General features: G+C 41.5%; 1 protein-coding gene and 2 long non-coding RNA genes across 3 annotated transcripts; 1 reads left to right on the forward strand and 2 right to left on the reverse strand.

Annotated features, from left to right (window-relative positions):
- Positions 1-4,174: 4,174 nt before the first annotated feature.
- On the reverse strand, positions 4,175-24,480 carry LOC115648679. The gene is made up of 3 exons (XR_003999642.1): positions 24,289-24,480; positions 8,839-8,845; positions 4,175-4,186 (listed from the first exon to the last, which is right to left on the reverse strand). It is a non-coding gene; the product is annotated as an uncharacterized LOC115648679 (long non-coding RNA).
- On the forward strand, positions 15,300-114,040 carry SNX9 (sorting nexin 9). The gene is given in 19 exon segments (XM_030556650.1): positions 15,300-15,402; positions 49,573-49,659; positions 52,962-53,036; positions 54,250-54,363; positions 67,764-67,938; positions 70,526-70,679; positions 75,217-75,301; positions 76,953-77,078; positions 77,577-77,694; positions 81,253-81,383; positions 83,443-83,546; positions 86,947-87,050; positions 90,597-90,631; positions 90,633-90,675; positions 97,928-98,004; positions 100,054-100,143; positions 101,937-102,051; positions 104,197-104,288; positions 111,987-114,040. Coding segments are annotated over 19 exon segments (1,785 nt in total). The 5' UTR covers positions 15,300-15,390; the 3' UTR covers positions 112,035-114,040.
- On the reverse strand, positions 58,156-65,267 carry LOC115648678. Its single transcript, XR_003999641.1, has 3 exons — positions 65,256-65,267; positions 59,334-59,336; positions 58,156-58,318 (listed from the first exon to the last, which is right to left on the reverse strand). It is a non-coding gene; the product is annotated as an uncharacterized LOC115648678 (long non-coding RNA).
- Positions 114,041-132,333: the final 18,293 nt, after the last annotated feature.

Genomic DNA, 132,333 nt, shown 5'->3' on the forward strand with positions numbered 1-132,333 from the left:
AAGGTGCATGACGCTTGCATCTTCAGGAACTCTGGTCTGTTTGAACAGCTGCAGGAAGGAACTTACTTTCCAGACCAGAAAATTACCATTGGGGATGTTGAAATGCATATAGTTATCCTTGGGGACCCAGCCTACCCCTTAATGCCATGGCTCATGAAGCCATACATAGGCACCCTGGACAGTAGTAAGGAGCAGTTCAACTATAGGCTGAGCAAGTGCAGAATGGTGGTAGAATGTGCATATGGATGTTTAAAAGCTCGCTGGCACAGTTTACTGACTAATTTAGACCTCAGCAAAATCAATATTCCCATTGTTATTGCTGCTTGCTGTGTGCTCCACAATCTCTGTGAGAGTAAGGGGGAGACATTTATGGTGGGGTGGGAGGTTGAGGCAAATCACCTGGTGGCCGATTACGTACAGCCAGACACCAGGGCGATTGGAAGAGCACAGCTAGGTGCCCTGCTCATCAGAGAAGCTTTGAAAACCAGTTTCATGACTGGCCAGGCTACAGTGTGACAGTTCTGTTTGTTTCTCCTTGATGAAAACCTGTCCTCTTGGTTGGCTCTACTTCCCTGTAAGCCAACTGACCTCCCACCTTCAATCACTGCTGTCAGAGGCAATAAAGTCATTATTGTTTCAAAATCATGCATTCTTTATTAATTCATCACACTAATAGGGGGAAAACTCACAAGGTAGCCCAGGAGGGGTGGGTGAGTAGGGAAGCACCGAGTGGGGTGGTGGAGGAGGGAAGGACAAGGCCACACTACAGTTCAAAACTTATTGAATGCCAGCCTTCTGTTGCTTGGGCAATCCTCTGGGGTGGAGTGTCTGGGTGCCCATAGCCTCTTCCCCGCTCGCGTTCTTGGGTGTCTGGGTGAGGAGGCTATGGACCTTGTGGAGGATGGCAGGCAGTTATACAGGGGCTGCAGCGGTGGTCTGTGCTCCTGCTGCCTTTCCTGCAGCTCCGCCAGATACCTGAGCATGTCAGTTTGCTCCCCCATTAGCCTCAGCATTGCATCTTGCCTCCTTTCATCATACTCCTCCCTCCTCTCATTGCGTTCATTTAATGCTTTCCTGGACTCTGCTGTTGTTTGCCTCCACACATTCTGCTGAGCTCTTTTAGTGCTGGAGGACTGCATGAGCTCTGAGAACATGTCATCATGAATGCGTTTTTTTTTGCCTTCTAATCTGCGATAGCCTCTGGGACAGAGATCATAGGGGGAATGTAGAAACATTTGCAGCTGCGGGAGAAAAAAAGGGAGAATAGTATTTAAAAAGATACATTTTAGAGAACAAAGAGAAGACTCTTTCACCCTGAATCAAGCAATTCACATTATATAGCACATGTGCTTTTGCTGCAAGGTCACATTTTGCCTCTTATGTTGCGTGCCAGCCGGTTTGGTGTGAGACATCACACGTGCTTGGCTGGGCAACAGCACACGGCTTACAGGCAGCCATTATAAGGCAAAGGGTTTTGGCTTCTTCAACTTTCATAACATGTGGGAATGGTTTTAAACAGCAGCGCCCTCCTTTCCCATACCAAGCAAAGCCCGTTGGGTTGGCCATTTAAAAGGAAGGACTGCGGTTTTAGGGTGAATGTGCAGCACAACCCAATACCCCCCATCAATTCTCTGGGATGATCACTTCACCACTACCACCACCGCACAGCTAGTATCAGGGACGATCCCTGTCAGCCAAAGACAAACAGCTCAGCATGAACGGGCCTCCCCACACTGCGTGGCTAACAGCGGGGATGATTTCTTTTCAGCCAAAGGCAAACAGCCCAGTAGGAACAGGCACCTCTGAGTATGCCCTTAAACAAATTTCTCGTATTTCAACCAGGTGACCATGAATGATATCACTCTCCTGAGGCTAACACAGAGAGATAAAGAACGGATGTTGCTTGAATACCACCAAAGCCCGAGCCCCTTTGCTGCAATGCTTTGTTCTGCAATGATTCCAGACTACTTGTTACTGGCTTGGCATGGCAAAGTGTCCTACCATGGAGGAGGAAATAAGACTAGCCTCCCCAGAAACCTTCTACAAAGGCTTTTAGAGTACCTCCAGGAGAGCTTCATGTCCCTGAAGGATTTCTGCTCCATCCTCAGACATATTAACAGACTTTTCCAGTAGCTATACTGGCTGTGAATGCATCCCAAGTCTTCAGGAGAAATTAATAATTAAACACACTTGCTTTTAAACCCTGTATTATATTTACAAAGGTACACTCACCAAAGGTGCCTTCTCTCGCTTCATGGTCCGGGAGCCTACCTTGGGAGGATTGGGAGGGTATTGGCTCCAGGGTGATGAACAGTTCCTGGCTGATGGGGAGAAGGGATTCTCTACTTGCCTGCTGTGTACTATCCTCAACCTCCTCATCATCATCATCTTTCTCATCCACAAAATCCTCATTCCTGTTGCGTGAGACTCCCCCCTTGCAGGTGTCCATGGACAGTGGTGGGGTAGTGGTAGAGCCCCCCCCCCCATAATTGCATGCAGCTCATCGTACTGTACTGGGCTCTGACTCCGAGCAACTGTTTGCCTCCTTTATTTTTTGATAGGCTTGCCTGAGCTCCTTAATTTTCACACAGCACTGCTGTGTGTCCCTGTTATAGCCTTTGTCCATCATGCCCTTGGAGATTTTGGAAAATATATTGGCATTTCATCTTTTGGAATGGAGTTCTGCCTGCACAGATTCTTCTCCCCATATAGCCATCAGATCCAGTACCTCCCATTAGGTCCATGCTGTAGCTCTTTTGCAATTCTGGGACTCCATGGTTACCTTTGCTGATCAGCTCGCCATGCTGGCCAAACAGGAAATTAAATTCAAAAGTTTCTGGGGCTTTTCCTGTCTACCTGGCCAGTGCATCTGAGTTGAGAGTGCTGTCCAGAGCGGTCACAATGGAGCACTCTGGGATAGCTCCTGGAGGCCAATACCATCGAATTACATCCACACTACCCCCAAATTCGACCCAGTGAGGTCGATTTTAGTGCTAAGCCCTTTGCCAGGGAGGAGTACAGAAATCAATTTTAAGAGCCCTTTAAGTCAACAAAACAGGTTTGGTTATGTAGATGGGTGCAGAGTTACATTGACCTAACGCTGCTAAATTTGACCTAAACTCATAGTGTAGACCAGGGCTGGGGGTGTCCACAAGAAGCATAGCTCAAGTTTGAAATACAGACATACATACATATCTTCAACTCATAATACAAAGGTGATACAAACACATAAATGAGATTATCATAGCTGGGAAATTATAACATTTTTCAGATACCTTACATGGCCTATCTGGCATAACTCATTACAATTTTACAGTATTGATATTCATAATATTCTCAGGTGGCCCCCAGATTCCATACAGCATCACAGAAGGGTCACTACTGAATTAAATCAATAGACAGCAAGTTTAAAACAAACATAAGGAAGTATTTCTTCACACATGCACAGTCAACCAGTGAAACTTGTTGCCAGTGGATGTTGTAAAGGCCAAAAGTATAACTAGGTTCAAAATGGAATTAGATAAATTCATGGAGGACAGGTCCATCAATGGCTATTAGACAAGATGGTCAGGGATGTAAGCGCATGCTCTGGGCAGTGGCGGATTAACAAATTTGCCGTCCCTAGGCCCTCAAAAAATTGCTGCCCCCACGCCAGCTCTCCTCTGCTCCCCTGCGGCAAGCCTGGAAGGGAGGGGGGAGATGTGGCACGCTTAGGGGATGGCGGAGGTGGAGTGATGGTGAGCTGGGGCAGGGAGCGGTTCTCTGTCCCCCTGCCCCCGAAGAGTTACTCCCTGCTCCTGCTGGCCCCAGGTCACCTCCACTATCCCCGGAGCGTGCCGCTACTTGCTTCTCCTTCCCTCCCTCCCAGCGCTTTCGCTCAGCAAGCCTGGGAGGGAGGGGGGAGAAGGGAAGTTGTGACGCTTGGGGGATGGCGGCGATGTACCGGAGATGAGCTGGGGTGGGGAGCGGTTCCCCTCCCCCCATGGACCCCAGCTCACCTCTGCTCTGCCTCCTCCGAGTGCGCCGCTACTTGCTTCTCCCTCCCTCCCAGTGCTTTCACGTGGCAAGCCTGGGAGGGAGGTGGAAGGAGGGAAGTGTGGTGGCTGCCTAGGGGTGAAGGCGGGCCAGGGATTTTGGGAAGGGGCGTGAGCAAATTTGCCACCCCTGCAAATTTGCCGCCCTAGGCCTAGGTCTTGTTGGCCTAGGCGATAATACTCCGCTGGCTCTGGGTGTCCCTAAACCTCTGACTTCCAGAACCTGGGACTGGTAACAGAGGGGATCACTCTAAAACTGCCGTGTTCTGTTCATTTCCTCTGAAGCATCTGGCACTGGCCCCTGTTGGAACACAAGATACTAGGCTAGATGGACCATTGGTCTGACCTAGTATGACCGTTCTTGTGTTCTTATGCACACAGTCATCTACAGGGATTCAGTCTGGGATCCCTGGATCTAAAGAATTAGCTTTAGCTAAAGGACAAAACCTATTTGTTTAAAGGCAGTAGTACAGTCTTCAACTTTTATACATGCTATACATGCCATTGTTAGCATGAGTTATGTTTGAATTAGATTGTTTAGGGCAGGAAACATATTTTCATTATAGGTGTGTGTACCTTTTAGAGGCCTTCAGTTCCATCTGTGCCTGGTTATCCCCCAGGTCATAGGACCAAGAAGCCAGAGAACATGGGACTGAAAGGCAGCCCTGTCAGGAGATAGAAGAAGCAGTCTGTGCTCAGTATGGGAGAGAGCCAGAAGGAAGCTACTGAGCAGCCATAGTCTGGGGAAGGATAAGTGATGACTTCCTGTGGGGAGGGAGCTGGGGAAAGGAGGCAGGACAACATTTGGTGTAGGATAGCCTAGGATATACCATGGAGAAGGCCTATGGGGAGACTCCCAGTGTAGGAAGAAGCCCAAGAAAGATCCAAACAGTGAGAAGGAAACAGATACAGGGGCACTAGACATCAGAGAAGTAGGCCAAAATGCTTACTGTGTGTACAATGGCTACCATACCGGGACCCTGATTCAGACTGGGGTCTGTAGGTGCTACCACGATACAAACTAATAAAACAATGGACTAGAGAAGAGTTACTGCAAACTGTTAAAATTCTAGACTCCAAAGCAGAAAATATATTGAAAGAATGGCTGAAAGAGTATTATCTGTAAGGCATTTTTAAGGCCAATATCAACTGAGTTATTCAGAAAAGATTATATTATATTTACAATGAAATTGAAATTCTGGAAAACAGAGCATGATGCTCCAAACTAAGAACAATAGGTGTTGCAAAGGAAGCTGCATACAAAGTAATGACTGGATTTGTAACAAACCCGATAACTGAAATAAAGTGGCGGGAGGAAGGAGAGAATGTCTTGCACAGACTGCATATTGAAAAAATGCATAGATTCCTTCAGATGAAATCCCCAAAAATGCCATAATGAAAATGTTGAAATTTCAAGCCAAGAAAAAAGTTCTGTCACATGCTAGGAGGCTTGGACAGTTCACCTTGATGCAGCGTTCCTACGCATGCATTGTAAACATTGCCTTTGAAACCAGTAATAGCAGAAGGCAATACACAGAAGTAAGAAATAAACTAGAATGGGAAGGGCACAAACTACTCCAGCAAAGCTCAGAATTCACCTTAGCTCCAAAATAACATCTTCCTGAACCATGGAAAAGGCTGGATGCTCTTTGCTTATGCTGGAAAACAAATCTTGAAAATAACACTGAAATGTGTGAAACAAATTTACAAACGTTCCAGGAGTTAGGATGGCTGCTGGCTATAATGTTAAAATTCTGCCATGGGCTACGTACGTCTCTCAAGTCTGCCTTTTAGAAAGGAGAGAGTATTTTAACTTCTAATTACTTTATTCCACCGGGACTATTTCTTCCATAGCAGCAATAACTTATGTCTATAAAGATACTGGACTAACTTACAAAAGAAGGGCAAAATGCAGCAAGCTCTCTGTAACGGGACCCCTACTGGTAACTGCTTCTGGAGCTGGGAGTATGGTGAAAAACAGACAGATGGGATTCAGAAGGGATGTCATGGTGATTCAGTTGGCCACTTCCTGTTCTTAACCACTCATCCCTTCAGTTGGTTTAATATTTTATCTCATTGTAGGAAAGTGTTTTGCATTTTAGTTTTATTTCTTCAGTAACTATTTTTGATGTGAAGGACAGATAAGACTGAACACATTTCTTCAAATAAAAAGCTTAGCGTTTAAAAGTAGGCCTTCTGTAGTCAAAACCACAAACAGAGCACATGACTGAGTGCTGGATCTGTAATGCACCCGTAACTTCAGCAAGTTTGGACAAGCTTGCTCTGTGAGCTTAAAAGGGAAGTCTCAATTAATTTTAAGCACCAATTTTAAGTTCCTCAGAATAAGTTCCAAGCTCTGACACCCATCTCGTCACCAGAAGATAAGATGCTACATCCCCTTCAAAACACTGCTGTAAAATATTCAACCCACCTTGTCCTCTTGGCCTCATGTCCTTTTGTTTTAATTTTTTGCAGCTAGAGGGCCATATTTCCAGCATATATTGGAAGATGCTTTAACTGCTGTCCATAGAGAATTGATAAAGCTGTGTTGGTGCTTAGGACAGAAGACATGTCAGTTAGTCTTTTACACCTTGATATTCAAACACAGGAAGGTGTGGGACACTTCGATCTCTAAGGCATCACTTTTATTATAATGACACTAGTGACAGTCAAACATCTGTGTGGATTTATGGTCTCACTAATAACATTGGCTGGGATTTTCAAAGGTATTTGGGTGTCTTACTCTCCTAGCCTCTTTTGAAGATTCCTGCCATTCATATTTTGTTATACTATTAATTTGTACTTTACTATGCCTTTCAACCGAAGTAAAACATGTTTTACATATATTAAATATCATGCCAAAGCTCTGAGACAGATATTATTATAACCACTTTTACAGATAGAAAAATCATGGCATAGAACTTAATACCTTATTCTAGGTCACATAATGGATCAGAAACAATGCAATATATGCAGCTTAGAATCCTTCTTGGAGAGGAAAATTTATTACACTGATGGAAAAACATTGTCCATCAATGTAGGAAGTATCTATACTATGGTGCTACAGAGGCAATAACGTAGCTGTACTGTTGTAGCATAAACATGGCCTGAGTGTCATATCCTGCCAATAAGATTCCTCCTCAATGGAGGTAGCCCCATAAGTACTAGAAGACAGTGGAATGATTTCTACATTTGTGGTTACATACCAAGAAAAAAATTCAGAGTCCTCAGCTATCTTCTTGTTATTCCAAGAAAGCTTGCAAATAACTGGTACAGTATATTTTGTGATATTCGTTAGTGGTACGTTGGAGTGCAGGCACTGACAAACACCTCAGATGAAAACCTTGGCATAGTGAAGCCAACAGAATTTTTGGAATGGATCAGAATACCCAGCCACTTGATGTAGTTTATAGTAACTGTTGCTTTTGGGATGGTATCTTCTTGACATTACAGTTCATTGCAGCCGGCAGACTCCTTCCTCCACAACAGGTAAAATTGAAAATAAACCACAGACTGTTCACATTCCTGTCCAAAGTGACCAATCAAAACTGTTGGCTTTCTACCAATGAGGGTGAAAAAGTAGTCAAAGCACAATATATTTTGTCTACACCATAAAGAAAATGGGAACATACAGTACATTCACAATCAACACAAAGTAAGTATCCTGGGCAAGTATATAATACAGTGAGTTTGATCGAATATCCTCACTTTGGCCAGAGGAAGAAAGTGAAAAAACAAATGAAAGAGGACTAAGATGGAAAAATTACTATGTAGTACTCCAACGTGGAGCTAAATAATTAAGTACTAATGACTGAGGTGCTGGACATCTCATTGTGATCAATTAACAATCACAAGGAGTTGATGGGCTGAGGAAAGAAGCAAAGAAATTACAAACAAAGCTCTTCTCAGAATTGTTTCCTCAGAGATAAATCCCCAGAATGAAAAATTTATAAGGGGAAAGTTCTATCTAGACCAGGTGTTAGGACTTAAAGAAGTCTGGACTTGACGTTTTATGGGATTTCAAGGTCAGCTGGCCCTAGCATTTTGACAGTACACGTGTGATCTGATCCATCCTCATTGCTGTGAGGTGTGGAGTAAGACAGTAAAAATGTGTCCACGTCTTTGGCAAAATCACATGAACAATAGTTTGCACTGAATATGAAAACACTTGTTTCAGCATGAGATGTGATAGTGCCAAAATAAAGAAACTGATACTGAAAGGAATGCTGTCTTAGAGCTTCATGCAGGGCCAGCTCTGGGCACCAACGTTCCAAGCATGTGCTTGGGGCGGCACTTTTCAAGTTTTCATAATTGAAAGAGAGTAGTCTTGCAGACCTTCTAGCAATACTATATCCTGCTCTTCCCAGCCCTTTCATGGTGAGAAACATTGTCAAAGAGCTGTGGTCTGTGCACAACTTGAATGTGGGGCCCCACAGGTAAGTTCTCCATTTTTCAGTAGCTCAAACACAAGCAAGTGCTTCTTTTTTGACTGTAGAATATTTTCTCTCAGCATTACTTAGTGTCCTTGAAGCAAATGCTACTCAAGCAGCCTATTCATCCCACAAGCATTTCAGGAGGGAAGAGGAGGGGGAAAGCCACTTCGCAGGTATTCAAAGAGGGAGAGGAGACAAAAATGGGGGCGGGAGAAGTGTAACAGGCCTTTTGAACCTACAGGTTATACAAAGCATAGTCATACAAGAGCATACAGATCACTGCTGCTTCTACAACACTCAGCATCTGAGCAGGAATGAGAAAGATTTGAGGAATGCTCTTTGCCCCCTTTCTCATCACAACGGGTGGCCACAATTAATCTAAAATACAAGTATTTTGAACAGTATGTGTTTGACAACTGGGTCTTTGTTTAATTAATTCATCCCTTTCTACTGAAATTGTTCATTTCATCACTGGATTCTACTGAAGTGACCATTTATATCCCTGGAAAATTTAGTTCAATAAACTCAGTCACAAGAGTACATATTTATTAGGAAAAGTCATAGCATGAGGAAATAACAAAATCCAACATATGTGCTTGCTTAACAGTTTTTATGGAGAGCAGATTTTTCATTCTAAAATGTATATTGATATCTCAGTTTGAGGCATGGGGCTTTGGAATAGGGTGATCAGATGGCCCGATAAAATAGGGACTGTCCCAATTTTGAGGAGTTTGTCCCGCTTCTCGACCAGAGTACGGTCAGGACACCATTTGTCCCGATATTTTGTTTCCTGCTCTTTGGCGGCAATTCAGTGGAGAGTCCTTCAGTCACGGCTGGTTTTGAGCGATATTTCGGCGGTGGGTGCTTCTATCTTTGGCGGCAAGATTTATTACCCCCCGCCGAAATACCATGAAAGACTGTATGCAACTGAAGGGCTCTCCACTGAATTGCCGCCGAACTCCCAGACAGGTGAGTGTAAAAAAAAAAAGCCCCCTTCCTCACCCCCGTGGCGGTCCAGATATTTTCCCCTTAACATCTAGTCATGCTACTTTGGCAGTACAAATTAGGTATTGAGTAGCTAAAGCCATATATATCACAGAGAAAATATGAGCTCGATTCTGGAAAGTGTTGAGTACTTTGGCCCTTATCCAGCAAAGTATTTAGGCACATGAACAGTTCCATTGAAGTCAGTGGGATTACTCATACATGTAAAGTTAAGAATGTGGTTAAGTCATTTTATGAACTAGGGCCAGAGTCCTCAGCACTCTACTATGCAGCAAAAAACTCATCTATGCAAAAGGGTTTAGAAATCACTTTAGGTGTCTCCCATTGGCAGTATGTTTGTGCTAAGGCTTTTGTGTTAGTTTATAATGAAGATTTCAGCTAGGAAGAGAAATGTGATCTGGCTTGCACAGAAGAAAAAGCAGCTATAAGGATGTAAAAATAAGCAGCTGTAATGATGTTCCTCACATAAAGGTCCCTGTCTACATGGCAGTTAGGCTGGAAATGGAAGACAACATCGACACCAATTTCCCAAAATACTCCTTTCCCATGGGGGCAAAAAACCCCAAAAACCTATCCACCTGTAAACTTTTCCAGTATAACTTGTTAAGATCAGCTTGTGGAGGAACATTGTCTAGAAGATCAGAGATTTTAGGTGTGTAGAGAGGCCTGGCAAATCATTATTTTGTTTCTATATCAGAGGCCTGGTCTACACTACGCATTTAAACCGATTTTAGCAGCGTTAAACCAATTTAACGCTGAACCCGTCCACACTACAAGGCCCTTTATATCGATATAAAGGGTTCTTTAAATCAGTTTCTGTACTCCTCCCCGACGAGAGGAGTAGCGCTAAGATCAGTATTACCATATCGGATTAGGGTTAGTGTGGTCGCAAATCGACGGTATTGGCCTCCGGGCGGTATCCCGCAGTGCACCACTGTGACCGCTCTGAACAGCAATCTGAACTCAGATGCAGTGGCCAGGTAAACAGGAAAGGCCCTGCGAACTTTTAAATTTCATTTCCTGTTTGCCCAGCGTGGAGCTCTGATCAGCACGGGTGGCAATGCAGTCCCAAATCCAAAAAGAGCTCCAGCATGGACCATACGGGAGATACTGGATCTGATCACTGTATGGGGAAACAAATCTGTTCTATCAGAGCTCCGTTACAGAAGACAAAATGCCAAAGCATTTGAAAAAAAAATCTCCAGGCTACACAGTGCTGCGTGACAAGCGTAACGGGAAGCGAGAGACTCAAATGGATGCTCATGGAGGGAGGGAAGGGGTACTGAGGACTCCAGCTGTCCCACAGTCCCCAGCAGTCTCCAAAAAGTATTTGCATTCTTGGCTGAGCTCCCAATGCCAGTAGGTTCAAACACATTGTCCGGCGTGGTTCAGGGAATAGCTCATCAGTGTTCCCCCTATCTCCCACCATGTGAAAGAAAAGGGAAAAAAATAGTTTCTTGACTTTTTTTAACGTCACCCTATGTCTACTGAATACTGCTGGTAGACGCGGTGCTGTGGCAGTAAAGAGCAGTATCCGCTTCTCTTCCCTCCCCGGTTGTAGACGGTACATGCTTGATAACTGCTGAATACCCCTGGCTGGCCTAAAGGGCACCTGGGTAAAAATAGGAATGATTCCTGGTCATTCCCAGTAGATGGGACAGAACGGCTGGTAACTGTCTTCATCATAGCCACTGGGGGCTGAGCTCCATCAGCCTCCTCCCTTTCCTGTGTAAAGAAAAGATTCTGTCCTGCCTGGACTATCATAGCAGCGGCATGATGGGCTCCTCTCCCCTGCACCGCTTAATGTCCTGCCTGGACTGTCATAGCATGGGGAGGCTGCCTCCCCCTCATTTTATCTCACTAACAAGTCACTGTTTCTTATTCCTGCATTCTTTATAACTTCATGACACAAATGGGGGGACACTGCCACAGTAGCCCAGGAAGGTTGGGGAAGGAGGGAAGCAACAGGTGGGGTTGCTGCAGGGACACCCGCTAGAATGGCATGCAGCTCATCATTTCTGCGGGATCTGACACGGAGCAGCTGTGCTCTCTGGTTTTCTGATATACTGGTTCTCTAGTACACTTGCCCCATATTCTAGGCAGGACTTACTCTATTTTTAGATACCATAAAGGAGGGAATGACCCCCTGGGTCATTCCCATTTTTGTTTTTGCACCCCCAGACAACCTCAGCCAGGGGCACCCATGACAGTAGCAGATGGTACAGAATGACAGATAACTGTCATCTCATTGCCAATTTACAGTGGCGCAGCAGACGGTACAGAACAACTGATAACCATCTCTGCTGTCATGCAAAGGCAAATGAATGTTGCTGTGTAGCGTTGCAGTATCGCCTCTGTCAGCGGCATCCAGTACACATATGGTGACAGTAAAAAAAAGCTGAACGGGCTCCATGGTTGCCGTGCTATGGTGTCTGCCAGGGCAATCCAGGGAAAAAGGGCGCGAAATTATTGTCTGCTGTTGCTTTCCCGGAGGAAGGAATGACTGACGACATTTACCCAGAACCACCCGTGACAATGATTTTTGCCCCATCAGCCACTGGGCTGTCAACCCAGAATTCCAAGGGGCAGGGGAGACTGCGGGAACTATGGGATAGCTATGGAATAGCTACCCACAGTGCAATGCTCCAGAAATCGACGCTAGCCTCTGACCATGGACGCATACCGCTGAATTAATGTGCTTAGTGTGGCCACGTGCACTCAACTTTATACGATCTGTTTTATAAAACCGGTTTATGTAACATCGGAATTATCCCGTAGTGTAGACGTACCCTAAGATAGACAAATGTTGTTCAAGTGGCCATCAGTCCTATAGTATGAAGCCCTTCCTGGTAGTTTTCAGAAGGCAAGATGTTGAGAACAAAGTGGAGAAAGACTGAAGTGTTAGGAGGAAAGGTGTGTGTATGAGAGGTTCACTCTCAAGACATGGTGTAAAGAATGAAACATCTAGCATAAACACACATCTGTTTGGGTTGTAAAAATAATTTAAAAACTGAATCAAAATGGAGTTTGAATATTTTTCAAATTAACCAGTTCTGACCTTTGTTACAGTAAAAAATGGTGTGGTTGCTGCTAAACAGCAGCTTTTCAGCTCTGCAGCAGCCACATATATTCTTTATTGCTCCTGTTCAAGATGATAGCTAGAAAACCCCTCAGCTATTTCACTTGTTCTACATAAAAGGTGGGGAAAGTTGCAACTTCATTTTTGAGTTACAAGACCTGTGGGTATGCTGTTTTTCTGTTTTGTTACAGTTGCCTGGTTCAGTGGAAAGAGTTACCAATAGTAAAAGAAGCTTGTAAGCACTTCAGATATGGAAATATGCATGTAAGGCATTGTGTTGCTTCACAATATTAGACATGAATTTTAGGAGTAATAATGTTTGACTCATTGACAATTTGTACAATTACACTACTTTTTAAAAAACTGGGATTGAAGGTGCTACGGATCAAAACCCAAAGAAATTATACCCTCAGACAGCTATATTTGCAAACTATGCACATAGTCTATGCAAAATATGTTTGTATTACCGCCATTGTATTCTGTCCCCCTCCATTTGTTTTCCCCTTTTACCTAAGACTGTAAATTGATTGGGATAAGAATTGTCTTTTACTATAAGTCTGTATGGTGAGACCACAAGCCATGATGTTGATCAGTATTGTCTCTTTGTTTTCTTGTCCACCTGCTTCTGTGTGTATCTATCTGTGGTCTCTTGTCTTATACGTAGGGTACACTTACACAAAAAATGCTATAGTGGCACAATTGCAGCTACACCACTGTGGTGCCATAGAGTAGACACTTGCTATAGCGATGGACAGGGATTTTCCATCGCTGCAGTAAATCCATTGCTCTGAGAGACAGTAGCTAGGTTGACAGAAGAATTCTTCTCTTGACCTAGATGTATCTGTACAAGGGCTTATGTCTGCTTAACTATGGTCTTGGCTACACTGGCGCTTTACAGCGCTGCAACTTTCTCGCTCAGGGGTGTGAAAAAACACACCCCTGAGCACAGCAAGTTACAGCGCTGCAAAGCGCCAGTGTAAACAGTGCCCCAGCGCTGGGAGCGCGGATCCCAGCACTGCAAGCGAATCCCCATGGGGAGGTGGAGTACCTGCAGCGCTGAGAGAGCTCTCTCCCAGCACTGGCGCTGCAACCACACTTGCACTTCAAAGCGCTCCCGTGGCATCGCTGTGCGGCTGCAAGTGTAGCCATACCCTATGACTCTCAGGGGCTTGAATTTTCTGCATCCAAGCAACGTAGCTAGGTCGACCTAAATTTTATGTGTAGACCAGGTCTTAGTCCCTGCCCCAAAGAGCTTACAGTCTTTTTGTTCTTTTTTTGTACAGCACCTAGCACAATGGGATCCTAGTCCATGACTGATATACTGGGGGTATATCTACACAGCCTGCGGCAGGGAGCCTCCCAACCTGGGTCAACAGACTTGGGCTCACTAGGGTGACCAGACAACAAGTGTGAAAATCAGGACAGAGGATGGGAGGTAATAGGATCCCATATGAGAAAAAGAACCGAAAATTGGGACTGTCCCTATAAAATTGGGACATCTGGTCACCCTATGGCTCATGCTACCACCCTCAAAATAGCTGTGTAGACACCGTGGCTTGGGTTCTGAAGCTCACCTCCTTCCCTAGGCTTCAGAGCCAGAACTGCAGCCCCAACATCTACACAGCTATTTTTAATGGGCTTGCTGCAACCCCAAGTTTGTGGACCTGGGCTGGAAGGCTTGCTGCTATGGGCTATGTGGATGTACCTCTGGGCACTAAGGTAGTACAAATAAATAATAAATAATAATCATATAATATCTAGTACAATGGGCCTGATTGGTCTTTTATGTGAAACTGTAATACTATCAGCTTGCTGAGGCCCAGATGACACACGGATCTCAAATGAATTACACATCAAAAGACAGTAGTAGAGGAAACTTGATGTGATAGTAGATTCATTTCCTTGTAGCCCAGTTTTCTGAAATTACTGTTCCAAGACTGAATGGAAGATATTGACTTTCACAGAAAAAGAAACCCTCCTCACCGCCAAAAAACCCAGACAGTAAAATGTTATTTTTTGCATTTTAAAGAAATATTTGGCAGTGGGAATGGTTGATTAAAAATGCATTCACTTTTGCATTAGTGGTATATTTTTGGTAGGAAGGTAAATATACCAGCGGTGTCAAGTGAACTCTACCAGTGGAGATCTCTCCAGTACATTAAGGGCTGAAACAAAAAGAATTTGAATGAGGAAGATAATGACCCCTTCCCCGCCCCCCCCCCCAAAGCAGCGAAATTTTAATGACTAGAGAGATTGTACAAACTGCCTAAGAATGTTAATCACTCAAAGGACCAAGTCTTCCACCAAACGTGTGAGAAGAGCTGAAGTAAGTCTGAACATTCAGGGCCAGATGCTGTCATCAGTTGTGCCGGTGTAAATCCGGAGTAACTCCGAATTTACACCTATGTAAGTGATCAGAATGCGGCTCACCAGCTTTCTGATTCCGATAATCGAGCTTCACAAAGAAACAAGGGGCTAAAACAGTGCAAACAACAGCGTGGCGGGGAGAGGACGAAGCGGGGAGCGGACCGGCGCAGGGAGAAGGGACGAAAGGAGGACGAGAGCATGAGGAGAGGAGAGGAGCGGGAAGGGAAGGGAAGGGACGAGCGGGGAGGGGCCGGGACACAGCCTCGCCGCTACCCGGCTGCTACATTAGCTCCCGCCAGCCCAGCGCGGCGGGTTTCTGCTGAGCAGCTGAACCGCCTCGGCCGCCGGAGGGGGCGGTGGCGGGACTTGTGACTGGGCGGATCGGAGCAGCCGCCGCGGCCCAGTAGCAGAGGAGCCGGGCCCGTCGCGGGGCAGGCGAGACGCGCGGCGGGAGCTCCGCGCCAGCAGCGCCATGGCCACCAAGGTAAGGGGCTGCCGCGGGGCCGGCGGGCCGACCCCCCCCAGCGGGCTTCGTGCCCGGAGCCGCGGGGAGGGGAGCGGGGTCGGGCGCCCCCCTCTCGGGGTGAGTCCCAGGAGACCCGCGGTTGGGGGCGGGGCTGGTGTTTCTCTGCCCCCGGGCCAGGCCCGGGAGAAAGGGGCCGGGGCGGAGAGCAGCCCCCGGGGCGTTGCGGTGTTGAGCCCCCGCGGCATCTCGGGGCTGGGCTCTGCCGCCCTCCCCGTGTAACCGCCAGGCCCGGGAGCTCCAGGAGTCGCCCCCGGTGCGGGTGATTGTGCCTCGCTTGGGCCCTAGACCCACCCAGGGGCCAGCGCTCCTGGGCCTGGCAGGAGGGGAAAAGAGTTTCCGGCGTCACAAAGTTTTCCAGGGAAAAGTTTTTTCCACCCGCTCTTTGTGTTTTTCACTTGCCCCCACATGCTGCGGTATCGTCTCAGCTGCCCACGTCAGGCCAGGGGCCCAGTGCCGGGGTGATTTGTAACCCGCAGATCAGAAGAGACACCCCGAGTTATAAAACCCGACAGCACCTCGTTTAACACCCCCCCCCCCGCCGCCGCCGGCTACCCACGACCGCAGCTTCCTAACCGGGGTTACTAATAATAGCTGGAAGAATTAAAATGTGTGTCGCTATTTATAATGTGGGCATGGGCATTTTACGCTGCCTGAACAGGGGTGATAGATTGGTCAGTTTCACTTGTGTGTCTTCTTTCGCTTTGGTTCTCCTGAGTCCTGATATGGCCAATAGTGGCATGGTTTAGTTGGGAACATTATGGGGAGTGTTTTTAAATCAAAGCAAATTTTTCATTTAAATTTCAAAACAATTGCATGGACACATTTCTGTTCATATTAGGTTTTGTAAAACAAAGAAATAAATGTTTAGGAGCTGAAGTACCTTAGATTGTCTATTTAATTTCACAGCTGTGCAAGCAGACAAACCTGGGCCTTTGCTTTTCAGAGTTGCTGAGCTCCTGTTGACTTTAGTGGCAGTTGTGACTGCTCAGTGCCCTTGAAAAAGTCTTTAGGGAACCAAACTCTAGAGATCTGAATGTCATTCAACTTTGTGTTTTGTCCTGTATTTTTCTATACAGTAATCAGCATTCAAGCAGGAAGGAAAATGACTATGTTCTTAGGTCTGGCCTACTCCTGAGACTTAGGTCAACCAAGCTATGCTACTCAGGGGTGACCAGATCCTGAGAGAGACATAATTAAGGTGACCTAAGTCTTGGTTTAGACAGGAAGCACTGCAGTGGTGCAGCTGCAGTACTGTAAGTGTAGACATAGCCTTAATATTTGGTACAATGAGCTGCATTACAAAAAGATCACACACAAGACTTAGTTGCTCAGTGGAACTCTACCTCAGCTGTGGTTATGTATATTTGCTTAGAAGTATTGCTTGTTTTCTGTGTATAGGATAGTAGGTTTATACACCTGATAATGGCCAAATATAGAAGGTGTCTTTTCCAGTCAGTTTGATTGCAGTGGGATAAATTCATTTATTCTCTTCTAGTGGTGCGTGTGTGTGTTCCACTTTATAAAACAAGAGTACCACTAATAGATAGGCCACATGTATTCCGCGGTATCGGAGGGGTAGCTGTGTTAGTCTGGATATGTAAAAAGCAACAAAGAGTCCCGTGTCACCTTAAAGATTAACAGATGTATTGGAGCATAAGCTTTTGTGGGTGAATGCCCACTTCGTCAGACGCATGTGAAAGCTTATGCTCCTATACATCTGTTAGTCTTTAAGGTGCCACAGGACTCTTTGTTGATGTATTCCACAGTTGCTCTTCAAAGAACGGATGCATATTTGTTTTATGTAATCTTCTGAATAATGTTCTGTTTTTTGTAGATCATATAAAACACAGTTTTCCTGCTGCCATGTGATTTTGTAGCATATGAATTAGCAGTGCTGGGTGTTCTATGGTCTGATTTTGATTTGTAGTAGTGTATACGGTTTCTAAAAAGTATGAGACTAAATTATTTTGCTGTTTCTGAACATTATTAGAAAACTAATGTATTAATTAGACTTTGCATATCTGAAACCAGTGTAAGTTATCTATGGTATTTATTTGCTAACTTAGCTGAATATGAAAGATTATGCTGCTTTAATTAAAAGGTGAGTTGTCCGACTAGTAGTTTTTTATTTTATTAACTTTTTAAAGTCCAAAGTACCTTTTAAAGAAAATATGTGTTGTACTTATGACATGTCACAAATATTGGAAACAATGCTTTTCTGACACAATTGGTTTCATAAACTAGTTCTGCAGCTTAGAAAGTTCCGTTTTGTTACTAGTAGACCCTGTCCATATAGAATAGTGATCGTATATGATTCTGGATATCTTAATAGTTGACAAATCTGTATCTTGTAGATATCCAATTTAGTGTATTAATAGTATTGTATAAATAGATGCACAGTATTCTTTAGATAGCTGCTTTTGAAAATTTATTGTTACATATAAATTCCAATTTTTGGTATATCAGAGGGGTGGCCAACCTGAGCCTGAGAAGGAGCCAGAATTTACCAGTGTATATTGCCAAAGAGCCACAGTAATATGTCAGCAGTCCCCCTGCATTCAGCTCCCCAACCCTGCTCCCAGTGCTTCCTGCACACTCTTAAAAAATTTGAGTTTGAATTGTCTAGTTTTAACTTCCAACCATTAGATCATGTTATATCTTAGTCTGCTAGATCGAGGAGCCCTATATTATCAAATTTCTTTACCCCATGGGTACTTAGACTGTGATCAAATTATCCCTTGACATTGTCTTTGAGTGAAATAGACTCAAGGAGCTCAATACAGTATTTCTTGATAAGACTTGTTTTCCAATCCATTTATTATTTTTGTGGCTCTTCTCTGAGCCCACTCAAGCAATTGCCAACTTCCTATTGAAATAATAGGAAATACAGGAGGAGAGTAAAAAAAATCTGCATTTTGTGGCTGGGACCTTTTAAGCATATTTCCAAACTGAGTGACATGTTTGTAGAAAGGAGGTATGGTCCAGTGTTGGGATGCAATACTGATAGAGGACTAGGGTATTCCTGACTCAGCTGTGAATTTTCTTTCTGACTTTGGGCAAGTCATATAGGCCAACATTTTCAGAATTGTTCACTAATTTTTGGGTTCCCCAGTTTTTGGGTGCTTAACTTGAGATCAGTAGATCCTGATTTTCGTTGAGGGCCAGCACCTTTCATTGACTTAAATGGAACTTACGGTTACTTAGCAACTCTGAAAAACAGGCCCCCAGGTGTACCAGACCGGGTAATTAAAGTCTGAGGCATCCAAAATTAGTGGACATTTTAGAAAATATTGGTGTTAACTTCTCTGTTCCTCAGTTCCCCTATGTATAAATGAAGGGAGAACACTTCCTTAATTCACAGATGTTCAGGGAGGCTAAATGAATATATGTAAAGCTTATTTCTATAAAAGAAAAAAATACTAGGTTTGCTTCTATGATATCCTTTTCAGAAAAGACACTTTAGACTCTTTCTGCATTTGCTTATTTGATTTCTTGGAGGTGATTGACAAAACCATTTTTTTCATTATTTGCAATGTTGTAATTTCACTTGTATTATGTCATTTGTCACATTTTGAGCTTCATTCAGTTGGGGGGTGCTGGAAACACCAAGACGCTGCATGCTGACTGCTAAAGAATGTGGTCTCAGGCTCAACATATTTTAGAGATGGATATTATTTAACAGATGATTCCTTTCCTTGGGAGGTCTAATTTGGAATTTGCTAAGTCACTCTTCCAGCAGGAAAAATAAAGACTACAATAAGAGGATCCAATATGTCAAGTACACTGTACTTGTGTTCTTCTAATGTAAGATCTGGATTTTAACTTGAAATTTAAGGTCAGCCTGGCTGATTCTGTTAGTCCCGTTGGAGTCAATGCGTCAGTGGCACTACTTGCATCAACAAAGACACCTGTTAATAAGCTTTTGCAGGAGCAGATCCTTAGTTGCCAGTTTGGGGCCCAATTCCTCAGGGAGATCGGTACAGGCAGACCTTTACCCCAGCGTGGAATCCCATTTTAGTCAGTGGGACTCTGTGGGCTAAGGCTCCACCTGTATGGATCTGTTTGCAGGATTGGGCATTTTTTCATATATTAAGATGTGTCTTAGGAAGAAACTTTTTAGGATACATAATACCTTTTGGCTCTTAAAAAAAGTGTTAACTGGCATATTTTTAATATTTGCAAACAAAATTAAATCCATTTTTAAGGAGGATAGAGAGGGTCTCCAAAATTTAGAAATAAAGCTTTATCCTCCCTATCTGCACCCTTATTTTTTTAAAATTCTAATTCCTTAATTTCCTTTCAGTTTGTCTTTTCACTGCAATGTTTGCTGAAAAGGGTAAGTTTTTTGAAGTGCTCTCCGCTGCATCCTTAGTGACAAACCAAAGTAGAACTAGTTCTCTTTGCTGTCTTGTGTGCAGAAGTGAATTCCCCTTTGGATTTGCTGAGATTAATTCAAACCAAAACTGAAAAGCATCTCTCAACAAATGAACTAAATGAAGTGCTCTAGAACTGTCTACTCTGTTCAGAAAAAATTAAACCTTTTAAAGACCATCTTAGCTATTGACATTGATTTTTCATGGAGGAGTATTTAACAAAATATTAATTGTCTTAATAGCATTGTTAGTTGGAAGAGACATGCATCCGACGAAGTGGGTATTCACCCACGAAAGCTCATGCTCCAATACGTCTGTTAGTCTATAAGGTAGTCTATAAGGTACTCTTTGCTGCTTTTACAGATCCAGACTAACACGGCTACCCCTCTGATAGTTGGAAGAGAGTTATATAAACCATTTCCTGCTTCTTTCTGCACTCTCCACCCTTTGGGAGTTCAGTGAAGCAACATTTAATACAAGAAATGAGAACGCAATGCTGTAAGCTGTATTTACAAACAAATGTCTTGCTCCTGTGCACCCTTATTCAATAAGTAGTCAGTCGAAATCAGTGGGTTTACTAATGCGAGTAAGGATTTGCAGGATTAGGCCAAAAGAAATGCCAATATGTTAATAGCTATAAAAATGTCAAGCAGGAACAAGATTTATTGGGTAAGAATGCTTGGTAATGCAAATTTACCCTAAAAAAACCACATTCCACCCATACAATGAGAAAAACAAATGTGGACTTAAACAGTGCCATATAAAAATAAGTCAGTTTGGTGTCATGACTAAAGTGCGTAACCCACTGGTTTCTTAATTTATTTCTAGCTGTCTTTCTTTATAATCTTCATAAACTTCCTGCAGTCAAATGATACATGGCTTCCCTCACATTTTAGCAATTGCCTACATGAGTTTGTTTTCGTTGTTGCTTTTGTTTTTTACTGGACCTGATATTGATGTCATTGAAGTCATTAGCAAAACTCCAGTTGACGTACATGGAAGAAAAGATTGGGTCCTGTATGATGATTTGCTCACATGCTGCTGCCTATATGACTCAGTATTTCTAGGTTATTTTAACCACCTAGAGACTGAGTCATCAGAACATCATTACCCCAGAGCATGTCATTATTTTAAAAAAAAAAAAAATATCTCATGTTTACAATAGTGAAAGAGGAAGAGCAGTCTTACCTATGTAGATTTCATCCTGTTTGAAAACTTGATTTTTAACATTATTAAATGTTTGTAACCAGATAGAATCTATTTCTAGTCTCTCCATATACTGATTTCTGGAAAAAAAATAGAAGGACTTTTAACTTGTGCCTTTGTTTTTACTTTACCAATTACATGACTTTAAAAAAAAAAAAAAAAAGGTCTTGTAGTAAGGCAAATTGTAGTATATCCTATGAGTTGTTCAATAGATTTCTGTCTGTGAATTGTCTGCCAGTCTATTAAAACATCTAATTTAGTTGTCTTTTGAAAATCTTATTTAAAATTAAAAGATATGCATGGATAGATTTCTTTTGTTTATTTGACCAGAAACAATTTTGTTGTGACAGGAAGTTGTATAACTGATCTTAATTGACATTTCAGAGGTGATGGCTTCCGTCCCTTTATAACTAATACTGTGAGAACTGTATTGTTAAATATGCTGGTTCCTTCGTGCCTTATTTTTATAAGCTATTCCAGCTTCTAGTACTATTGGAATTAGCACCTCATAAACAGGTGACCTAATAGGTTACAATGTTGTAAAGCAATGGAACTAACTGGTTTCTTTGAACAGCTTTCCACAATATGAAATACCATGAAATTTAGAGAACTAGAATTGTTTAATCAAATTATTTGACTGGGTGTGAATATTTAATGCTTCACAGTTACTTGTAAAATGAGCAGTTTTATCTTTATGTTCCAAAACATGGATGGTAAGCTTGCTTTGGACTATTGAGGGACTAAGCTTCATCATTTAAAAAAAAAGTTTTTCATTTTGTAAGTGGCAGAAATCTTGGCTCATGTTTTGCTGTCTTCAGGTATTAAACCCTGCCAACATAAGCATGATGAATTGAAAATACAATGTGTATACAGTACCTCAACAAATAAAGCTAACGTGCTACTGGCGAAAAATAAACAGATGTTTTTAACACACTAAATATATGCTTACTCTATATTAGAGCCCAAGTTAGACTTGCCCATCTTCTTGCCTCACTAGTTCCAAAAGCAGTCTGCCTGTGTTTGGGCTTTGTAAATAACAAATCTCCCCAATGTAGGAAGCAGGCATTAACACCAGAGTCCTCTCCCCATTTTGAAGTCCAGCCCAAAGTAATGGATAGTTATGGCTTGCCTATGATGTGGGGGGGTTTAAATGATTTATAAGCCACAAGAATGAAACTCCGTATAGAAAGAGTTGAAGTTTCCATACAGGAATTGCATCCGAAGCAGTGGCAGAATTAGAGTTAGTGGGGCCCTGTGCTCAGCTTCATCTTCGGGGGAGCCCCTCTTGGGATCCAGCCAAGAAAAAGAACATTCTCTCATCTTCCCCCCCCTTTTTTCTTTTTTTTTTCTTCACCCTCCTCCTATATTATAAGTAATGGGAAGTAAATGAAAATAAAGTGAGGTACTTTGATTAGGGCAGGGGGTTGGGGTGCAGGACGGGAGGGTGGGGGGTGGGCTCTGGAAGGAAGTTTGGGTGCTGGGTGCAAGCTCTATATTGGGGCAGGGGATTGGGGTATGGGAGGCGGGGTTAAGGCTCTGGGAGGAAGTTTGGGTGTGGGGTGCAGGCTTTGGGCTGGGGCAGGGGGTTGGGGTTCAGGAGGGGAACAGTGCTTATGTTGGGTGGCAAGGCTCCCACAGCGACCAGCACCCCCTCCCCCAGCAGCAGATCCTAGGTGGCGGGGGGGGGGGGGAAGGGACCTCTGTGAGCTGCTGCCCGCGGGCACTGCCCCTGCAGCTCCCATTGGCCGTAGTTCCTGGCCAATGGGAGCTGTGGAACCTGCACTTGGGGCAGGGGCAGTGCGCAGACACACCCCCGTGCCACCAGGAGCTGCAGGGACATGCTGGCCACTTCTGGGAACAAAGCGGTGCATAGGGAAGGAGGCAGAGTGGGCAGGGAGCATGCAGAGATGTGCCAGCAGCTGTCCACTTCCGGGAGTGGCGTGGGGCCACTGGCCATGGCATGCAGACAGCCTGCCTGCCTGAGCCCTGCTGTGCTGCTGGTGCTACTCACGGAAAGATTGTCAGATATTTGTCTTGCATTTTGCCCCCTCCCCCGTCGTTGGGGGGGCCTTGTGCCACTGCACGGTTTGTTTCATGGTAAATCTGCTCCTGATCCAAAAAGTCATTATTGTGTAAGTTTAAGTGCTTTCCTTTGTCTGGCAGGTTTATTAATTTGTAGGCCAGAAGGGACCATTGTGATCATCTAATTTGAGCTCCTGTATAACATAGGCCATGGAGTTCCCCAAAATTAAAGCTCTGTGGTTCCGTTGTACTGCAGTGCAGCTGCTCAAAAGGAGGGAAGTGCCAGGGTCCATCTCTCCAGGCCTTGTGATCACAGTGAGCAGCCTTGTACTAGGGGTTTCCCATGTAGGAAAAACTCAGTACTGGGCCAGAAAGGGGCAACACTGTTGTTAAGAAGTGAGACTTGTATGAGGCCCTCTAGGGAGAGTCAGAAGCAAGACAGCTGCTTCTGTGGAAAGGGCAGTGGTACAAGGGGGAGTAGGGACTAAAATGATCAAAGCAAGCACCCACTAGCCTCTCTTTTGATTAAAATCTGTGGCCAAAACATAGTGTGTGCAGTTATAGAGCTCTTCTGCTTTGAAAGTGACTAAGTAAAAATGGCACCTCTTACTCAATAGATTTGTTACTTACAGGTATTCTGAGAATTTTCTGCTGCCTAGAGCAGGTATGGGCAAATTACAGCCCGTGAGCTGTTTTAAGCCGGGCTGCAAGCTTCCGTTGGAGAGTGGGGTCTGGGGCTTGCTCCGTTCCGGCGCTCCAGCCAGGGGCACAGGGTTGGGGGGCTGCTCCACGCAGCTCCTGGAAGCTGCGGCATGGCCCCGCTCTGGCTCCTACATGCTCCAGTGGCCACCTCCAGCACTCCAATGGGAGCTGCAGGGGCAGTACCTGTAGATGGGGCAGTGTGTAGGGCTGCCTAGCTGTGCCTCCGCATAGGAGCCGGAGAAGGAACATGCCACTGGTTCCGGGAGCCGCTTGAAGTAAGTGCTGCTTAGAGCCTTCACCTCGAGCCTCTCTCCATGTCCCAATCCCTGCCCCAGCCCTGATCCTCTAAACCTCTCGGTCCCATCCCAGAGCACCCTCCTACACCCCAAATTCCTTATCCCCAGTCCACACCCCAGAGCCTGCACCCCCAACCAGAGCCCTCACCCCCTCCCACACCCTAACCCCAACTTTGTGAGCATTCATGGCCCACTATACAATTTCTATTCCTAGATGTGGCCCTTAGGCCAAAAAGTTTGCCTACCCCTGTGCTTAACTAGCCTGACAGGAAGCTTTCTCTAATGTCCAGCCTAAACTTCCCTTGCTGCAATTTAAGCCCATTGCTGCTTGTTTTATCCTCGGAGGTTAAGAGAACAATTTTTCTCCCTTCTTTTGTAACAACCTTTTATGTACTTGGAAAAGGTTATCATCTCCCCTCTCAGTCTCCAGACTAAATAAATCCAATTTTTTCAATACTCGCCTTAGAGGTCATGTTTTCTAGACCTTTAATCATTGATGTTGCTCTTCTTTGGACATATTATTCTTACATCATATGTGTGTGGTTCAGGTGTGCTGAGGCTTGATGCCAGTCCCTCAACCACTGAAGATGTGTCCCAGTTGCTCAGAAATGAACAGACTGCTATTCTGATATGTTACCTTAAATTTTAAATGTCATTTCAAAAAAAATTAATCCTTTATGTGAAAAAGAGTTCAGTATTTAACTTAAGTAGCAGTTGATGTTTTAAGAAGTCCAGCCACCCCTGAAATATTTTGAGAACGACTGGCTGCAAGGGGTGAAAAGTAGCATTTACCTTTGAAATTGGTCTACTAGCTTAGTTCCACCTGCCTTCTGATATTTTCACTTGAAAAGGCAAATCTGTTCTTTCTGCTGTCTTAAACTGAGTAAGTTGCTTTGTCCTAAAATTTAAGTAAAGGGTCGCACAGGTATAGCAGTAGGCTCTTCCAGATGCAGTGGTTAAAAATTGCTAATATTTTCTATTAGCTTTTGTTAGCATATACAAGACCTACTGAATTCTCAATTGCTATGGCTACAAAAGCAGGCCTTCATAGTAAAATGAAATACTAGTTTAAACCTGTTGGCTTTTGCCAAGTAGTGATATAATAAAGTAACAACATTTGAGTACACTATCTGAAATGAGGCTTTGTTACTTGACTAGTGTAAGCTGGATGACTTGATATTGAATAGTTAAAAAAAATAAAATAAAATTTGTATTTATTTAGTTTTTAGCTATTAAGCAAATACTAGGAGTAGTGCACAGTATTTAGTTCCATTCAATATAGTCCTAGATCTGTATGTGTGACCTTTTTGAAGTTTTATCTCTCACTTCTTTGTCTTCAATTTATTTAATACAAATTTTGCACAACTACTTATTCTTTTTTTCCAAATGATTAAGGCAGAGAGTATACAACTGGAGGGTACAACTGGAGGGTATGATCCAAGGATCCCTTGGTGCCAGTTGACAAAGGAGCGCATAGGGCTTTATAGGAATTGCCTGGATCAGAGATATGCATGATACTTCTCTGAAGGGTGTCGTGTGAGGACTCTACTGAGAGCCCATAGCCCACTGGTCATCATAGTCATTGTGACATATGGAAGGATAATTATCTATACTGAAAATTGTGTTCTTAAGGTCTTGGCAGTAGGGCAGATCTCCAGGAGGTGACATACTCCCTACCTGAAAGGAATATTTCCAAGATAACAGATGCCTATCTCTGTCTTGTCATTTTGCGTATCATTTGCCTCACAGTGTATGCCTATTTGCATGAGCCGTGGGCAAAATAAGAGATTGCGAAATCTGGAAGAAAGGACATCTACAGGATGAAACAAACAATGGGGAGGGGGGTGTGTGTGTGTGTGTGTGTGTGTCCATCCCTGTTTATGAATGAAGACAAAGGATTGTTTTTGTATATCTTGGGATGACAAGCAACACACTGGCTCTTTCACTGCGAAGACACAGACAGCATGTTTGTCTCATGAAAAAAGGTTCACCGCCAAAGTCGCTGTAAAATGCTTCAGGGATTTGCATGAGTAGTACTTGGTTAGACAGGATAGTATCTTGTTAATTAAGTCTAAACTCTAGAAAGCATGTTAGATTTTATTTTACGTTACCATTTGTTTGCTATGCTTTTACTTGACTCTCTGTTCCTTGTTAAATAAACCGAGACTAGATTTCACTATAAACATACTTAAATTCTATATGTTAAGCAGGCGGTGATCTATGGTAGACCTGGTGAGCTCGGGTATACTGTTTCTCTGGAAGGAGCAAATCTGTGAATGCTGAGAGTGTGCAGGGGACTAGTGGCTGTATATTCCAGGTTGAAGCTTGGTGGGTTCCAGGCTTGGAGTGTGCCTATTGCTAACCTGTAGAGTATCAAAACATGCGTTTTCATATAAGAGTAACTGATTTATTAAATAAATGACGTATTTTCTGTAGTTCATGAATTGAACTGATTGTTTCTGTTCACTGTGTCCTTCAGAATTAGCCAGATCTCCTCCTCTCACACCTCATTTTTATTCATAGCTTCGAGAGGAAAACAAGCCTTCCTGCTTTTTCAACTCCCAATTGATTTCTCAATTTTGAATGAACTAGTCTTTGAAATGAACTAGTTCAGTAGATTGAAATGAAGAAAATAGTCTCTGTGCACCTGCAGAAGGAGCTTGCTGCTGTCAAAGGCTAGTTTAGCATTTCAGCAAACACTGTCTCCAGGTACTTAGCCAGGGACTTCCACTAATTCAGTGCGTGAACTGTATTTAAAATTTGGCAGGAAACATGTACTGATTAAAAAGTAATATTGAATTGTTTTTAATTGTTTATAAACTAGGTCTTAATATAGATTGTCCTAATTTAAAAATTAGTTTTAATAGGTTTATTTTTTAAATAAAATATTTAATTTAAATAAAACCCATTAAATTTTTTTTCAGTCAATTTTTTTAATCCACTCAAATTCACAGGTAACCTCCTAGTCAAGCCCTCAGGCTAAACACTTCCAATTATAAATGGCAAAATGTGTGTTGAAGTTGGCTTTTGGAAATTGCTAGTTTGTACCTGATATTCATTACAAGAAAATTAATTGTAGATTAGGTTCAAGTACTCTACCTGCTGTATACTAGAAGCAAGGGTAAACTGAGATTGGTTGCATTATGGTTACAGAAGTCTCCAGTCTTCTCTATTGCCCTTCCAAATAATTTAACAATTTCTTACAACTAGATAACCGCTATCCTTGTATCTGTTTATAGGGATTATCATCAAATACATTGCTATCAGCTTTTTATATATAATGGTACCCTCTACCACACTTAAAATTCTGGTATCTCAACAAATGAGCTTATATCAAGACCTCTCTCTCTAATTAATGTTTGCTAGAAGTTCAGTTTTATGGAGGAATGGAATTTCATCTCCTTTCCTTTTAGTCCTGCAGGCTGGTATATGGAGGTGTTCCTCTCAAAATCATCAAGAGGCTTCCTTGAAGTGGCTGGAGACTAGCTTGTAATCACAAATACAGTTTTACTTCTTGGACAAATATTAACTTTAAAAGTGTCACTGCAGAGCATTTAAAATAAAGTCCTTCTTTAGGCAGTCTGCTACATTAGAGCTGAAGATTAAACTTGTAGAGTTTTTCCAAAGGAAAGTGAAGAAAAATAATTTGCTGTTTTATAACTTAGTCAGTATAGATAAGGCCGTATTTATCATTTTGAAAAGCTGTCAAGTAATTTCCTTTATTTAAAAAGCAGTCCAAATATAGATCTAGTGTCTTGATAATGGAATCTAATTTTAATCGGCAAGATGCCAGTGGCATCAGCTAGGGTCTTAGCGCTGCCTCATACTCTATCAAGGCTGCTTGAAATGTGTGTTTCAGCAGCCATTTTAGAATCTGCATCAGTGCAGGTTAAATTGTTTGAATGCCCCGTGCATTTAAGGGGTTCTTACTAAATTTCTGAAACAATGGTTAGAATAACATTATATATTGGATTCTATGTATATTATATAAAAAAACCTCTGTCTACAACATTTAGACGCAACACACTCTGGAAAAGAGTATTCTCTCATCAGAACCCACAACCTCTCCCCTGTTCCCCCAAAAGCGTGTTCTACTAGCAGGGTAGAATGACTCAAATCTGTTCTCTGGCTTTTTGTCAGTATTATTAGAACTCTTAATATACCTATTGGTATTTAACTATTTAACAACATTTTGTGTTGATTATAATTCACCAGTGGGTGATGGTGAACCAATCAGCAGAATCAAAGATGAATCATAAAGAGGGAAGGCCTGTCAGCTGCTTGCCAAATGACAAACTTAGACACGACTGTAAAGTTATTAGAGTAGCATGAGTTACACATGAATCCATCAATTACAGATGGAAGAAAATATTATTCACATAATAGCATATAAATATTGTGATTTCTATTGCAGGAGTAGTGGTGGAACAGTATATCTGAGTAAATAATACATCAGCACTTTTAAAAATTAATAACTGGTGAAAGTATTTAAAACCTATTTTGAAGGAGCATATAATTTTGATAGTCTTACTGGAAAATAGTTTTTAAAGAAAATACCTAACATTATAGTGACATTAAGTAAAAATTCATCACATTTTTTAAAAAATCACTTTTATTTGTTACTCAGATCACCCTAAAATGTAAATCCATCTTGAAAGATTTCAGTTTAATTAGATTTGCAACTTGTTTTTATGCAAATATTGTTTGTATGTGTTGAACAGATGCAACCATTCTGGTGTATGATCTTGTTGATAAACTGTTGTAGAAGCCATAGATCTCCTTTCCCATACACTCCCTAAAAAAAATATGACAGGTGAATAGCCACTGTGTATGCAGCGGTGTAAATCTTAAGTGTATAAATGTGATGCATTGTTCAGTCAAATTTTGAAAAAGTGTGTTAAACTTTTTATCATTTCCATCCAGCCACACTTCTATCCTCCACCCTGCATCTCATGGGTTAGCTCTGGGAGAGTAACATAGGAAGCTTGATGCTGAAGTTCATCTTCAGTGCTTTCTTCCTCGAGCTGTCTGTCCTCTCTCATTTCAGCTGCTACAACTGTTATGGAATTTTTATTAGCTAACATTTCAACCAGCAGTTCCCCAAACACAGAATTGTTCTCTTTAGAACTCCTTGGGTACTGTTCTCTAGGGGATGTTAGGAGAAGGGGAGGGGCCTTTCTGTCTTCCCTCTTGAATTCTTTCCCTTGCTCTCACCTGTTTTTGTGGGCTTGTCTACACTAGGATATTAAGTCAGCTTTACATTGGCATACAGATGCCACAGTAATTACGTAGCTTGTGCATGTCTACATCTTGCTCCTTGTGTTGGCGGTGCACGTCCTCACCTGGAGCACTTGTATCAATTGTGCTGTCAGTGTGGGGCATTGTGGGAAGGCTACTGAAAGTCAGTAACAGTCAACATAAGCAATGCAGTGTCTACACTGACATTGCGTTGACCTACTACATTGACATTGGCTCTACTCTGCTCATGGAGGTGGAGTTCTGACAGTGTAGCTGGGCAGTTACGTTGGTGGGGAGTGAAATTTAAGTGTAGATTCTTCTATAGTTTGATCAAGGCAGCTTATGTCAACCTATCTAACTCTGTAGTTAGACTGGACCTGTCACTTGTTTTTCTCAGGTTGGTTATGGAAAAGGCCATATGTGTCTGGGTGCAGGAATTTCTTAGTGTTGTCATTTCTTTGTGAAATAGATTCTTGAGGTCTTTTTTTCTATGCTATATTCATTCTAACTGTTCACACTAGCATTCTTCTTTAAATTTCCTAGTGTCATAGCTCCATCAGTAATAGCACCAGTGGGAGAGCCAGTGGGGGGGCATTTTAACCTCCATTTCATCTTGCCCTGCTTAGAGCTGGTCTGGAGGACACAGTGAATAAAACGCTCATGGCTTATCCACATTGTTACCACTGGTGGAGCTTCAGCAATAAGAAATTTGAAGAAAACTGGTAGTGTAGACATCCCTTGTATAAGTTGTAGTTTTATTGACTACAGTAGAGCAATGCCAGTTTGTCACTTGAGGATCCAACCCTAAAAGTTAGCAGTATACTTTTTGGGATAATAGTAGAATCCAAGACTGCAAAGATAGACTGGCTTTTTGCTTATAACCTTCTAGCATTCTATGTGTTTTCCTTAAAACTGATAGTCACTAGACTGTAACAGAGGGGTAGCTGTGTTAGTCTGGATCTGTAAAAGCAGCAAAGAGTCCTGTGGCACCTTATAGACTAACAGACGTTTTGGAGCATGAGCTTTCGTGGGTGAATACCCACTTCGTCAGATGCATGTAGTGGAAATTTCCAGGGGCAGGTGTATATATATATATGCAGGCAAGCTAGAGATAATGAGGTAGTTCAATCAGGGAGGATGTAGCCCTGTTCTAGCAGTTGAGGTGTGAAAACCAAGGGAGGAGAAACTGGTTCTGTAATTGGCAAGCCATTCACAGTCTTTGTTTAATCCTGAGCTGATGGTGTCAAATTTGCAGATGAACTGAAGCTTAGCAGTTTCTCTTTGAAGTCTGGTTCTGAAGTTTTTTTGCTGCAGGATGGCCACCTTAAGGTCTGCTATAGTGTGGCCAGGGAGGCTGAAGTGTTCTCCTACAGGTTTTTGTATATTGCCATTCCTAATATCTGATTTGTGTCAGTTTATCCTTTTCCGTAGTGACTGTCCAGTTTGTCTGATGTACATAGCAGAGGGGCATTGCTGGCATATGATGGCATATATTACATTGGTGGACGTGCAGGTGAATGAACCGGTGATGGTGTGGCTGATCTGGTTAGGTCCTGTGATGGTGTTGCTGGTGTGGATATGTGGGCAGAGTTGGCATCGAGGTTTGTTGCATGGATTGTTTCCTGAGCTAGAGTTACTATGGTGCGGTGTGCAGTTACTGGTGAGAATGTGTTTCAGGTTGGCAGGTTGCCTGTGGGCGAGGAGTGGCCTGCCGCCCAAGGCCTGTGAAAGTGTGGGATCATTGTCCAGGATGGGTTGTAGGTCCCTGATGATGCGTTGGAGAGGTTTTAGCTGGGGACTGTATGTGATGGCCAGTGGAGTCCTGTTGGTTTCTTTCTTGGGTTTGTCTTGCAGTAGGAAGCTTCTGGGTACACGTCTGGCTCTGTTGATCTGTTTCCTTATTTCCTCATGCGGGTATTGTAGTTTAGAGAATGCTTGGTGGAGATTTTGTAGGTGTGGGTCTCTGTCTGAGGGGTTAGAGCAGATGCGGTTGTACTTCAGTGCTTGGCTGTAGACAATGGATCGTGTGATGTGCCCGGGATGGAAGCTGGAGGCATGAAGGTAGGCATAGCGGTCAGTAGGTTTTCGGTATAGGGTGGTGGTAATGTGACCATCACTTATTTGCACCATGGTGTCCAGGAAATGGACCTCCTGTATAGATTGGTCCAGGCTGAGGCTGATGGTGGGGTGGAAGCTGTTGAAATCGTGATGGAATTTTTCCAGAGACTCCTTCCCATGGGTCCAGATGATGAAGATGTCATCAATGTAGCGTAGGTAGAGAAGGGGCGTGAGTGGATGAGAGCTGAGGAAGCGTTGTTCCAGGTCGGCCATAAAAATATTGGCATACTGTGGGGCAATGCGGGTGCCCATAGCTGTGCCACTTATCTGGAGATATATATTGTCATCAAATTTGAAATAGTTGTGTGTGAGGATAAAGGCACAGAGCTCAGCAGCCAGTTGTGCTGTAGCATCATCAGGGATACTGTTCCTGACAGCTTGTATTCCATCTGTGTGTGGGATGTTCGTATAGAGAGCCTCTACATCCATGGTGGCTAGGATGGTGTTTTCTGGAAGGTCACCAATGCATTGTAGTTTCCTCAGGAAATCAGTGGTGTTACGGAGATAGCTGGGAGTGCTGGTGGCATAGGGTCTGAGTAGAGAGTCCACATATCCAGACAGTCTTTCAGTGAGAGCGCCAATTCCCGAGATGATGGGGCATCCAGGATTTCCAGGTTTGTGGATCTTGGGTAGTAGATAGAATAACCCTGGTCGGGGCTCTGAGGGTATGTTGATTTGTTCTGGTGTTAGTGTAGGGAGTGTCCTGAGTAGATGTTGCAGTTTCTTAGTGTATTCCGCAGTGGGATCTGAGGGAAGTGGCCTGTAGAATTTGATGTTGGAGAGTTGTCTGGCAGCCTCCTTTTGGTAGTCAGACCTGTTCATGATGACAACAGCACCTCCTTTATCAGCCTTTTTGATGATAATGGCTGGGTGGTTTCTGAGGCTGTGGATGGCATTGCGTTTTGCACAACTTAGGTTATGAGGCAAGCGATGTTGTTTTTCCACAATTTCTGCCTGTGCACGTCGGCGGAAGCATTCAATGTATAGGTCCAGACTGTCATTTCGACCCTCAGGAAGAGTCCATGTGGAGTTCTTCTTTGTGCTGTTGGTGGGAGGGTACCTGTGTATCAGTGTGCTGTTCAGTGTTGTCCTGAAAGTATTCTTTGAGTCGGAGACGGCGGAAGTAGGCTTCCAGATCGTCGCAGAACTGTATCATGTTGGTGGGAGTGGCAGGGCAGAAAGAGAGTCCCCGAGATAGGACAGACTTTTCTTCTGGGCTGAGTGTATAGTTGGATAGATTGACGATATTGCTGGGTGGGTTGGGGGTACCACGGTTGTGGCCCCATGAGGTAGGTAGGAGTTTAGACAGCTTACCGTCCTTTTTCCTTTGAGGAGAGGTGAAGTGATTAATGTAGATCTCCTGTCTTATTTTAGTGAAGTCCGTTTGTATGGAAGTTTCAAAACCAGTTTCTCCTCCCTTGGTTTTCACACCTCAACTGCTAGAACAGGGCCTCATCCTCCCTGATTGAACTACCTCATTATCTCTAGCTTGCCTGCATATATATACCTGCCCCTGGAAATTTCCACTACAGGCATCTGACAAAGTGGGTATTCACCCATGAAAGCTCATGCTCCAAAACGTCTGTTAGTCTATAAGGTGCCACAGGACTCTTTGCTGCTTTTAAAGTCACGAGACTGATATTTTATAAAAATAAGAATCCCAGCATATTATGTCACATCTTCTGTAGTCTTGCAAACTGCTAACAGTTTTTATACCAAACTATCCACACTCAGATTCCACAATAACTAATGTAATCCCTGAGATACAAAAGTCAAATTCTTCATATTGAGATGTTTTAACAGACATAGTTAACGTATGCTGCACACTTTGTTTAGAAATTTATGGGCAACCAAACTACTACAATTCCTGCTTGATACCAAATGGGGGTCTTACGATAGAATCAGAGAAATGTAGGGTTGGAAGGGACTTTGAAGGGTCATCTAGTCCATCCTCTTGTGCTGAGGCAAGACGAAGCATACCTAAACCTATCTGATAGGTGTTTGTCCAGCCTGTTCTTAAAAACCTCCAATGAGGGGGATTCCACAAGCTCCCTTGGAAACCTGTTCCAGAACTTAATTATATTAACCAATTGTATTTCCTTAGTTAGAATTTTTTTCCTAATATCTAACTTCAATCTCCCTTGCTGCAGATTAAGCTGATGACTTTTTGTGCACCTGGTTTATAGTAAGTTCATCTAGACTATATTTCACTTATTTGCTTATGAGAGTGTCATAAAGGACTGCGTCAAAAGCTTTACTGAAATCAAGATGAATCCCATCTACTGCTGCTCCCCATACACTAGGTCAATAACCAGGCCAAAGAAGGAAACTAGGTTGGTTTGGCCTGATTTATTCTTGACAAATCCATGTTGGCTATTGCTTATTATCCTCTAGGTCAGTGGTGGGCAACCTGCAGCCCATCAGGTAATCCGCTGGCAGGCCACGAGACAGTGTTTACATTGACCATCTGCAGGAACGGCCGCCTGCAGCTCCCAGTGGCCACAGTTCGCTGTTCCAGCATGTCCCTGTGGTCCATGCTAATTCCTGCAGCTCCCATTGGCCGGGAACGGTGAGCTGCAGCCGCTGGGAGCTGCTGGCGGCTGTGTCTGCAGACAGTCAATGTAAACATGGTCTTGTGGCCCGCTAGCAGATTACCCTGATGGGCCACAGGTTGCCCACTATTGCTCTAGGGGCTTACAAATTGATTGTTTAATAATTTTGTTCCTGGAGCTTTCCAGGTATCAGGAGACTGACTGATCTTTAATTCCTCAGATCCTCTTTATTTCCCTTTTTAAAGATAGGTTCTCCTTTCTCCAGTTCTCTGGGATTTCACCTGTACTCCTTTAGTTCTTGAAGATAATGGCTAAAAGGTGCTGAGATTGCATCAAGTAGTTCACTTAAGTACCCTAGGATGAATTTTGTCAGATTCTGCTGCCTTGAATATATCTAATTTAATTAAAAATTTTTTAACCTGTTTTCTCTGTTTTGGCTTGTTCCTTTTCCCATGTTAATATGAACTGGGTTAAGCATCTGGTCACAATTAACTTTTTTTAGTGAGGACTCAAGCAAAATAGGCATTAAACACTTCAGCCTTAATTAATTGCCTTTAACTATTAGCTCCCGTTCCCTGCCAGATAGTGGACTTATACTTTCCTTTGTCTTTCTCTTATTCCTAATGTATTTATAGAACCTCTTCTTACCCTTTTATGTCTCCTGCTGTTCTTTTTATAGCCCTCCTTAGCAATTTGTCCTTGTTTCCACTTTTGTAGGATTTCTTTTTGATTTTCAAGTCATTAAATTGCTCCTGATGGAGCCATTTTGGCCTCTTGCTATTTTTCCTATCTTTCCTTCATATTGGGATAGTTTGCTGTTGTACCTTAAATATTGTCTTTGAGAAACTGCTAGCGCTCCTGAACTTCCTTTTTCCTTAGATTTTCTTGCCGTTGGACCCTACTTACTAATTCTCTTGAGTTTAAAATCCTGTTCCTCTGCGTTCTATTTCTGTTGTTTGTCTTAGAACCACATCTGAATTCTGTGATTTTTTTTCTAAAAACAAGACAACACATTTTGAGAATTTATTGCTTTAATATTTATAAATTCAATTTTAAATAGAAGTAAACACTAACTTTAATTTTTATTTCAATTTAGTTGTATATTAACTGCTCTTTATATGATGCATATACAATGTTGTTTAAGTAATCTTTCTTTTGTAGTGTGACCACAATTTTAAAATTGCTTCTTTACACAGAAATTTAGGTTTTGTAGTAATCTAGTGTAAATGAGGCACTAATTATTTTTAAACATTCCTATGAATGTGGAGATCTTGATTAAGAAAAACATACATAGAATGTAAAGGTTATATACTCTGCTCTTGATGGGAATTTGCTTATTTTTGACTTGCTAATGTGTGTTCTACATGAAACTTGGCGGCAAAAGCTTTTAATGCTCACAAACATTTTCAAAATAATACCGGTGTGATTGGTAGCATACGTATTTTAAGTAGTGAGAACTGCTGTGACAGGTTTCAGGATTCAAAGGTTCGCTTTCCAGTTGGGCTTCTAACGTACTAAGGCTTTGCTGAATTGGGGTTTCAACCTGTTTGACTTTGTTTACCCACTTTAAAAAAAATCACTAACATTTTATAAAATATACAAGTGCCCATCTAGATGGATTCCTATCTGCTTCTCATGGGCATTCTGAAGATGAATGTTTATGAAGTGCTTTGAGATCTTTGTCTGAAAGGTGCTAGGAAAACAAATATAATTTATATTTTTTTAATTTGGGGGTCTGTTAAAGCTCCTCTTCTCTTTTATTTCTGCTCTTTTCTCTTACCTCCTCTATCTAGGAACTGTACAAGATGTTTAGAGACTATAATAAACTCCACCATTGTATAATTCCAAATGAATAAAATAAATTAAGGGGAGAGAGACATAGATGAACTGTTAACATATACACTTCCTAGGCAAAGTTCAGGTTGTCAGTTTTAAAGGCTCCTCTATTACTTGGCCTATTGAAAATTCTTTTCAGGTTATCTGTATATGTAGTAGTATTTGCATTTGTAAATTTATCATTACCTCTAGCACCTGGTTATGTTACTCTTAATTGAATGCAACAAAAATTCCTTGAGAGGGCCAAAGCCTTTTCATTACCCTTCCCTCTAAAAGTTTAAGATGTTTTTCTACAAAATTCCAAAATCTTATCCATGGCCCAGGCCATCTACTACCTTGGGATATGACTTGCAACGAGAGAGTTGAGTCTGTGTGTAAAATCAGAACTAACGAAACTCAGTAACAAGTGACAGAAAAGCTGCTTACAAATTCTTTGGCTCAGCTTTAAGGCTCAGGAGTTCTTCCACTCCACTCAAGAACTGAGTGCCAAAAGGAAGGCCAGCACTGACTGTAGGAATTTCATGACATTCGTGAATTTCATGTCTCAGTTCAAAGTAACTCTAAGGGTATGTCTACGCTGGAAACTTCAAAGTGTAGCTGTGGGAACGCTCCCGCGGCAGCGCTTTGAAGTGCGAGTGTGGTCGCGCGCGAGTGCTAGGACAGCTGTCTCAGTGCTCCTGGTAATCCATGTCCACGAGGGAATTAGCTCTGAATGCTCAGAGCCTGTCTACACTAGTGCTTTAAAGTGCTCAAACTCAACCCCCTTAGCCAGCAAGTTAGAGTGCTATAAAATGTAAATGTAGACAAGCCCTAAGACCATAAACAATCATTGCCATCTCTCCTGGAGGAACTAACAGTTTTCTTGGTGATATCAGTCTTCTGAGCTCTAACAGATGGTTGAAACAGATGAACTCATTTCCTTCCATATGGTCTGGTTTTACTGTGAAATTATTGTTCTACAACATAACTTTAACTACACTCTTGCTGTTCACCTTAGATTAGTGCATACTGTTTTGTAACACCAGAATTTTAAAGGTTGCTCTGATGATTTGGGTAATCTGTACAATCTGTGAATTCTAGTTGATATTAAGAAGCTGTTACTATGATGATTGCTGTTACTATGATGATTGCTGTATCATGGAATGCCTCTAGATCTGTGTATCCACCATTGCTGACCAGTCTTTAAGCAAACCCTTCCTAGACAAGCGAAGGACTTGTTGTTAAGGTCTGTCAGCATGTGAGCAGGTCTTACTTGGGGAGAACAAAAAGTAACTGCATCCTAGGGGAGGCCAGTTTTCTCCAACATTCTTCATTTGGAGGATGTAAAAATCCCAAAATGCAGGACAAAGAAGCCAAGTTATTGAGGTTAGCCTTTAAAAATCGCAGAGTGGGAAGACTGAGGGCTTGTCTACACTAGCAAGTTTCTGCACAGTAAGGCAGCTTTTTACATCTGCAGTTTGAGTGCATACACACTGCCAAGCCACTTTATGCACAGAAACGCCTCAGTTGCAGCGCGGGGAAAAAAAACACCTTGACGAGAGGTGTAAAGGTTTTTGTGCAGAGGCTCCAGAGCTCTATTCCCAGTGTAGACACTTGATTGCTTTCTGCCCTGTAATTGGCCTCCAGAGCTGTCCCATAATGCCTCAAGTGACTGCTTTGCTCATTGTTTTGAACTCAGCTGCCCTGGAGACATGCACCCCTTCCCTTTCAAAGTGCTGTTTCTGAGGGCCTTTGCATGTTGTGCTGATCTGCTCTGGGACATAAAGCAAACCACTAATGTGGAATGTTTGAGCTGTTGAACACTGAGGTAGGGGTGCGTGTGTGCGTGTGTGTGCAAGCAAGTGCGCTGTGCAGAGAGCCCAGGGAGGGAGTCGGGGGCTAATGTCAGGGTTTCCCCCACCTCAGAACTGGTTGCTTCCTGCTGCTGTCTGAACTTACAACACAACATGCTGCCACACTCTGTCTCCCAAAACACTGTCTCTCCTCATTCCATACACACACACTCCCTGTCACACATTATTCCTTCCCTCCGTCTCCCATTGAAAAGCAGCTGGCAATATTGTAGGATGGCCATGGAACAATGGGGTTGGGAAACCTGTGCCATGTGACACTGTGCCTGCTCCATGAGGCATTGCAAACCATTCCCAAAGCACCCTGCAGCCAGTTTCACAGTGGGATAGTTACCACAATGTACTGCTGTCTTTGCCGTAGCAAGAGCTGCTAATGTGGCTGTGCTGCAGTGTCACAAGGAGCACAGTGTGGACATGCAACAGCGGTTTGATTCCAGCATTTTAATAAAAATAGTATAACTTTGTGGTGCAGAAACTTGTCTGTGTAGACATACCCTGTGGGTATGTCTGCACTACAAACCTAAGTCGACCTAATATAGGTTGACTTACAGCCACTGCAGTAAGTACTGTGGTGGTGCATGTCCACACTATCCTCCTTGAGTCAGTGGTGTATGTCCTCACCAGGAACACTTCAACTGACCTAAGAGGGGCAGTGTGGGAAGCTGAGAGCCCAGTGTCTCGGCTCTGCTGGCAGAAGCCTGGCTGCCCCAGAGGCTCCAGGTATCCCGGCTGGCTGGCTGGCTGCCCCTCCCCCCACAGTCCCTTCCCCTGTTCCACACTGAGAGCAGCAGAAGCCACCCAGGACTTTTTGTCCCCCTGTTCACTGACCCATGAAATTGACAAGGTGATCCGGCTCCTGGTAGGGAGCGGGTGGGGAAGGCTGCTCAGGCTTTTTACCCTGGTTCCTAGCAGGGAGCAGGGTCCAGCCACCCAGTTCTCCAGGAGAGCAGGGGACAGCTGGGCTCTGGCTTTCTTGGTAATTTCATGCTGCTTCTGTGAAATTGACAAGCTAGCCAATATACACTGCATTGCCCTAATTATGCAGCCATAAGCCTTAAGCCTCTCATGGAGGTGGAGTTATGTTTGTGTACTAGGGCACTTACATTGGTCGGGAGAAGGCTGTAGTTTAGACACTGACATAAATTATGTTGAGATAAGCTGCCTTATGTTGACCTTACTAGTGTAGACCAGCCCTGAGGGAACCATACAAGAAGTTTGGGCAGGAGAGAGAAAGGGGATGGTCAGCCAAGGTCAGAGGAAGGCTAACCGAGGAGAGAAGACTCCATATTTGAGGAAGAGAACACACATGCTGCAGCAGAAGGGGCCTAGGTAGCTCAAGAGGGCCCTGACCCCAGCACAAAGAATGCTCAGAAAGTGGTGAGGGAACTGAAGCAGAGAAATGTGTGTAGCAGTGGTCCCCAACCTTTTCATCTGATGGGTGCCAGACGAAGGACGATGGCGGCGGTGGAGCATTCGCCAAAATGCTGCCGAATTTCTGCGGTGTTTTGGCGGCAACACCTCTCAATGACGTCTCTTGTTGGTGGCAAGTGGCGTCATTGAGAGGCATCGCTGCTGAAACGCCTGAGAAATTCGGCAGCGTTTCGGCAGATGCTCCGCCGCTGGCCAGGATGCAGGCGCATTTAGATGTGGACACTGCATTGGGGACCCCTGGTCTGTAGTGTTTGTTTTTGTATAGATATGTGTATTTTTCATACTATTAAGAAAAGGACTCTGGTTTTAGAATGCTGTACGAAATCGGATTGTGTGTTACATTAAAGCTGTTCGCATGCTCCTTGAAGAGGTAAACTGTAGGCCCAGAATACCCACATGACTGGAGTTCTGGGAGAGGTTGTGTTTAAGTTATGGGGGAGACTGAGGGATCAGCACTCATTCCAGGGGTTGGGCTGTGTGGTAGCAGCTATCAGGAGAGGGGTGCTAGATAGAAGATCTGCATCCTGAGTGTGCTGAGAGGCCCCATGATAGAAACAGCGCATAGGCTTAAAACATCCAGGGGTTCAGTGGCTGAATCCCCTCACCACAGTCTGATGAGTGGCCCAGAAGGTGCTAGTTTAGGTCTATACATCTTCAATTAAGTCAGTGGTCGTTTTGGGGATTGTTCTTCATTCTCTGCCCCTCAATTGTTAGTCCTTCATTCTTAATCCCTGTTAGACCACTGTAGTGTACTGGGTAGAAAACTAACATACTAACTTAAAATAAATAAATAAAATCCATTTTTACATAGCTTGATGGCAAAAGTCAGGATATGTATGGTGAGCTATTAAGATGGAAGTTATCCAAAATCTTGGCTTTTGGAAACAGTTTGCATAGGTATAAGAAGAGGAAAATAATACTGTAGACTCTGATGAAATGTGTTCTTAACTGTCATGTGAATCATTCTTGTTAAAAGTTCCTTATATTTCTGTGCAAAAGACTTGAAGGTACTTGGAGAACATTTTCTTTTGTACATTTTCTCTCGTTTCACTGCCTGTTAAATCTATAATCCGAGACAAAGGACAGGTGGTCAGAGAGCTTCAGGATGATGTTTGCAAAACTCCTGGATGATTTTCCTGTAATACATTCTAGTAGTTTACTAGCTTGTATTAAAAATTTTAGTGATTTTTTTTTTCTTTTTGAAACATCTAATCATCTTCCCTTAACACTTGTATTAGAACCATAAGCTTTGAGATACTCAGGCTACATACATACAACCATTTATGTTGGGTTGTGAATAAGCCACTCCCCTGAGCGATGTAAGTTACACCGATCTAAGCACAGTTGTGGACAGCGCTATATTGGTGGGAGATCATCTTGTGGGAGCTGGAGTAATTAAGTTGACCAGAGAGCTCTCCCTGTTGGCTTAGAGCATCTGTACTAACAGTGCTACCAGAGAACAAGCTGCAAGCTCTGTAGTGTAGCCGTAGCCTCATATCTGCCCACACATGGGTTGATTTCAGTTATATTTTTACATCTTGCTGCTAATTTGTAACTTTGCAGGAGAAAGTCTGTCTAGATCTAAAATACTTGTGGGTATGTAGAAATCAAAATATGGATTAAAAAGTCATATTACTATGTACAAGCAGAAGATTAATAACTTTTATTTCTGTATAATGGCTTTCATATTGAAGGACCTCAAAATGCTTTACAGGTTAAATATGTTCATATAATTCACACCAATAAAAGACTGAGTGAGCTCACTTACTGCTACATTATAGTTATACCAAGCAAAACTGATGATATTCAGAATTTCTGAAAATAACATCAATTTTGACAGTATGAACCATTTCCTATTGGAAAGTGCAGTTCTGTTGAAATTGAAATACTTTATGAAATAGTTTGGATTTCACAGCAACTTCATTTTGGAGAAATGAAGAAATGTCAGGAAAAATGTTTCCTGCAACATCAAAACATCCCATGTAGACATTTTTTAGAATGAAACAGGGTTTCTTGTTTTGAAATTACTTCGTTTTGAATTTTTAAACGTGTTATAAAATGAAAAAACTCAATCAATAATATTTTGATCAAGCTGAAACAAATTTAAAACATTTTCTGTTGCAGAGAATTTTGAAATTTTTTTGGTTTCGTTCTTATTTTGAAATCTCAAAATGCTTTGCCAAATGGAATTTCTGTCCTCTGTCCAGCTCTATTTGCAGTCTAAGTTAATTCAAGATATAAGAAGTGAATCTAATGATATAAGTTGGGAGGGGGGGAAGGATACCCAGATTGTATGTAAGGAATTTGAAATTTGAAGAAGTTGGTTGAAATAGCCCATAACATGCAGACACCATTTGTTTGTATTGTTGCTCACTCTGATTTTCTCACACATGCACATTGCTAAAAAGCAAGTTGTGTTTTGTGTCTGTTTTGTCAAATTCATTATTAGGGATTTAGAACATAATACACATTCTAAAAATGCTTAATATTGCTCCTATAGCCCTGGCTCAGTATCCCTAGTGGACAGTCACCAGTCTGTTGTATGGAACCCAATGTTTCCACTCCACATGTTCCTAAGGCCATTGGATCTGAGCAGCATCCAGACATAGTCTCTAGTTCTGGCCTCTCAGGTACGCTCTCCGGGGACAGTCTCTGTTTGGCAGCCCTCTGTGAAATGGTGGGACCCTGCATTCTAGCTGCCCTAAGGGTCTGAAGACCAATTGTGAGCCTCCCCAAGTTTCCACAGAAGTTTATATATGCTCTCTCCAGAGCTCCAGCCTCATGGGCACTCTGGTGTATCATTTAACCCTTCGGGGGTACGTGGCAGATAATGTAAGGAACACACAGGTTTTGCAAAGGAACATCTTAAATGCGCTCTCCCTCCTGTTTTGCCCCCTCCTCTCTTCCTAGAAAGCACAAGAGATTTGGAGACCTATGGAAAAACAAAGAACCTATGCAGGCAATTCTTTCCCTCAAGGGTCCTCTTTCCTCTTTGGAGTCCGGTCAGTATCCTTTGGGTGGGGGGCACGTGTGTCTGGCCCTCCATTCCTCCTGCTCTAATTCTCTGGTTCTGGCAATGGTCTGGCCTTCTCTTGCAAGAAAGCCTATCCTTTCTTAAAAGTAGGGTCTGACACCTCTTCCTGTTTCTCTTCCCACCTGAGGATTTTCGACTTTCCCTTCTGATAAAGGGTCATTAGAAGTTAATGGCTGAGCCTGACATCCCAATGGAACAATTAGGGTAAGACTGTTCAATTTGTTGATGGCTCTGTTGCATATTCATGGGAGTTTTAATTCACACTGAAGGTTATACTCAAAAGTGGAGTTCAAAAAATCAAATACGATCCATAAGTTTACATAGACAGATTCCCCAATCTGTCACAATTGCCTACAAGGTATTTTAAGCTGTATTTCTTGTAGTGGGATATACTCCTCATCACTTGTTCTGAGGCCACTGTAATGCCCATAGCATAGACATGGCCTCAAAGAATAGAACGGTCAGTTGAAAGGTGTGTTAACTACTTATGCTAAACAATCTGTTGCGCCTTGCATTTAGCTGTGACAGTTGGGGTAAGTCTATGCTGCATTTAAAAGCCTGTGGCTGGCCCATGTCAGCCTGACCCCCTGCAAGCCCAAGTCAGCTAACGGGCTGTTTTAATTGTGATGTAGGTACTTGGGCTGCAGCCTGAGCTCTGGGACCCTCTCAGGGGTCCTAGAGCCTGGGCTCCAGCTGAAGCCTTGTGAGCCCGATTCAGTGGTATGCATCAGCCGTGGGTTTTAATTGCAGTGTAGACATACCTTCTGAGTATGTTTCCCAGACCTGAAGAACAGCTCTGTGTAAGCTTGGAAGCCTCTTTCTCTCACCAACAGAAGCTGGTCCAGGGACAGATACTGCCTCACTCATCTTGTCTCTGCGTCCAAGTGACAGCTACGGGCTATCATAACAGTTTACAGATAAGTGAACAACGTAAATGTCAATGAGGGAGAGACACTTAGGATAGTACAGGGGGTGATAACTAGGAACAGTGGGTAAAATTAAGGAAAGTTTTTTTTGTTTTTTTCAGTATGAATATCAGGATGGTTTAGTCTCCTAAAGAAAGTCACAGAAGCTCCATCACTTGAAATTTAAAACTAGCTTAAAAATCACTAGGCTAAAAAATGTACACTAGGGAGCAATCCTGCATAGACTTGATGACCTGCTAGATATTCATTCTAGCTAATCTCAACAATTTTGGGTTTAACCTACTAAGCGCTGATTTCTAACTTATTTTATTCTTCTCCACCGTTCTCCTCCCTCCCCCAAAGGAATGGGTTACTTCATACACAACACTAATAGAAATTGTTTATTAGTTAACTACATACTGCATATGATAAATATACGGCTTATGGTTAAATTTTACTGGATTAAAGGGGACTAATTCAGGAATCACTTAATTTTATAGTATGGTCAGCCCTTCTCTGAATCCAATAAAGGTTTGAGTGCCTAGAAGTTCCTGTAACAGTTGAATTGTTACACTTTTTTGTTGGGCATCCCTGAGACCCACTTCCACTCAGTTACCAAAAACGCAGTTTGACTCCGTAATTCATCACTTGGTTACCTTTTATTTGGCATACAGCAACACTACGCCCAAGCTGGCCAGGATCAAACAGGGAGTGAATGCAGGGTACATCACAAATCCAAAACTACACAGCACATCTTTTTTCCTTCTATACATCTGTACTAACAGTTGCATTCATGGCTATACATTGCATCACTTGTATCTAAGTTAGCCTTCCACAACATATGATGATCTGGATGTGCTGAAAGTCTCCATTCATAGGGAAAAATTTTCCTGTAGCGTGTAGTAAGTATCAAATTTGCCCAGAAGGCATGATTTCTTAAGAATGGTGTACTTGATTAAAGGAGAAGAGAGTATTTAATAGCTTGATGTAATGTTCATGTAATGTAGATATGGCATTATGTTCAAATTTGCATGGTTTTTTGTTTTCCCATTTTTTGCTTCTTTTTAAGCGTAACTACTTAAAACATTAGCTTATATTTTATTTTAGGCTTTACAGAAAAATTTCTCTCTGTACTGACACTAACCATGAGAAACTTTAGAGCTAAAATGAATCTTCAAATTGAGGTTGGAAATGAGAGCAAAATCTATGGGGATGCTAGCATGCCTACATAATCACCACAGAGCAATGTGTTACACCAGTATTCTGTGCTGGTGCTCTCTCTCCCTTCCTCTGCTTTCTGTTTGGAGTCACATTATGCAGCCTTAGGGTTTGTCTACATGGTGGGGTAATGTGCTTGATAGGGATGTGATTTCTAAAAGCCCTCCCCCCTTATGGGATCTTAGATCCTGAGTTCCAGACCAAGCCCAAAACTGAGTGAGAGGCAGGCAGGGGGGCTCCGTTTGGAGTGCCTACAGCTAATGTTTGCTTAAAGAGAGAGGCAGTGGCGGGGGGAGGGTGTTGGGGTCCGTTCTGGCGATCTTATGAGAAAAAAAGAAACAGCTGCTGTTTCCTTTCAGTGAATGAAAGAGAGAGGCGAGGGAGGAAGGTTGTTCTGAACTTACAAAACAGAATGCTGACACACTCTCAGCACTCCAAAAACCCACTCTCTCTCCCGCCACGCTCCCTGTCAGACTCCACCCCACCCCCATTTGATAAGCACATTGCAGCCGCTTGAATGCTGGGATAGCTGCCCATAGTGTACTGCTCCCAATGCAACTGCAAATGTGGCCATGACAGTGCACTGTCAGCTGTCAGTGTGGACAGATTGCAGTGTTTTCCCTGCTCAGTTGTACGAAGGCGGGTTTAACACTCAGCGCTGTACATCTGCAGGTATAGCCATACCCTTAGGTTAATTTGTAAAAAACCAAGTTGAACTACAGTTAGGCAAAGGCCAATGAGTCAGCACTGACTACATACTTTGGGGATGTGTATTCTAGTTTAGTTAAAACTAGTATTGTTCGGTATTTATTTCCTCTAATTTACAAGAGGAACAATCACAATAAATGAATTGTAAGATTATCTAGTTTAATGTTGATCTTATGTATAGCTGTGGTTACCTGAAAGTTTAAGAACTTCAGATGAGTATGTCTTTTTTGTATTCTCTTTTTGAAATGCCCACTTCATAAAACAGTCCTCCTGCATGAGTCAGAGTAGAAGTGTTTCCTACAGAATAGCACATTAGGGAACTGATTTTCTTCTGCCTCTAGCAGTGAAAGAAGACCTGCTAAAATCAGAGTAGGGGTATGCTTACACTTACATTTGTGCAGCGCTGGGAGTTACAGCTGTGTTCGTACAGCTGTGTAGGGCCAGTGCTGCAGTGTGGCCACATTTGCAGCATTTGCAGCGCTATTGGGAGTGGTGCATTGTGGGCAGCTATCCCACAGAGCACCTCATCCCATTTTGGCGCTGTGGCTTGTGGGAAGGGGACGGAAGGGTGCGGGTCTTTCTGCTTCCTGTTCCAACGCTCCGTCGTGCTTTTCTACACATTCCAAGCAATTTTGCGGCATTGTGAGTCTGCAGCGCGATTTCTGTTACAAATGGAGCCCGAGCTGCTGAGGACCTTGCTGATGAATGTTGCCAGCACATCACGCATGGCAGTGGAGCTATTCCTTCAGCTGCAAAGTGACAGTGAGGAGTCAGACGAGGATATTGATTCGCCTGACGCGCAAGACACTAAATTGCTTGTGGCAGTAACGGACATGCTCAGCACCGTGGAATGCCGCCTTTGGGCTCGGGAAACAAGCACTGAGTGGTGGGATCACATCGTCCTGCAAGCCTGGGATGACGAGCAGTGGCTGCAGAACTTTCGGATGAGAAAAGCCACTTTCATGGGACTGTGTGCTGAGCTCGCCCCTACCCTGCAGCGCAGGGACACGAGATTGAGAGCTGCCCTGCCAGTGGAGAAGCGGGTGGCTATTGCAGTCTGGAAGCTGGCAACTCCAGACAGCTACTGATCGGTGGCGAACCAGTTTGGAGTGGGAAAGTCGACCGTTGGAATAGTGTTGATGCAAGTTTGCACGGCCATTAATCGCACCCTGCTAAGAAGAACTGTGACTCTGGGGAACGTGCAGGACATTGTGGATGGCTTTGCACAAATGGGTTTCCCTAACTGTGGAGGGGCAATAGATGGGACGCATATTCCTATTCTGGCACCACCCCACCTGGCATCGGAGTACATAAATCGCAAGGGGTATTTCTCTGTGGTTCTCCAAGCGCTTGTGGATCACCATGGGCGTTTCACTGACATTTACTCAGGATGGCCTGGAAAGGTGCATGATGCACGCATCTTTCGGAACAGTGCCCTGTTCAGGAAGCTGATGGCTGGGACTTTTTTCCCAGACCGCAAGATCACAGTAGGGGACGTCGAAATGCCTACTGTGATCCTTGGAGACCCCGCTTACCCCTTAATGCCATGGCTCATGAAACCGTATACAGGGAAGCTTGACAGGAGCAAGGACCGGTTCAACTACAGGCTGAGCAGGTGCAGAATGACTGTGGAGTGTGCTTTTGGCCGTTTAAAGGCACGCTGGAGGTGTCTCTACGGGAAGCTAGATTTGGGGGAAAGCAGCATCTCCGCTGTTATATCTGCGTGCTGTACCCTCCATAATATTTGTGAAGGGAAGGGTGAAAAATTCAGTGAGGAATGGGCCTGCGAGGTTTGACGCCTAGAGGCTGAATTTGCACAGCCAGAGAGCAGGGCTACTAGAGAGGCCCAGCAAAGGGCTTCCAGGATTAGGGATGCCTTAAGGGAGCAATTTGAGGCTGAAAGCCAACAGTAATGTTTGGTGCCTTTGCTGTGCCCGTTTTTCCCTTGGGGTACAGTATTTATCACTTTCTTCAATAATAAAAAATGTTTTATAAGCCAAGAAATCATTTTATTCAAAATACAGTACATAAAAGGGCAGGGGGTAGGGTGGTGGACTGTACATTCAGAGGTTTGAATATGTCCTGCTTGGATTGCTGTTCAATGCCTGCTGCACTTCAGGATTAATATGCTGCATTGTGATGGGGTTGAGTGCATAGGGTAAGGGTTTGTAGTTCTCAGGCTGGTAGGTGAATGTACAGGTGTTGGGGGCAGCTGGGGGTGGTAAGAAACAGGCTGCTGGAGAAAGGTGTTTTGTGCAAATACTGGGGAACAAGAGAGAGAGCTTTGGGAGGGGTGGGGGTTACCACGGTACAGATCTGCCTGCATGGCTACGAGAGACTGCATACAGTCAGTTTGGCGAGCCAAGAGGCTTATCAGCTGCTTCGTGCTTTTCTTGGTAGCCAGTTCCTTTCTCCTGCTTTGTGTTTGCCTCCACTCATGCATTTTCTCTCTCAAGTCCTGCATCTTCTTACTCTCTCTGGCGTACTGATTCATAACTGCTTTGATCAAATCTTCTTTTGATTTTCGAGGATTTTTCCTCAAGTTCTGTAACCGTCGGGCAGGCGGTGATAGTGCTGGATTATTCAAGGTCACTTAAAAAAACATAAATAGAAACATTTAATACACAGAGGCTACATTGTTTATTATCACACAGTGAAGGAGTTTGTAGACTTTTTGTAGCATCATTCCCACATACCTAACATAGCACAGAGAGACCACGGCAGCGAAGGCATGGCGAGCAATGGGGTGAGTGTTTCTGCCGTGACTTCACCGGGGAAGGGGAACTGCCTGAGGGCTCATTGGGGTTTCTGTGCACTGGGGAAAGCAGAGAGCAGGGACCTGCACTGGGGAAAGCAGAGAGCAGGGACCTGGGGACCTGCACTGGGGAAAGCAGAGAGCAGGGATCTGCACTGAACACTATCCCTACATTCTCAACAGGATTTTCTACTGCCAGATATATCACTGCTGCGTGTTACCTGGCAAGAGAGGCAGGGTCTTCTACAGCAATGTGGATTCCGCCCTGGTCCCTATGCAGCTTGCCTGTGTGCAGCAATGGTCCCCCCACCCCTCGCGGCACAGTGGCGCGGACGAGTTAGCCTGACCGGGAAAAGGACCACGGTGGCTCTCCCTATAAACTTGCGCAAGCACATTGCCCACACTCTGGCTGAAACTTTTCAAGAGATTACCGAGGCCGATTACAGAGAAGTGATAGAGCAAATCAATGGGCTATTCCACATTTAGGCATGCATGAAGGCAGCCATAACCCCCACCCTCTTCTCCCAAAACATTTCCATCCTAAAAATAAAATCTGCTTACCGGGAACACGCTTCTCTGCTTCCTCTTCACCAACAAGTTCCAGCTGCTGCCACTGGCTAGCCTCCTCCTGGCTTGAGAAGAGCTCCTGGCTGCATGCCTCCTGGGACTCCGGGGTGTCTCCCTCCACCCCAGCAGCCTCACTCTCGGCTTCCTCTACACCCTCCCCCACTTCTCCCTGCTCTGAACTCTCCATCGTGCTCCTCGGATTGGCAGTGGGGTCACACCCAAGTATGGCATCCAGCTCCTTGTAAAAACGGCAGGTCGTGGGGGCAGCTCCTGAGTGGCAATTTCCCTCACGGGCTTTGCAATAGGCACTGTGCAGCTCCTTTACTATTACCCTGCACTGCAACGCGTCCCGTTCATGGCCCCTTAGCAGCAAGGACTTTGATATCTGCCCATAGGTATCATAATTTCTTCGGCTGGAGCGCAGCTGTGATTGCATAGCTTCCTCACCCCAAACACTGATGAGGTCCTGCAGCTCGGAAGTGTTCCATGCTGGGGCTTGTTTGGGGCGTGGAGGCATGGTCACTGATTGATTGATTGATTGATTGCACTCCACACCTGGCTGAGCAAACAGGAAGGGGATTTTTAAAATTCCCCAGGGCATTTAAAGGGCGGGTCACCTGAGCCCAGGGCAGTGGAGTGTGAAACAATGAGCAGAGTGGCTGAAAAGGTATGCTGGGATACCTCCTTATACCCTGGAGGCCAATAAAAGCGCTGTTGGTGTCCACACTTGATGACCAGCACTGCATCACCAGCGCTGGAATCGCTACACCCGAGGCAGACCAGGTGTACAGCCAGCGCTGCAACCAGGGAGTTGCAGCGCTGGCTGTGCTTTGCAAGTGTGGACACAGACTGAGTTGCAGCGCTGTAACCCCATCACCAGCGCTGCAACTTTCCAGAGTAGCCATGGCCTAAAGCTCTCACTTAAGTTCTACCAATAGGTCCTGCATGCTGCGGACAGTGGTTTATTTGGCTGCTTGCTAAGATGTAATCCTTTAGCTGTAGAATCAGATAATTGCTGTTTGCCTTCTTCAGAGAGCTATATATCACAGATCCTGATTTGTGGGGGTGGCTTTGTTTTTGGATGCATTTTAAATCTGGAAGCAGATTTTGGCATTGACATTTTCAAGTTCAAATGCACATTGTATTAAGATTTGTGTGATACGTCATTTGCGTTGCTTGTCCCACACCCATCATTCCTCCCACTCAACCATTTCTCTTAATGGTTATGAATCATGAAGTTCTGCTGATATTTTCTAATGTGAATGCTGAATATTTAAATGTAGAATATTGTCACTGATAGATTCTTTCTGCCCATAGGCTCGGGTGATGTATGACTTTGCTGCTGAACCTGGAAACAATGAGCTGACAGTTAACGAAGGGGAGATCATCATAATTACCAATCCGGTAAGAGAAATCACATGGAAACCAGGCTACAATGCACTGACCTGCTTCTAGGGGTTTGTGCTGAAAAGAAAGGTTGAGTGGCATCTAATGGGAAAGCTCTTGCACACTTTCCCTTCTTCCCTCTAGGGTAAAGGCAAATAAATTAAATGCAAAAGACTATTCCAGTAATGGTAAATTTAAATTAATAAAAGCAAGCTCAGAGGACAATTAGGCTTGACTTTACTCCTCTGTACCTAGGCATGTTAGTGGTCTCTGATCAGTATTGTCCTCTCGTACCATCTGTACTTTAGTGCCATGTCACAAGAACCATGCGAATGATAGTGATACCATTAAACCTGAATTTATTGTCTTTTCTTTGGGTTGAAGTAGTCATTCAGCATTTTTATGTAGTATCTCTGTTTTTGCACTGATTGTTTGTATTTCAGCGGTCATTCTAAAATACTGATGAATTTCAGCTTAAAACATTTTTCACATTCAAATCTAAATATTGTCCAGATGCAAAGACGCCAGTTTATACAGAGGCTTTAACGCAGCAAAACTTCTGTTTCTAATTGATCCTTTTATTGTTAGGGTAGTGTTCATGGAATGGGAGAGAAATATTAAAGCTCTGATCTTGTAAAAAGCTTAAGCTTTATGCAAAACTTTGTGCCATCTGAGTAGTTTCATTAATTTAAATGGGATTATTCAAGTGTTTATGAGGTTCTCTACAAGCTTAAGTCTTTGCAGAATCAACAATTTTGACTTCCCTAACTAAATATCAATCAGATTTTAGGAAATTTTTAAAATCTTTTCTACCAGAATTACTGGTAACACTTGCAAACATATATTATTTTTTAATTCACACTTTAATATTTATGCTATATGTATTTTTGTTTTTTTTATATTTTACTCAGCTACTAAAAGACTATTTTTTGCTGTTAGTCCATTGTTGTTAGTCCATAGTCTCATAGTAAAGCTCTATAATGGGTTGCTGAAGCTCAGTAGAAATAGATTTTGCTTCTGTACGAACACTTTAACTTATTACAAAAGAAAAGGTTTTCTATAAAACTTGATAGAGATGTTTTCATTACTTTTTACGGATGCCAAATTTCAATTAGAGTATCTCTGCACTGCAGTGTAAGCCTGTGCTTGGGTCTGGGCTCAAGCCTAACCCCCATTATGTCTACACTTTAATTGTGCTAACCCAGGGCTTGAACTTGGGTCCAGGCTTCTAGGGAGTCTGAGCTCTATGTAAGCTGGGATCCAGAGTGCGAGCCCTATCGCTTTGCAGTGTAGATGCAGTCCTGCTTGACTTGGGTCCTGGGAGTCAGCCTGAAGTGTCCCACAGTTCCATGAGCCAACTTCCTTAGTCCTCTCTCTCTCTCTCTCCCCCCCAACAATCTGCAGTTCAGTCTGTTAAAAATGGAAGCCACTCCCCTCTTTGCAAAAGCAGCAGCTCGGGTCTGTTAACGCATTCTCTTCTAATCACTGAGCTGCAGGCATGCTATCAGAGAGCCCCCTCGGTTTGCAATGGAGAGTAAACTGATCAAGACTTCTATAAAGCAAGCTTCATCCTGATGATAATGTGCAGAATAGGCAGTACAGTTTTCCCACAGTGCACCATGGTCCTAGGGCTAGAGCAGCCACATGTGGGGGGGTGAGCAAATAGGGACTTTGGGATATGGTTACTTTGACTCAGGTCTACACATTGCAGTGCGGATACCTGAGCTCTAGGTTTGAGCATGGGTTGGAAAAGCCTTTATGTAGGTTTAAAATACTATGTAGATGCTTAAGCCCAGGATTTCCTAACACCGGTCAGTTGACTTGAATCCCACTAACCCAAGGCTTACATTGCAATGTAGACATACCCTTAATGTCCAAGCATCTGTCTTGTGCACCAGTCAAAGGTGGCCTTTAGTTTTGGGTCCTGGTTCATCAAAGCACTTCAGCAAATTATAATTCCTATTGAAGTCGTTGGAACTAGCATGTACTTAATTTCAAGCACTTGCTTAAATGCTTCGCAGAGCTAGGGCCCTGGTGAAGAACAGGGTGCTAGAGAGCATCAACAGAAGTGTTTTCAAAAGGTAGTGCTAGACGTTTGAGAACTTCAGGAAACTGCTTATTCAGTGGCTTAGCTTGGTTCACATTGATCAGGCAATCTGTGTGTAAATATTAGCAGATCATTCAAACAAAAACCTTCAAAAATTGTTTCAGTGAGTGTTAACTGCGCCTTTGTTTGTGTATAAATCTCCCCTCAGTAAGATGTAATTGAAGATTTGTCATCAATATAAATCTCCATTTATCTTTCTATAAACTTTATTTGGTTTTGGTTTTCTCACTTAATATACTGAAAATGAATATATATTTAAACAGTTGAGATTCATAAATTTGAAGGTCAACAGAGATTCTTTATCATACACAGGCCTAATTTACCATGTATGAATCAGCTCATTATGATTGAGAGACATTTCGATTTCTAAGGGCCCAGTTTATTCCTGGTCATGTTGTCCTGATATCAACCCTAGTCAACTTCATTTATGAAGGCTGCAAAGCCTCAAATATCTTGTTCTTTAGTATACATATTATGGTAGTGTCTAGTGGCTCCAGTGAGGTCTAGAGCCCCTCCCCCCCTTGTCTTATGCTCTGTACATCACTTTGCAAGAAGCAGTTTCTGGCTCCAAGAGCTTACAAACTAGACAGACAAGAAAAAGGATGGGAGGGACTATTCTCTGAGTTCTTTGGTGTGGCATTCACCTGCCATAATGCATGAGACAGTCCTTACTCTTCCTGCAGTTCCCTACCTCCATTCATTTCCAACTTCTGCAGCAAATGAGGTGGGGATCCTATAAACAGCCTCGTTGACTATGCAACTCTGGTTCATTCCCTGAGCATTGTCTGTCCTGTGTGTTGAATGAGGCAGGGGTACTGTACAAACAGTATGTGATCATGTAATTCAAGTCTTTTATCATCATGCATGCACACAAAGGGGATGAATTAAGGTTGTGTGCGCAACGTTAATTTTTCAAGTTCTTTTGACTTTGCAAGCTAATGTTATGTTAACTTAGCTTTTTAATAATTTCCTACGATTTTGAAAACAGTTAAAATTCACAACAGTTATGTGAGGGAGGCCTGGTCAATATTATCCTCCTCTTATAATGAGAAAATTGATGCTCTGAAAGGTTTAAATCAATTTGCCCAAGTTCTCAGTCACACCTTTCTCTCAAATAATATTTTGAAGTATCAATTACAAAACCATAATAGATGCTGAAGTATGCTTTAATCTAGAGAAAATATTTGTATAATGCTTATTTTTATTTCTTTAGGACATAGGTGGAGGTTGGTTGGAAGGAAAAAACAGCAAAGGAGAGAGGGGACTTGTTCCAACAGATTATGTTGAAGTAAGAGACCACAATATTACAATACAGAAAAACTTGGTAAAGCAGAGCTAAAGCAAATTCCATGCTTTTATTTGTTTGTTTCTTTTAATATTGGAAAACTTCATTTAATTCTCTAGACTGAAGCCTTGATGAAAGATGGCAGTACTTAATTCCACTAAAACACATTTGTATTAATAGTTTAGAACAGTGGTTCTTAACCTGGGGTGCACACACCCCCTGGGGATGCGACATGGCCTTTTCAGGGGTGCGAGACATGCCAGATTTTTTAGACGGTAAATCGTCCAAAACACAAATTAAGCACAGGCACATAAGTACAGCTACTTTGTTTCATCAAACCTATGCATTTATTAACATTATACATTTTTTTTAACGATTACTGTAATATACAAACCAAAAATACATCTAGATTTAAAGAACTGACCTATGTCAATGATTTTTGATAGGGGGTGCGAGAACATATTTTGAGAACCAAAGGAGTGCAGACTGCAGTAAAGGTTAAGAACCACTGATTTAGAAGGTCAGAGTAAACACATGTCTGCGTACCATATATATTTTTTAAAGTCAAGTGATCATATCATACTTACTGCCTATTCTAAGGATAGAGAGTGGATATAGTCACTTCTGGAAAATGCTGACTTTTCAGTGCTGTCTAGTGTACTGTATCTCCTTTAGAGAAAGGAGAAGTTATAAGTAGTGGAGATTGCTAATCTGTAAATTGTTAATTTCACTGACAAACTGTCACCGGTGGTTCACAAGAGAACCAAAAATAATACGCATATCCTGTTCCAGAATAATTGAACAAGCACAAGAATGAGGATTTATTTTTTAAAAAAATCTGATTCTGGTATAGGCTTTTCCCCCCAACAAATTATGTGGTGATGCAGCTAACAGGTCATTGCCTGTTACATGGCCATACAAAAATAGACTTCCTGTCCTCTTCCAGTCCCCATAGAACAATGGGTCATACTTGTTGTTAATACCCAAATTTGATGTATTGTTGAATGCAGGAAGTGTACACAATGCTCTGGATTGTTAATTTGGAGCTGATTGTATTGTCTGCTGTTAAAGATGGAATTGTATCAACTCATTTTTTAAATCCTTTAATTTCAGCAGTTCTAGTGACCCTGAGAACAGTTGAAATAACAGCATGTAAATGATATGTCATTCTTATAGGAAATAAGTTATGTCTTAAAACAGCTTTGTCTGTTTTCAGATTCTAACTGAAAGTGGATTTCCTTGTGGCAATTCAGTAGCCGACCAAGCCTTTTTTGATTCCCTCTCCTCAAGTACAGCTCAGATCAACTCAGCTGCTAAAAACAATAACCAGGTACATCATTTTTTTTTTTTTTTGGCACTGCAGGCATAGTAGGTTCTATTGACAACGCTGCTTATGCTCCTAAGTTCCGTTACGAACGCACTGGGAATGAAGGTTGTAACTCTGAAATGTGCATAACTGAACAAAGTGTTATGGTTGTTCTTTCAGAAGTCTACAACTGATCATTGACTTAATACAGCTTTGAAACTTTACTATGCAGAAGAAAAATGCTGCTTTCCCTGTATTTTTTAGTAGTTTACATTTAACACAGTAGTGTACTGTATTTGCTTTCTTCTTCTTCTTTTTATTTTTGGTCTCTGCTGCTGTCTGATTGTATATTTCTAGTTCCAAATGATGTGTGTGGTTGCGTGGTCAGTTCGTAACTCTGAGTTTCTACTGTAAGTCCTCACAAAAAGCATGGAAAAAGCAGTTGTGATGGAAGTATCTAAAATTTTGCTGAAGATTAAAAATCAGCTCATTTGTTCATCTTGTGTAATTTTAGAAATGCTGCTGCTTCAAAAACTAGCATAATTCTAACATAAATTAGAAATAAGAAAATAAGCAATTATTTTTGTTCTTTTCCTGCATAAAGCAATATCATAGAAATCTGTGAACTAAACAAAACCACCTTCCTATATTTTCCTCTTTTGTACTCTGATCTTGTCAGAATGTACGCCTCCAATAATTTTGGTTATTAGCAGCATCTGCTTTTAGAATTGCAACTTCTAAGACCTGATATTCTGACCTGTATAAAAGAACTCTGCCTTCTTTTCTACTTTTCTGTAGAGTGCCATGCAAGTTTGACATTGTAGAAATAATATTATACATTATTATCAAAATAACTTTTTTCAGCACTCAGCAATAAAGGTTTTCTCTTTTACTTGGCATGTCTGGATCTGGTATTTGCTGTTTGTTTACCATGACTTTATAGCAGGTCAGTTCAGGACTTAAAAAGGCCACTCAGCAGTGTGCCATTTTGTGCGTAGGAAACTATCTACCTTCTCTTATGGCTGCAAAATAACCTTCCATAGGTGAACCAATGCAGAGCTGTCTTCCCGAGTCTATGGACAGATGACTCAGTGCTTCTGCTGCTAGCAGCAGAGTGAAACTCACAAGACCCTGCTCAGTTTCACTGCTGCTTTTGATAATCCTGTGGACTTCAGTGAAACTGACATTAGTCCTATTGATTTCACTCATCTGCTGCACTGAAAATCTATGAACAGTGATTATGGAGTTATTGTGGGAAGATTTCTCAGGCTGTGGGGAGGGAGAGGTGGGAAGAGGGGGTCAGCTGTTAGTTCCCTTTCTTTCCAAAGTCGGAAGGCTCTCAGGGTATATGGAGAAGGAAAAGTGTAAGATCCTCCCCCTTTCCGCAGCCAGAGTAGTTGGAGTTTCAAATTTATCAGGCTACTGCTATCTGGAGGTCAACATCATTAATTATTATTACGTATTTGTATTACTGCAGCACTTAGGAGCCCAAGTCATAGAGAGAGAACAAAAGGACTGCATGAAAGGACTGCATTCAGCAGCATCATTTGCAGCAGTTGAGGGGGATGGGGCTGATCTTACTTGGGCACTGTCCTCGAAATTACAAGAGAGTGGATATAGTAACTTCTGGTAAATGCTGACTTTTCAGTGCTGCCTAGTGTACAACATATGTTGTGTAGAGCTGTCTAACATGCAGGTAGCTATGGAGTCAAATGGACATTGGTATGTTATGAATATCAAACTTCAGTTCCAAAAGGAAAGAATTTTTTGTATTGTTTAATCTGTAAGTGCCATATTAGGTAGGTATCTATACTTCCCTGGAGCTCACTCTTTCAAGTCTTTTTATTACAAAATGGAGACTTCTAGTTTAGATCTGGCCAACAACTGAGCTCAGCATTTTTAAGGAGATAAATGATGTTTGAATACAAACTAGAGTATGTGGTGGTCAAGTATCTTTTTTTATTTAAAAAATATTGTTGTAAATTGATTAGCTCATACCTAAGAAATTCATTTGAAATTCTCAAATGAGAGCATGCACTCAGGGCTTGAAGAATTTCCAACATATACTTCTATGAAAAGCTGAATCTCTATACTCTCCTGTCTCCTATCCTAACCAGTCATAGATATTTAGTTTCCCTTGACACATCTTTATTTCCCCAGTAAATCAGTCATGCCCTCAGATGGTCTACTAATGACGTTTCCTTGCTCCATTAATGCTGACTCCAAATCACTTCTGCTTTTGAAAATCACTCCTCACTTCTCCCCCTGCTGTCCCCGCCGTCCAAAATTAAAAGTTCTACTTCCTGCTCTGGCTCTCCTGGCACACAAGAGGACCTTGGTTTCCCATCTCCTCCTCAACCTGGGCCCTCTGCTCCTCTCTTCCACCTCCCATCCCATGAAAATAACAGCAACTCGGCACCTGCTCTGCTCCATGTCTGCCCGTCTACATCCTGTGAAAACAGTAATGTCTTCAGCTGCTTTACACCCTCCTGGAAAAAGAATAGCACTGCCTAAGTTGTTGTTCCATTCCTTCCTGTCATCACCCTGGAGGAGAGCTTTAGTTCCCATGAAACACTTGGTGCTTTCCACACACCACTGTTGCCAACTCTCATGATTTTATGGATGTATCACGGTATTTGTCTTTCTTTAAAGCCTTAGCTCTGGAAGTCAGTTGACTTGCATGAGAATCTGTTTCTAATTAAAAAAAAAAAAAAAAGTCTCATGTTTGCAGAGAAATACTTGAAAATGTGAGTCAGATGCTGTCTAAAGGCCCCAAAACCAGAAGGAAAATAAAAAGATTTTGATTTTTTTTTAACTTTCATGATCTTTAATTTTTTTTGTTTGTTTGATGGCTGACTCATTTTGAAGCTGTTGAGTTTGGTGATACTGAGAGACACAAGAAGACAAAAGTGTCTACCTCAGCTTACGCCACTCTGATCACTTGCCTGGAACTTTTGCCTACTTACCCAAAATAACCAGGCAGGTGGGTTTTTAAAGCCCTTCGTCTAGATGTGCTTTAAGAGACTGAAGTATTCAAAATTTTGGGCCTTGTACAGTACATGCTCCCATCCTAGGTGTGCCACAGATTTAAAGTGATAACACTGCTCACACATGTAATTTCTGGTAATATGAGAGAGAAAGAAAAGGAAGTTCTGCATGGAGCCCTGACAATTCTCCCACCCTTCTTTCCTTCACTACTCTCTCTAGCCACTGGCCTTCCAGTGGTAGATTGGACAAGATTCCCAACTGCACTGCTTCTTAAAGGGACTCTGTCAGCTTAAGTTACACATCTGACCCAAAACTCTTACCGTATGACCAATAACACCAATGATTGCTGTGACTGAAAGATTAGAGAGAAGAAAATAGTTTTTTTTTTCCAGTGGTTACTTTGTGCATTAGACAGTACTTTAAGTCAGTTTCATTGTTTCCTCCAGTTTCTTTTTTTGTTCTCTTGTGTGTATCTGGGGAGGTACTGCTCAGTAGGAGGTTTCAGAGTAGCAGCCGTGTTGGTCTGTATCCGCAAAAAGAACAGGAGTACTTGTGGAACCTTAGAGACTAACAAATTTGACCATAAGCTTTCATGGGCTACAGCCCACTTCATCGGACGCATAGAATGGAACATATAGTGAGGATATATATTTATATATGCACACACACACATAAAGAGAACATGAAAAGGTGGGAGTTGTCCTACCAACTCTAAGAGGCTAATCAATGTAGTTCAAGTAGAGGGCAAGCGACGGCTGCCTCAGCTGGGGCAATCCACAGGAAGGGATAGTGGTCAGTTGCCACCGTCCCCTGAGAGGGCTGCGCCTCGTCCAGCTGTGGCTCGTGCCCAGCCCCACTTCGCACCCCAGCCCGACCGACCCAGCCTTTAGAGCCAATCCCTATCCTAAAGTTACAGATCCGGCTTGCCAACTTCCCTTACCTACATTGTTCTAACATGCCAGAGGCTGTTCACCTTGGAGACATGCTGCGGCTATGGGTACAGCCTGGCACGAGATTATGCCCCTACTCTACTTGTGCTACATTGATGACACCATCATCTGGACCCATGAAAAAGAAGCCATTGAGGAATTCCACCATGATTTCAACAATTTCCATCCCACCATCAACCTCAGTCTAGACCAGTCCACACAAGCGGTCCATTTCTTTGACACTACTGTGCTAATAAGTGATGGTCACATAAACACCACCCTATACTGGAAACCTACTGACCACTATATTTACCTGCATGCCTCCAGCTTCCATCCAGGACACACCACATGATCCATTGTCTACAACCAAGCTCTAAGATACAACCATGTTTGCTCCAGTCCATCAGACAGAGACGGACACTTACAAGATCTCTATCAAGCATTCTTACAGCTACAATACCCACCTGCTGAAGTGAAAAAAACAGATTGACAGAGCCAGAAGAGTACAGGTCACCTACTACAAGACAGGCCCAACAAAGAAAATAACAGAACGCCACTAGCCGTTGCCTTCAGCCCCCAACTAAAACCTCTTCAGCACATCATCAAAGATCTACAACCTATCCTGAAAGATGATCCCTCACTCTCTCAGATCTTGGGAGACAGACCTGTCCTCCCTTACAGACAGCCCCCAAACCTGAAGCAAATACTCACCAGTAACCACACACCACAGAACAAAAACACTAACACAGGAAACTATCCTTGCAACAAAGCCCGATGCCAACTCTGTCCACATATCTATTCAAGTGACACCATGATGGGACCTAATCACATCAGCCACGCCATCAGGGGCTCTTTCACCTGCACATCTACCAATGTGATAGATGCCGTCATGTGCCAGCAATCCCCCTCTGCCATGTACATTGGCCAAACCAGTCTCTACACAAAAGAATAAATGGACACACATCTGACATCAGGAATCATAACATTCAAAAACCAGTAGGAGAACGCTTCAACCCCTCTGGCCATTCGGTAACAGATTTAAAGGTGGCAATTTTGCAACAGAAAAGCTTCAGAAACAGACTCCAATGAGAAACTGCTGAACTTGAATTGATATGCAAACTAGATACTATCAACTTAGGCTTAAATAGAGACTGGGAATGACTGAGCCATTACACGCACTGAATCTATTTCCCCATGTTAAGTATCCTCACAACTTCTTGTCAAACTGTCTTAAATGGGCTATCTTGATTATCACTACAAATTTTTTTTTCTCCTGACAACAGTTCATCTTAATTAATTAGCCTCTTAGAGTTGGTTTGGCAACTCCCACCATTTCATGTTCTCTGTATCTATATATATCTCCTCACTATATGTTCCATTCTATGCATCTGATGAAGTGGGCTGTAGCCCACAAAAGCTTATGCTGAGATAAATTTGTTAGTCTCTAAGGTGCCACGAGTACTCAGTAGGAGGGGAGAGAAAAAAACATGAGAAACAGGAAAATGTGATTGTAAAACCACAACAATTGGGAGGAGGCTGTGGGCAGATATAATATCAAACTCCTTTTAACTCGCTTTGTTTTTTTTTAACTAGATTTCAAGTTGATAACCTTTTAATTGCCCAAGATCATGGATGTGCCTGTCCAACACTCTTCAGATCCTGCGGTCCTTGCAGGGGCCAGAAATCACTGGGGTTTTGCCCCAAGTGACAGTGCAGACACACTAGCTTTAGACCATTAAGTGGATCAGTCCTAATGGACAAATGCATTGTATCTGCTAATCTTTTTGGAAGGGCTTCAGAATTACATAAATCACTTCAATATTTTATGTGAAAACTATTGGTATTCATTAACACAATTTAAAATAATCCTATTTTTAAGAGGGAGCTAACTTGGTGCATGCTAAATCAGATCTATATTTTAAAGTGTATTTTAGAGAGGTGGTCTTCACATCTGCCATGCTTTCCCATGTATACTGAAACAAAAACAATGGAATTTTCTTCAGCTTTGGTTTGAGTCACTTCCAGGAACTGTAACCAGAATGGATTTCCTGTTATGTAAATACTGTACTTTATTCAAGATAGTTTGTCTTACACAACTGAATGATACTCATTTATTGCAAGGAATTATGTTGTCTGATCTGGAGCCAATTGTTATGTCCAGTTGTTAGTAGATTTAAAAAATGTGGACTTCATTATTGTGTTAGGTCAATATTTAGTTTTTTGAATTCTAACCATCAGAATGATCTTCCCATTTTTTCTGAAAAGGTATTGCCTTCTGGGTAGGATCCTGTTGATCTTTGGGACGTTTCAGAATGCATGCTTGAAATACAAGTGTCTATATTTCATTCTAGTTGGCTCTGTTAAGTAATCCTTATGAATTTTCCCTTTTGATGATGAATAGTAATGTTACTATAATCAAGGGTCTGCCAACAATTCTAACGAACATTTCCCAATTTCAGTGTTCGTATTCTAGCAGCAGAGTTTGTCAAGTGGAAAACTGGTACTGTATATAAGATGCTTGTGCATTTATACACCTTAACTTTTAAAAAAAAGTTAAACAAATATGAGTGTCCTATTTGTTTGTTTCGTATTTTGAGAGGGAAAAAAAGTGAGATACTTAACTTTGAAATAAGACCATTTTACATGTGTATTAATGACATTACAGACCAGTTGGGCCGAACATCCTTAGCAAGACATGTGTTCATTGTTCAGGTTAGGCCATATCTACTGTTCTGAGCAATCTTGGTAAAACAAATAAATGCATCTCTAAATTTAATCTATATGCATGATAGACCACAGTGTGTGTGGCTACTAAAAGAAGGATGTCATAATATGTATGTTTCCACATATAGTAGCAACTCTATGGACTTTGTTATATACCTTTTTTTTAAAAAGACCAAAAAAAGGACAAAAAAGTCTCTTTTTGCTTGAATATTTTTAGTGGGTAGCAGGATTTTATCTTGAAGTAAAAGCTAGAAACATAGTATGAATAAGATTTATAAGTTCACTAGCTACTGCAGGTTAAAACTTAAAGGCTATCCTTCCTTGTGTTTCAGAGCATAAGCTGATCACTAGCTGTCATTGAGGGAAAGGCTGTGTAATGTGGAGTGACTTTAGAGTATCAAGCATTCAGATGTACGTTGATAATGAGAAGTATTTAGATAAGTTGTGCCTTTTAGATTAGTTTTGCTTTCATTTTCTTGACACCACTTCTCTGATGAGGAGCAAAATTATTTCTGTCCCAAAATGACTGTATGCGTCTCTAGTTCCTGATTTAAAATATGTATCCTGCAAGTTCAGCTTTTTTAATTGGAGGCTTTTTGTATCCTGTTGCAAAATTTCTAGCGTTCATTTGACAAAGTTCTATGAAAATAGTTAGTGTTTTGCAGAAGTAAATGCTAAAATCAAAAAGACACTCTCTTCCATTCTCTACCAGTATCTCCAGGCAGACAGTTTCCTCTTTTTAAAAAAAAAAATTTTTTTTTCTTGGAACGAATCTTTCCGTACATTGTTCAAAGAAAGTTTGAGCTAAATAGTATTGTCTGGTTTTGAGTTATGAGTGTGTGGGAAGGGGATGTGGAGGTTGAGGGAAATAGCTTGTATTTTTTTTTTTTAAACAATAGGAAATTTGTCACTTGTAACATAACTCAAACTTGGCATGACAACTGGCCTCAGTGAGGAATGCGAATCAAGGCAAATTTAGAAAAAGATTTTGTATCTTTTGAAAGCGAATAGCAGTTAGTTATGTGTTTGTGTGTGCAAACATAGAACTGTATAATCTGATAATTTGCCTTGGGATAAAAATTCGCTAATTTGTTCCAATTTGGCGTAAATTACATCTTGTGTATTAAGCACCTGGGAGAAGGTTTGCAGCTGGGGGAACTCTGATCTGTCCATATAGTGGAAGGAAGGATTTGGCCAGCATCTGAACTCTCAATGGGGACAAAGGAAGCAGTTCAACAGCGCTTGGACTCCTTTGCATGTTCAGTGGAGGGGTCAGCTGAGTTGGTGGAGTCCTACTGCTAGTTCCATGGAAAAGCCAGTTGTCTGAATGAAATGTACCTTACCTGTACTCTGCAGTTCGTACAGGAATGATACCAGTGCAGTGTTACTCCTACATAGTAATATGGTTTCATAAGAACTGTGTCAATGTCTGAATGTACATCTGAGAACTTTGCATTGATTCTGTTTGATGAAGTTCAGACTTCATTTATTGCCTGGATGCTCTAAGGATTTGTGGAACTTTTTCCTCTTTCCACTCGCCTTTATCTTACAAAGACATTCCATCCTAGCCCCTGTGAAAAATAAACACATTTCATCCAAAATATTTTTGGGGCAGATCCTCAGCTGGTGAAAATTGAAGGCGGGGAGCCATGAGAACACTAGCTGAGTCTGCCCTTTTTTTGTGTTTTCGAGTAAAGGTTGATAAATGAATAACGTAGAAGGAAATTCTCAGAATGAAATTTATGTTGCTGTAGAAACTATACCATGTTGCATATACTATGTGGGTGGTGATGTGGTTGGTTGGGTTTTTTCCCCCCATGTACTATAATTTTAAACTTTTGATGTTCACATCTGCTTATGTAGATACTATATATTTCATGGTATGCACTTCAGAAAATAACACAATGCCCTGGAATCCTATACAATGCTCAGTGTAAGAATCTGCCTATGTGGAGCTATTGCAGGATTAGGGCCTAAAGCATTAATTCATGCACTTTAGAAAACCATTAACCCCTCCCTCCCTCTGAAAATATTGCATATGTGCAGTATGGCAGAGTGAAGAGTCCTACAGCAATATTAATTCAAATTTATTTGCCCGTATGTAGTAGTTTCTGTTGAACAGATACCATGGAATGTTCCTTTTAACTGAATGTATACCACGAAATAGACAGGGGGTTGTCCAGTGTGGAAGAGTTAACACCATTATAGGGACTGTATCTTGTGAAGTGTACTAATTTTTGCTACCTTAGCTTCTCAAGCTTAACTTTTGCATAAATGTGAATGTATAAAGACTTCAGACATCCAATTTTATGTTAAAAAAAGATTCAGTTTTTGATGTGCATAACATAAATATAGTCTAATAAGGCGTGCGTGTGTGTTTGGGTAATATATATGTAAATATGTAGCATTAAGGGTTGAAATGGTGGTATTCAAAAATCAGAAAATTCCAAAGAGAACCTTAACTTTGCCTCCTTCACATATACATTAAGTGAGTTGTTACATGGTCACACAACTAAATAAATAGAAATTCATGAAATATTTCTTCAGAAAATGAATGATTTTAGTCTGGCATACAAAAGATGCTCTTTTCTCAGGGTTCTCTGTAACTTGGTCCAGGCTGGTGTATATGACCTCTGCGAGCAGAACCACCAATTATACTTTGGCATATACAGTACATTGAAGTTCTAGAAAGCAAAGTGACAGTTCTCAGCACAGTGTGCGATAGGCATGAGTTCTTTGGACCGTCACCAGATCTTTCATTGTGGCTTGGCAATGTTTAAAGTGGTATCTTTCAATTCTCCTTTACAAAATGGTTACACAACTCCTATGCTCCATTCATAGTCATTGTCATATATGTTAGAAGGGAACAAATAGAAAACAGTTTTTAAGACTGTAAACTTAACTGGACTTCTTCCTAAAACAATGAATGTTCATCAGTTTATGCTGATTGCATGCATTTGTTGTTGTGGTGTTTTACTCTTGCCTTCTTCTTTTTTTGTGTAATATGCCATTGTGATCTGGAACTTTGCCAGGTATATAAATAATGCTTAGAACCTGGCAGCAGTGACAGTCTCACTAGTCTTGTATAAAAGTGTTTTGCCTTGCATGCCATGCACGTTTGTGAAGCTGTGAGGTTTGTGGCATGCATGAGTTGCATTGATCTGCCTCACTGCAGAAATGAGTTTGCCGCATTGTTTTGAAAACTGCTATGCAGTCTCTTCTTCCCTTCTGCTTTTTGTTTTTCTTGTTCACTGAGCCTGAGCACTTCTTATTTTAAGGTGGACTCTTTGGCACCTGTTGCTCAGACTGGTAATCTGGAAAACCTTAGCGAGTCACCTCCTTCAACTCATCCTACAAGACAGGTAAAAAACCAAAACAACTCCCACCCCCCAATCCTATTACCATGTAAAAATACTTGACCCCTTTCCCCCACACATAGTTTGTCTTTTCATCTTCACCATTACGTAAATCCGCATAACTCCACGGACAAGGAAGTGGGAGCACAACAGAAGACAGTCCAGTGCAGGACGGAACATCTCTGTTCCCATCCTATCAGTCATTTTTCTGCTCATACTGGAAGCAAGCATACTCTGCCACTTCTGTCTTTCTTCCCAGAAGACTCTTTCCATCAAATGAAGGAAGGAAGGAGGCTCTCAGGAGGGAAACTGTAGCCTGGGACAAGGGCTCAGAATCTCAGTAGTCAGTTCCATTCCCTCACAGGAGGCAGCTCAGCTTTTTCTATCCCTCTGAGTGTTTCACTTTTTGGATCTACCTGATCTTGTCTTTGACAATGTGGAGATGATCTCTCCTGACTCTCAGCCTTTTTGGCAGGCCACTCAATATAACTTCGTTCTGTCAGTCTTCCCGCTACTGAGCTGATCTCTGTCAATCAGGTGAGCAGTGTACAAGCAAATGCGTATTATGCAAGCAGTTCTTTCCTAGGTGCTGCATACATAATACTCTGTTGGTGACTGTTTTTCCAAAATTTTTGGTCTCAGTATAGGCACTCCCTTTTTAGTCAGCATCTCAAATGGTCCATTGTGCCTGCCCCTGCCTATGCATGTACCAAATAACCAAAGATGCAAGAACAAATTCAGATTCCACAAATTACAGATGATTTCCCGTAGTTTGAATGAGAGCAACAATGTGTCAGAAACAGGCCACACAGGAACAGGAGAGCCCAGTAACCCAGCAGTATCCCCTGAGACGATTCTTATGCAATCAGTTGTTTCTGTGGGTTTGGAAGTCCTCATTGGCCAGAAGAAGCTTATATACTCAGAAGAGCACCAGATCCAGCTCTCTGCATGATGCTGACCTGGCATGGAGCCAAATAGATGGCACTTTTTCTGGCTCAAAGGCCTTCTACCACAAGTATCCAGTCCTCAGAGGCACATTTTTTCCCCTGGATAGATTCTTAGCTGGTTACCTTATATGCAAAGTGATCCCTACTGATTTGAGGTCTGGTTTTACCATCCAACATTTGCAGAAATTTCATTAGCATACAGCCTACTTATATGTGTGTCTCTCTCTCTGTAAAGGTAGGTACTTACATGGCCCCCATCCTCATAGGTTCTGAGCACCTCCCAAGTATTGCAATGGTTCCCTAGTGTAAGCAGGGTTTGTGTATGTGAAGAAATTTTTAGGGAAAGCTAAAGCCAATAATTGAGTTCTACATTCAGTCCTGAAAGTGGTGAGGTCCATGATCATCCTTGGCTTTTGTGGGAATGAGTTCCACAGGCTAGATCCAGTTCCTTTCAATCTCCTACACTTGTAAGCCCCCCTATATTGATGGACTATTTCTTTGTTCTGGTGGACGTTAGCTATTCTGGGAGGTGCTGGTTGAGGGGAAGAGGTGATATCCTAGGTACTATAACTGTTCACAGTTCTCATGGAGGGTTTGAGTATCAAAGCAGAGCCTTTTAACTTGATTGTGTGCATTAATGGATAGAGCCAGGGCAGAGCTCAGAGCGCTGGGTTGAGGTGTTCACAGCCATCTGTGCTGCTAGTAGACTGGCTACTGTATTTTTTGCCAGCTAGAGCTTTAGGGTCTGTGGCTTTGTTCATATGTATGAGTTGCAGCTAATGGAGTTGTCATGTCATGAATGTGTGGATCACCACTATCGCCAGCTCTGTGTTGGATAGGATGGGGTGCAATCTTGAAAGTGAGCAGTTTTATTAACATGGCTATTTTGGCATCCAGAAACATTGAGCAGCCTAAAAGGGTTCTATGGCTGCAGGCTGAATTTCCTCAGTGCGTGAGATTTGAGAACTAAAACTTTAGAAGAATTACTTTTCTATAAATTTTCTGTTCAGCTGTAACTATACAAACCTTTTTTCCCCTATCAAAGACCCAGATAAGCACGTATCCATGAACTAGTCATGGGTGAACATAAACTTAAAGCTGCCAAAAAAAAGAGGGGGGAGGATATATTTCCCATGTTATACCATCAGTCATTTTCAGTTACTTACCCGCCCCCCCAATGCAGCTATTGGAGCCATAGTTTGAAATCTCAAATGAAAATGTACCAGGCTAACTAGTAAAGTTGAGATGAATGACAGCCTCATACAAGTTTTAAAAATCTTTCCAGAATCCCTATCCAAACTCGCCTGTACATAAATCCTCGGAACTAGATGTCTGAATAGTTTCAGCTTCTAAAGTTCAGCTGTTTTGATGCATATTTGTGCAAAAAAGTCTTTTGTGTTCTTTCCGGGCTTGAGATAAAATATTTCAATCTCTCAGAACTCAAACAGTGAATCAGATTTTGCTCAGACTTTGCAGAAGAAGCAGCATGCTTTTAAGCTGTGACCAACCGTGGAAGACTTCAGCTGGGGAAAAAAGTGGGGGTGGGGGTGGAGGGGAGAGAGAAAAGTTTGTGTGTTTTTAAATATAAATTTATGATCATGTGAAAAACTCTGCAAGGGGAGATGGTGGCCAGGAAGAAGTTAACAGTGTTTTGTAATGGAGAGCTTAATGAAATCTTACAGCATTCTACCCTAGCAAATGCTGTAGGTAGTCAGTATTATAGTATTCATTGCTAGGGATTGTCCAGTTGGGATGCTACTGTGTGACAGAAGTGTTGCATTCACTGCTTTGCAGGGCCTATGCAAAATGCAAGGATTTCTGCTCCAATTCTGAATTGTCTTTTTCTTTGTCAGAAAATAAAAATGACTGTCAGGTTGTTTTTTGCCCTTTACATGTAATATCTCTGGTAGAGTGCTCTTCTTTGCACACAAGTAAACATTTACCTATTTTCTCGAAGTACAAAACACAAAGGAAAATTTGTATTGTTCGTCTTTTAAATATTTGATCATTGCGACCTTTATTTCACTAAACCAAACACCCATACAGGAGTTGACAGAATAAAATCTCACATCAAAATGTCAAATCTTGGAATTGTCTTTGATCTGCACATACTTTCAGGGTAACTGGAGATAACTCTGGTGGATAAGAGTGCTTTAGAAAATTGTTGGCACCAATAATTTGACTTCACTTTGAGTAGTTAAGGCAATACTGTTTTCAGTGATGTCCCAATGTTACCATCAGTGGAAAGTTAATCATAATCCATCTAGATATTTATGTAGTCCTTATACCTGTAGTATATGAGCATCTGAGATTTGCCTTGGTTATGAAGTCATTGTCAAGTGCTGAACACAGAAAACTTGTCTCTCTTAATTTAGGGGATTTTGCACTCTCCAGTGATGGTGAAGATTTAGGATACATTTCCCCTTGTGTTTTTTCAGCATTTTTTTTTACTATTTTTCTTTTTTATTTATATGTTGTAGGTCAACAGTGCCCATGACCCTTGGTCAAATTGGAAATCTGGAAATGCGGACAATGCAAATTCTGGTGATGCCTGGGCAACCAAACCTGAAAGTGCAGTGGGGCAAAAAAACATCACTTCGAACAACTGGGAGGGAGCAGCACAGTTTGGGCACCCTCAGGCCTATCAAGGCCCAGGTCAGCTAAATGCTCCCATGAATGGTTTGTTCAATCTCTAAATAATCTGGACCAGAATGCTGGTATAAATGAGGATCACTGTACAGTAGTGTCCCTTTTCTATACTATGAAAAGTTTAAAAACCTAGCAAACACTCACGTGGTAGGACAGGGTAGGCACATTACTCGATGAGGTTGCAATGGCCAAAGTGTTAAATACCATTTTTGTTTCTGTTTCCACCGGAAAGGTTAGCAGTGATGGGACCACTAACATAACATAACGTAACACAGCAGTTACATGGAATGAAAATTTTTCACTCCATGCATCTGAAGTGGGTTTTTTTACTCACAAAAGCTTATGGCCAAATAAATGTTAGTCTTTATTGTGCCACCAGACTCCTTGTTGTTTTTGTGGATACAGACTAACACGGCTACCCCTCTGATACTCACTAACCTATTGAACATCAGTGTAAATGAAATAGGATCTGAGGCTAAAATAGGGAAAGAACAAGTTAGTTGGGTGTCTTGAAGTTGGCAGAGTTTGATTAAATACATCCTAGAATACTTAAGGAACTGTCTGAAAAGATTTCTGAGCCATTAGTGATTATATTGAGAACTCACGGAGGACTGGAGAGATCCTAGAAGACTGGAAAAAGGACAAATATAGTACCTATCTATAAAAATGGGAATAAGGAAAACACAGGGAATTATAGACCAGTCATCTTAATTTTGGTACCTGGAAAGATAGTGGAGCAAATAAAACAATCCATTTGTAAGCACTTACAAGATAAGGTGATAAATCTACATGGATTTGTCCAGAACAAATCATGTCTAACCTTCCTAATATCCTTCTTTAACAGGGTAAAAAGCCTTATGGATGGGGGGAAAGCAGTAGATATGACTTAGCTTGACCATAGTAAGGCTTTTGATACTGTCTCACATGAGCACCTCATAAGCAAATTGGTAAATGTAGCCTAGAGGAACATTCTAGAAGGTGGGTGCACAACTGGTTGGAAAACTGTACTCAGAGAGTAGTTGTCAATGGTTCATAGTCCAGCTGGAAGGGCATATGGGAGAGGAGGATCTCCCCAGGGATCTGTCCTGAGTTCGGTTCTGTTCAATATCTTCATAAATTATTTGGATAATGGCATGGATAGTACACTTAAAGTTTGTGGTCAATACCAAGTTGAGAGGGTTGATGGTGCTTTAGAGGATAGGATTAACATTCAAAATGATCATTCAAAATGATCAGGACAAACTGGAGAAATGGCCTGAAATAAATAGATTGAAATTCAGGAAGGACAAAAGCACAGTACTACGCGTAAGAAGGAATAATCAGTATCACATGAAATGACTGTCTAGGAAGGAGGACTGGAGAAAAAGATCTGGGGTTATAGTGGGTCACAAACTAAATATGAGGAGTCAATATAATACTGTTGCAAAAAAAGTGAACATCATTCTGGGATGTATTAGCAGGAGTGTTGTAAACAAGACACAAGAAGTAAATCTTCCACTCTATTCAATCCTAAGGTCTCGACTGGAGTACTGTGTCCAGTTGTGAGCACCATGCTTTTGGAATGATGTGGACAAATTGGAGAATCTCTAGAGGAGAGCAACAAAAATGAGTAAAGGTCTAGAAAGCATGGCCTACAAGGAAAGATTGGAAAAAATGGGTTTGTGTAGTCTGGAGAAGAAGACTGAGGGGGGGATGTGATAAGTCTTCAAGTATGTAAAAGGTTGTTAAAAAGAGGAGGGTGATAAGTTGCTCTTTGTCAACTGAGGATAGGACAATTGCAGCGAAGGAGATTTATGTTAGACATTAGGAAGAACTTCTTAACTGTAAGGCAGTTAAACACTGGAACAAATTATCAAGGGAGGTTGTGGAGTCTCTGTAATTGGAGGTTTTAAAGAGCAGGTTAAACAAACACCTGTCAGGTATAGTCATACCTTAGTGCAGGGTACTGGCCAAGATGAGTTACCAAGGTCCCTTCCAGTCCTATGATTCTAATTCTATGGAGAAAAGTGGTGGACTACTAAAATACTTCCTATAAAATGGCAATGATCTACATCAGTCCACCCTTTCAGAACTTCATGAAAAATTAGCAGGCAAGAGCCATGAGTGTTAAGAACAGAATCCTAGACATGTTCAGTTCACATAGCTGGAACTTTATGGGCAACATACAACTTTAAATCTGTGTGTTCCTGTTTCTGCCAAGGCATGGCCAGTAATACAAACCCTCTATTTTTAAGCATTACAGCCAGTATTTCAAAGAACTTTGTAGTCTTTTTAACCATGGAAGTCTAGGTGGAGAGTGATTTATATTTGGGACATATTATCTGGGAAAGTGTCAATTAATTAAGTGCTCAATTAAAGAAAATATTGGTTCATTAAGGCAATCTATTAGATTTGTACTGTTTTATTTGGATGTCTAGGGTTTTTTTGGAATACATTTTAAATGAGGAGCCTAAAAACATTGGGCTGAATTAGTTCTCAGTTTTTTCCTTTGAATATTGGGGGGCGGAGGGGAAAAGCATTCTTTGGCTCAGTAAAGTAGTAATACCTTCTTTTATTTTTTTTCTCTCTCTTTACCCTTCTCCTCCTCCTCTAGCGGCTGCTGATGATGACGATTGGGATGATGACTGGGATGATCCAAAATCAACGGCACCATCTTACCTTGGCTATAAGGAGAGTGAGTCTTCTGAGGCCGGGGGCCCACAGCGTGGAAATTCTCGTGCAGCTGCCATGAAATTACCACTTAACAAGTAATGATCAGCAAACTGGGAAAAACAATATGCATTGGAGATTAGAAGAAATTAAATATTGGGGCAGAGTTAAGATTGTAAAAGTTTATTTGAACAGGAATTCCCCCCCCCCATACGATTCACTTCGTCCTTCCACTTAAATGTGCAGTGTAGATGTCAGATGTCACAAATTCAGCATTATCATTTCACAGCAGGAGCATGTAGAGAAAGATAGAGGCTACTTGAAACACGTGACATAGGCATGTGTCTCTGGTGTGTTGTTTGTAGCCAATTGACACATGAGTTTCCAGGGTACATATTGCCTTTCTAAACTTAAGGCCTGGTCTACCTCTAAAACTTTGGTTGACCTAACTCTGTCGTTCAGGGGCCTGACTCCTGAGGGACATAAGTAAGTTACAATCTCTGTGATGATAGAAGAATTCTTCTATCAACCGAGCTCTTGAGATGGAAATATCCCTGGCATCACTGTAGCAAGTGTCTGCACTACAAATGCTACAGTGGTGTAGCTGCAGTGTCGCAGCAGTGCCAGTATAGTGCTTGTAATGTAGACATACCGTAAGTCTTTTAATTTAGTGGCATTTAGTTGTGCATTTAGTGATCTTGGCAGGTGAGGTCTCCTTATCCACAGAACAAGATTGACTGTGCATGGTGCTCCAGAGTATCGTCGTCTTGTACTCCAGCTCTGACCTGAAAAGACTACTTCCAGAGATGGAAGTAGTTCAGTCTTTGGCACTGCTGTGGCAACTGCCAACTTGGCAAGTGTTCCAGTTGTGGCGATATTGCAATACTGGTTCATTAGGAACCAGAGTGAAACTAGAAACTCATTTTACACTGTCTGCTGAACTGCCATTAGTTGTTGCTGATGTAGGGGCCAGCTTTAACAACCTAGAGCTGAAAGGCTGTATTACCCCATAATCTTCTGAGCCTTCGATCCCCTTGCTATTTGTTTTTTCTCTTTAAGATGTGAAATCAAGTACAATCAATTTCACTGTACAACTCTCTGAACATGTTTTCAAGAGCACGGAATTCCCTTCCCCCCTACTTTCTTTTGCAAGATCTCTTCCCCTCCCCATCCATGCTTAAAAGGAACTATTGGGGTTCAGCCCTGCAGCCTTCAATAGAATGAGCCAAATGTTCTTCCCAGTTATGCCAAATTGGCACTGACGTAACTCCAGTGGAGTCACTGGAATACATCTGTAATTGGTGCAACTCTATTGACTCCAGTGGAGATATGCCAAATTGATACCAGTATAACTGGGAGCAGAATTTGGCCTGGCATCTTGTCATAATTTAATAACCCCTTTCAGATGTGCCATGGCATTTGTGGTTTAAATGTGGGAGGAAAAAGAAAATCTAGTGTAAGGTCTCAATTTTTTAAACAGTCTTTAAATATCTTAATTTTAAAACTTTTGAAAGATGTTAACACATTGCAGGTTTTAAAGTCCAAGGATGTATCTACACTGTAATGTAAGCCAAGGGTTAGAACCCCTGTTGGTTCCTGGGCCTAGGGTGACCAGATGTCCCAACTTTTATAGGGACATTCCTGATATTCAGGGCTTTTTCTTACCTAGACACCTATTACCCCCCATCCCATCCCAGTTTTTCACACTTGCTATCTAGTCACCCTACGATCAGCACGATTGTGTGTAGACTGAAGGAGGGGTTAGGTTTGAGCCTGAGTTCGAACCCTGGGATTACATAACAGTGTAGACACCCTATGTGGTGCTGGGGAAGACGTAAAAAAGACTCTTGCAGAATTGTGGCCAGGGGTGGCTCTAGGAATTCTGCCGTCCCAAACACGGGAGGCAGGCTGCCTTCCGCGGCTTGCCTGCAGAAGGTCCACTGGTCCCGAGGCTTCAGCGGACATCCCGCAGGACCAGTGGACCTTCCACAGGCAAGCCACTGAGGGCAGCCTGCCTGCTCTCCTCGCGGCGCCGGCAGAGCGCCGCCCCCCCCCCCAGGGCTTGCCGCCCCAAGCATGCACTTGGCGTGCTGGGGCCTAGAGCCGCCCCTGATTGTGGCCACTCCTCTTTCAGTTGTCACTACTGTCAATGTAGAAATGGATGTTGCATTATGCTTTAACCTGTTTTCTGTGTCACAAGGGATTTTTTTTAACTTATTAGTTTAAAATATTTTATTTTGTTCTCAGCATCCTGAAGTCAGTTTCCTTGGGGATAGCAGCAACAACAAAGCTCTTATAACTCTTGTGTACTGCAAAGGCTTGAGTGTTTTTTTTGTGTGTGTTTTTAATAAAAAATGTCTCCATTTCCTGATCCTCAAGGAAGAAAAATTAAATTTTTAAAATGTAGGAAAATATTCAAACTTATTATTACTTAACAGCTTTTTAATACCCATTGATGTGCATGGAAAAAGGCTCTCCAGTCCAAACTTGTGCGTTTCTGCTGCATTGCTATGCAATCAGTACTTTAGCTAGTCTGAAGCCTGATTTTTTTTAATGTTTGTTTTTAAGCTCTCTAAAGATCTTTCATAATGTAATTAACAAAAAAAAGTAAATATTTTAAAATGTAAATTAATAGTAATATTTTAGTGTTCTCATCCCTTTGAAAGGTCTTTTTTTATACAGAGTTACCCATCATAATTTCCATGTCTTTGTTTGTGTCTATGCTATCATGCACATTTGAAAGTCATGCACTTTAGCAATGAGTACTGCACATCTGGGATACTCTCCTTTTTTAGTTTGGTTTTGAATCTAAATAAGACTAGCTTCTTTTAAGTTATAGGCCAATAACCTGAACTTTATAAGACCGTTTGTCCAAATGGCAGCATAACCCTCTAACAGAAAAACAATACTCCTAAAGAACAGATTTGTTGTCTCTTGCTAGCTCTTTTCTTTACGTGTTCATAATAGATAATAACTTAGAACAGAGAGGGTTTTTTTAAGGTGTTTTGTAAGTAATGTAAGTACAGCATCTGGCCTGCAGGCACAGTTCCTTGTCACTTCATTCTTTTTGGACTTAGATTTGGTCATGTGTTTCTTTATCATATTTATCCATTATTCCTTATAGCTATAACCAAAATGGTTATTTTAAAGTAAATCAGATTGAGGACAAGACTTCAGCAATCAATGACAAAGGTCCCAATCTGGCAAATACAATATTAATGTTCCTCATATGAGAAGTCTCATTGACTTCAGTGATCCTGCTCACATGCATGAAGCTATGCATATGTATAAACATTGGTGGGATTGGGGCCGTTGTAACTGTACTGCAAGAGGGATAGTTTATGTTGAGTAACTTTTTTGATTCTTTGGATTTCTACCTTTTGAAAATACTGAGCTCGAATCTACAGCCCTTCTTCGTGTGAATAATCCTTGCTTAAGCAAGTAGTTTCACTGACTTTAATGAATGAATACTTGCATGAATGTGTGTTAGAGAATCAGGCCTGTTATTACAGGAAGTCTAATTTTATTTACTTTTCCAATTTAAAGTTAGTCCACATTTTAAAACAGGATGAAATCTCATCTAGGGTCAAATAGAATATTACCCCTGGAATAATAAATAGGTATAAATGGATAAGCATCTATAGCTGGCTTTGAGAAGTAGTTATAATTGAATGTCAGTGGAATAGAAAACAGGTGCAGAATAATGGCCCCTGTTATGTAGTTAGTAGTACAAGCCGTGCATTTATGGGAAACTAATGACTAGGTAATGCAGACGCAATGGCTTTTCAAAGCAGGAGGCACTTTGATCCTGTCCTATGACAGTGTTCTTTTACAATGATGTTATTTCTGTTAATACAGATCTTACTGTTGTATACTAAAACTTATTTCAAAATCCAGCATCACCACCAACAAAGCCCCCTATTTTAGGGGCATTGTAAACTAATTTGTGAATTTAAGTCACACTTCACCCGTGTTGTTGCTCCATGCAAACAGCAGCTGCTTGGCAGCACTTCAGGGAGCCAACTCTTTTGGTCCAGTCATTTCATTGAAAAGACTGAGGAAATTGGACTCCTCTGGTTGGTTTTTGTAATGTAAACTTTGATTTGCGGGCCCAATAACTTCACTTATTAATTCTGGTTAGTGGATAAAACATGTGAGCATCACACTTACGTCCAGAACTACTAGATAAAATTATAACATTGTAGTTCATAGTAAATCATTATTACTGTTTCTTAGATGAAACTGATGTGAATTCAGATCATTTTAGCTGTTGAGTGATGATGTAATAGAATGGCAGTTGCTGCTAACTATTCCACTGTCATACTTCTTCTGATTGGCTTTGAGTACCAGACCTATTGTGCAGTTCAGCCAATCAGAAACAAGCTTAGTATCCTGTTCTTTCATGAATAAAGATGATGATTAATAGCTGAAGCTTTACTGGGTTTTTTTTTCCAGTGAATAATTAGCCATCAAAGCAATCTGTGATTAGCACAGATTTCATTTAGTGTAATTAGGCTATCAGCTCTCCTTAGCCCATCAGGAATAATGAGTTTTTAAAAACATGGCAGGAAATTGTGAACCTGTCAAAGAAGGGATTATGAAAAAGAAATTCAGTCACTTTATTTCTTTGATTAGATTCCCTGGATTTGCAAAACCTGGAATGGAACAGTATCTGTTGGCAAAGCAGCTAGTAAAACCCAAAGAGAAAATTCCCATAATTGTAAGTTGTTGGTTTTTTTTTTTCCTCATCCGAATTATTTTTAAGATATGTTGAGGCTAAAAGAGAAACTACTGAGGGAGACTAATACCAGTGTGTAAGTAAAAGCTTAGTTTGGTAACCTAATGTCTCGTGTACTGTGGACAGTGTTTGTGGGGTGTGTGTGTGATATATATATTTATTTATATTTGGAGAGACTGTGCCATTAGGGCCTGATCCTGCCAAATGTCGAGAATCTCCAGTGCCACCCACCTGCCTCAACAGGTGGGAAACTTGATGGGGGCCATTGGTGATTGGGACAGCCCCAGCTAAATGGAGCACCCACTGGTAGGTTGCAGAGGTGATTCCTTCCCCTCCAGAGTATCTAGCCATTCATTGGCCATCTGAAGGGAGGAAGGTTGCTGATTGGTTCCTTGCCCTCTCCTTTCATTAATTTAAACCTTAGCCTGGGCCATGTGGATCCTCTTCTTGCTCTGTTCCTGCAGCCTATCCCCTGACCCCTTACTGATAGCTTTGGAGATGTGTTTTGAGGATGCTGCGGGTCTGACAGACCAAAATGGTATATGCCTCAGGAGTTTTTTGCCTTCCTTGCAACATCATGGAGGGACAGCTAGATTAATTAGGAATAGGATTTGTTAATTTGTGGTAGTACTTGGTAGGCATGTTAGTTTGCTGCAATTTACACCTAATTCCAGTGCAGTTAAAAGGCTAAATAAAAGGAACAGTTCCCAGAAGTAAAAGACCTGGGATTTTGCTGATGGGATGGGGGACACATTGTGGGCTGAGGTCCTCCCTCGTTTAATATCCTCTGTCCCCCTACCAATGTGAGGGGTGGTGGTAAGACTGAGTGAGCTGAGTGTTGGTGGTAGGCTGAGGGGAGTCTACCCTGGTATGTGAGAATGAGTAACAAAGCAGATAGTGCCCCAGCCCACTTTAAGTTTAATAAAGTTGCAGCCTGCTGCTTAAAATCCATCCCTGTGTTTGTCCTCATTAACTCCCTTTGATCTTGATGGGAATTGCAGATGCTCAGCAGCATTTCTCAGGATCAGGCTCTTAATTGCTTGCTGCTTTGATTGTGCTAATTTTTCCAGTGTGCTTGTAATGCTGCTTACAATGTATTCTGCTTGGCTGTGCAATCTATAAATGGGTCTAACATATAGGTAACAAAGCCCAGTCTGCAAACCCTCACTCGTGCAACTATTCCCATCAAATACAGTGGGAATACTTACGTAATGGTTTAGACGATCAAAAGACCTTCAAATTACTCAGTGGAGAGAATTGGGCGTTTCTGGTGAAAAGTCAAGGGCAACATCTTCCAGTAGTAGCCTTTGTTCATTAGCAGCTATTCTAGGTACATTGTTTGCTACAAGAAAAATACCTCATGCTATTCAAAATTTTAAACAATTTCTAAAAGCCGTTTCAGTTGCATTATGTACCTCTGATTAGATTTATAAATGAGAGGTAGTGGACTCTGCAAGAGTCTAAGGGCCCCGCTTCAAATAGCCCTGAATGCCTCCTGCAAGCTGCTGAGCACCCTCAAACATTAGTGTAGTTCCTGGATGCTTAGAATGTCCAGCACAGGTTTTAATTGCTTTCTTGTTAAGGATGGTCTGTTTACATTCATAAAATTTAATATTTTTGTAACTTCTTGCAGGTTGGAGATTATGGTCCTATGTGGGCTTATCCTACCTCTACGTTTGACTGTGTGGTGGCAGATCCCAAAAAAGGTTCCAAAATGTATGGCTTGAAGAGCTACATTGAATATCAGCTAACATGTACTGTAAGTGTGTATAGCACAGGACTTCATCCTAGGTGGGAAGATGATGGTGGTATGGGGGGCTACGATAGTAAATAATAGCAGATAGTTTAAGGAAAAGTTACTTTTTCCCAATTGGTAACTGTACTATTATGAAGAGCTAACGTTTCCATTACTGTTGCCTCAAGGCACTGTAGTTAAATAAAAACAACGAGGAGTCCTTGTGATGCCTTAGAGACTAACAAATTTATTTGGGCATATGCTTTTGTGGGCTGCCCACAAAAGCTTATGCCCAAATAAATTTGTTAGTCTCGAAGATGCCAGAAGGACTCCTTGTTGGTTTTTGCTAATACAGACTAACACGGCTACCCCTCTGAAACCTGTTAAATAGTAAATATTTTGAGACTTTGTGCCAAAGCTTTAGTCAGGCTAGTTAGTCACATTAACCACTTGTTGGCGACTTTACTTTAATTTTTTAAAGGATCCATCAAAAGTCAGAATTTTCTTTTGCCTGTTCCACAGAACACTAATCGATCTGTCAACCACAGATATAAACACTTTGATTGGCTATATGAGCGTCTCCTGGTTAAATTTGGATTTGCTATTCCAATCCCATCTCTTCCTGACAAGCAAGTCACAGGTAAATGATTCCAGCTGTGAACTCAAAGAAAAAATCTCACCTGATAGTGACCTTCTCCTTATTTCTCAATGGTTTTGAAAAGTGTTCAGGATAATTCTTCTTTTGGGTATGGTGGCTTGATGATAGTCTGACTCATGACATATATCAATATCTGTTCAAATCTCAAATTTGTTCCTTTTGCCACTGGGCTGGAAAACTAAGCACTACGAAGGGAGTGTGCTCAGTCTTGGTAGTGAAGGTTTCATTGTTCTGAAACAACGCCGTGGGCAGTTTTGGGAGTGGCTCTCAGAGAGCTTCCTCTTCATTTGTTCAGAGAACATCATCATGAAACAGGGGCCTTTTGGTTTGAAAGAGAAGAATAATAAAAGTGAAAATTGTGGGGGAGAGAGGAAGGATCCTCAGACCGAGGGTACACCATTGCTCTTCTGATAAGTAAAATGTTACATATGGGTTTTTTTATAGTTCATTTCACACTTGCTGAAAAAGGTCACATGAAAAGTGTTTTCTATCTGTTTGACCCTTTGCCTTGATTAAAAGAACAGGAGTACTTGTGGCACCTTAGAGACTAACACACTTATTTGAGCATAAGCTTTCGTGGGCTACAGCCCACTTCATCGGAAGCATAGAATGGAACACATAGTAAGGCGATATAAAGAGAACATGAAAAAGTAGGAGTTGTCCTACCAACTCGAAGAGGCTAATTAATTAAGAGACAAAACTTTTGTAGTGATAATCAAGATAGCCCATTACCGACAGTTTGACAAGAAGTGTGAGGATACTTAACATGGGGAAATAGATTCAGTGTGTGTAATGGCTCAGCCATTCCCAGTCTCTATTGAAGCCTAACTTGATGGTGTCTAGTTTGCATATTAATTCATCAGTTTCTTGTTGGAGTCTGTTTTGGAAGCTTTTCTGTTGCAAAATTGCTACCTTTTAACAGACCTTTAAGTCTGTTACTGAGTGGCCAGAGAGGTTGAAGTGTTCTTCTACTGGTTTTTGAATGTTATGATTCCTGATGTCAGATTTGTGTCCATTTATTCTTTTGCGTAGAGACTGTCTGGTTTGGCCAATGTACATGGCAGAGGGGCATTGCTGGCACATGATGGCATCTATCACATTGGTAGATGTGCAGGTGATCGAGCACCTGATGGCGTGGCTGATGTGATTAGGTCCCATCATGGTGTCACTTGAATAGATATGTGGACAGAGTTGGCATTGGGCTTTGTTGCAAGGATAGGTTCCTGTGTTAGTGTTTTTGTTCTGTGGTGTGTGGTACTGGTGAGTATGTGCTTCAGGTTGGAGGGCTGTCTGTAAGCGAGGACAGGTCTGTCTCCCAAGATCTGAGAGTGTGAGGGATCATCTTTCAGGATAGGTTGTAGATCCTTGATGATGTGCTGGAGAGGTTTTAGTTGGGGGCTGAAGGCAGCGACTAGTGGCGTTCTGTTATTTTCTTTGTTGGGCTGAAAAATAAGGGCTTGACATGAATGAACCCTTTGAAGTCAATGGGAGCCATGATTTCAATGGATATTGGATTGGGCCCTCAGTGGTCTCAGCAGCTCAGTCATCACAGTCATGTGTAATCTCAGAATGTGTTTATTTTCATAGAATTCTGTGGCACATTAACCAGGAATGTATTTGTTGTTAAGTGTGGTGAAAACAGGCATGCAGCCAGCCATGTGGCTCTCTGTACCACTGAAACTGCAACAGCCTCTCTGTGTGTGAAGAAAGTTGAGCATTGATGCAAATGCTGGGATAAGTGCCGAGGAAATTGAAAAGTGAGGAAGTGATTTTGTTTTCGCTTAGCTAGCCTTGTGCTTAGAATTCAACCAGTATTTTTATTTAAACACATGAACGTGAACTAAAAAGAAACCCGAAGACCTGATGTGTCTCTAGCTTTCATTGTAATTGGATCATAAACGACTCAAAAGAGAATCTGGCATCTCAGTTAACCTTTTGTCTTTGGTATTCTGTGAGCGAGGTTGATTTTCTTGATTTGTGCCAAGAAAGGGTGTTTGTTTCCTTTAGAAATTAGATTAAACAAAACTTTCTTTTAAAATGGTGTAAATATCTTTCAGCATGCTCAGGAAGTTTCTTTCAGAGGATGGCTGGACAGAAAAAAAGCTATTCTAGACCCTAGTCTGCCGAAAGCCTGCTACTATGCCAGCTGACTCTTACTTTGTTTAGACGAGAACTGTAACAGGAATCATGTTTTTGCTGGCTGTTATGGATTATGGATGTGATTTGCAAAGATTCCAAATATGTTACCATTCATGTCTCCGTACACTGACTGAGACACTACTGCAGCTTTAATACAGCTGGATGATAAAGCAAGTTATAGTTATGGAATATGTTGTTTTTTCCTTCAGTGTTAAATTATTCTATTAATTGACTAATGCCATTAAGTTCTGTACATGTCTATCGGTTAGTATTGCCAGCTCCTCTCCTTGTTTTGTATCTCACCACTTTAGTTTTCTGTGGGGGGTTTAAGCTGCTGCCACAGCAACGATGTCAGGTTTGTGTGTGTGTGCGCGTCTGTGTATTTTTAAGTGTACTCCTTCAAGGACTGCTATCTACATTGCTATGTGGATCAGAGCTATTAGTATGCTGTAACAATGCCTTAACCTTTTCAAACGTATACTATTCATTGTGTACTATGTAGTACTCATCAAACAAATGAGGGTTTTTTTACAGTTTTAACTATAAAATGATCGTCTTTCTAATTTTAACAAAACAAGGGTAATTATCAGTACACAATGGCGGAAATTGCTCTTTATAAATAGCGTTTCATCAGTTACCTACTTTTAAAATGTAATAGAGTTTCAGTGATATGTGCTAAATATCTCCGTAGTTACAAAGAGCTGGCACTTCATAAATGCCAAACTTTGCTATTCTTTTAGCTTCATCTTTTCCAGCTTATGTAGAAAAAAAAATCATCTTGGTATGTTGGTGGATACAATATTTATAAATTTTGAACAAGTGAAAAGGTATTTATTTGATGGTGTTGGTGGATGTTGTCTTTTGTGCAACTGCCTTCCATGTATGAACTTAACAGATGTTGGACCTTTCAAAGGCATTATAAACATGACCTATTACCATGTTTAACAAATAAATGCTACTCCATTTTGGTTTTACTCTTTTTCTTCAGATATTGATATCTGTATCTGTTATCTTCTTGACTGAAGAACTGAATTGATTGCATTAATCAAAGGCCTGCAATTTGCTCATGCCTGTAAATTCTGTGTCTTGGGTCAACTAATTAACTATGTTCTCTGAAAAACGGAAATGACATGCCATTGTCCTTATTTTTCAAAATCAGACAAAACAAGAGAACTCTCTAAAATGTGTCTTGGCCATTATTTAAAAATAACAATCCTACTCACCAACAGCTGATGTCTGTTACTCTACAGTTCTTCTAATTTTCCAAGCTACAGAAATTACATAAAGGTAGCCATTTCACAATCCACCAAATTTAGTTGAAAAGAGCCTGTTTTTATTTTAAATATACTTGTGGATGCTGCTAAAGCAGAAATGAAGTAGTTATTATTCAGTATATTGCAGGGCGCTTTGAAGAAGAATTTATCAAAATGCGCATGGAGAGGCTGCAGGGTTGGATGACCAGGATGTGTCGTCATCCGGTTGTTTCAGAAAGTGAAGTTTTTCAGCAGTTCCTCAATTTCCGGGATGAGAAGGTAGGAAACAATTCAGCCTTGTTACAGCTGGAAAAGAGAAATGAAAGAAAGGGTTTTGGACTGATGAGCTTACTTTGTACAGGAGAGTGTGTTAAATTTTGTAGCCTACAGATAATGAATATTTTGTTTTGTCTGCCCCCCCAGTGGGCAATAGACAAGAGCTGTAAATTGCCATGTGTTTTGGTAGACTTGACTCATTGCTTAAAAGAGGAATAGGTTTGACTAATGAAATTTTATTGCCATTTGTCCCAATAGATAGGTATTTTAAAGTAGTGTGGTTGTTTTTTTTGGTTTTTTTTTTCCCCCCAGAATTAGCGGAATAATAATTTCTAATTCTCCCTCACCCTTCACTCCTCTCACACATTGTATCTCCAGTTAGTGATATTTCTGGAAGAGAAGAATAGAATAAGCGTAACTCCTAATAGTAGCAATTATCTAAAAATGGGTGAAAAACAGACAACCCAAGGGATTTTTTGCTTTCTTTAACAAAATAAACAAATGTGCCCTTCCAAAGATTTCTGTGACTGTTATTCTTGATCAGATCTGACTCTGCTGAACTCATTCATTGTTGGTTGACTCATCAGTCAGTACAGTCCTAGTGATCTGTACTGTTCTGCTGCCAGAAACAATTCATTTGGCAGCAGAGCTTAGAGATATATGGTCCTACTACTGCATTAAAAAAGACAGAAAAAGGGGCTGATCCTGATGGTAACAAGATCATTCCACAGGTTTCCCTGAAGATAGAATCATAGAAATGTAGGGCTAGAAGGGAGCTTGAGAGGTCATTTAATCTCGACCTCTGCACTGAGGTTGGACCAGATATATCTAGAACATAAGCTTGCTTCTTCAGTTTTCTTGTTCCTCTTCATTTTGTTTTTTTCTCTTGAGGGTAGCCCATTTGCTAAGCTCCAGAACTAGTACCAATCTGGTTATTTGTTGACTGCTAGGCCTACATAACTGGCACCCTTTTTTTAAAAGACAAACTCTTTGTTTAAAGTATTCATGAGCAATAAATGCAAAATGGAGTACATGTGCAGAGTGTACGTTTATCCAGAAAATGTTCTGATAGCTAAGATAGGGTCACGCAGTTCTCCTTCTGCCTTGTCAGCAGTTTCTGTTGCGAAACACTGTATGGCTGGATATTGGCATTCTCATGACTAGTGACCTGAAATACAGAGAACTGATGCTGCAACATATCTAGGATTAAAAAAAATAATTCCCACTAAGGATTTTACAGTGGCAGTTATCATAGTTATGCTCCACTATAGAGAGAGAGAGAGAGTGTGTGTGTAATGTGTGACATTTTTTTGATTGCCATCATCTAATTGGTTAAAGGACTGAGCAACTTAAATTTTTTACTAACATTTTCCCACATGGTCATATTATGCACATATATAAATTGTTAGATTTTAAAAGTTATGCTCCACTATATAGATAGATAGATAGATAGATAGATAGATAGAGAGAGAGAGAGAGAGAAGAGAGAGAGAGAGAGAGAGAGAGAGAGAGAGAGAGAGAGAGAGAGAGAGAAGAGAGAGAGAGAGAGAGAGAGAGAGAGGAGAGAGAGAGAGGAGAAGAGAGAGAGAGAGAGAGAGAGGACAAGACAGGAGAGAGAGAGAGAAGAGAGAGAGAGAGGAGATCATAGTAAAAATTTAAGTTGCTCAGTCCTTTAACCAATTAGATGATGGCAATCAAAAAAATGTCACACATTACACACACACTCTCTCTCTCTCTAGTGGAGCATAACTTTTAAAATCTAACAATTTAGATATGTGCATAATCCATTTTTCTTTTGTAATTCGGTTATAGGAAAGTAGTTTCAGTATTGTATATACTTATGTATTGCACAATGTATAATTCACATTTTCAGCTTAGTCCTATGATACAGAAAATGAAATGCATTTTTTTTTTTTAAAGTTGAACTTCTCTCCGTATAGAAGAATTGGCAAAACTCCCATTGAAGTTGCATTCATAGCTTAGGATACATGTTACTCTACTGTGGGTAAATAGTGGTGATCACATTTCACAGTATGCATTGTCCCATTGTTCTTATTCCAAGGAATGGAAAACTGGGAAGAGGAAGGCAGAAAAAGATGAGATTGTGGGAGTAATGATCTTTTCTACTATGGAACCCGAAGCGCCTGACTTGGACATGATAGAAATGTAAGGTGACGTTCCCTTCTCTTGCACTGATACTACATGTCAGCAGTCATATTACAAAATGTTATCTCCTGATGGAAACTACTGAACTATCCATATAACAAAATTTAAGCTTGCATTAGTATACATATTGGTGATATCAAAGGACTTCTGGCAGTTGGTCATTGAGGTGAAACTGAAAAATGGTAGCTTTCTCATAAAGTTATCTTAAGATTTGGTGGAGACCTCTCCAAATCTGTTAGAACTCTGACACAATAAAAGGATATTGTGCAGATCTGCACATGCAGAATCGAAGATCAGATTGAAGGCAGGTCCTAAAAGGACTTCTCTTTGCAACTAACTTGAATCAGAGTCGATGAGCATTGGCAGAATATTGGCACTGAAGCCTGCCAGTGCTGCAGTTAAATGGTATATTTTATTCTTTATTGTGGCAGTTCTGAATCATTCCAAAGCAACTAAATGTATCCAAAAAAATGTAAGGTGAGGTAGACAGTCCTGTCAAGCAAGAAAAACAATCCTGTGCATAAATGGAAAAGATAATGTTTAATTCATTCAGCAAAGCATTCTGATGGGAGAGAAATCTATTACAAATGAGCAAAGAGTGACTTAAATTATCAAACTTTAAAAAAAAAACTTTTTAAAGTCTCATAAAAATTGGGCAAATTTTATATAAAGGATATGTAAAGGAATGTGTACACACACACACACACACACACACACACACACTCTCTCTCTCTCTCTCTCTCTCTCTCTCTCTTCTCTTAACTAACCTTAGGGTGATAAATTGGATCTGCTTTGCAGTTCCTGTCTTTAATTCCTATAATCTTGCTTTAGAAAGAAAAATGAGGAGATATGTGATTTGCTCACCTCGTCTCCCATCTACTGTAGAACATGGGTGTTTACATGGATTTCCGTAATGTCTGTATGTCTGTGAAGACATTAAATGTTTGTGGATGAGCTGATGTGATTGCATGAAAAATGTTTAGAATAGCAATATCATACTGTACCTACACTTAGAAATATATGAGGCCTATGCCGAGCATTTTATCGGTAAAGCAACATCATTGTGGTGCATGGAGTAATATCTATCTGTATTCGAGGAAACAGCCCTGCCCTAGCAGGGAAATGGACTTCTAGGTCTCTTCTATTTCAAAATCAGTTGTTCATCCTCAACCTTAATTATATGCTTTAAATACCGTGGTATCAGTGTGGTACAAAAAACCTTGTTACTAAATAGATTTTGTATGTGAGTGAGAGAATGATGTGATAAGAGAGCTCCAGGAGAATTGGTTTGTAAAAATACTATCAAAAGGCATAACGTTTCCCATCAGTCAGGAAAGAGAAATGATGAGGCTGTAAGGTGTTAGGGCCTCTAAGTTAGGAAGCTTATTATTTGTTTTTGTTTCAAGGGCAAGTCTTAATCTACATACATGCCTTCATACTATATCTTTTAATAACAGGAATAAAAAAATAGTAGGTTTGTATGCCTTAATTCATAATATTTCTGTGAATTATCTCCTTGAGTAGAAGAAAGCAGGTGGTTATAGGGCAACTTCGAAAATACTTAACAAAAAATGTAGTTATTCTGGAGCTTACCACTCTGATTTTTCATTGGCCATTGTTTTCTCAACCACTCTACCCTATTAATCTCTGTCAACAGACACACTGTGGTAGAAAATTTGCCAGTCAATAAGGCAACTATTTTAAACTAATTCAATCTAAAGTACTCTTAAACCAACTTAATTGTCCACATAAAGGGGTTGCATCTATAACTTATTTACTTAACTCATTTGTAAGTTAAATCAGTACAGCTTTTGTGTTTAGACAAGGCCTAAGTCTTCTGTCCATTTGTTCCCCGGAAGGGAGTCAAACACACACTCATGGCATATGGATTAAATCTCACTTTATATTTATCATAATTTCAGCATTTTTTTCAGTAGAGTCCATAGGGGTGTAAATATAACTCTTGCTCTATTGGTTTGTCTCCTGTCCAAGGTGAATGTGCTGACATTTCATTTCTGCATATTTTATTTTCACTATTATATTGGAAGTCAGTCTTCCCATTAAGTGGTCAAATCCTTTATATCACCTTTCACTGATGATCCTAAAAACGTGGCCTAATTCTTGAAACAATTATTTCTGTGCCTGTGCTCATTCTTGCATGTAGTCCTATTATAATTAATTGGGTGGCACATAAACAGGGTAACTTTTATTTGGAATGTGGGCCTTATTTTTTTTTATCGCATTCTTCAGTGTTTGGGACTTTGCGTGAAAATAGGATCTTGGCCTATTAAAGTTATGCTGTTTTGTTGTTTTTCCTGTTTAAAGTCACAGAAACTTCCCCAATTACAAATTGTGATATTGCAAACAAAGAGTTGACATTTCATGGAGAATGATCAGGTACTCCTTTCAGGGAGAAATGTATAGTAACCTAAGCATAAAGCTGGGATCTAGGAACCTTTGAGGTCTAGTCTCAGCTCTTCCAATGACCCCGTCTGTGATTTTGGCCAAGTCACTTAACCTCTTGCTCTCTGTACAATAGAGATGATGATACCTACATCTTAATGGTCTCATGGGCACTCGATAAAATATGGAATAGTTAGGGAAAATTTTAATGAAAATGTTAGGACATTTATAGAGCTTACTCTGTTAATTGCTCAGTGCTATATACATTTTGATATTTTAATGCAGATCCCCTTAGTAAAGTGAAAGAGAAATACATAAATTGAATTCCAGGCAGATTGTTTTTGAGCACAAAATATTAGCATTTTTTCCATGAAACATCAGCAGCCCTTTATCGTAAATCGATTAGCCATCTTCAGGCTGAGACTATATTTGTATTCTCCCTGAAGAGGTAGTCTAGTTTTGAAATTCATTTTCATATCAGATTCACCCTTTGTAGACTGGTCTCTGAGTATAGGATGTAGCTGCTGTTTTTATGTGTACCATCATTTTAAGAAATCAGACTTCTGTTGTCCTTTTTTTAATATTTATTTCTTCACATTAAAATTTTTAAAAAACTTAAACTTAGATTTTTAAAAAGTGCATGGCACTTTCTTATCCATAGGGATCCAGAGCAAGAATGATAATCCAGTTGCAGATTTCTTTTAAAGGATGGAAAGTATAACAAACAGTATGAAGCATCAGGCAAAGGACCTGGAGTGAAATTCTGGCCCCCCTGAAGTCAGTGGGAAAATTGCCATTGACTTTGTGGGACCGGGATTTCACTCCAGTCTTTTACTAGTTCTGTGAAATGCTTAACACGTCCTTGGACATTGTAAAAGTTATTATTAATAATAGTCATGTAGTTGTTCAAAAGTCCATTGCATCAGTTTAAATGCCAACTGTAGCAAATTGGAACAACTCTGTATTTATCTGTAATGGGATTGCTCTTACTCCACAGAGAACAGAAATGTGATGCAGTAGGCAGATTCACCAAATCCATGGATGATGGAGTTAAAGAGTTGTTGACGGTGGGACAAGAACACTGGAAGCGTTGTACTGGACGTAAGTGTCACTTGGAAATTTTACAAGTTTAAGTCCTCTCTGCCTTGCTCTTTTATTATTTAGATATATTTGTGTATTTATTATTAAATTTGAAATGTATTTAGATCAACTGAATTTGATAGGACATCCTATGTTAGATGAAACCACGCACTGAAAATTACTAGTAAGGCAACAATGCTAAAAGAGATAACACCTTAAAAACACATTAGATTTTTTTTTCCCTTTTCCCCTCCTTCCCCCCTCCCTTAACTAAATTTCCTGAGTTTATAACACTTGGTCTGGGGATAATTGCAACATCTCTGTATTGTATTTTACCCTACATTATTAATATATACTCTCAACCATAACTACATCTTAACATAGTTTTTATCTGGAAATAATCATTATTGTAAAGCTCCAAAATGCTTATTACTATAGTTAATCTTATTATACCCAAAAGACAACTACTCTACATTCCTTGTTTACAAAATATATATATATATATATGTATATATGTGGCAGGAACTTAATACAGTGGAATCCTGGTCTATTGTTACTGCAATATAAAACAATATTATAATAAATGAAGAATAAGTGGCCAGCTGAGCAAATGTTTTAATATTTATGAACAGTAATTATTACAACAGTAGTGGAATATAAGTAATATTTTACCATTGCAGTGAAATTGCAGTTAACCAAATGTATATCCAAATTATATCCCCAACAGTTGTACTGAAGAAGGAACTTAATATCTATAGAATTCAGGAACTGCGTAAACTAAAACACACAAACCACTGCTTCTTTTTTTTTTTCCTCCCTCCAGTATCTTGGATGGAAGAGGAGACAGATATGGGACAGAAGTTCCTGGTTCTGTCTCCATGCCCTGTTCTTTTCTTATTTTAGCAGTCTCCATCTTCTTTTTTTGCTTGAGTGCAGTGCAGATCTATTCTTGCAGGGTTGGAGTACCACAGGAGCTGGAATTTCAGGGATCCCTAGTTATCTAAACCCATCTTACCCAAAAGCTCTTGGGTATCCCTTTAGTCCTTCTTTTTTATATATTCAATTTCTTAATATAATTTAAATGACACATGGTGGTAGAAGGAAATATTGGAAATACAAATTTTCTCTGTTGGAGTGGCCACTTTCATAAATTCAGACTGACGTTGCTGGGGATTGCATAGGTCTCAAAACAGAATGGTGATGCCCTGGCACCCTGAGAAAAGTGAGGATGGAGCGTTGGGTTAATGGGGCACACAGCGGGATAGTACTGTGAATGGGACACAATGCATAGGAAATGCTAATCACAAGAAATAAAAATTAAAATGTGATACAATAAATAATACTTAGCAAGAATTACCCTTAGAATACCTGATTTAGTATATGTCTACACTACTCACAGATTGGCAGGCAGTGATCGATCCAGCGGGGGTCGATTTGATCACATCTAGTCTAGACACGATAAATTGATCCCTGAGCACTCTCCCATTGACTCCTGTACTCCACTGCCGTAAGAGGTGCAGGCGGAGTCGACGGGGGAGCAGCAGCAGTCAGCTCACTGCTGTGACGACACCATGGTAAGTCGATCTAAGTACGTTGACTTCAGCTACATTATTCATGTAGCTGAAGTGCGAAACTTAGATTGATTTCCCCCTCAAGTGTAGGCCAGGCCTAAAGATACTAATAGAGAGACCCACTGTATGGTGTCAAAAGGCATTTACCTTGGTACAAATACTAAAATATCAGAGCAATTGAAAACTTAGTCCCTCTTTTATCCACACAATACGCTTCCCCAAATACAGATAATTAAAAACAAAAATGAAAAAGCAAACATCTCAACTTCTATCTCTTTTTTTTCTAAAATGGACAATTCATACAAGCAAAATATTATTTCCATTTCAGAGATTACTTCAGGCGTATGGGTCTGTAGTATATGAATTATGCATGCTGTTTATAATTTAAAAGTTCAGCCATAAACCACAGCTATTCTAACCTCATTGTGGAGAAATAATTTGTGCACGCATGTCTGTGTAGACATAATAGAACACCAAATTGTATAATACACATACAAGCGCATTTTGTTAGCCTTGTAATTGTATACAATGTTGTTAGTGCCTACTGTAAGTATTAAATTTTGAAACCATGATGGGTATCTTTTTAAGAGGGTTCTTTTTTTTTTTTTTTAAGAATGTTTATGAAGACCTATAACATTGCAGCTAATGTAATTTCTTAGTATAAAAGATTGTGTCTTCATGTTACTAACTCCCAGGTCAAGGATATATCGCTGAAACAAATTTTTATGTTTAAAAGGAAGCTATGGCTCACTTAAGAGAAAAATCTCACTGTACTTCTGGGATGCATTTGTATAGGTTGCATGAATAGGAATTTGGAATAAAGTGACACCCTCCCTGGTTTTTAGTGTTCATTTAAACACAAAATATTCTGTTTTCTTCACAGAGGAAATGAAGGAATACTTTTAAGCTTTCATGGTGGGGAACATTTTACCTGAAAGCTTTTTAAACATATTTGTTGCTTTAGATAAGCAAGCATGGATACACATGGTGACCTTTTCAGTTCTTTCCTCAAGGTCAGAGGTGAAAGTAAACCAGTATGCTATGGTACGGCGTACCGGCAAAAGCCAGTATGCCATGCCGGACCAGCTTTCCCAGGCTGGCAATTTAAAGGGCCCAGGGCCCTTTAAATCACCTCCCGAGCCATGCTGCCAGTGCCCTGAGGTGGTGGTGGCAGCAGGGCTCTGGTGATTTAAAGGGCCCAGAGGTCCTTTTCGGTAGTGGCGGCTGGAGCCCCGGGCCCTTTAAATTGCCCCGGGGCTCCCAGCCATTCTGCAGCTGGTAGCTCCAGGGGTGACTTAAAGGCCCAGCCTTTTCCGGTTGAGGCCACGCCCCCTGCTCAGGACTCTGGCATATCGGTAAGTCCTTACAGTTACTTTCACCCCTGCTCAAGGCGCAGTGGCTAAGTTTTCTTAGAAAAGCATACATCCCTCTATTGTAGTGGGGGGAAGGCGAAAAGGAGGGGTGTTTTGTGTGTGTGTGTGTGTATCTGTATAAGATATTGAGAGAGATCTCTAGACGTACACACGCACAATATGTCATGTTCATTATATACACAGAGACAGATGCATAGATTGTATATACAGAGACAGATACTTATTTGGTGTGTGATTTTAAAATATGTACGTACACACTTATATTTTAAAATAAGTCATAGTGCAGTTTGAAGAATTTTTATCTGCAGGAGTTTGGAATGGTCAATTTTCAGTAGGGAATATGCAGTACTACCCGTTGTGCGGATATTATGGTATCTCTTTGGGCTAACTATAGAAAGACTAAATTAAGACAGGTATTATCTTTTATTTAAAGTGGTTGCCGTTACAAAAATATTCATAAAACGTAAGTACAAATACATATGACTTATGGTGGACTTCTAGAACATTTTTCCCAAGAATAAATGTTTGGTTAATAGTGAATAGCTGTTTGGTTACCAGAAATGCTGTATAATTCAGTGAGTGTAAAACCGTAATTTACGTTTTTACTTTTATTTTTTCTTCAGCATTACCCAAGGAATATCAGAAGATAGGAAAAGCCTTTACAGAGTCTGGCACTGGTTTTCAGCACCAGTGGTTACCAAGGTATTTATATATTCATTTGCACTGGTTCTTTCATTTTTAAGAAATATATGTCAAGTGTTCTATTATACAACATTTTGCTGTCAATAATGTTATATTGGGACTTTTTAATTTTTAATCTCAATATAAGTAACATTTTCCTTATCTATTTGTATGACTGAGTTCCCACATCTTAGAGTTTCAAATGACATGGGCATGTTTGTTTATATAAGGAATGCAAATGAGAATTCAGATAAGAACATATCTTACAATATTTTTTGTTTAACTTGAGGTATTACAGTAGCAGTCTGATCTAATACTAATCTGTAACATTGTCATTGACCTAACTGACAATCAACTGTAGCATGTCTTTTATGATCAATACTTGTGTGTTACATTACAGAAGAAACTGATGGATGTAAAAACATTTGCCATCACAACTATAGGGTGACATTTTAAAACCCATTTTTGTAATTAATTGGATTATGTTACCTGATTGGAGACACTTTGTCTTTTAAAGGGCCCTATCTACACAACTAATAAATGGAGACTGTCATGCTGAGTTGTTGTGAGGAGGAGGGAAAGAGGCATAAGATGAAAAAATAATTAATGGACATTTCTTTTTGTGGGACCTACTTTATTGCATTATCTTATTTTGGGCCAAACTTGAATTCCACTTTAGCACATTTCTACTAGGCTAGTCATCACATTTTGAGATTTCCAGTTTGCTTGTTCATTATGCATACGTAACTTGCTGTTTAGAAGCATCAGAAATCAAATCTGTATTCGTAATACACATTCATTTGCACAGTGCTTCTCCTCCCCATTTCTTTCCACAGGACTGGAATAGAATTGCCGGCTACATCAAATATAATCACTCAAATTCTGCTATTGTTTTCTCAAGTAATGTGCAGAAAAGGTTCTTCAACATGGTGAAGGACCTCATCGGGTCACTCTCCCGCATGCCCTTTCCTCCCCCCCAAATTCTCAAAACAAAATTGGAATCTTTCTCAGATTTCATCCCAAAATGAACCTAAAGATTTTTTTTGTTTTTAACCTAGAATGTTGTCACTGAGTTTTAAAACTATTACTTTTCTTTCAGATCACTTTATTAACTGGCATTTTACAAGTATCAGGGGGTTGCCATGTTAGTTTGTATCCACAAAAACAACAAGGAGTCCGGTGGTCCAAATAAATCTGTTCATCTTTAAGGTGCCACCGGACTCCTTGTGGCATTTTACAGATGTTCTGAATTTTTTTAGACATTTGATTTAGTAACTTATTCCAGCTGGGATTTTTTACTTGGTTACTGCAAATTGGTTCTTTGCTTTGTATCCTTCTATAAACTCTGCCTGTTAATTCAGGTTCCATTTTAACCTGTGATTTGAAATTAGGTTCTTTGCTGTGGGTGTATGCTCTGCATTTTTATGTTCTTGTGTATTTGTCTTGTGTACCACGCTTGAAGTAGACCTTAAATATGTAAAATGCATACAAATCCTGACTGGAGCCAGACAAAACCTGTAGCATGAATCTTTGGGAAGAGACTGAAACTTTACTTTGGTAATTATACACACATTCTTTTACCAGAGTAAAGGGAAAACAAAGAATGTGGCTTTAAAAGCTAGGATGCAAACTTGCAGATCAGCCTTACGAAGGAACTTGGTAATTTGATTTCCAGCATCTTCGAATGGTATGGAAGATAGAGACCTTGGTAATTGGGAAGTAGGCAGGAATATTTCCCCTTGCTACTCCCTTAGATATACCTGGTTGCACCCTAGTGTCTTGCTAGAAGAAGTTGCTTCCTTCCAGTTTATTATCCTCTGTCCTGATCCCATATATTTTACTTTTTAATACACCTGGTACAACAGTCTGTTAACCTTTGCTTCAAAATTCACTTCTCTCCCAAAAAGACAGAACAAGTGGAGTGCACAAATCACTTTAAACCTCTTTATCGCTACCAGTCATTCAGCTCTGTCTGCTGTTAGTGTGTAATCTCATGTGATGTCTGGTTTGGATGCTGCTGTTCTGTGATTGACTGGACATCCAGAAGAATGAAGACATAGACACATGAATAGATTGAAAGCAGCAGGCTGCAGCTTTAACTTTAATATTTAAAGGGGTGCTGACACACTCCCGCTCCCAACCACAGCAGTTGGGTCCAGTGCAGGGTTAAATGGCTTCATACCATACAGCCAAAGAATGAGGATTGGCTCCCTTACCCAACCCTCCGCCACTCAATTCATGAGTCAGCCCAGTACTGAATCTCCCATCACCCTTCCCCCTGTGAAGAAAAATGATGGAATAGATGAGGGAGAGTTCAGTATGTGAAGCTCTACACCTCGTCTCACCCCACAGGCTTGTGGAGTCCACTAGTCTATCCTGGGTCCTCTGCTCAGATTTGTCCTCAGAGCTCTCCCTTTGCAGCCTGTTACTATTTACAGAGATGCCAGCAAATTGCTTGGGTGCATTCTTCCCCTCCTGCCTCCCAACTGTCTGGCAGCTAACTCTTGTCAAATTTGTGGTTTTTGTTTTTGTTTTTTTGCGGGGAGGGGCGGCATTTGTTTGGGATAGCTCAACCACATACTGGATCCTTTATCAGATAAGTGGACTCTTTTTCCCTCCGTGGTTCAGGGGCATCATTCCTGCTCTCTTTGACCATCAGCACAGATCCAAAAGAGTCAGAAAGACTGACAGCTTCATGTTTCATGGTTCTCCTGATCAAATCTATTTGTGTATGTCTGCCAGCTCTCTGACACATCTGCCTTGTGAGTGTTTCTGACCAGACCAACCTGGTCCTTGGCCATAGCTATGTAATCCACCCTAAATTCCACTGACTGTTAATTTTCAAATTGAGCCTGGTGCAAGTTCTAAGATGATTCTTCTCTAATGGACTATTGGCATGCTAGGCAATGTGAAATGTCCACAGATTAGTGCAAAAGAGACACAGGAGTGTCCCATAACATGCTACTCTTGCCAAACTGCTATAGAGAACTTTGGCTCTGAAGCCCAGCTGAGACCAGTTGGGTGATGTAACCACCTGCTTATGAAGCCAGTGTAACATTGAGTACCCACAAATCCAGACAGGTATATTAACTCTGATTTCCCCTAAAAATGAGAAACCGGTTTTAACATATGCTCCCTACTTGCTCTGCTGACTCCTCCATAGTGTGGACATAGGCTCTCTAACATCTTATCTTCAATAGCCTGAAACATCCAAAAATCGATGCCTACGGAGGCTGCACCAATCCTAAAAGGAGTATGTGCTAAATTTACTGTATTGATCCCCAGATAAGAATTCCTTTCTGATCATACAGCAAACTGGCATCTTGTCAGTTAACTGAGACCCCCAAATACACATGCAAAGCCTGCCTCATGCGTATGCAAAGACAATACACCTTCCAAGTTTTTACTGGATACACCCATTCCTCCAGGCAGTATTCCTTTAACACTGTCATGACCCTGTGCGCTGCCTGATCTATTTTGGGAATCTCTGCTATAGGAGCACAGACAGCTGTCTGAGCCGTATATCAGCCAGTTCCAGAGTACTCCTGTGGCACGGGGACCACACTACAGTACTTGTGGCATTCTTTGGTGTAAGGGAAAGGAGCCTTAAATAAAACTGCCTTCTTTCTACAATGGCAAAATCTAGGCAAGGCCCTGACTAAACCAAATCTGACCTGCATGCTGGGTCCTCTCACCCTGGGCTAAACCCTTCACGAGTTTCCCTAATAAAACTCCCCACATTATTCTGCAAATCCTGTCAGCTAGCAACAGACTGGCCCCATGGTGAATGCTGCCAACCTGTGGTGCACTAGTCACACCACATATCTCGCCACCAGGAGCTTTTGGCAATGGGCCAATCGTGGGTGGATGCCTTTCCTAACTCTGAACTCAGTGAAACCTGTCTTGAAAACCTAGAATGTCTTTGAGCCAATGGAGTTCTCTTCCAGTGTTTAAGGCCGCCAGGAGCTATGGTTCCACAAAGAACAAGGTGTTGGTAACCAGTTTTGACTGGCAAACGGCATTAGTTACCAGAATCTACCCTTCTGAAATGGAGAGCATTGGCAAAACCAGTATCAATACCAAGAATTTGTCTTGTGGTGAAAAGATATTTAATAGTGCAACACACAGGCCCATAACCTCTGCATTAGCTGCACAGACTTTACTACCTGGCACATAATGATGTGTACACCCATTTCAAGCCACTCCTTAGGCCACTTTTGAATACATCAATCCTCTTGATAATGTAAAACCTCTGAATTAACACCAACTGTATCTATGTATCTCCAGTCAGCTAGCTAATATGACAATATATTGAACTCCTTCAGGAATTCCCTCCATTTCCCCTGCCCCACCCATCCTCTCATATCTTGTTTGTTACAGTGACAAACAGGGGCTGCTTAACACCCGATGGGGCAGCTACTAGGTTTTCACAAAATGGCCTGTTGGGCATTACCACCTTGCAGTCAAGTTTGGATGCCTTATGATCATCTGCAGCTCCTTTTTAGCTGGTCTTTAGCTGCTTTTTAGAGCTTTTAGTTCCCTGCATCAATACCCATAAGCCCGCTAATTATCCCCAGGGAGGTGTGAAACACCTGCTGCTGTGTCTAATTCTGTTAAATATGTCAGTTGCTGCATGTGGATCCTTTTGTCTCTTTCCTTTATGATTAAAGGGAACCCCAAACATCTTGCCATCTGCTGAAAGGTTCCCTGCAGCTGGACACACTCACCTGGCCCATATCCCTTCTAGTGAACAGAAAGCTGTACAAATTGTAATCAGTCAGGGGTAAACACATTGCACAAATAACAGCTCATTCCATTATTATACAAAACAGTTCAAAAGCCGGGTGTGATATGGACAGCTCATGGGCAGGGCCTAATCTGAGTAGTCTGTGAGATTTTCAGATTAAGGGTTGTTATTAAAGTCTTAGTTCTACCCTCAGGCAGATTCACCCCTAATTCACCCTTCGCCAGTTGAGCACCCCAGTCACATTTATTTTAACCTTGCACACAAAAGCATTTAATGAGGAGCAGCAGACCAAGGACAGTAGAAGCTTCACTAAGCAGCCTTGAGTGAATAAAACAGTGTTCCCATGAGGCCCCACCTGTAAAGGGAACAACCAAAGATTTGGCATTGGAATTCCTCATGGTTCACCACCAACTTCAGCTACAAATCTTGTTAGTGTTTGGTCCTAACCACATGTTCCAGCCCCCGATTTGGCTTCAATTTCTTGGCCCAAATCCCAGAATAAGAGATTAAAAACCTGCCCATTGACATCTGACCTGTCTGCCCTATTGGAATAAACCAGTGTATCTAATTTAATGAAGATGGGGATTTTTGTAACATTGCCATATCTACTTCCTGGTCCTGCCTTGGACTTGAGGATCACCTTGTTTTCCCCTGAACTGAGCTTTCACTGAGTGCCATGGTGGCCTGCATACCTGCCACACATTTGCTTAATTTTGCGCAAGGAATAAAAACACTTCCTTCTCCCTTGCATTTGTACTTTCCTGTCATTGAAAGGATGATGTGAACCAACTTGGTTGGGGTTGAGGCTGCTGGTGGTAGCCTATGGAACCCCTTCTGACACGACCTGTACCTTGCCATCTTCCACACCCTGATTCCCCTCTAAAGAGGTGGTTTGGGATGCCCTATCACCACCCTATAGCTATCCAATCAGAAAAACACATGCACACACCCTCTTGCTAAGATGGGAAGGGGCGATGTTAAGTGTTCTGAAAAGCCAGTCTACTTGTGATCCTCCTCCCTTTTCTCCTCCATTAGAAGCACCACGCAGAACATCCTAACTTCCTTTTCTAATTCAACCAGTGCTCCATTTTGTCTCAAATACAGCCCAGGAGAAAGGTACCTAAACAGCACCTTATCTTAATGTTCAGAAACATTCCCCTGTGCAGCTGTGGAATTGTGAAACTAGGAAATTGGGCTCCTTGAAAATTTTCCCTGTAGTTCAAGCCTCTGAAGGGATCGCCTCTGAATTACATATCTTGAAAGTCTTTTTTTTTATTGTGAAGATATCTAACTTCAAAATCGTTATTTCAAAACTCCAGGCAGGCACAAAATGGCATGACTAATCATTTTTTAGAAGTTGGAGAAGGAGAGAAACATTTCTCAGACACTATTCTTATCAAAGTCCAGAAATTCAGATATTACTCATGTTCCGCAGCTCATAGCAGTGCACATCTGGGAGCTCTCCAGTTTCTGAAATCAGGCTGATGAAACAGTCTGCACATTGGGTCTGATTGCCACTCTGTCTTCCTTTATTTCCTCTCCTCCTTTAGGACATACCTTGACTTTAGTATCTCTCCCTCTCCTTAACACTGATCAGTTCACACTGGTGACAAAAAGCAGCTGCTAAATTTCAAAGTGGTTCTTTTAGTAAAAAAAATTTTTATTCTGGTGCATCTCTTCAGTTGCCAAATATTAAGCCCTTGCTATTAATAACAGATTCTGTCCTTAGTAAATAAGATCTTCAGAAAATGGAGAAATACCCATATTCAGTGTATTTGTATCCATAATAATGTAAAAACAATTGTCAGGCCAAAAAAAAAGTACAGAGTTGAGATCCCTTTTCATTAAAAGGGGATAGTGTGCAGTTGTTCTTATAGTCCTCATGGTTGAAGAGCAAAGCTTGAAAATGTTACTGAAGTGTATCTTAAAGGCTCAGAAACCAGATGGCAAAGAAGAAATAACCCAAAATGTATTTTTTGAAATCTCATGATTTTTTTGAATGCTTGGGATTAGCAATACTGCTAGTTGGACCATCAAAGAGAATTCATTATTAACTACGAGACACAAACAAAAACTCTACAATTAATCTCCTGATTTTAATAAAATGTCTTCACAGGTTCTTCCCCTGCTTCAGTAGGCTTATTTTACCCTCTGACAATCCCTATCCTTCCTTATAAATACAATAATTAAATGTTTTTAAAAATAGATGTTCTATTAATAAAAATGTTAACTACAGTGCCCGGCGCTTTGTGTTTAATTTGTGCAAGTTGAATGCCTGAATATGTAAACATGCCTTTTTATCACGTTAGTAATTTAAAGGCCATCCCCTCGCTTATGATACCAGTATACCAGAGTTGAACAATATTTGCTCCCATTCTCTTCTGTGTATTTCTTGTAAATATATAACTACAGCAGCACACAAGCTTTCATTACTCGAGACCAGCCTGATTTTAAAATCATTTATGTTTATTCAGCAACTGTATTTGTGACTTTGTTACTCCACCTTAATTTGAAATATATTTTTAGGAGAATCTCATCTCAATGAAGCAATAACAGAAGCAGGAAAAACATATGAAGAAATTGCCAGTCTCGTGGCAGAACAGGTATAAAAACTAATAGAATGCAAGTCAATCCATACACATTACATGAGAACATACAATGAGATTTGATCATGTTTTCCTTCTGCTCTGACTTTCTTGCCAGGGCTGGCTCCAAGCACCAGCAAAGGAAGCAGGTGCCTGGGGCGGCCAATAGAAAGGGGCAGCACGCCGTCCATTATTGGGGTGGCACATCTGAGTCTGCGGCAGCAATTCGGCAGCGGGTCCTTCAGTCCCTCTGTTCCTCTTCAGCAGCACACTTTTTGGCGGCAGCTCAGTTGCTCCTCTTCTTCTTCTTCTTCTTCTTCTTTTTTTTTTTTCCTCACTCTCTTTTCTGCTGCTTGCGGTGGCAAAAAAGCTGGAGCCGGCCCTGTTTCTTGCAGAGTTAATACATTTTACATCTATAAGAAAATCAATATTTTTACACACCACTTTTCAAGATTGTATTATCATTTAAGTTTTTCAATAACTTTGCTCCTGGGGACATTCTATGCCAAAAAATGGAAAATTCTGAACATAGTGTTTTAAAATTCTGCAATTTTGATTTGTCAAAATAACACTACATAATCACACTAGTTTCAATTATTTTGGTAATTTTTAATTCAAAATACCTGTCAGCAAGTATGTCTGTAACGTTAGAGACACAAATTCCTCCCAGGAGTAGAGTTAAAGAAACCCCTAAGACAACCCAGTTTGTTTCTCTGCCCCCTTCCTCCCCTTCCCTCCTCCCCAGCCCAGCTGCAGGGCCCCTCCTTGCCCAGATACCCAACCCCCCCCTCAAGTTCCCCCCACCCACTCAGGGATCCAGAGGGATAGACAGCCTGATGCTTGGTCCCAGGCTTGCACAGAATTTCCTGCGTGCCACCCTCTCCTTCCCTCAGGACATGCTGGGAGCTGCAGCTGCTAGGAACTCTCTAGCACTACAGCCCATTTCTGCGGGGGAAAGATTCTGTACACTCAATCTTAATTTCTGCAAAATTCTGCATTGCACATTGGCACAGAATTCCCCCAGGAGTAATAACTTGCATTATAAATTATTTCTCTTTTCTATGTCAGCTGAAAGAACAGTGCTAGAAAAGGATCTCCTTTGGATCAGACATCTTGGCCTTCAAGAGAGCAAATTGATTATCCTCACAACTGATTAAATGCGACTTTTTGGTGTCGGCACAGGCTGTCTACTCTAGGTCTCCCACTGTTACTAATGCCATTAAACAGTGATAGGAAATTTTTCAAAAACATTCTTAGTATGGACAGTGGCCTTGGGTCTAGATCATGCTGCCCCTCATATGTATTGTTTTGTCTCATTATTTCATTGGGTTTAACTTGTGAGTCCCTAATTTTAAAAAACGGATCCTGTACCTGCCTCACTGTTCAGGCCTTAAATTTGGCTTTGATTAGGACCTGTTGACTGTTCATGTAAGGCATAATCTCCAGAGTCCAAAGTTATTTTCAAATCCATTGTTACACTGGGAAGTGAAGGTGTTTTAAAAACACAAATAACTTTTTGAAGGTAATAGCTGGTTGGGTACATTTATCTGCACAGTGTGTATCTGTGCATAATGATTTGTTTTCTTACTGCTGTGTTTGGAAAAACTCTTCAGTGGAACTTTGAGATTAGCTACAATAATTTAAGTAAAATATGGAACACAAGTTTTTAAAAAGTGGCACTGAGTGTTTATCCTATTGATTTTATGTTCACTGAGACCCCTGAACTTCTGTTCCCTGATATATCCTTTAATATTAAAAAAAATAATGGGTCGATAGTCACTATCTTAATGTCCAGTGTTTAGCTGGAATACATGTAAAAGTGTTTTCAAAATCCATAAATTCTTGCCTTTATCTAGAACTAGTGATCTTTACATTGGGTGGCAGCGAATTTTAAATAGTCATCTTTTTCTCATGTTATACTTTTTTTTTCTTTTTTCATCTCCTTTTGCTGCTAGACTCTTTTTGGCCTTACAGCTCTTGGTCAATATGTGTAACTTTCTATTAAATTCTGACATTAATGTGTCATAAATCTTTCTTTATTAATAATTGCTGAATTCTCTTTATTAGCCAAGGAAAGATCTCCATTTTCTGATGGAAACTAATCATGAATACAAGGGATTTCTTGGTTGCTTCCCTGACATTATAGGTGCTCACAAGGTAACTTTTTTGGGGGGTGAGGGTGAGGAAAGGGTGGGAGAGAAGTTCACAGGATATATGAACTTGGGGGCATAGTGAGGAGTAAAAGGGGAGGGGTGTGCATGTGTAAAATCAATACTTTGCCTGTCCTGCACTCAGATATTCAATTTGCCCATACCCCTAATGTCAGTATTGCTGGAAACCTGTATGAAGATAGCAATGGAATCTTTGCACATGAGAAATTCTCAGGGGAGGAGGGGAATTTTTTTTTAAAGGCTTTTTTTAAAACTATTGTTTTTTAGCATTAATAGCTTTTCATCAGCACTTATTCAACCTTAAAAGTAGTTTATAGTGGTGGAGGCTAATAATATCCTTTACCTTTATACAACTAATGAAGCTAATGTGATCATCAGATAAACGAATAGACCAATATTTATACAGAAAAAAAATTATAGTATGTAAAATTGTATGAGCACCCAAAAAGGGCTCATTCTAAGCAGCTGACTTGCCAGGCACACCTTTAATTTTCCCACAAATAAAGCACAAATGACTAAATATTCCTACTAAAAGAGATTTTGCTAAACCCTGTTTATAATTGGATATCAGTGGTACAATATATTAATATATGTAACAAATAGGTTTTCTAGTTTTGAATGTTTGCATACGTTTCAGAAAAACTGAATATTTGTTTTTATCACAGCATTTTTTAAAAAATTTCCTGCCGTTTAAATTTTCAGTTGAGAGAATGCTTTCTCATTTTATATAGGACAAGCTGCAAGCAAAACTGAATTTGACAACTTAATGTGTCTTGATATACTATGTTTAACTTTCAGAACAATTTGAGGCATCTACCAGAACAGTTGTGTGACACCCCACAATTTTTTAAAGCACATAAAATATTTTTAAAATCTGAACTTTGAGAAATGGCTTTAGGTAAATTTTGTTGGTTAAAGCCTAAAGCGAGAACCCTCACTAACAGAGAGCCTTTTCTCAAAGGATATTCTTTCATGCCAGCTGAATATTTATTTAGTGTGAAGAGAGTGCTTTTGAAACAAATTCTCTGTACGTTTATTATTTTTTGCATTAAGTTTAGTGCTATGAAACTCAGCTTCTATTCTTCCTAGGTCAAAGGCTACATAAATGTCATTAGGTCACTGATAGCAAATGGCCCCTTTTGGGAATTAAATTATCTTAAAGCAGTTTACATTGCACAAATCTTGAACGAATAGGTCTTAGAAGCATTTGGAAGCTGAAAGTGTTTAGATATGTTCCATCTAGAACTCCATTATGTTTTGGAAGCTTGGCCTTGTCCTCTCCTATAAATATGTATGTTAACTTTTGTGTCTCAAACCCTGTTTCAGTGTGCTTGTAATCAGTGCTCATGTCTTCTGCCATTTCCCCCCTACTAGCATAACAAAAGATATCTAAAATTAAACACATTTTTGGGGAAAATATTGAAAGGCAAAATCAGATTTTGTACACATGCTATGGGTCTGTGTCTAGTTATTGTTGTTTTAAGCCAATGGTTCTCAAACTTTTATACTGGTGACCCCTTTCACATAGCAAGCCTCTGACTGCGACACCCTTCCCCCCTATAAATTAAAAACACCTTTTTAAAATATATTTAATACCATTATAAATGCTGGAGGCAAAGCGGGATTTGGGTGGAGGCTGATAGCTCGTGACTCCCCATGTAATAACATTGTGACTGCTTGAGGAGTCCTGACCACCAGTTTGAGAACCCCTGTTTTAAGCTAATATGATAACCTTTAATTGATTGCTGTTTTAATCATCCTGCATTTTGGTCTTAACAGGGAGCAATAGAAAAAGTGAAGGAAAGCGATAAATTAGTCGCAACCAGTAAAATAACACCACAGGATAAGCAGAACATGGTGAAGCGTGTAAGCACCATGGCTTATGCATTACAAGGTAAAACAAACTTGAAGTTCAGTGATAATGTTACAGACTTTGAAAGACTAGTTAAGAGGAAAATTTTAAAGGGAAATTCTGTGCTGCACTAGGAATAAGAATATCTAGCTGTTATGTAGCACTTTTCATCCGTAGATCTCGGAGCTTTACAAATTAGGTCAGTATCCTTCTATTTTACATATGGGTAAACTGAGGCAAAAAGGGACAGTGACTTGCCCAAGGTCATCAGCAGGTCAGTGGCGGAGCCAGGAGTAGGATCCAGGCCTCCTGAGTCTGTCTAGGGCTCTAGCCACTAGGCAATGTTGCCTTCCTAGGTTTGAGAGTAGAATTTTCTTCTAGGTAATGTCACCAACTGCATTTGCTGTTGAGAATTCAAGTCTGATAAAAAGAAAATGGTATTTTACTTAGTACCAAAATACTTGTTTTTTACAGTATGGTCCTAATTGGCATATTACAGGAACTGCTATAAACCTCTTTTGTTGGTATTACACACAAGCAATTTTTTATATTTGTTCAGCAAGAGATTGCTATTTTCTACGACAATAAATGTGTTTTTTAGGTTTGCTTGTGACCATACTGTTCCTTTCTTCAGAAACGTGGCTATTTTTGCCCATAATTATTTCTGGTTTTTATTAGCCTTAAAAAATGCTGTTTCATTGCAGCAGACTAAGGGATTTTGAAAACCATTCAACTGTGTGTGTGGTGGGGGGGAGGCATTTATCGTTTGGAGGAGATACATTACGGCCATGCAGGGCCTGTGCAAGGATGTTTTGCGCCCTAGGCGAAACTTCCACCTTGCGCCCGCCCCCCATGGCAGCCCCCTCCCCCGCTGGGGAGCTGTGCGGCAGCTACCCACCCCAGCTCGCCACTGGTCCACCTGCTCCTCGAGCCCTGCAGCAGCTCCCCTCCCCAGCCCGGGGAGCTGTGCAGCAGCTGTCCGCCCCAGCTCACCCCTACTCCGTCTCCTCCCTGAGCACACCTTCACTGCTTCACTTCTCCCGCCTCCCAGGCTTGCGGCACCAATCAGCTTAGGCACCGCAAGCCTGCGAGGCGAGAGAAGTGAAGCAGCGACAGCGTGCTCGGGGAGGAGGCAGAGCAGGGGTGAGCTGGGGCTGGGAGTTCCCCTGCGTGCCGCCCCCCTCCCCTTACTTGCTGCAGGTGGCCCTCCCCACACCCACCCTGCCCCAGCTCCCTCGGCCTAAATGCCGGTGGCAACCAGGGCGGCCAAATATCCGGCCACTGCGGTCGCCACCAAAGAAAATCTGCCCCCTCCCCGCCCATCCTAGTTAAATCCTAGTTAACCTATTAGTAAAACCTAATAGGTTTTACTAGCCCTGCGGCCATGATTCAGGCAAGCATTTAAGTATGGGCCTCACATTAAACATGTGCGCAAGTGCTTTCCTGAATCAGGATATAAAACCTGGGTAGATCTTATCTGCTAGGTATTGATTGTGTTCTATATAATTATTTCCATACCTAGCCACAAGCCAAACTGCTAAATTCTGTGATTCTATCAGATCTTGAAAGTTAAATAGGCAGGCTGGGTCAGTATTTGAATGAGAGACCAAGTTGTTGAGGATTCAGTAAGTGATGGTCTTTGCTCAGAGTCAATACTGAACCAATGTCTCAGTACAGTATTGGGTGACTGCTGCTGACTAGTGCCATCTTTGCGCTAATTAATAAACATGACTGCTTTTCACTTTTTATAAGAATGTGGATATTAACCCCAATGTCCTTGCCAAATTCCAGTTTAGTTAATCCCATTTTGCCTACAGTTTTTAGATTGGATACAATATCCTTTTTATTTCATTTAGTAAACTCTTTTGCTGTGTACTATTCCTTAACTGTTTGAAACCAAAGGTGGCTGCATTTCAGTGACTGATGAATCCCTGTTATGTGACTTAATTTGTTTGTAAAGTAATGTAAGCTCCATGGAGGAAAGACACTATAAAAGTGCAAAGTAGTAGTATTCCCAAAGTAATTGCACTGACTGGGTTTGGTACTGAATTTGGTAAAAAAAAAAAAAAAAAAAAAAAACCCCAAGACTGCACTCCTAGTTAACACAGTAACTAATCAAAACTAATGAAACTGCTCTTGTTGATGAGCATTCTTCTAAATTAATTTGTATCCTGTGTTTGATTACAGCGGAGATGAATCATTTCCACAGTAACCGGATTTACGACTACAATAACGTGATCCGCCTGTACCTGGAACAGCAGGCACAGTTTTATGAAACGGTAAGCGGCAGCGTTTCTACTGCAGGCCGTGAGGCCACTTTATCTGTCAGAAGTGCTAGTTGTGTATTAATCATTCTGTATGTGCACATCTCTTTGAAAGCAGTTGCTTGAAAGGCAATTTTACATTTAGTTTAACAAAAAAGTACAGGAACAAAGGATGAACTGAAAGAACATTTTCTGTAGAGACTTCCAAAAACAAAACTTTGCAGCACATGGAACTTTATGTATCATATATTACACTCAGATTAATTTCTTTAAAATAACATTATTAAAGCTGCTGAGTCAAGCATCAGAAGTTAGGAAATACTTATGCTCGATTAATGAGCAGCTCTTTGATATTTTTACTCCCGGGGAAATTCTGTGCAATTGCAACACAGCAGAAAAATGCTCCCCCTGCAGAATCCCTTTGCTTTCTTGCAGGAAATGGTTTCTGTGGGGAAGCAAAGAGAAACTGCGCCAGTGCTTACTCTCCCCTCTCAGCAGCTCAGATGGGTCTGTTCAAGCAGCTGGGGGGAGAGGTAAATCACTGGGGGGCAGGGAAGTTTGGTGATGCCCTGGTCACCCAGGGATGTTAGTCCCAGCTACGGTGGGGTGGGAAGACGGGGAGTTGCACCTGCCCCTTCCCTGCATGGAGCAGCCGGAGCTGGGTCAGATCAAGCCCCAGAAACTTCCCCTGGCTGCTGGAAGCTTTGCACTGTGTAGGGATGGTGGTGCCTGTGTGGGGGGTGAGGCTCAGGGGAAGGATGCTGGGGGAGGGAGCAGCTCCCTGTACAGTGACCCCTCCCCCCACTTGTGCACCGGAAACAGCCCCCCTCAGCTCCCTCCATATCAGGAGCCCCCTGCACCCAGAACTTCCCCACCCCACTGAGCCCCGATTAGCTGCACCCTGAACCCCCACTCCACCAAGCCCGTCCCCCTCCAGAGCCCTAATCACCTTCACCTCACCCCCCCTTGCAGAGTCTCATTCTCCCTGCACCCAGAACCCTGCACTGAGCCTGTGTACCAAGATTGCCCCTGCACCCAGACCCTCCTTCCCTCCACTGAGCTGCCCACTCCCTGATTGTATCACACTGAACCCTGGTATTCTTAAGGAAATTCTGCACTGAAAAAATTTTAAAATTTAAATTCTGCAAAGCCCTGTGTATTTTATTTGTCAAAATAACAATATAATCATACCATTTTCAATTTTTTTGGTAATTTATTTCAAAATATTTGTCAGCAAATAATTGAAAATGGTGTGATTATATTGTTTTGACAAATATACAGAATTTTTTTTAGAATTGTAAAACATTGTGTGCAGAATATTTAATTTTTTTGGTGCAGAATTCCCTCAGGAATAAGTTTTGTTTTCTCTTCATTGTTCAGTATGGGGCCACATGCCTTATTTACTGCACGCTCTTCAAACCCTGCTGTGAAAACAGACTTATTACTTGTCTCATTGACCTTTCTGTGGTGCTCAACTGAAGTCACTGGGAGTTATGCTTTCAGCGTATAAAAGGCTATATAATGCTAGCTACTCTGAAAAATCAAGTCCAAGGCATCTCAAATAGAGTACCTAAAATTAGTGGCTACTTTTTATCTTCATCTCTCTGTCTCATCTTTCTGTCTGTAAATGGAAATAATATCCCTCTCACTTATCAGAGACATTGTGTAAATAGGTTAATTAGTGCTTGACTAGTGTGGAGTAAATAAGGCCTAGAAACATACATTGACCAACAAGGAAAAAAACAAAATATTGAATAGTTGCTCATTCAGTGAGCACCATCCATCCAGTGCACTGAATGAGGCAGGGTCTTGTGGAAAAACTAGTATGCAATCATGTAATCAAAGACTACAATGATGCATATGCACAAAAGGTCTTGTTAAGTTTGCATAGGCAACCTTAATTCTGGCTTTTCCTAACTTTTGAGCGCTTCACTTAGCAAACTTGATGGTTTCTTTAATGTAATAGTCTTTGTGCATAATTTATTAGGGTTTTTCTAAATACAAACTGATAAAACAAATTTCATCATGTGGCATCAGTAGAATAGGAGCCTTTTATATTCACAGCATAGACCATTACCACTTGAACTAATGGAGTAACTAATAGCAATAATAAATTTGTCATTTTCTGTGGGGACCAGCACTAAAAGATGATGAGAGAGACACTTTGCCAGTAGATATCATGGATATTTGCCAACAGCAGAAGAATGGTTAGACTCAAGAAACCTGGGTTTCTCTTCAGGCTTTGAAGGGGATTGTGTTTTAGTGGGAACACTCTTCTGCCTGTTCCACACCTCTGGCTCCTTGTCCCTGTCCCAGTCCCAGTCTCCATTCTTCAGGCATCTTGTTCCAGGCCCATTTTCCCAGGCTGCTTGTCCTAGTCCAGTCTCCATGCCCAGACAGCTCCCAGTTCCTTTCTCCTGCCCCAAATCCCTCATCCAGTCTTTGCCCCCACCCCCTCCCCGCTCCAGTCCCACTCAGCCTCCTGCTCAGGCTCCTCATCAAATCTGTTTTCTCTCCACTGTCCATTTCCCTCATCTGAGTCTCTTTCCCCAGCCACTCCCAGCTGCATCCCATCTGTTTGTCAAATCTCTTCCTTTTCCTCTGCCCCTCCTCTGCCTATTGGTTTACAGTCTCAATCTCCCCTATCTCCTAATCTGATTTTAGAGACCACTCCCCCACCTACTGCCAACTGGTTCATGGCTTTGCCCCCCATGATTTCCACACCATCTCCCAGTATCTTCTCATCCCCTAGTCAGAGTTTCTCTCCTCCCCTCCAACCCAGTTTTCCGAGACTTCTTGTCCTAAACTATTACTGTCCTACTTTCCCTCCCCATAGTTCAGCTTTTGTCCCCTCTGTATTCATATCAGACCACTTCCTCCTCCATGGTGTCTGGGTGCCAGCAGGAGCATCATTGGAAGCACAGGAGACAGGCTCCCTGCTCTGTTCTGGTGTCTGGGCCAGAGCAACTATTGCAGGTTTTGCCCTGATGGCTGGAGCACGCTCATTTGTCCTGTGAGGATGGTTCATGCAGAGTCCGGGAGCACTAGGAGATAGGAGGGGGGGTTGAACATACTCCTTGAGGACTGAATCTTCAGAGAGTTTAGCTGTTAAACTTTTACATGTCTAATGGGCATGTATGAACTGCAACTTTTCAGTTTGATCAGATTTGGTTGGATTTTCCTGGTGACAGCAAAAAGCTCATTCCTGATACAAAAGACCAAACCCTGCCTAATTTTAAGTCTGTGCTCCAAAGTATTAGCTTTTTTTTTTTTAAAGTTGCTAGAATTTTTTTAACATGTGCATAACAATGTATTTTTACAAAGGCTCATTCTCAGAAATCGCTCAACTATTTTCACTGAAATTTTCAAAAAGATTCAGCCTGAGACAGAAACCCAGCCTGGAAAATTTCAGACCAAGTGGTTAAAGTTTGGCATACAACTGAAAAACAGGGTCTTATAGTGCTGGGCAATTTTAAGAGTGGTGCTATCAGAATATAATAGAAAAGACAAGAAAACAATTTTTATGTTCCAAAAAAGAAATTGAAGTTGAAAGCATAAAGTGAACAAAACAGAAATTTATGGTGTATGCACAAAAAGGACAATATAAATAAGGATCCTAATGAACTTAACCAGAACTGCAAGATAAAGCACCGGAATCACTCGTTGAGTTCTGTTGGCAGAACTTTGGCTGTGGGTGCTAAGAATTGGAAAGTTTTCTGACAAATATGGGCATAAATGCATATTTACTGTAATCTCTACTCTACATGAATACCCAGATGTGGTCAGTGTTTCCTTACAAAGTGGATGGAGCTGGCCTGGCCAAGAGATGTTTTGAATCAGCCTCTCCCAGACCAGATTTTACAGCTGTCTGTTGACAGAATCACACAGAGAAGGGTGGTGATAATGACACCTATCTGCCAGCAAGGTGATTTCACACACTCTGGTGCAGCTGCCCAGCAGGCTCAGGGGTATGTGCAATTAGCATTACCCCTGCTCTCTCCAAGGTGAATGTAGCCAAAACTGCAAATTAAGCCCCTTCCCCCTTACACTGCCAGGCTGGTGTAAAATAGCTTTAGCGTAAATCAGAATTGGGTCCTATGGCAAGTGGCCAGCCCAACTCTTAATACTATGAATAACACAAGAGAAAATGCAGTAATAGCTGCCAGTTACTATTTTACTCAAGAACATACTAAGTGACCCCCCTCAGAAATACATAACAGATTAAAATTATTGTCCAGACATTACGGTTGCATGTGTCTGAAAAAACCACCCAGTGTGAATGACAGATCACATCTAGCCAGTTTGTTAAATCCAAGCATGCATGGGTTTATGCGTACGTCCCCCTTTTTGATATTAGTTCAAGAATTCTCATCCACCAAATACTAATGTAAATTGCATCCACATTTGCTGGCAGGAGCTCAAGACCTTCTTAGCCTAAAGAGTTAAGCTTTAATGCAGGCCTGCACAACATACGGCCCCCGCGGAGGTTCACTGTGCAGCCCGCGCCCGAGATTCAAAAGGCTCTGGGCTGCCCCCAGCAGCGGGGAGCCCTGAGCCCTTTAAATCTCACCCCCGGCCTGGAATCAAAGGGCTCAGGGCTGCCTGCAGAGATTTCCAGCCGCGGCTGAGATTTAAAGGGCTCAGGGCTCCCCGTCACTGCAGGCAGCCCAGAGCCCTTTGAATCCCAGCCACGGCTCCAGCGGATGGGCTGGGGCTGGGATGTAAACGGCTCAGGCTCCCCTCAGCGGCAGGCGCTCTGGGCCCTTTAAATCCCTGCCCCTGCCCCAGCCCCGCAAAGTTCCGGGTTCCCCCGGCCGCCGGAGCCCTGGGCCCTTTAATTTGCCCCGGAGGGCTCCCAGCCATCTCTTCAGCTGGGAGCCCCTGGCTGATTTAAAATTATCACCTCCCCACCCCCAACCTTCCTTTTTGACCCACAGCTTTTTTGGTGGAGCGGCGCTGGGGAAGGAGGGTTTGTTTCTGCAGGGCTGGGTGGTGCTGGGGCAGGGTGTTTCTGCAGGGCTGGGAAGTCCTGGGGGGGGAGTGTGTGTTTCCGTGGGGGGGTTTCAGCCCTCAGCTGTTTTCTTTGGAGTAATGTGGCCCTTGCTGCTTTACGAGTTGTGCAGGCCTGCTTTAATGGATGAAATGATTTGTATTTATTTATTTATTTAAACAAAGTTGCATCACTGCCTTAGCAAATAACAATTATCCAAATACTGAAGAAAGAATGCACTGTTATGGTTTGGAGCAGACACTCTCCACCTCCCTCCCAGAACCCAGCCACAGGGCCCTCCCAAGCCCAGAGCCCAGCTGTGCTTCTCACCCCACCCCAGATATCTATCCCCCTGCCACCCAGGGATCCAGAAGAGGAAACAGCCTGCTTCTGGGTCCTGTGCTTGTGTGGAGTTTCCTGCGCACCACTGTCTCCTTCCCTCAGGGCATGTTGGGAACTGCAGTTGCCAGGAACCCTCCTGTTCCTCCCCGCAGTGTCTTCTATGTGTGAGCTGGACTCTGCTGGGTCCAGAAGCCCCTAGTGGCAGCCAGCAGTGCTGCAGTCAGTTTCTGTGGGAGAAAGGAAATAATGTGCAAAAAACATTTTCTGCAAAATTCTGCATTGCACAGTGGCGTCTGATTCCCCCAGGAGTAACATTTACTCTCTTCCTTCAGAATTCAGACTGATGGGATGAGTCCACCTACACCTCTCTTCGTGTGTGTGTAGGGGAGGCAATCAACAAAGTTTTTGTTCTTTGAGGTTTCACAATAGCTGATTTGGTTTCAGTGGGCCTTCTTGGTGGGCAGGACCAACACCTTCTGTTTCTATATTGCCATTTGACGACCTACACAATTACAGAGCATTACAATGCAAACACTTATATAACCTTATAACATCTGTACCGCATGTTATAAGATTATGAAATGATTGTAGGATGCTGCATGTATTAAAGTATAAACACTAAACACAGGGGGAGGGATAGCTCAGTGATTTATTTGAGCATTGGTCTGCTAAACCCAGGGTTGTGAGTTCAATCCTAGAGGGGGCCACTTAAGGATCTGGGGCAAAAAATTGTCTAGGGATTGGTCCTGCTTTGAGCAGGGAGATGGACTCAAAGATCTCCTGAGGACCCTTCCAACCCTGATATTCTATGATTCCATTCTTATAAATCTAATACATATTTTAACACTAACACACCGGTGAGGAAGACTGGTTTCTGGCTATGCACTTGTCATTTCAGTGAGGCCTAAGGGCATTGGCATGAGCTGGAACCTGGTCTGCCAGCGTCACACCTATCAAAATGAAAATTCTCTCTAATTTAAATTTTAAAAATAAGTGTGTGCAAATCAGTGCAAGTGACAGTCAGTGTCTCAAAGTACATCTGAGGCCAAGGCATAGATCCAAATATCTGTAAACAGGAAGTGGTAGGAGTCTAATCTCCCCACAAATCAACAATGAGGGATAGTATGTTTGGGATATTGTATGTGGAATAAGTTTGATTTTAGCCCATACAAAGGACTTAAGAAAACACTAGCACCACAGTATAGAGTTGGATTTTAGGGGATTTCCAGAAAAGTTCTTTCCCGGTTGTCTGTGTGTTTTGCCTTCTACACTGGAAAGGAAAATGACATGCCAACAACATGGGAAAGTAGAAGAAAGGAAATACTACTACTTTACTTTGGTTCCCAGTAGCTGTATAACTTTAAGTAGCTGAAAGAGAGTTATACTATGCTTAGTCTCCACTAGCCTTTTTTCCTTAGTCTCAGACTCCTAGACCTTCTTGAGACTTGCATATTGGTAAGTAGTTTCAAAATGATGTAATTTACATTTTGAGGAGCCAGAAGATGAGGTGGCTTAAAGTATAACTAAGCTTACTTTAATTTACACACTCTTAACTCCCTTTTCTTGCCGCTCTTTCTCCACTTCTTTCAGTCCCTCAGTGTGTTACTGGTAGTATAGGTGGATGGGACCTTGAGTGGGTTTTATTTGGCATAACATACACCTTGGGGGAGAAGTTGTAAGTTTTGAACTGAGACTCCTATGCTCAGATGCCCCTCTGAATTTGTACCAGAATATTTGTGGTTAAAGCCACTTAGAGTCTAAAAAATTAATTGTAGTTCTAAAAGAATCATGAGAGAGGAACTGAACAGCTTAAAGGATTGGTAATGGAATATGAAACCTTTTTGCCCCTGGTTGAGCAGAAATGGTTGTTGCAATTGGGTGGATCTTCAGTCTAATGACTTGTTTGTCTCACTGCAGTTGCTACTAGACATGTCACAAAAAGCATCACATCAATTTGCACTAATTGGCAATTATGGGGTCTCTGCAGAAAAGCACCAAATGGGCCTTAAGTATTACCAAACCTCTTGCCACTGAAGTGTCCCTCCAGGTCAGGGCTGAGGCACATCGGTACAAAAGTGTAGGAACCTTGCACTGGCACTACCGATATTATGTGTGTTCTGTCAATAACTAGAGGTATGGTGAGTCCAAAGCTGTCAATCCAATATCTTTCATGAACACTAAATACACAGAATCATTAATTGGGGTAGGAAAGCACTGCATCTACTAATACTGTTTTCCCGAGTTGAACGTTTAATATTCGAGGAATGAATCAACTGAAATTTTCTTGGCAGAGAGCTCTAAAATGAGCATGAAAGCTATGTAATTTAAATATGTAAAGTAGTCATGCTATTCATGTATTCTATTTGTTTGGTTTGTTCCAGATTGCACAAAAGCTGAGGCAGGCACTTGGCCGCTTTCCGGTGATGTAGAAATAAACTGGGATGGATAATGAAGAACAACTCCGAAGTGCTTTTCTGATTTGGGGGCAATGTGACTAAAAAGTTTGTTAGTCTTTGTCATCCAAGAAACCAAAAAACACCACACCAAAAGGAAAAAAATCTGAATTGCAAAAAAGTTAAAATAATTTAAGATGTTTACTTTTATCCGCCTTAGTCTTTGCCATCAAAAACAAAAAAAAATCTGAATTGCAAAAAAGTTAAAATAATTTAAGATGTTTACTTTTATCCGCCTTAGTCTTTGCCATCAAAAACAAAAAAAAATCTGAATTGCAAAAAAGTTAAAATAATTTAAGATGTTTACTTTTATCCGCCTTAGTCTTTGCCATCAAAAACAAAAAAAAATCTGAATTGCAAAAAGTGACAATTTGATGTTTACTTCTTCAGCCTAAATGTACCAGTTATTTAGGTATCTATTTATGTTGAACACTCTCCCTCCATATCTGTCTTTTAAACAAAAGCTGTCTCTTGCTGGAAAGTGGTTTCAGTTGTAGGGATTGAAATTGTCAAACTATTCTGCGTTGCCATGGCTTACAAACAGATTCATGGTTTGTCATAAATTCTTCCAGTTTACTCTTAACTAGTGTCAGATGACGAGGTATTTTTTCATTTAAAAAAAGTGAATAAGCCAGAAAAAGATGGTTTTTATATTTTTTTATTTTCCTTATATACCATTCAGCCTTTTGTTGGAATTCTTTTCAGCAGTTATATAAAGTTTGTGTATGTTTCAGTTGCACACTCAAGATAAACTCTTAATTGTTTTGTTTGGTGAGCATTTTGCTCTATATGGTTGTGCTTTCCAACCTGTACTTCCAGCACACAGTTTCCCTAACATGCTGGCTGGCAAATTGTTCACTTTTTTCCATAATTACTTAATATTCCATTCTTGTGGAACAAAGCTTTAGAGCTTGTGTGTGTGTTGGGCTCTCCCTCCCTTCCTGGCCATGCACTGTGCAAAGAAGAGACATTAACCAAGGAAAGAGCCATTCCAGGAATCTGGAAAAATATTCTTTCACACCATTAGTCTGACCACATTAAATATTATGCAGCCATGGGCTACCTCTAATAGGGTTCTCAGTGCTGTGTCCTGGCCATCATCCTCCCCTTTCCCCTACAGAAGTCAGAGTATCTGCAGAGATGACACTTCCAGTCACTTTTGACCCCAAGTGACAGAAGTTCCTAGATTACTACCCAACTCAGGTTTTAACATAGTAGCGCAACATGCTACTGGCTCCCATTTAGCTTTAAAAAAAAAATAAAATAATAATCCACAGCCACTAAAAAAAGGTGTAGGGGGGAGGTGTGGACTTTCTAGTGTAAACTGAAGCGTGACCTCTGAGGTGTTGAATAAAATCTAGGATGTGTGGCAAATAAGTTATTAAAAATATTATAGTTGTAAATGAGGTATGGTGTTCACAGCACATGAATGGCACGGTTATTGTCGTTATTAGCGAAGTGCCACTAAATGACTAGACTTTAGGCAAACTTATATATAGTTACCGTCCAGTATTTCACTTAATGCCACAAGGAAGCCAGGATGCCAAACTGCAGCTTTTGCTAAAAAATCTTCCCTCAAATACAAACAACTTAAGGAATAATTTATTTTACCCACAAAGCCATGTTAAGTGACGGGTACATTCTGTTGGTTCTATTGTTGCCTTACTCTGTTGTGTATTGCTGTCATTTTTGTGAAATATTTTTACAATAAAAGAAATCTGGATCTGCCTGAATAACATGAAGCAAACAAATCACAAAGCCTGAGTCCAGATGCTCTTTAATGGCATGGGTTTTGTTCATATTTTATAAATACTTTGTTTTCCCTCAATTTAGTTTTCTTCCAAATTCCATAGAGCCATTTCAATATATGTACAAATTGTAAAGAATGTGTATAAATGTTTTACACCAAATGTAAGATCTTTCCTGCATGTAGAAGCAACTTATAAAATAAATTGTTACGATGTGTACAGTAAATTCTGAAAGCACCTTTTCAAAGAAACATTTTTCCAGCCTCTGTATATTCATTTTGCAGTGATGAAAGCTCTTTGTAACTGGTTCTTAGCTGGGAGGATGTCTTTTTACCAAGCTTTGAGCTGACCCTGATGCACTAACTTGCAGGTTTTGAATCTTTTACTGGATGTGGTTTGGGAATCTCAGCATAAGGTGTGCATTTCCAGTGTGGGCAAGCTCTGTTTGTAGCACCTATATCAGACATATAAAACTTTTTAAAACAAGCAAATCTGTTTGTTTTAGAAAATAACTTCTTTAGATTAATATATATTTATGTATACCCATAAGACTGTTTTCTTGAGGAGAAGATCATACAGCTTCTTAACTTGAAGATGTAGTGTGAGGTGCAAATGTGTCCTACATTGCTTTGCTTCATCAGGTTATGCAACCTGGCCAGCAGAGGAATGAAAAAGCATCCTCACTTCCATAAAGAATGTAGGAGAGAAGGCAAATACTATACTGCTCAATTCTGCTGCCGGTGAGTTAAAAAACAACCAAGAAGTACCTCGGTATTGCTAGAGGAAGGTGGGTCCATGAGAAGAAAGTAGCTTATAGAATAAAAATGTTGGCAGGTTCTTGGCTTAATTAGTTAACGGGGAAGTGAGGGGATCATTCTGTTAGCGGCAGGGATTTGGAGAGCATGGCCATGCAAGACTTCCATAGCTGTAACACTGACACTGCTCCCACCTAGCAATAAAATGAGAAGAGTACATTGCTGTGCAATCATTGCACATTTTATGTAGTAGGATGAGGCTGAATGATACCCACAGAAGTTCCAAAATGCCTTGGAAATTAATTTCTTGGCATATTATTTTCCTATATTTAATAAATGTGTCCTATCAAACACTGGCAGCTCCATGTGTGTCAAATTTTGAAGCCACTTTCTAAAACATTTAGCCCCTTTTAGGAGTTAGATTTAAGGCCAGGTTGGTTAACAAATGCTATCCTGTGCAGTGATAGAGGGACTACTCATTCTCCAATTACTATTATAGCAGAAACAAGAACATAAATGCACAAATGGTTCCTTGGAGAACAGTAGCTGCATAATTTGTCTCCTTTAGAATTGTCATGTCACTGCAAAACAAATATGATTTGATGTGAACTTCTTCCCCACCTGTCCTCGAGCAACACAGTACTTAAGTAACCTATTAATAGTTTTAAGGGAAATAAGGACTGGGCAAGGATCACCTCTTCCATCATCAAAATGCAGTAATCCAGGAAGTAGAACATGCCAGCTGTTTAACAGTGCACAACAGCTGGGTACAGGACATGAAGAATTTCACCATAAACAATTGAAACTGCAGGGACTTAGTCCTAGACACCTTTTAGAAACTATTCTTGTTTTCCAGGGTAAACTCCACTGAGCCATGCTGACTCTTCAAGAAAGAGAGAGAAAAATTTTTGTGCTGCACAATGGCAAATGAAAGGGGCTAGGACTCTAGATTGGAAGAGCCTACCATAGTTACTAGAAGTGGAATATGGCTAGGACACCAAAAAGATCTTGGCTGTAATTGCTATTCTTTGGTGAGGTGTAATACAAAGAACCGCCTAAATGCCATTCCAGGGGACTGGTTCAGCACTGACTCAAGCAAAGGTGTGCACTGCTGAATCATCACTGCTTTCTACAGCACCAAAGAATCATCTTGTGTGAGCACTGACCTTGGTGAGCAAGACCTGATAGTCACTTACTTTGCCCTGTTTCCATGTCTAGATGTACAAACCAAAAGAGATGGAAATGAACTACTTCCACGGTAAATAATGTGTTTCTTATTTAGCAGGAGATGAACTTTACCCAGGAAGACAGTTATTGCTATTTCCTTTCTAGATGCTGATTATAAACATACTCTTAGCTCTGGCAGAGAAAGCAGCATGACTATTTATGCAGCCATTCCAAAATGTAAACAAATCCCCAAATGAGTAAACTACACAGTCACAGGAGAGACCATCTGCACTATCAAGGAACTGCTGTACTTGAAAATAAATGGCCAATACAAATATAAAGGCTTTAGCTCTAATTCTTCACTGATGTAAATCAGGAGTAATCCCACTAAAGCTAGAGACAGCTGTAACCAGATTGTGACTTAGAAAGCTGGTGCTGAAAGCAAATGGGATGGTAATTGAGATGAAAAAGGGCTTCTGGGCAGGGTTGAGGTTCTGCATCAAGAAGAATGAAATAGTAGAAAGGCACTCTATAGTCCCAGGTGACTGGCTGTCCATCCAAGTTCCTGTTTAATTTATTTATGCTGCTGGGGTTGATGTTGCAATATGGAGTGTTAGAGTGCTACAGCTGTGCTGGATGAGGGTTCTTAACAATTTGTGACTAAAGACAGGACTGGGATTATGAAAGAAACATGCTGACATTCTGTGAAAACCTGGCAGGCCTTGCAGAGAGCAATCCAGAATTGGAGTTAGATTGGACTTTTCAAGTGGCAAGTGATTTGACCCTAAAGCACTCAGGGCTGCCTCTGCTGCACTTACTCACACACAGTAGCATACTACTTTGCAAGGAAGTGTTATTCTCGCTGACTTCAGTGGTGCTACTTGTAGCATTAGGTGCTACTCAGTATAGGGAAGGGTGACACAGTTGATGAGGGGTGACTTGTCTGTTAAATGATGCCCAACACTTGTCCCCTGCCTCTTTGCCAGTCTCTTGGAAGGCTATTTCTTTTAGATAATCTTCCCCTCACTCTGCTTTTATTTAACTGGAGATACGGGGGGAGATGCTAAACTCCCACTGCTGTCTATTATCTTTGTCTACCACCATTTTAATGCACCTCTCACACTGCTATCTAGGAAATATCTATACTGTATTTTAAAAGTAGCTGCATTTTTCCTGTTCTCTTCTCTGACCTCTTCCTAGATTTACATTCTTCTCTTCTTCACTGCCCTCTGGTCTTCACTCTCCCTTGGCTCATCATCTCACCCCCCCCCCCGGTCTCTCTTCCCCCCCACCCCCTTTGTTTTCTTCTCATGTTCTGGGAGTGATGCCAATACTGCTTTGAAACAGTCTATGATCCCAGCTTTATCTCTACCTCATGTGGAGCACCAACTGGGTGAGTGAAAGGTACCAAACAATATTGGACCAGGAGACACCATTTCTCAAATGAGAGATGTAGCAGCTCAATGGAGTGAAGCCCCAGGAATTTGAGAGAGAGAGAGAGAGGTTGCATGGAAACCTTCTGAAGACTGCAGAGGAAATTTTAAAAGCTAAAACACTGGGTTCTTCTAGTGTAGGGGTGGCCAATCTCCAGTGCCACATGCAGCTCTTCAGAAGTTAATATGCGGCTCCTTGTATAGGCACTGATTCCAGGGCTGGAGCCACAGGTTCCAACTTTCCAATGTGCCAGGGAGTGCTCACTGCTCAACCCCTGGCTCTGCCACGGGCCCTGCCCCCACTCCACCCCTTCCTACCCCCTCCACTGAGCCTGCTGTGGCCTCACTTCTTCCCCCGAGCCTCCTGCATGACATGAAACAGCTGATCAGTAGGTGTGGGGAGGGAGGCACTGATCAGGGGGGCTGCTAGTGGGTGGGAGGTGCTGGGAACACTGGGGGGGAGCTGATGGCTGGGGCTGCTGACATATTACTGTGGCTCTTTGGCAGTATACAGTGTTAAATTCTGGCTCCTTCTCAGGCTCAGATTGGCCTCCCCAAGTGCCCTACACTGTGATATTGGAGCACTGCACTTTGATTAGATGGATTCAATTCTCAGAAGAGATTTGAGAATGAATGTACTCTGCATTCATGAGGAACTAAAGATTTCTCCCTATCTCATCTTCTATTCTCTCACCCCCACTTCTTCCCCACAATGTTAAAGTACAAAGTGGCATCAGAAAACATGACTTAGTCTAAGAGATATATTTTTGAATAGAAGCTTTGATGTCCACAGGTGCTACAGGGTGCTCACACTTCATGACAGAAGTCACTTATTTAGGCCTCTAAATATGGAATTAGAAACAACTTTAGGCTCTCATGTTTTGTCTTGGTCTTTTTCCCTGAACACAGTGAAACCAATCTTCAGAGACCACTTAAGAGACTGACACAAATCTGCTGTTTCATTGGGGTGGCCCTTCATCAAAGTGGAGTAGGACTTTCTAAGCTCTGGCTGAACCACAAGTTACAGGGAATCAACAGGTACAGTTCTCTGGCCTGTATTATGCAGGAGATCAGATTAGATGATCATAATGGCAACTTTTGGCTTTAAAAATCTATAAATCCAGTAAATGTTCTCAGCATGCTTGGGGCTGCTTCTTAAGCTAAAGGTTGCTCAGTAAGGGCTGTCTTTGGTACTGGTTTCTCTGTAATTGGTGAACATGTAATTTTATCAGTAAAATCTTGCCTGTATTAAATGGATTATAGTTATTCTAAATAAGGACAGGGAATGCACTGTAAATTAAACTATCCTGAAACTCCTTCTGAAGACAGGATCTACCAGCCTCACCTTGCCACATGGAACTGATTTATCCTAGTTTTTGGGCCCTTTCAAGTTAATTATAATAAATCACCAGACCAGATGGTATTTGTTCCAAAGTTCTGAAAGGGCTAAAGGAAGAAGCCACTGAACTCCTACCAAAGATGTGCACAGTTTATTATTTTACACAGCTATGCTACACGAAGAGAGGAGAGTCACCATCATTGCATCCATCTTTTAAAAAGACATGGAAGGTAACCACAGTAATTACAGATCAGTAAGTTTTGTCCCCCCAAAACCAGGATCAATATTTGTGAGACTCCTTAAAAAACAAAGTACCAAAATGTGTACAATATGTTCATACTAATATGGATCGTGCCTGGGCCAGTCATGCCTCTCTCTCATTCTGAATTCTTTGAAAAAGATTATAAAAAAAAAAGAGAAAATGTATTTACACTTTCCAAAGGTTTTAAGTAACAACTTCCCTAACAAGAGGCTCAAGCAAACTTGGTAACTATGGTTTGAGTTCCACTCCATAGATTAAAAACTGTTTTATAAAGGAAAGGGTTGGGACAGTCAATGGCCAATTTTCAGCACAGAGAAAGGTTACTAATAGTGTGTCAAAGATTGGCCACATAAGCAACAATACAACAGCTGAAATTAAATGCAGATTAATATCTATTTCATATTAAAAGGAGCAATTGAAGCTACCTATTCACCTTTGGTTCAATGTGTAGATGTTCCTTTGTTATTTGTAATCTCTCAGGAAAGGGCCAGCTCTGTCACTGTGGGAAGATCATTTACAGTTAGGAAAACTTAAAAAGTTCAGGTGAGATCCTCAGCCCCACTGCAAGCCTTTTATGCTAGGTAAAAAGTCTGGAGCCTCATAAAGGGCCCTAGAAGACCCACAGCTGGTTTGGGAAGGAATCTCCCACTGTTGGCACTCTGGAGAAAACTGTAAGGGCTCCCTCTGAGGAGCCCCTTGCAAATCCTTGTGTAGGTGGCATGCTTGTCAGTAATCAGGGCCAGCAGCAAAGGCAGTGTCCTGATAACCTCATGAGCACAGCTGAGCTGTTGCAGGGCACCTGACTGGCTGCACTGCTTGATTGGTTGGAAGAGTCAGCAGATAGGATCTTAAGCCCACCAGGAACAGTTCACTAGCTGCTTAAAACATTTGCTTATGGCTGTGATAGCTCCTGTGCCCACCATAGTCTCAGCCCATCTCCTACCTTTCCTCACTCCAGGTAACCCAAATCTGAACCTGGGTACCAACTCTTAGCACCAGCTGTGACCCTTGGCTCTGGCATCTACAGCTACTGACTTCTGCCCATGAGGCATGAATGTCCATATCCCGGACATGAAGGAGAGTTATGTCAGGTTAGAGTTACAGCATACAACAATGAAGAGATTCTGGGCAGTGCTGGGGCCACAAGAGCACTCCTGGGAGGCTGCCATAACAGACAGGCCTCCAGAGCTATGTGATTTATGCTGAGGGCCCCAGCAAATTCCAGGATCAAGAGGATACAAAGGTAGTTTAAAGCCACCTTAGGGCTCTGCACCCATTGCCCATGGCTGCCTCTTAAGGTATGTCTACACAGCTGCTAGGAATGAGTCTCACAGCCCAGGCTGACAGACACTAGCAGGGGCAGGAGGGATAGCTCAGTGGTTTGAACATTGGCCTGTTAAACCCAGGATTGTGAGCTCAATCCTTGAGGGGGCCATTTAGGGATCTGGGGCAAAAAATCTGTTTGGGGATTGGTCCTACTTTGAGTAGGGGGTTGGACTAGATGGCCTCCTGAGGTCCCTTCCAACCCAATATTCTATGTGAAAAACCACAATGTGAATATTCTGGCATGGCCTGGAGCTCAGGTGGGGGCGCTTCAGAGCACATGCTCTAACATCATAGCAAGGTCTACACAGCTCTGTTTACAGGACTGATCTCATGTTTTCTTCCATCAAATTCTAAATTCTTTACACTCTTCAATGAAAAAACAGACACATCCCTCCAGGCACCTACCCACAGGTACTCAACTTTTTTCTTTTGTTACAAATAGCAGCATCAACAGCCATATCGCAGAATCATGCAGGCCTTTCTATCTCCTACCTAGGATAGTCCTGGCAGAACCATACTGGTACGACAACATGCGTACTATAGAAACAACATAGTGAAACCTTCTGAATTCAGGTGTGGGACTAGAATGAACTTCTGGATCTAGAAACATCCTTATCTTCCAAAACAGGAACCCTGAAAGTTTGTGTTACTTGCAGCTACATGAAGGGTTTCAAAAATATTGGCAACTATTTTAACAGGAAGATTTTGGGACACTTTAGTGAAACAGAAAGACCCACCTGTAATACAATAAAACAGACAAATACTAAACTTGGCTAGTGAGCAGAATGAAAAGCATAACTACACTTAAATCACACTATGGGCAGTGAGATTAACTGGTGTTGCCAGAAATATTCTAACAAGCCAAAATGGTTGTTCCACTATAAAAATATAGTGTTTCCTCTGTCATCCTCCTCTCTTCTGTTCTCATCCACTCCTCCCCACCCTTCTTCTGCACTCAGGCTAACTGGACAGCTCTTTAAAATAACCAGTATTGACATAGTTAACATTGGTTTTTATAGCTTTGCAGTTTTAACTAGCTCTTATTCATTTATGTCAAATTCACTCAAAATCACCTGCCTCTGATTTTGCCATATACATCTCCCTATAGATTAAATTAATTTAAATAGCTATAATGTAATCTGACACCCCCCCTTTTCATTTATATGGCTAGTTCGGTCTACATCATTCTGATTTATGGGCCAAGTCCTGCAGTGATAAATGGGCCTACAAATTTACCCTCATTATGAGCTCAACTGTAAAAGGGTATGTGAAAGCTCATAAGATGTCACAGTAACCCATAACAACAAATGTTGATAGGAAAAGGTACAAAATGGAGGCAGACTGAACTAGTCCAAACAAAAAGTCCTACTGATATAACTCAAGGACTGTTAAGATCATGTCTGGGAAACAAGAAAAGTGTGGACTCAAATCAGTGAGCCAAAATTTGTATGTAGGAAACTAGATCTAACTGGTAGACACATGAATGATTGGATGGGATATTCTATCCACCATTCCCTTGGTGGGTCCTTAAAGAAAGAGACTTTGAGGAGAAAAATTGGCTACTGGAGCAAGCTTCACCATTGTGGTTGCCACCCCAGTGGGACCTGAGACCTTCTGCATCGTAATCCTGAGAGATGTCCTAACCTGAGACAGAAATCCAGATAGAACATCACCACTCTGCTGGCTCCAGCTGAATCCCAACCACAACCTGAGATGAAATGGAATCAGACTTCAAACAAAACAAAACAAACAACAAGAACAGCTCCAGATCTAAGCTCCCTGGCCATGCAGCATGCTGTCAAGAGCTACACAGGCAGGGAGAGGCATCTTTCCCCAGGCTGCTGTAGCAAGAGAGGGCTGGGGAGAGTCCCCTTCCCCCCACTGCAACCCCAGAGCAGCCCCACCCCAGAGCCCTCACCCCAACTCTCTGCCCTAGCCCAGAGCCCCCTCACATACCCCTAGCCCTCATTCCCAGCCCCACCCCAGAGCCTGCACCCACAAGCAGAGCTCTCACCCCCACCCCACCGTCCCAGCCCTGATCCCACCCACACACTCCAAACCCCTCGGCCCCACCCCCACCATACATCACCTCCATATGGGTGCACATAGCAAAATTCATTCTGCACATGGATGTAAAAAATTTGAGGGAACGTAGCGGAGTCCAGGCCATTTCAAGTCACCCCCCCTACAAAAGGAAACTTAGATGGTATCAAAGATGGAAGTTACTAAGACTGTCAAACAAGGGGTTTCCTCCCCTCTAAAAAACTCTCCAGCTTAAGGCAAAGGGAACAAACGGGGGGAGGGGGGGGTTTAAGCAAAAGCCTTATTCAATACATTTCAAATGCTGTACCAGATTTTCCTTTTCTTTATCTTTAATAAAACGTTTAAAGGATTTTTAACGGTGTTTGAGCCAGGTATCAAGCAGGCTGAGGTCTCCGTATACCAAGCCCTGAACCTTTTTTAATGCTAGATAGTGACTAACACCTTTGGTCCATTTATTCCATCTAAATTGATGCAACCTCATCTGGTATAACCTGGAGTAGCTTGACTTACTACATTGATTTACACCCACTGAGGCTCTGGCCCCATGTGTCACTTCAAACCACTGAGCAGAAGAAGTCAGCTTGTTATAGCACTTTTCAGAGGTGGGATCACCTCAGATCTAAATTGTTATAGTCCAACATCCACTTTATAAGCTTCTTCCAAAGGTACAGAAATAGTAGCTAATCAATACAGTCAGTATTTAAACAGCATCTGTTAAGGTTATATACTCTCGTCTCCCCACCAATGTAAATAAAGACCTATAAAACTCTGCCCTATGCTCTCCCTGCCACTGGGTTTACAGAAACCCTTACATGTCAAGTCCGTGGTTAGGGCTCTGTAAGTTGGGAGAAGGCAGAAGTACCGTACTGCATCACTATGGAAAAAAGAAACCAGAAAAACAGGTCCAACTTGAATTTTAAACCAAGAGTACGTTGTATTGGCCACAGGTAAACTGGAAAAATAAATATTGACATTTAACAACAAAAGAAAGTAACTGTGTATGCTAGCACTGATTGCTACATACTGACTCCCCAGTCCAAAGCAAAGCAATCTTCCCTCTGGGTTGGTATCACAGTTTCAAGGTAACTGAACCTGTATCTCCCCCTGCCCCTGTGGTCCACTGCAGGAGTGGCCAGATGGGTGACAGCTGGAGACCTGAGACTTATCTCTAGGGAGGGACCCTTGTCCCAGTCACTTCTGACCAGGGGTTTCAAGACAGCACAGCTCCCTGCCTTACACTGTGATGTCCCTAGCAAACCAGTCTGCCTAAAGGCCAACACCTGTGCCTTGCTTCCTCCCTGAGGGCTATGAGTAGGGCCCTACCAAATTTGTGACCATGAAAAACACGCCATGGACCATGAAATCTGGTCTTTTGTATGCTTTTACCCTATACTATACAGATTTCATGGGGGAGAGCAGCATTTCTCAATCTGGGGGTCCTGACCCAAAAGGGAGTTGCAGCAAGGTCACAAGGTAATTTTAGGGGGCTTGTGGTATAGCTACCCTTACTTCTGCACTGCCTTCAGAGCTGGGTGGCTGGAGAGTGGTGGCTGCTGATTGAGAGCCTAGCTCTGCAGGCAGCAGCACCATACCATGCCATCCTAACTTCTGTGCTGCTGCTGGTGGCGGCTCTGCCTTCAGAGTTCGGCTCCCAGCCAACAGCCGCCACCCTCCAGCTGCCCAGCTCTGAAGGCAGCGCTGCTGCCAGCAGCAGTGCAGAAGTAAGGGTAGCAGTACTACAACTCCTCCCCCCCACACACACACTAACCTTGTGACCCCTCTCCCCACACAACTCCTTTTTGGGCCAGGACCCCAACAATTACAATACCATGAAATTTCATATTTAAATAGCTGAAAGCAAGAAATCTATGATTTTTAAAATCCTATGGCCATGAAATTGACCAAAATGGACTGTGAATTTGGTAGAGCCCTAGCTATGACCAGCATACTGCCAGCAGTTACAAGTTAACACACAGCTCCTTTTAAGCAATCACATTAATTCTTAAGGAAAAAGCATTCCAGAGAAAACAACATAAAAACAATACATAGATTTAATCACACCCTAAAAATGCCAGGAGTTACCTATCAGTGTTGTGGGACCAATGTCTTTCCAACACTTCCACCATGCCCAAGAGCCCCTGCCAAATCAAAAAGTCTTGCCTATTTGCGGGATCAGAAAGGAGGCCCAGAATCAGTTTAAATGCATTTTTTTTCGGCCAAAAGCCCTTTCTTTCCTTTTTATCCCTGGAAAAACCAGTTTGAACCAATACGTGTAAGCTTCCCTGGGTGGAGTGGTACCTCTCTGGAGGGTTACAACTTATCTGATTCACCTTAAATCACACAATCACAACTGTTTTTAGTTCCTGCAGGAGTTGCGGTAATCCACCCACCATGGCATTGCATACAATGTCTGGTTCACAGTGACACACAAACTTAATACAATTTGGTCCCCAAAGATATCATGGGATTGCAATATCTGTCAGCACTGGCATACAGTCAATGGTCCATCATGATATTAATGGTTCTAATTGGAAATTCCATGTCAGGCAAGTATAGCTTTTAAGTCCTGGACACAAAAATCCATAAAGATTCCATGGCACTTTTTATGAGAATGAGGCAGTGGATCATATACATAGTACATGAGTAATGGGAAATAATGGCACCCAGATCACAGGTGTATGCAGATTCCTTACCTGTACAGTGTGGAATGTTGCTATTGGTAGTTAGCTCTTGTATTCCACCACACAGTAGTGCTTCTCAGTGCTGCCTATAATGCTGTGTATAAAGTGGTTTTATAAAATAGTGGGATCCTTCTGAATTTAAATTAAAGTAATTGAAAATATTGTGGTTTCCACCCCCACCCCCTATTCACCCTTCTTCCCAATAAGGCTCATGGCCAAAGTGCTCCAGCAAAAAGGAATTCTTTTTCTGCAATCTCCAAAAAATAAATATAAGCACTGAGCTCATCCATTCCTTGGTATTAAGCCTGGTCCTTTTGAAGTTTAGTCCTTCTCGTATAAATCTATTGACTTAAGGGTTGATTTTAATAGTGCATGTCAGCATCTACTATTTTGTGCACACATCTTCTGCATATGCATCTACAAGGGATTTTTGCAAAGAATGCATGTGGCTAGATGTTGGCCAGCTAGCAACCAATCCACAAAAATCCCCAAATTTACTGCAGGCATGCTGTAAGTGTGCAAGAAAAAGTGTGTGCGTGAAACGAGACTACTTTTTAAAAATCAGCCCCATAAATCACACGTGTATTTCAGCACACAGCGTACGATCAGCTAACTGAAGAAAAAAAAAACCAGAAAAATACTACAACAGTAAAGTAAATAGAAAGCCAGCACTGAAAATGTCTCTTTCACTTAAAAGGGTTAATTCTCCTCTTGATTTGCTTGAATCACATCCACTAATGTTGATTCATTGAAGCTCAGTGGGAGATATTCTCTGAATGCACACTCACTTGGGCTTTAAATAAACTAACATAAATGGGAGCTATTTATGTGAAGAATGAGAGCTTCATTCCCATCCCCCTCAATTTTAAATGTCTCTTTATGGACTTATCTATTCCTGCTTTGTGATGAGAGTTCTGCATTGTCTATTATAGGGCAAGAGAACTGGATACCTGTATAATTAAAATTTATTTCCAAATCATGTCTGGAAGAAGCTGAGGCAAACATTTTCTCGAGAACTAAACTTTACTGCATCACAAAAATTCTGCCTCTGTAGGATGTCTTGCTGTAACTTTACTCCCACTGCATCGTCACTACAATTTTTCCTCTCTCTCTCTATTTTTTAAGATATATCCATGAGTTGTCAAGTCTGAAAGATAGCTTAAACAAAAAGATAAGCTAACTACTTTTGATTAATTCTTTTCATCGTAATCTGCGCCCTGCACTACTCTTGACGTTTTCCAGACTGCATCTTTCTCTGTCTGCTCAGGATAGACACCTTAATTGAAAGGGCAATGTGCAGATTCTGAACAGTCAGTAAATGTGTCTCTACTTCCCAAAATATGGAAATTCAGTAGTTTAACCCAGGAGTGGAAGAATTATAGTGCATCAGACCAATGGTCCATCTAGTTCAGTATCCCATCTCTGATAATGGTAGGCAACAGATGCTACCGAGGAAAGTGCAAAACTGATAACGGAGAAGTCTGGCACAATCTTCTCTTAGAATTTTCTTCTGATTGGTTGGTTCCTCCACCACCTCCAACCGCCACCACTGGAGCAATCCATGAGACACTACTGCACCTGCCTTTTTGTATTAGGGGGTGTTCACAGTCTATCAGAAAAAGGGTCTCATTCAATAAAAGTACCAATTTAAATACTGTGTCTGTGTATGTGAACATCACGCAATTCATTTGAAAACTGGTGATTCTATTTCACTTGGAGCTAAGTATTTTGTTTTTTCTTTAGAGTGCTTTGGAAAACTATGCAAGAAGCAGTGGAAAAAACTGTCCCTACTCGCTACCCCTTGTGGCTTCCAAGTCCTTTGAACATAACAGCACACCTACATCTAACTGTAAACACACTAGTCTGGATATTCAAACAACAACAACAAAAAAATCTGGTTGTCGAGTCACTATTCCTGCCTAAATAAATATAGTCTGGCTAATGCCAGCTCATCTGTACATAGTTTTGGGATGAAGAAAGGCAAGTTTTAAAACAGCTGCTGTTACTGAAAATAGTCTTTTAATAGGAAAAGGGCTGCATCTGTGAGGGGAGTGAGCCTGTTTCTCCCTCTGAAGTACTGTACACACAGAGTTAAAAATATACGGAAAAAGAGGTGAAAGAGAAAAACAACAACATGTAATGGCAATATTTCTCATTAGTAACGGTATCAAATAGCTAGCATTCTACCAGAGCATATCATAGCCATTTCTGGTAAAGGCTCCAAGCTTGAATCCAAAAACAGATAAACCACAGATCTAAAACTTGAATCTGGAACCAGACAGGCCTCTAAGCCAGTCTGAATCTGGAGCCAAATGGCTTCATATCAACTGAACCAGCAGCGCTTATTCATATGAATAGGCCATCAACAGCCTGCAGAACTGGGCCTTTTGGCCCTGATTCAGAAATGTTATCAGTGGGACTACATGTGCTTGAAATTAGGCACCTGCTTAAGTACCTTATTGAACTGGGGCCTCACCCTATTTTACTATCCACAAAAATTATTTGAGCAAAGGGTAATATTAATATGAATTACCTAGATCAGTGTTTCTTAACCAGTGGGTTGTGATCCCTCAGGGGTTCACAAAAAGCAGTGAAGGAGGTCATGAAGAGCTGAAAACACTGTCATAATCAAAAGCAAAGAAAATCTTGCTCCCCACCCAGACAGCCCACCTTTACCTTGCAAGATCAAGTATGCTGTATCAGTCTCTTGAAATGGGCATGCACACTATACAGCTTTAGCACTGTACACATTTACTTCTATAGTAAATGTAAGCTGATTGTAAACACTGACTTCAAATGAGGGATTATCAACCTAAAAGATTTGAGAAACAGTGACCTAGATCAAACTGTATTAGACTGCAACTATAACAAAGTAACAGAGATTTTCTGCACAGAAGGTCCTGTGCACAACTAAAACAACTGTAACCAGATGGAAAATAAATGGGTTTTCCTCACTTTCAGCACACATTAATATATTTCAGGTTTTTTTTAAATACAGCAACTTTCAGAGTAAAATTTTGGACAGTTTCTTTAGACTAGAAAAGCTGCAAAATGCTTAACAAGGTGGCTGCTTCAACTTTTAATACATATTATTGTAACTTTGGTAAAAATGTTTGAAAATTAAGTTTTAAAGTTTTGTGTATTGGCAGCCTGGTATTCATTCTCCTGCAATGTCCTGAACAGCTGTTCTGCCTCATTTCCTCCCCAGCTGACTAAAGGCAAAAGTTCTGGGGAAAGGAAAACATTTCAGTGATGTTGTGGACATGTAGGTTTTCTGGTGGAATTCTTCATCATGGGGGCTATGATCATATGGTCATAAACCCCTTCCAGGAAATGCTCTGGCACTTGATCACTGATGTTTAATTTCAAAGTTTAAAAAAATTGTGGCTACTCCTGAGTAAAGTTTGATGCAAACTATAATCTCGTTTAAAATAAAAATAGCAAACATTAAAGCATCTTTTTGTGATAGTCTGTGTTAGCAAAGGCTACTTAATAGTATATATACAGATTGTCAAGGCTCATGGCCCGGCAGCATTACAATACTACTACTGTTAGTCCAGGATGTGGCACCCACACAGCTCTGCCACGCTAGCCCACCAGAATGCTAACCAAGGCACTTTACTGTTCCATTTCTGGGCCTCGCATAAGCTTTCGGATATACCTACAAAACAACGTATGCATGAAGATCAGCAAGCTTGACTGTTTTGATTAAGATGGTTTTCCCTCCAGTGGCTCTAAAACAGATCCTGCTAAACCTCTACTGCTACAGGGTGCGAGTCATTATAATGCACAGGGTGCCTCAGAGGTGCACAGTGAAGGGGTATGGAAATCTGAACCAAAGTAAAGAATGACGAAGTGTGAGTTACAGCTTCCCTTGGGCAGCTTTGCTTTAAATACCCATTGCTTTTTCAGTTGAGATAACAGTGGCATCGCCCACAGTACCTGAAGAACGGTGTTTAAAAACCTGTTGAAACACAGTACAAACCTGTCTGCAGCAAAACTGATTTGGTAACACAGGTGAGTAAACAGGGGCAGGGAGGGTGAACTGTGTTTTTAAAAAATAAAATAAATAATAATATCTTTGCACACTTTTTAAGTGTGTTTAAACAATTTGTTAAAAGGAGCCAAAGAAAGCCCCCCACGCACACACAGATGGATGACTCCTGTAAAATTGCTCACCTGTTCTCTCTCAACCTGAGATAGCCTGAGGTATAGCTGGCACAGAGAGGCAGCCACCTACCTGGTGATGCTCTCTGCATCTGCTCCCTCATAGCTAACAAGGGTGCTGGTAAATGATGGTGAAAAGAGGGTGGGTGGAGATAACTGCCAGGGGAAGAAGGAATGATGGAGAACCACACAAAGGGGCTGAGGAAGAGCCAGCGTGAGTGGACTGAGGAGGAAGGAGGGGAGTTATCGATAAGGGAAGGTTGAAGAAAAGAAGGCCACCAAGAATGGAAGATGAACTGAGAAGAATAAGGCATTCAGGACAGGAGCAGGGATGGTCTGGCATAGATGAGAATGGACACTTTAGGAAGAGGGAAATGGAGCATTTCTATGATGGGGAACATTTCCCTTGAATATGGGACCCAGTCATGTACAACACCCATATACAAATTGGGCCACGGTCAAAGACAGCTGGTGTCAGAACATCAGTTAGAAGGCAAACTTCATACCACAGTGTTTTCATTTACATTACGTGAAAAATAGATTTACATGCAGTGCATAAGACAAGGTTTGTGTTATTCAGATATTCTGATTTAGTATCGTATAAAATAAAAAAAAGAAAACCTTTGCAAATGGTTCCAATATACATTTTAACAAATTGTCCAGCTTTCTTCAGCACTTTTCTCTGTTAATCAGCTTATGCTAGTTGCCAAAACATGAAGTAAAAGACTCTCATAAAAATAGATTTATAGAAAGTGCTCAACTGTATTGCATTGCTAAATGTTTCCAATACTGCATCTTCACCTGCCTCTGCTTTTATATTTTGTTCTCTGAACCTGATTTGTTGTGCTTAAAAGAAAGTGTATTGTTAACACCCCAGCCCTATGCCTAGGCAAGTATTTTCTTTAACAATTCAGACATTGAGCTCTCTGTTAATAATCCTGACTGGTGTGTTCATGTCAGTAATGTTTTCTACTGCAAATTACAAGTACAAATGAATTACAAGCACAGGTACTATTGAATCTCTGACATGTCATTGTCCTCCAAGTGACAGCACACTCCTAATGATGTAAGGGAAGAATTTATCATGAGAACAGGGTGCTCTAGCAATCATTCCTTGAAGGCAACAGACATATTTATACATAAGTGAATGAGACAGCACCAGATTTACAAAAGAGAATGTTTCCTATAAATCAACCTTCTCTCATGATCTATGATACTGAATGTATTAGACAACTCTACTCCCACACATGAGACTGCTGCCACTTAATCATAACTAGGATCTTTTCCTCTAGGGGAAAAGGGTCAGGGGAAAGATGACAAAGATGGAAATAGATTCTTGGCCTCCCTGTCTCCCTACAAGAAACCCATGGTAAGAAAAGTGTCCTTGTTCTGTTTAGGATGTGAAATGTTCATACTATTCAGTGTGTTTCCTACATTCAGTGAAAACAAACTTTGAGCTGCACTTGTTCATCCTATTACCCTGGTCACCGACATACTCAAATTAAAAGCTTTGTGAAGTGATTTCCTCTAGGTTAGCTCTCACTCATTCACCTAATCCTATATACTGTCCCAAGAATCCTAATCCAGACACAAAGCCAAATTTAAACACTGAAGCCTACTATTCCCACCAGATCCCATTACCATTTTGTTTCTTGAAGGGACCTCAAACTTAAACAAAAAACAAACAAAAAAACCCACAACCACATTTGTCTTTTTCTTTTAGTTATTGCTACTAAGGTCTGGTCTACACTAAAGACCTATATTGGTATAACAACATCGCTCAGGTTAGGCCTCATGTACACTAGAGACCTTATAGCAGCTCAACTGTATCGATGCAGCTGTAAGAGCGCTTGTGTAGTGTTCTATGCCAAACAGGAAAGAGCTCTCAGTTGCTATGAATGTGGGAGAAGCTCTCTTGCCAACATAGCACTGTGCACATTACCACTTATGCCAGTGAAATTTATGTTACTTGGAGGGGTGGGGGTTCACACCCCTGAGCAACATACATTTTACTGACAAAAGTGGTAGTGTAGACATGGCCTTAGAGTACTATAACAGATTTCTGTTTTTGAAGTTTGTTTGCTTTGAACTCCATGAGACTGTGTTACACTGTGTGTCCATACAGGTACTAGCACAATGGAGCCTTGACTAATGCCCTCAAGCATGAATAAAACGTGAATAGACAGCATTATGTGTGTCCTCGTTTCCCTGAATACTTAAGTTGGGGTTCATCCACACTACAACTACAGCCACAATTGTTTTGTAACTGATTAGAAGCCCGGTCACCTTAACAGAGGACAAGTAACCTAGTTATGTTTGTTTCCACACAGCCAGCAAAGCTGTGTTTGTATATTTGCATATCCACCCACACCTGCCTTGCTATCCGTGTTTGTATTATTGATTTCTGGGAAAATCTGGCAGCTCTCTCTTTACTCAGCAAGGAAATGTGGGAGGAACACAGCACTACCAGAAAGAGGAGGAGGTTCCTGGATAAAGCTGGGTGAATAATGGTCTTTTTTGTTTTTGTTTTTAATAATTGGCAATTAAAAAAAAAAATAAAAAAAAAAGTCATTTTGGATCAACAATCAAAATTTTTGGGAAACTGAAAAGTAAAAAAACATTTTGGGTCAAATAAAACTTTAGATTTCAAATGTTTTTAAAACTTTTTAATAAATTAAAGGAACTACTGAAACAAAAAGTTGATTTTTTTTCTGAATTTGTTTTCTAATTGAACAATTTTGCAAAAATCAATAAATTTGCAAAACAGTTGTCACTGAATCTGCATTTTTCTCCAAAAAAAAGTTTAATCTGAATTTTTTTGCCAACTTCTATTTCTGGACATTGTTAGAAGAAATGAGAATTATTAATTATAAAAATAACACACACATATATAGCATCTTTCCGCCCAAAGCGTTTTACAAACTAGGGGTCAGATCTGGCATTCACTTCATATTACTTAGTGGGAACTTTGAGTGTGCAAAGAATTCCAGTATCTACATACATACATATGTCACCTTATCACTGAACCACCTCTGGAGAGGAATATGGGAGCTTTTAATAAGGCCACACAGTCATTTAGAACCGGAAGTGAGAAGCAATAGGACAAAACTGCATGGGGAAATTTACCATTGTTGTTTGTAGCTAGTAGCTGTGTTGGTCCCAGGATATTAGAAAGACAAGATTTTATTGGACAAACTAAAAATAAAAGTATTTTACCTCATCCACCTTGTCTCTCTTGAGAAATTTAGGCAGACAGGAGCTTGACTTCTACCGGTGCAGCTAGGACTATCCCAAGTTCTCAGTGGTAAAGGTGTGTTTAATTTATACAAGGTTGGCTAGGATAGATGTTCTGTC

This window comes from Gopherus evgoodei, chromosome 3, assembly GCF_007399415.2.
Source record: "Gopherus evgoodei ecotype Sinaloan lineage chromosome 3, rGopEvg1_v1.p, whole genome shotgun sequence".
NCBI classification, from domain to species: Eukaryota; Metazoa; Chordata; order Testudines; family Testudinidae; genus Gopherus; species Gopherus evgoodei.